Source organism: Mya arenaria, chromosome 3 (assembly GCF_026914265.1).
Source record: "Mya arenaria isolate MELC-2E11 chromosome 3, ASM2691426v1".
Classification (NCBI taxonomy): domain Eukaryota; kingdom Metazoa; phylum Mollusca; class Bivalvia; order Myida; family Myidae; genus Mya; species Mya arenaria.
In genome coordinates this window covers 66,701,511-66,845,689 of record NC_069124.1, presented here as the reverse complement: position 1 = coordinate 66,845,689, position 144,179 = coordinate 66,701,511, and the positions used below count along the sequence as shown (strand labels likewise).

At 36.6% G+C, this 144,179-nt stretch overlaps 8 protein-coding genes across 9 annotated transcripts in view; 4 read left to right on the top strand and 4 right to left on the bottom strand.

Moving 5' to 3' along the window:
- Positions 1-8,876, bottom strand: part of LOC128228249 (sushi domain-containing protein 2-like) — a 21,657-nt gene extending 12,781 nt beyond the window's left edge. Inside the window, exons 1-8 of the mRNA XM_052939435.1 lie at positions 8,732-8,876; positions 2,778-2,905; positions 2,205-2,573; positions 1,862-1,960; positions 1,114-1,282; positions 786-895; positions 400-541; positions 4-185 (exon numbers count right to left, since the gene is read on the bottom strand). Coding sequence (XP_052795395.1) covers positions 4-185; positions 400-541; positions 786-895; positions 1,114-1,282; positions 1,862-1,960; positions 2,205-2,573; positions 2,778-2,905; positions 8,732-8,801 — 1,269 coding nt within the window. The 5' untranslated portion in view covers positions 8,802-8,876. The remainder of the gene's footprint in view (positions 1-3; positions 186-399; positions 542-785; positions 896-1,113; positions 1,283-1,861; positions 1,961-2,204; positions 2,574-2,777; positions 2,906-8,731) is intronic.
- A 13,712-nt stretch (positions 8,877-22,588) lies between these two features.
- On the top strand, positions 22,589-23,207 carry LOC128226214 (zinc finger protein 808-like; the record flags this gene model as incomplete). Its single annotated transcript, XM_052936106.1, has 2 exons — positions 22,589-22,948; positions 22,998-23,207. Coding segments are annotated over 2 exons (570 nt in total), but the record flags the coding sequence as incomplete, so codon positions are not given.
- A 6,220-nt stretch (positions 23,208-29,427) lies between these two features.
- LOC128226763 (uncharacterized) lies at positions 29,428-43,962 on the top strand. Its single transcript, XM_052936803.1, has 12 exons — positions 29,428-29,612; positions 29,932-30,007; positions 31,596-31,745; positions 34,141-34,250; positions 34,808-34,931; positions 35,687-35,865; positions 36,295-36,342; positions 37,487-37,583; positions 38,111-38,191; positions 40,847-40,966; positions 41,159-41,242; positions 41,734-43,962. Exons 1-12 carry the CDS (start codon positions 29,517-29,519, stop codon positions 42,720-42,722), a joined length of 2,154 nt encoding a protein of 717 aa, XP_052792763.1. The 5' UTR covers positions 29,428-29,516; the 3' UTR covers positions 42,723-43,962.
- A 1,752-nt stretch (positions 43,963-45,714) lies between these two features.
- Positions 45,715-53,166, top strand: LOC128226701 (deoxycytidylate deaminase-like). The gene is made up of 5 exons (XM_052936681.1): positions 45,715-45,814; positions 49,588-49,696; positions 49,869-50,004; positions 50,353-50,566; positions 51,314-53,166. Exons 1-5 carry the CDS (start codon positions 45,783-45,785, stop codon positions 51,450-51,452), a joined length of 630 nt encoding a protein of 209 aa, XP_052792641.1. The 5' UTR covers positions 45,715-45,782; the 3' UTR covers positions 51,453-53,166.
- Positions 53,167-55,178: 2,012 nt separating this feature from the next.
- LOC128226556 (protein inturned-like) lies at positions 55,179-77,300 on the bottom strand. 2 transcript variants are annotated; one of them, XM_052936494.1, is made up of 18 exons: positions 77,202-77,300; positions 69,455-69,922; positions 64,365-65,182; positions 63,408-63,493; positions 62,607-62,813; positions 61,729-61,841; positions 61,089-61,178; positions 60,374-60,611; positions 60,113-60,166; positions 59,791-59,853; positions 59,369-59,593; positions 59,019-59,068; positions 58,644-58,745; positions 58,157-58,397; positions 57,817-57,914; positions 57,387-57,573; positions 56,852-56,991; positions 55,179-56,322 (listed from the first exon to the last, which is right to left on the bottom strand). In XM_052936494.1, the coding sequence occupies exons 2-18, from the start codon at positions 69,532-69,534 to the stop codon at positions 56,208-56,210; spliced, it is 2,907 nt and encodes a 968-aa protein (XP_052792454.1). In that variant the 5' UTR covers positions 69,535-69,922; positions 77,202-77,300; the 3' UTR covers positions 55,179-56,207. The 2 variants fall into 2 exon arrangements, with proteins under 2 accessions (XP_052792454.1, XP_052792453.1); XM_052936493.1 differs by lacking the exon at positions 77,202-77,300 and adding an exon at positions 70,718-70,857.
- A 20,162-nt stretch (positions 77,301-97,462) lies between these two features.
- LOC128229347 (ribosome biogenesis protein WDR12 homolog) lies at positions 97,463-110,250 on the bottom strand. Its single transcript, XM_052941215.1, has 10 exons — positions 110,183-110,250; positions 109,387-109,472; positions 108,070-108,280; positions 106,569-106,684; positions 104,101-104,258; positions 101,869-101,914; positions 100,788-101,017; positions 99,907-100,012; positions 98,263-98,395; positions 97,463-97,645 (listed from the first exon to the last, which is right to left on the bottom strand). The coding sequence occupies exons 1-10, from the start codon at positions 110,230-110,232 to the stop codon at positions 97,498-97,500; spliced, it is 1,284 nt and encodes a 427-aa protein (XP_052797175.1). The 5' UTR covers positions 110,233-110,250; the 3' UTR covers positions 97,463-97,497.
- Positions 110,251-110,703: 453 nt separating this feature from the next.
- LOC128226213 (uncharacterized) lies at positions 110,704-112,701 on the top strand. The gene is made up of 2 exons (XM_052936105.1): positions 110,704-111,115; positions 111,899-112,701. The coding sequence occupies exons 1-2, from the start codon at positions 110,704-110,706 to the stop codon at positions 112,699-112,701; spliced, it is 1,215 nt and encodes a 404-aa protein (XP_052792065.1).
- Positions 112,702-121,613: 8,912 nt separating this feature from the next.
- Positions 121,614-132,684, bottom strand: LOC128229010 (transcription factor AP-4-like). The gene is made up of 5 exons (XM_052940633.1): positions 132,507-132,684; positions 130,857-131,010; positions 126,813-127,002; positions 126,136-126,395; positions 121,614-124,823 (listed from the first exon to the last, which is right to left on the bottom strand). The coding sequence occupies exons 1-5, from the start codon at positions 132,593-132,595 to the stop codon at positions 124,272-124,274; spliced, it is 1,245 nt and encodes a 414-aa protein (XP_052796593.1). The 5' UTR covers positions 132,596-132,684; the 3' UTR covers positions 121,614-124,271.
- Between the last annotated feature and the right edge of the window lie 11,495 nt (positions 132,685-144,179).

Here is a 144,179-nt window from a genome sequence, read left to right as displayed (position 1 = left end):
CACCTTCCCACCTTCCTCCTTATAGCCAATTAAATTCACATCGACCTTGTCGTATGAGTTGTTACTGAGCATCTCCGGGTGCCAGGTGAGGGTGAGGCTGGAGGGGCTGGTGTCTAACCACGCCATGTCTGTCTTGCTGGCAGATGTGGCAATATGTTCATTGCTTGGGATACGGCCAGGAAATACTACAATATGACCCAAACAAGTAAGTTTGATGATAAATTGTAATAAATAATGGAAATGATGTTTTATATGTTGGAATATTCAAAATCTTAATCTTAGTATGTAAAGTGCATTTAAACAAAACATGTTAGTTGCGTCCAGGAACTAATTCCTTAAACATAGTTCAAAGCAAGATTTTAAAACGAAATGCTTAAACCAACGGGTATCATTTCTCACCAATGGTGATGGTTGTATTGTACGATCTAGAAGATGTTTGCAGTGTGAGTGTGATTCTGCCCCTTTGGTACAGTTTAGGAATAGGACATCGAACCCTGGTCTGGCTGACGTGCGTCGCATCACTGTATATGTCATTACCGATCTATAGTAGATCATTATGGTAGACAAATATTAATAGATGAAAGATGAAAATAATATGAGTTCGTTAATTGGTATTTCTAATGTCACATAAGCCTTATACTTTGAAAAGTTGGCAGTATTTGTTCAACTGATCAAACATGCCATATGTCGAGGCAAATGTTTACATTTTCAAGATTTGTACTTAAATATAATATTCCATCAGAATATATTTTATCATATCAAATGTTCTTATGACAAGTGTTTACCTCTCCGAAGTAGCACCTATATCTCTGGTTGGCCTGGAAACACGGGCCGGAGACATCGATCATCTTCCCCCCAAACATGCCACCAAACTGGGGGTAGATGCTCAAACCACCTGCAATACACGCAACAAAATTGGAGCTAAAATGTTTGTCATTGTATAAAAAATCACATATTATACTAAGGCCACCAAATATTTGATATAATACACATTGCAATTAAGGCCACACACTGTTTTCCTATTCAAACTGTCAAAGCAATGACTATCCAAAGCAAAAAAGAGATAAGAGGATTCTGGTATAGTCGTTTAATATTTCCCAAGCGAATACATACTATAGGTGTTCTCAGTTGAACATCCGGCACGCACAATATTCCCGTCAGAGATTCTGAACACATATCTGCCCATTGTGTCACTGCTCTGGTAATGGTTTAAGCGAGTCAAGCCTACACTGCGAGACAAAACATCCATCCAGCCCATGCCTGATCCACCATTAAACCCTGCCTGCAAACAATGGATACACAGATTCACAGATTAATTTGGACAATTTAAAAGAAAATCACTTTAAATTTTATAAACAATTCTGTGATCTATTTTTTCAAACTGTTGCGCAAGGTTACTGCCATTATGATTATTCCAGGTAGGTGATTTTTCTTACAAATGTCTGTCCCTTTCCTTTTTACGAAAAAAGATAACCCTAATTATGGTAAGTATTAATTTGTATTTTCCGTTGCATTGCCCTATTTTTACAATTTATACAAACATAATACAATAGGAGTAAGACTTATAAAGCTTTATTCTTGACCCAAATTCAAAAAACATTCTCAGAAATACATTTTGACTTATTAACTCAAAGATAAGCAATGCTGTGAGTTGATGTAAGAAGCTTTGTTAGATAATGTTGGAATCAGGTCGCTGGATTTTTTTAGAAACATTTAATTACCTTTAAACAACATGAAGCGGGGTAGTAATATTCTGACTTTAACGTATTCTGAGTAGTTTAATTCAAGTTTAAGGTTTAAAAACTGCTAATTGAAATAAAATACATGATCAAGAGTGTTAACAAGTGGGCTAAAAATCGACCTGTGAATATTTCGATGGTTTCATCTCCATTTTATCATAGTTCAGAATCGAATAAGACTCGGTGCCATCAGTGAGCAACACCAGTTGGAAAGTGTTCATCTGAAACATATATACAGGTAAAACTCCACATAAATAAGTTGATTCAAGGAATTATTACACAGACTTTCTAAAAAATACCACATGTATATGAAATCAAGAAATCAGTCAATGAATTTTACAGAGACTTTTTCAAAAATTCAGTACATGTGTATAAAACCAAAGGCCTGAATTTGGGAAAAACCAGTTACTGAGATAAAATGTCAAAAGTTTCACCAACACATCCAATGATGAGACAGGGATTTACCGGGCAAGGTTGTGAAAACGTCCCCTCGCATTTTGGTTTATTGCCATTGATTATGTCTGTGCTTGTGACGTTAACCCAGGTCACTATCATCCCCCAAGTGGGGACAAACTCGCTGGTTCCAACCACCTGGCTAATACAATAACGACCCAGGGCTCGCAGTGTCTGATTTTGAGTGCCATACTGGAACTCCTGGTACCGAATATGCCCCGTGTAGTCCGCAAGTGTCTGCACACTCTGTCCATTATGGTAGTATGGTGCGATGAACGGAATGTCGATATATGGTGAGACATTTGAAACGCTCCAGTCCTGGGTGGCATAGTCCACCTGTCGGACATCTTCCGTGAACGCTACTAAACCATTATTGGTTATCTGCAATGTGACGAAATTTTAGTTTATGAAAAGTAAAGATGGTGGAGAGCTTGAATGCCATCATGTTTTAAAATAAGTGTCATTCCAATCTGGAAACTCTATACATGTGATGGTCCAAGAAAAAGATGACCATAGTTTAATTTAAACAGTGTAGTATAACTTTTGTACTGGCCTAAAAGTTTGTAATGATAAACAACAACTTACTACTACTGAAGAGAATGATCTTCCCTGGTAGATGATGGGTGTAAAAGTTGTGACTATGTGTTTACCCCCCTCTCCTGGGTTTATTTCGTTCACTGTTGCGGAGTTGAAATTGTATAATGGTGATGCTCCTGAAATATATATAATTCAATACATTAGTAAACAAGACTAATGTTGCTGCAAGCCGTTAAACACGCGGTAGAATAGGTTGTAGTCTAATCGTGTCGTTAGAAAACGATTCATTCTAGTATAATCTTGTCATTAGATAAAGAGTGTTGTTTTATATTTTCATTAGATGAAAATTCTAGTTTTATCGTTTCATTAGATGAAGATTCTAGTGTAATCGAGTCATTAGATTCATCTTTTCATTAGATGAAGATTCTCGTTTTACCGTTGCATTAGATGAAGATTCTAGTGTAATCGTGTCATTAGATGAAGATTCTAGTGTAATCGTGTCATTAGATGAAGATTCTAGTGTAATCGTGTCATTAGATGAAGATTCTAGTGTAATCGTGTCATTAGATGAAGGTTCTAGTGTAATCGTGTCATTAGATGAAGATTCTAGTGTAATCGTGTCATTATATGAAAATTCTAGTGTAATCGTGTCATTAGATGAAGATTCTAGTGTAATCGTGTCATTAGATGAAGATTCTAGTCAAACGTGTCATGAGAGGAAGATTCTAGTCAAACGTGTCATGAGAGGAAGATGCTACTTAGAACATAAAATTGACAACAAATCTAACGTATCCTTTTTTTGAACCAACAATCATATATATCTGTACAGAATCTTGTACAGTTCTAGTTTTACTTGGGGGTGGTATTCTTGAGTTTAATTATGTATTTTCAGAAAATGTTGCAGATCAAACATTCAGTGTGATACATTTATGACATTCAATAAATATATAGTCTTAGATTCATAGATAAAAAGTTTAAATCAAACATTAAAAGGCAATCCTGAGAAAGACAATAGCAGTCACACCATGGCAAATGTTCACATCAATTTGGTAAATAAACTCTTCAAATGGTGTAATCTAAATAATTCTGACATGTTCTTTAAATTTTATAACTGAATGGACTGATGTAATCAATAATAAACTCATCGAAACCATTGTTAGAATAAAACTTTTATTACTGAAGCGAGTGATATTAATTTTTGACATCAACATTTTTATATGTTTTTTTTATATATTTTTGATACATTTCTTATTTTCTGTGAAATTTTCTTTTCAAAAGGGACTTAAAAATACATAAAGGTACAGCAATATAACTTATATATTTGCTTAATGGTCAAATTTGAATTTATCATATAGTTTCCTGCTTTTTGAAATCAGCAAAACGTCAACTCCAAAGAACGATTTGAAAAATATGAAATAACGATGTAAGCTTAATATGCAAACATGCTACTTCTTGAAAACATTAACTGCAAAATGGGTGAAACTTTGCAATCGCTACCTGGTATGTTTTTACACATAAATTACTTTTGATTTAAAATCTCTTAAATCTTATGTTAAAATAAAGCAAAAAAAAAATGTATTAATTTAAAAATCAAAATAATAGTATGTTTGCCAAAAAGAAAACAAAGCCACTTGGGGTCGTTGGACTGCGTCATCTGGCCATTGAAGCAAAATAAATCCACCTGTATTAAATATTGCGCATAAAGAGAATAGATTCCGAATATTTCTGTGATATTTTAGTTGGTTGGTAGTTGGATATTCGCGAATACTCAACTGGAAATCTCTGAATATCCAAATGGCGAACGTAGAACAACACTCATATAAAACAGTGAGTCACACAAAGATATTTCTGTGTACATGCAAAATATTTAACTATCAAACAAAATCAGTATCACCAATTCGCAAATAACCAACTGGAAATGTTTGAGTAGCTAAAAATGAACATCAGCATCTAACTATTATGTAGTTGATTATTTGATTCCCCAACTGGCAATAAGAAGGTGGTTGAATATTCGAATGACTTACCACCAACTAGTAGGTAAATGGATATACAAATTGCCAACTACCAACTTTCTCCAAACTTAACCGTCATCATTTTAACAGAGTAGCCTACTAGTATATCATCAAATTCTTAATATTTGCAAAACAGAGCATCTTATCTACCCATTACAATTTTATGTCTGAATTAATGTTTATAGACCCCTTGAATGAAACAACAGTGGCACAACTTCACAGTTTGAGCTGGGAACAGTAAGATGTAAGTTTTTATGTTTATATTTTTATTTTTCTACCCATTACAATTTTATGTCTCAATTAATGTTTATAGATCCCTTGAATGAAACAACAGTGGCACAACTTCACAGTTTGAGCTGGGAACAGTAAGATGTAAGTTTTTATGTTTATATTTTTATTTTTTCTACCCATTACAATTGTATGTCTCAATTAATGTGTATAGATCCCTTGAATGAAACAACAGTGGCATAACTTCACAATTTGAGCTGGGACAGTAAGATGTAAGTTTTAATGTTTATATTTTATATTTTTTTTATTTTAATTAAACATAACTTGTAATTCCAGATCCTGAAGATGACATGCTGCAACCTGGCAAGGACACCACAGCGGACAACATAATTCCTTTGACTAATGATTCTGTTTTAAATTGCAGCACGAGACAGTGACCCTTCTGATTTATTTGACAATTTCAAAGCTCTCAGAAATGAAACGATACACCTCCTGTACTAAACGACCTTAATGTTAACAGCATACGATACACTTTCCATGAAACTCGTTAAATTATTGATGATTTACTTTCAGATCTGCTCATTATAGCTGAAACCAAACTGTATGAGAACTTCTACAACAATCTTTATACCGCAGACGGATACAAGTTAGAAAGACGGTCTTCACACGAGCTGATCCCCCTCATCAAACGCCACAGGACCTGGAAAGTGACCAGCTTCAGTGTCTGTGCTATACACTGTCAGTGCAGAAGCGTAACTGGGTTTTTCTTAGCTTGTATTGCAAACTGTCGATGTCAGATACAGAATACTAATTATCTCTCAGTGTTTTGGGAAATGCTGATAAAATTTGATCATGTCATCTACAAAGGAGATTTGAAATACGACCTGCTGAAAAGAGATAAATAAACCTCTTCATAATATTTCTGATAACTTCCGTGCTATAAACAGTCACTGTAAACGCGTAAATGGGGTTTTCTGTGCTGGTATCGGAAACAGTAGGTGTCTGATACAGAATTTTATCTCATAGTGTTTTGACAAATGGCTGTTAACTTTTGAACATGTCGTCTGCATAGGAAAGTTGAATAACGACCTAGTGAAAGGAGATATATAAACATCTTCATAGTATGTATAATAACTGTAGTCTGGAAAATATTATCTTATTATCTCTGAACCTACGATTATTTTTTTTTTGAAAAATGGAGGCCCGCACTGATTGATGTCAATGCAAAGAACTTTCTGTGTAAAACTGTCATACTCCTAAAATCATTAAGTAATGGTCAAAGGCTTTGGGTATGTACTTAAACATTAAACATTAAGTGGTTTGATGCTATGCGTTAGTACAAACTTACACAAGTAGCTTTTTAGTGGTCTGCATTTTCTTGTGTAAGTTTCCTACTGAATGGGCCAGCCGCTGTTTATGTTTGTCGCTTCACATGCTTTAAATCAATAAAGGTTAACTGCTGATTTACGAAATACTGACTTCTCATTTAACAAGAGAAAATGTTGACCACTAAACCTTGTTTTAATGTATAATGATCTAGTTTGCTGTTGTGATTCTCATATTAAGGGAGAAAAAAATTCAATTTCGTCACGGCGCGATCCAACCGGAACACCTCGGCATTTTCTATTTTTGCATTGCTAAACTCAAATAGACTTCCAGTGAAGTGCATTATTGAATAAATACAAAGATCATTAAAAGTAAAGTCTTACGGCCTTAATTTTATTTTACTGACCGTTCAAAGGCGTACCTAACAATCCTTGACAAACGCCCCAGTTGTATATGTTATATATAGTGTGTGTTGCTTGTGGAGTTTTGTGCTGTTTTTCCATGCCTTCTGGTTTGTGATTGTTTGTTTTTGTGTTTTACGTCTTTGGTGTTGACCCTGTGCCATTGAACGGACTTTATCGGTTGGTTCTCCGGTTAGCGCATTGGTTGGTGCACTCGCTTTTCACCTAGGCGACCCGGATTCGATTTCCGGCATGGGCGCATGTGAGTTTGGTTTGTGGTCGGACAAGTGGGTTTCCTCCGGGTACTCCGATTCCCCCCATAACACAAGACCACAATCTCGCGCAACATCTTGCCAACGAGATTGATTAAGTTGCAAAAGCGTGTTTCATAATCGTTGTAAAAATAAGTTTAACTTACTGGGTTAGTGTTTAAACTTTCGACTACTTTTCTTGTTTCTGTCGTTTTTCCTATAAATATGAACTGCTAATAAACTGCTAAATTGAAATTACTACGCGATCTGCTTGCAGCGGAAATAATTTTGACATAATATCCGAGGATGTTATCGATGGAAAATTGTCGAGGTGCTCCGTTTCGGTGTAATCTAACGGAGGGTAATCAGTTGTTAACACTACTATTATTACGCTATAGAGCATAGATAACACGATAGGACAGCCCAAAGTGGGTAAGCGTGCGCTTCGCGTGCGGAATGTCGCCGCTCCAAATCGTGAACGCGTCATCGAAATGGTGAACTAAGTACTGGCTCAAACCCATCCAAGTATTGCTGCTTCACACCGAACACACGGGTATACTTGTTTTCGCAAAGAGCTTATGTATCGCATAATTATTTTACTCCATTCCTTCATATCCTCTAATATTTGAATTTTACTGGGAATTGCAGTCAGTTCCATCTCATCTTTTAAATACATGAAGATGGACGCGGGCAGACCTTCAAAAACTAAAAAAAACGTGTTTTATTGGTATTTACCTAATTGTTCTGCAAACATGGTAATATACCTTCAAACTACTTAAACATGTCCATATTTGTTAGAGAAACCAACATATTCTGTATAATTGTGCAATACCAATACATTCAGTCTAAAGCTGCACTCTCACAGATTGAACGTTTTGACAACTTCTTTATTTTTTGTCTTGGAACGAGCAAATTTTTGCGAATATGCATGGAAACCAGTTATATAAGACTGCTGACAAAACATTAGATCGCAGTTTTATATTAAAGTTCAAAAATTGATGTTGTATATATTTTTCTTAAACCGTTAGTTTAAGCCATAAACCATTAATTTTCAAACGGAAATATGAAACTCTGCGATCTGATCTTTTGTCAGTAATCTTTTATCATTGGTTTGCAGATATTAACGCAAGAAAATGCTCTTTCCAAGACAAAAAATAAAAAAAAGTTTAAAAAACGGTATATGTGTGAGAGTGCAGCTTTAATATAAGGACGCACATTGTGCAACTAGAGATTGATAAATGCGGTTTCAGCTGACATCCATCACATACCTGATGGTATCTTCGAAATCAAACTAATGGACAGCTATTTATCGCAACGCAAACAAATGAACGTCAATGTATAATGTTGATTAATATTATTTGACATAGTATATATGATCACCATAAAAATTCGTCCATCCTTGCAAATATATCGATAAAAAATATTTTTTTAATTAATTTCAATCAATATATATAAATACATATGAATTTGAAATCACAAAATGGTCAAACGCAGTAAGCTCTTGTTCAGGAAAACCTTAAACAAAATGTTTGGTATATTCACTCAAACATTATAATATCATTAACTTCAGACAAATCACTGTTTTAACTTTTTATTTGAAAATTCATCAAAACATGATTTTATAATTTAAATTTATATATCAAAATGCTAGTATGTAATATCATGTAACAGAGAAGAGACTTCTGCAGTAATCAGTATAAATATGTAATATTAAACTGAAATAGGTAACCAATTCAAATACTTGTCATAAAAATTAAACGTATATAAAAATGAAACGTTCTTACCCTGAATAGTTGTAATTGCGACATTAATTATAAAAAATCCCGCAATAAAATACCCTGTCAAAAGCGCCATTTTGAGTTTAAAACGCTTGATCAGCGATAACGCCTACGAAATATTTGCACAGCCTTTAAACTATGTGGACTTTTGTTAATCTGATGACACACATAACTAACATTTTGAGAAGTCAAAAAAAATTGATAAGTTGTCTAGAGACGATAATTAACCTATGAAATATCGCGGTATAATTATGCATGTTGTCCAATCATAAGTTGTGAAACGTTATCTTTTAAGGTATATACGTACATAATATGAAATAAGGCACTGCCTTGGATGGGCTATAGGTATGTTACCAACTATAGAAACTGCTAATGCTGTACAATTTTTCCTAGGGAAACAAGTGTAAAAGGTAAAAATAATTTTATAGGACATACCACGACCATGATTATGACCAATTAGATAATTTAGGTTGATCACAAGTAAGGTAAAGGCAATGCAAAAGAAATTGAATATTTTAATGGTTGAGAAAACTCATTATACAAACACAATAAATATACTAATTTTCCCAATACTGAATATCATACAAGCATGCAATAGTACAAAATAATGATTCCTACTTTAAAGCTGAACTCTCACAGATTTTGCTTTGAGATAACAAAGCAAGATGAACTGTTGTGTGCATTATCCATATACACTTAATTGTTCAGAAATTACTATGCTAACACTTTTAGTTCCAGCATTATATACAGCGCTTTCACATTATTTTATACGACTCAAAAATAAACATTCAATAACTTGATTTTTTGTGCCAATATACCATTTAACATATGTCTATAAAAAATTGTAATATGATGGAATCAGGATCTTGTTTATCAGCTAAAAAAGCTATGGTAAAAAAACATGATATGTTAAGTATACATAATGACATATAACATTTGTGCCCGATGTTTTAAAACTTGTTTTCAATAATTTTAAATAAATAAGTTTAACTTCCAACTGAAGATTTGTGAAGTAAAGAAAATGAAGATCTTCTTACAAAGACCTTCAATAAAACAACACTAGAGTTTAAATGAAGTTTTTTTCATGAACTTTAACCAATTAATTATTTGACTTATTAATTAAAATTAAAAAGATATTTATTACAGTTTATGATGCTCTTTTGTGAACACTTTGTGGTGCGTTTGCAATTAGTGTCTCCTAGCTTAAAGTTCTTGTTGATTATGGTACTAAAGTCATCAATCTCGGGTCCCTTATGCATCTCTGGTATAGGGTACTGTAGTGATCAATCCCATATGCCACTCTGGTATCCTGGATAAAACGTTACTGGTGAAAACGGTATCGATCCCATATGCCACTCTGGAATCCTGGATAAAACGTTACTGGTGAATAAGGTACTAAAGTGGTCGATCCCATATGCCACTCTGGTATCCTGGATAAAACGTTACTGGTGAATAAGGTACTAAAGTGATCGATCCCATATGCCACTCTGGTATCCTGGATAAAACGTTACTGGTGAATAAGGTTCTAAAGTGGTCGATCTCATATGCCACTCTGGAATCCTGGATAAAACGTTACTGGTGAATAAGGTACTAAAGTGATCGATCCCATATGCCACTCTGGTATCCTGGATAAAACGTTACTGGTGAATAAGGTACTAAAGTGGTCGATCCCATATGCCACTCTGGAATCCTGGATAAAACGTTACTGGTGAATAAGGTACTAAAGTGATCGATCCCATATGCCACTCTGGTATCCTGGATAAAACGTTACTGGTGAATAAGGTACTAAAGTGGTCGATCCCATATGCCACTCTGGAATCCTGGATAAAACGTTACTGGTGAAAACGGTATCGATCACATATGCCACTCTGGAATCCTGGATAAAACGTTACTGGTGAATAAGGTACTAAAGTGGTCGATCCCATATGCCACTCTGGAATCCTGGATAAAACGTTACTGGTGAATAAGGTACTAAAGTGATCGATCCCATATGCCACTCTGGAATCCTGGATAAAACGTTACTGGTGAATAAGGTACTAAAGTGATCGATCCCATATGCCACTCTGGAATCCTGGATAAAACGTTACTGGTGAATAAGGTACTAAAGTGGTCGATCCCATATGCCACTCTGGAATCCTGGATAAAACGTTACTGGTGAATAAGGTACTAAAGTGATCGATCACATATGCCACTCTGGTATCCTGGATAAAACGTTACTGGTGAATAAGGTACTAAAGTGGTCGATCCCATATGCCACTCTGGAATCCTGGATAAAACGTTACTGGTGAATAAGGTACTAAAGTGGTCGATCCCATATGCCACTCTGGAATCCAGGATAAAACGTTACTGGTGAATAAGGTACTAAAGTGATCGATCACATATGCCACTCTGGAATCCTGGATAAAACGTTACTGGTGAATAAGGTACTAAAGTGGTCGATCCCATATGCCACTCTGGAATCCAGGATAAAACGTTACTGGTGAATAAGGTACTAAAGTGATCGATCACATATGCCACTCTGGAATCCTGGATAAAACGTTACTGGTGAATAAGGTACTAAAGTGATCGATCACATATGCCACTCTGGTATCCTGGATAAAACGTTACTGGTGAATAAGGTACTAAAGTGATCGATCACATATGCCACTCTGGAATCCTGGATAAAACGTTACTGATGAATAAGGTACTAAAGTGATCGATCACATATGCCACTCTGGAATCCTGGATAAAACGTTACTGGTGAATAAGGTACTAAAGTGATCGATCACATATGCCACTCTGGTATCCTGGATAAAACGTTACTGGTGAATAAGGTACTAAAGTGATCGATCACCCCACTCTGGTATCCTGGATAAAACGTTACTGGTGAATAAGGTTCTAAAGTGGTCGATCCCATATGCCACTCTGGAATCCTGGATAAAACGTTACTGGTGAATAAGGTACTAAAGTGATCGATCACATATGCCACTCTGGTATCCTGGATAAAACGTTACTGGTGAATAAGGTACTAAAGTGGTCGATCCCATATGCCACTCTGGAATCCTGGATAAAACGTTACTGGTGAATAAGGTACTAAAGTGATCGATCCCATATGCCACTCTGGTATCCTGGATAAAACGTTACTGGTGAATAAGGTACTAAAGTGGTCGATCCCATATGCCACTCTGGAATCCTGGATAAAACGTTACTGGTGAAAACGGTATCGATCACATATGCCACTCTGGAATCCTGGATAAAACGTTACTGGTGAATAAGGTACTAAAGTGGTCGATCCCATATGCCACTCTGGTATCCTGGATAAAACGTTACTGGTGAATAAGGTACTAAAGTGATCGATCCCATATGCCACTCTGGAATCCTGGATAAAACGTTACTGGTGAATAAGGTACTAAAGTGATCGATCCCATATGCCACTCTGGAATCCTGGATAAAACGTTACTGGTGAATAAGGTACTAAAGTGGTCGATCCCATATGCCACTCTGGAATCCTGGATAAAACGTTACTGGTGAATAAGGTACTAAAGTGATCGATCACATATGCCACTCTGGTATCCTGGATAAAACGTTACTGGTGAATAAGGTACTAAAGTGGTCGATCCCATATGCCACTCTGGAATCCTGGATAAAACGTTACTGGTGAATAAGGTACTAAAGTGGTCGATCCCATATGCCACTCTGGAATCCAGGATAAAACGTTACTGGTGAATAAGGTACTAAAGTGATCGATCACATATGCCACTCTGGTATCCTGGATAAAACGTTACTGGTGAATAAGGTACTAAAGTGGTCGATCCCATATGCCACTCTGGAATCCTGGATAAAACGTTACTGGTGAATAAGGTACTAAAGTGATCGATCACATATGCCACTCTGGAATCCTGGATAAAACGTTACTGGTGAATAAGGTACTAAAGTGATCGATCACATATGCCACTCTGGTATCCTGGATAAAACGTTACTGGTGAATAAGGTACTAAAGTGATCGATCACATATGCCACTCTGGAATCCTGGATAAAACGTTACTGATGAATAAGGTACTAAAGTGATCGATCACATATGCCACTCTGGAATCCTGGATAAAACGTTACTGGTGAATAAGGTACTAAAGTGATCGATCACATATGCCCCTCTGGAATCCTGGATAAAACGTTACTGGTGAATAAGGTACTAAAGTGATCGATCCCATATGCCACTCTGGAATCCTGGATAAAACGTTACTGGTGAATAAGGTACTAAAGTGATCGATCACATATGCCACTCTGGTATCCTGGATAAAACGTTACTGGTGAATAAGGTACTAAAGTGATCGATCACATATGCCACTCTGGAATCCTGGATAAAACGTTACTGGTGAATAAGGTACTAAAGTGATCGATCACATATGCCACTCTGGAATCCTGGATAAAACGTTACTGGTGAATAAGGTACTAAAGTGATCGATCCCATATGCCACTCTGGAATCCTGGATAAAACGTTACTGGTGAATAAGGTACTAAAGTGGTCGATCCCATATGCCACTCTGGTATCCTGGATAAAACGTTACTGGTGAATAAGGTACTAAAGTGGTCGATCCCATATGCCACTCTGGAATCCTGGATAAAACGCTACTGGTGAATAAGGTACTAAAGTGATCGATCCCATATGCCACTCTGGAATCCTGGATAAAACCTTACTGGTGAATAAGGTACTAAAGTGATCGATCCCATATGCCACTCTGGAATCCTGGATAAAACGCTACTGGTGAATAAGGTACTAAAGTGATCGATCACATATGCCACTCTGGTATCCTGGATAAAACGCTACTGGTGAATAAGGTACTAAAGTGATCGATCACATATGCCACTCTGGTATCCTGGATAAAACGCTACTGGTGAATAAGGTACTAAAGTGATCGATCACATATGCCACTCTGGAATCCTGGATAAAACGTTACTGGTGAATAAGGTACTAAAGTGGTCGATCCCATATGCCACTCTGGAATCCTGGATAAAACGTTACTGGTGAATAAGGTACTAAAGTGGTCGATCCCATATGCCACTCTGGAATCCTGGATAAAACGTTACTGGTGAATAAGGTACTAAAGTGGTCGATCCCATATGCCACTCTGGAATCCTGGATAAAACGCTACTGGTGAATAAGGTACTAAAGTGATCGATCACATATGCCACTCTGGAATCCTGGATAAAACGCTACTGGTGAATAAGGTACTAAAGTGATCGATCCCATATGCCACTCTGGAATCCTGGATAAAACCTTACTGGTGAATAAGGTACTAAAGTGGTCGATCCCATATGCCACTCTGGAATCCTGGATAAAACGTTACTGGTGAATAAGGTACTAAAGTGATCGATCACATATGCCACTCTGGAATCCTGGATAAAACGTTACTGGTGAATAAGGTACTAAAGTGGTCGATCCCATATGCCACTCTGGAATCCTGGATAAAACGTTACTGGTGAATAAGGTACTAAAGTGGTCGATCCCATATGCCACTCTGGAATCCTGGATAAAACGTTACTGGTGAATAAGGTTCTAAAGTGGTCGATCACATATGCCACTCTGGAATCCTGGATAAAACGCTACTGGTGAATAAGGTACTAAAGTGATCGATCCCATATGCCACTCTGGAATCCTGGATAAAACCTTACTGGTGAATAAGGTACTAAAGTGGTCGATCCCATATGCCACTCTGGAATCCTGGATAAAACGTTACTGGTGAATAAGGTACTAAAGTGATCGATCACATATGCCACTCTGGAATCCTGGATAAAACGTTACTGGTGAATAAGGTACTAAAGTGGTCGATCCCATATGCCACTCTGGAATCCTGGATAAAACGTTACTGGTGAATAAGGTACTAAAGTGGTCGATCCCATATGCCACTCTGGAATCCTGGATAAAACGCTACTGGTGAATAAGGTACTAAAGTGGTCGATCCCATATGCCACTCTGGAATCCTGGATAAAACGTTACTGGTGAATAAGGTACTAAAGTGGTCGATCACATATGCCACTCTGGAATCCTGGATAAAACGCTACTGGTGAATAAGGTACTAAAGTGATCGATCACATATGCCACTCTGGTATCCTGGATAAAACGTTACTGGTGAATAAGGTACTAAAGTGATCGATCCCATATGCCACTCTGGAATCCTGGATAAAACGTTACTGGTGAATAAGGTACTAAAGTGGTCGATCCCATATGCCACTCTGGAATCCTGGATAAAACGTTACTGGTGAATAAGGTACTAAAGTGGTCGATCCCATATGCCACTCTGGAATCCTGGATAAAACGCTACTGGTGAATAAGGTACTAAAGTGGTCGATCCCATATGCCACTCTGGAATCCTGGATAAAACCTTACTGGTGAATACGGTCCGGAAGTGATCCCGATCTGAAAAAAAGAGATTTATACGAAAATGAAGTAAAGCACAAGGGTCGATTAGTTCACATTGATACAGATGAAGAGGCTATCATACTAACAAATGAAGTCACCTTTGTTAAAAATAGGTAAATATGGCCTAAGACCACAGTTAATTTTACTACATGTTTTATATAGACAGTAACCAGGCTTTTCACTTCAAAACAGTCTTTGCATTTAATATTTTTGCAAAAAACAGACTTCAAAACTACTATAGTTCAATTTCAGGCTATGTGAAACACATACTGAAAGTTTGGCAATGATATATTAAACACTTAAAGAATTAGACAAGTATTGGCACTTGTGGGATTTTCATAAAAAGCAGAAATAGCCATTTCCATCAAATGGTAAGCCGCAAACCTTTGAAGAGCCACTCTGTTATGCGCATGCGTTGAACGAAGATGGCCGCGAATTTTTAAAGCTAGTGAAAAATCTCAACAATGGTTAGTTTCTATGGATATTTTAATAGATAAATGGATTAAAACGGTATAAAATGTTTATAGTGATTCATTTGTAAAAGTGGGTAATTTGTGTAATGAGCATCAATGCCAAGAAAACGCAAAACGGAAAACCGAACCCCGCCATCTGAAGACAAAGAAACTAAGCGCAAAATGGCCACCAGACAGGGGACTCAAGGGGCCCAAGGGTCGCAGCAGCAACCAGCAACCCCATTAAGCCAGCCTTTTATTATGGGAACTCCAATAAATCAAATGAACTCGCAATTCTACAATCAGCAAACACCCTATTACATGGCGTCGGGTGGTAATTCACCTGTATTGTCGCAAAACATGTCACAAAATATTACCCCCGATTATGTACATACTCTTTTTCAACGTTTAGACAGTATGGATAACAAATTAAATCAATTAGATCAGATCAAGTCAAGTGTTCAAACCATAACGGACAGGTTGTCATGTATGGAGTCAAAAATCGAGGACATTGAAACAAGTCATTCATTTATCAGTGACCAGTATGATGGATTACTAGCAACGTCTGTACATAACACGAGCGATATAGGATTATTAAAAAATGAACTCAAAAATGTGAAATGTGAAAACAATCAGTTAAAAGGCCTCGCTGAGAATGCAAACGAAAGTGTGATCGATTTAAAATTACGTTCAATGAGGGATAATTACTTGTTCTGGGGTATCCCTGAAGGCCCGGGAGACATGGCATTCGGTGGCAGTACGCCCAGTGTCCATTCCGGTGGACCGACGTATGCTTCCTCCTGTGGCCCGCCTTCCACAACTTCCGGTGGCCCTCCGCCCGCTCCATACGGAGCAAACGGACCGCCATTGTCATTCTCTGCCGTGACGCAACCGGGGCATCAAGATCGGAATGATCCGTTCAGTGAAAATTGTGAGAATAAGGTGCTTGACTTTTGCATAACTGTATTATATATTGAAAACGGTGTTAAAATTAGCAGAGCTCATAGAGTTGGAGAATATGTTCGTGGCAAAACTCGCCCGATTGTTGCAAAGTTTGTTGACACTAAATCTAAAATGGTGGTTAAGGATGCACTCCGTCGAGTTAAGCTTGATTATAGAGTCCCAAATGTGACAGACCAGTACCCACCGGAAGTTAACGAAAGGCGACGCCATCTTGTTCCGATCATGAAGCAGGCAAGACGCGAAGGCAATCGCGCAAATCTTGTAAGAGATAAACTTTATATTAACAACAGACTGTATAAGGCACATTTCCCGTCGCAACAGTTTGAACTTAAGGCTACGGGATTGCCCGCGTCTTTCGGGCGACCGACGCTAGCGCCACCGTCGACAGTCACGCCGGCGTATACAAGGGATAGCGAGTCAACGAGGGCGAGCGTGCCGAGTTCGGCTGCGGTTACCCAATCACCTATGCCGTCACTTTCCATGTAGCCGCAGGCACCTGCGGCTTCTCATGTGGAGCCACCACGATCGTTACTGGCGGCGGCCGGGGATCTACCAGTGACAATTGCAGCGTCTACTGGCGAGGCGACAATTCTTACGGCAACGGCGGCAACAGCGCAGACGGATCCACCTTCGACCACTTCCGGTTCTCAATAGGGGCGCGGAGAAAAGTGTGTGTATGACTTGAACATTGGATCATGAAATATTGACGGTTTAAAATCATGTGTTAATGACTCTGAATTTATTAATGTAATTCAGGCATTTGATATTGTATTCCTATGTGAAACATTGTTAAAAGATAATGACGCTATAAATATTAATGGTTATCATACTATTTCTGTACCAAGGCCAGAAAGTAATAAATCTAGACGGGGACACGGTGGGGTATTACTTTTAATAAAGTCATCACTATTTCAAGGAATAACGGTATGCGAAACAGATGACAGTGGATTTATATGGATTAAAACCGATAAAATATATTTTAACATGGATAACGATGTATACATTTGTTGCGTGTATATACCCCCTAGCAATTCAGTGTATTTTCAGAGGCATGAAATTGGGTTTTTTGAACTGTTAGAATCAGGTGTAAGAAAATATGGTGATCTTGGATTAGTTGCAGTTTTAGTTGACCTTAACTCCCGCACGGGCGAACGGTCTGATGTTTTGTCAAATGTAAATGATTTTGAACGGTTTATACCAACTGTAGATAGAAATGATGGTGACGATTTATTTCCAATTAGGCACTCTATTGATAAATGTATCAATACATTGGGTATTAAATTGTTGGATCTATGTTTATCTAGTAATATGAAAATTGTTAACGGCAGATGTGGTAATGATGCACTTGTCGGCAATTATACTTACTTTTCGAATAACGGTAATAGTGTTATTGACTATTTGGTAGTGTCAGGGGATTTATTCCCCTTAGTTAATATTTTACTGTTAATGATTTATACAGGTTCTCACCACATGTTCCAATTTCATTTATGTTAAAAGTTGACATGCGCAATTTTGAGAATAGTGACAATAATGCTGAGTTTGTGAAATTTACATGTAGCAATGAAAACACAAATTTGTTTAAGATTATATAACATCTTGTAGTAATGATTTTCATGGTATTGTTGATAGCATCATAAGTGGAGAATGTAACTTTGATGACAGTGTTGATTCATTTTCTACTGTCTTTTATATGATAAAGCGTTTGCTGCATGTGGTAAAAGTGTAAAAATTAGTGGTTCTAGATGTAACCGAAAATATAAAAATGCTTGGTTCAATAATGAATGTGAAATTGCAAGGCGTGAATTAAGATTTGCAAATCGAATGTACAGAAAACTGATGAATTTCGCGCATTGTTGCATATGAAACGTAATAATTATCGTGGTATTACTCGTAAAGCTAAGAGGCAGTTTAATTTTCAACAAAGAAGTGAATTACATAATATGTCTAAAACGCAGCCTCAGAAATTTTGGAAAGAAATAAAGAAAATCCGAAATATTAAGCCCAAAGAACATAATTTTAGCAAAGATGATTTTATGAATCATTTTAAAAATCTTTTTGATGGTGAAACATTCTCAAATGATGTCATTGATAACGGTCACAATGATGAAAACGTTAATATAGATCAGTTAGATGATGATTCTACGTTAGAAGAAGTTGTAAAAGCAATAAGTTCATTAAAAAGAGGTAAAAGCGGTGGTGTGGATGATTTAACGCCTGAAATGTTTATTGAATGCAGTGATGTTTTCGCACCAATTTTGTGTAAACTTTTTAATTATATGTATGTAAACTGTGTTTACCCCCAAAGCTGGATAAAAGGTATAATTGTACCATTGCCTAAAAAGGGAAATCTTAATGAAGTTAACAATTATAGAGGTATAACCCTTACAAGTATATTTTCTAAATTATTTTCTATATTGCTGGATAACCGATTGCGGAAATGGGCAGATGATGTTAGCCTTCTCACAGATTGTCAATATGGATTTAGAGGCAAAAGAAGTACTGTAGACGCTATTTTTGTATTGTCATCTATTATTAATAAGGTTATACACTATGATAAGCGAAAGTTGTACTGTGCCTTTATTGATTTTCGTAAGGCATTCGATGTTGTATATCGAAATGGTATATGGTACAAATTATTAAAATATGGTGCATCTACAAAACTTGTATCAATGCTTAAAAAGATTTATGAAGAAGTAAGGTCATGTGTACGTGTTAAATCGCTATATACTGATTATTTTAACAGTAATATGGGTGTCAAACAAGATGAATCCCTTTCACCACTTGTATTTCTGTTTTTTTATAAATGATATGGAAGAGTATCTAAAAATAGATTATATTGACTTTATCACTATCGAAGAAATCCAACTATTCATGTTGTTGTTTGCAGATGATACTTTTTTATTTTCATATACAGAAAATGGACTTCAACAATTACTTAACAAATTACACGACTATTGTAATATTTGGGGTATATCTGTTAATATAGACAAAAGCTTCGTAATGGTTTGTAAAAAGGGAAATAGAATAGAAAATGTTAACTTATTTTCAATGGTAAATTGCTGTTCTCTTAAATTTATGCCAAATCTAGCCTTCAAAACAGATACTTAAAGTAGAAAAAAATATTAAAATTGGGCATAATAATGCTATATCTGCATTTTCTACATCATGTAGCCACCTCACATATGCAGGGGGTCCAACGTGTTTTGTGTTTGCCGAATTTTAAGTGAGGAAATTGTGTGAAGCCGAATAAAATGGCGGTGCTTGAAGGTATTTCGGTGTTTCAAGGAGGTATTTTCACCTGGTAAGTAAGTTATATTACCCTTCTCGCAATATAAATACGCCTACCCGGAGACCACACGTGTAAGCGTCTCTCGGTTTTAACCTATGTTTCTAGAGGCCTTAACAAAAAAGTTATTGAATGTATAAGCTGAACGATTTATTGTTTACAAAGTGAAAATAGAAAATTACGTGACTTGAAACTGTGTTTTCGGCCCAAGTTTACCATTCTTGTACCTATTTTAGTTTTTTTTCATTGACTTTTTGCATTATTTATTTTTTCGACCGCTACTGCACTTACATGGGCATTATACGGCCGATATTTTCATGTTTAAACACCTTTTTTGTTGGGCGACGAAGTTTTATGCAGTTTTTTTGTGTGAAGCAGAATCAGAGTAAGCGTGCTTAAAGCTGTACTTTAACAGATTAAACTGTTTGACAATTTTTTTATTTTTTTGTACTGGAACGAGCCGTTTTTTGCGAAAATCCATGGAAACCCGCTATATAAGACTGCCGACAATTTTTTTTTTATATGTTTTATGCATTTTTTTAAATCTTTACTAACGGTTTAAGCTATAAAACATTATTTTTTAACGGAAATATGTAAATCTGCGATCTGATCTTTGATCAACAATCTTTTAATATTAGTTTGCTATTACTTACGTAAATAATTGCTCTTACCAAGACAAAAAAAAAATATTAAAAGTTGTAAAAACGGAATATCTGTGCGAGTGCAACTTTAATAGTGTTATTAAGACACGAGCTGTAACACAATTTAATATTAATAATGAAAGAAAATGTGGTACCCGATAAGAACATACCACATGTTTTTAATGCAAAATTACACACCAGATACACCTGTGTACTATTTTAGCAAGATTGTATACTCTAAAATTCACCATTTTACACTGACCAAAGTTTTCGTATGGGATGACCCCACAGCCTCTTTTAATTCATAGACGATGTTGAGGGTATAAACACTTCACTGCGGTCAATAACTTACGTTCACTGAAATACGTGTACCAATGTTTAGGTAGTCTTAAAGGGTCTAGAATAATAAGTTGAGTATAGTTAGATGGAAATATACCCGGATAAATAAATGTCTTCTACCTGTCAAGATGGAATAATTAGTTGCATCCAGCCTAGTGAAAAAATGAGTAGTAGTTCCCCTTAGTTTCAACTTAACCATATCAGGAAAATACATTTCCGAAGAATAGAGCAAGAGGTAAACTATAATTAGTAAATATTGTTCAATTACTTTTGCTATCTTAGTTTTTAGTGAATTTACAGCGGAATCCCCAGAATGAGGTATCTGCAGTGTAGCAGTGTTCATAAGCCAGTATGCATTAATCCCTTACACCAAAATTAACACGACATTATTTCAATGGCAGGAACGTACGTCACGCGCACTTGCTGACATGAGTCCATGCGATTTTACATGTTTGTTCACTGTTTTATTTGATGTCAATTAATATGTGTTTCATTGTTTTGTTATATCACATGGATATTATATGCCTTGATGAATAATTTTTTTAACTTGAACTTGGTTAATGTAAACGTCAACAAACAAGGTATTTTTATTGTTTCCACTATAAACGACAAAGCTCCATAACAGGCAATAGCGCAACGAACAGTTGTTTATTCATTATATTCACGATGATGCTTGATTTCTGAAGGTTACTCTTTGTAAAAGTTCAAGCCTAAAATGGAATAAGTATTTTTCCAGATCGGGTTTTCTGCGGACGAAATTATATTTCTTTAGTCTACTCAAACGTTTGTTTTTGTGCTAAAGGCGGTACGTTATTGCCTTTAGTTGGCATTAACTAAAAAAAATGTAATTCCATCCGCAGGAAATACGATCTAGAAAAAATACATATTCCATTTTTTGGCTTATACGAAAAGACCCATCACCGTGAACATTGAGTTGTTCGTTGAGCTATTGCTTTGTATAGCATTGTTTTCGGGAAACAGGGTAAAACCTGAAAAATACATGGATTGTTGATGTTTTCACTAACCGTGTCATCATCAATCATTTCAGCAAGTGAGTGTGACGTACATTCCTACTATTGTTATTGTAAACTGTGTAGTAAATTCGAGTAAAAAATAACTACATGTACAACTATTTAAGGAGTGTAACGGTTAAACAGCCAGCTGGAGTGGGATGCGTAATGCACCAGTCAATTGTACCCCCCCCCCCCTCCAGGTCCGGGGGTATACCCGGGATATTGTCCGTGTTATTACCTTCCTGTTGGCTCCGCAGTGCCGGGTGAATGCGATGGTTTTGCACCAAAAACGACAGGGAAGGGGCCTAACCAAGGGTCCCTTGGGTGCGTTGGCATTTGGCTGGGATTTTACCAGTAAATCGTGCCCGCAGGGCTGGGGTTTTACCCGGGCTTGGCTGGACCGAAAATCAAAGTCTCCGCCCGCTATTCCCCGGACCTACTTGCCGTGGTTACAATTGACTGGTGCATAACATCATCACAACTATTTTTCCAAGATTAAATAGTGGTTTGTAGTAGTATTAAAACTTTTTCCATTTACAATTCAAAATGTCAACGTTATGCTGTGAATATAACAAAGATCATACCAAACTAAAAATAGGGAGAATAGCTTATTCCGTTATAGGGGACTTATAAAATTTGGGCGAAGGTATAAAAGTCTTACACTAAATGTGCTTTCAAATAATGTTTTTCAGAATCAGTTATCTACGTATTCCTCGTCGGAAGAAGATATTGAACTAGAGCAAGCTACTACTTAACTGGGCAGTGACTGTGTTGTTTGAAGTCATTCAAAACAAAGTCTGGACTGCAACGTCATGTATCTGTGCATGGGGCATTTGAATTCAAATGTGAGGTTTGCGACACAGAATTTCACAACAAGCATAATTTGAAGCAACACATAGAGAGGAAGCACACAGCTTATCAAAATTTATGTTCACAATGCGCAAAAACATTCTCAACACAATACGCCTTAAAGAAACACGAGCGAACAGTGCATGAAAAATCCCCAATGTTTAAGTGTTCTTTATGCGATAAAGTATTTCCAAGAAAAGAAGTACTTAACGCGCACTGTACTAAAGATATGACTGGAAAGAAACCATACAAGTGTTTGAAGTGTGACCGTGGTCGTGGGTTTCAAAAACACACTTATACGACACATGAAGACTTGCATCTCAATGCCAAAGAAACCAAAACCTGCATATGTGTGTGAAATTTGTCAGAAACAATTCAAGTTAGCTAGGTTACTGAAGCAACATAAGCGTGTCCACGAACCACCAAGATTTTCCTGTCAAGTTTGTGGTAGGACATTTGTCTGGAAGTATTGTTTGCGTTTGCATCTTAAGGCATACCTTGTTGAAGACAACAACAACAACCCTCATTCTGATCTAGCATGATATTGTGTAGTGCATTTGAAAGTGATGAACAGTTCAATTGATCTTCAAAATGGCAAAATGCCTGATAAATCTTATTTGTGTTTAACAAAGTATTTGTGTATTTCATTATTTTTTACACATTTTGTAAATATGGTAATCTAATTACCGTTCATGAGTGGTTATTTGACAATTATGCATAACACTTTTGTATGATTTACCAATATTACTTATCTTTAGCCTTTTGCGTGACAAATGTATGCATGAAAACCGGTTTTAAGACCTTATGAACGAGCAAGTATGTTATCAAGTGTTAGTCACAATTTTTGATTTCATTATCTTACTGATCTTGATTATGATATATTTTTCAACATGTGAACATACCTTCATTTTCATTAACCGTTATGGCATCATACACTATGTTTAACATTTGATTTATATAAATAATACCTTTTATTCTTTGACCGTATTTAGAGTTTATCACTTCAGTGTTGAAATGACTTCATAATGAACACGAGTACAGTAACTAGCTTCATTTTATCCTCACCACTGTGTGCATCTGTGTTTTGTTTTAGTTAAGTTGTTTTAGTGTGAACATTGCATAAACATGGTCTTATATTCTTACTCGACAAGTTTTTTGCACCACCGTTAATGTTTTGCTTCAAATACCTGTGTTTTTATTAATCGTTAAAAAAATCTATCCTAAAATCAAGCATTAGTGATTACTAACCAAAGTTATGTGTTATATGAAAGGTATTAACATGTTTGAACCATAACTGGTTTGATCATATCATTTAAGGACATTGTCCATATTATTTGGGGAAAAGAACGTTTGCTACCTTTCATATTTATTGCAATCATAGAAATGGTCAGGTATTGTTTCAATACAAATTCCGCAGATCTGTATAATATTTGTTCCATTGAAATTTGAAAAACCATGGAAAAGGTCAATTTAGCAAGGAAACGAATTAGCGATTTTCAAGTATTTTTCAAATACCAGCATATGATTATCCAAATATACAAGTCAACAAAGAAGTGTTTACTGAAGTCTAATGGACATTCTGAAAAAAATGCGATTTTATCAGACAAACTATAATGCATTAAAATAAAGATAACAATTAACACGTATTGTTCAACATATTTTTTTTCTAGATCTTTATCAGGGCCAATTCTGTTTTGTCTTTAAATATACAGTTGCATTATGAATAAATGGATATGTGCTAAGATAAGCACATTAAAATATGTTTATATGATTACAATATAACAGTATTGTACCCCGTAACTGTGATTTTGTTTCTGGCAAATTAAAATTGTTATTCATGTTCATGTTTACAATAAAAGTTTGACAAACTAATGTGTTGATGTATCAATTCGTACAGAATCACTGCCGCAAAACTAGTCACTTTGTTTTCATGTAATTATAGCGAATCTTCCAACGCGTCCAGAGGAATTCCATATCTTAGCGATGGCAATATCTTTGTTTCATCTACTTTGTAGTGGTAACGAACTGGCTGTACATTTTGGTCTGGTCGTTCCATTTGCTTAAGCGGCCATGCTTCGCTCGTTTTGCGCCTTTCCTTTCATCGAAAACATGATCCCTGAGATAAAAAGAACACTATTATTGTCTTTAAAATTATCTTCTTTGGTATTTTCAAACAAAAATATTTATTTTATTTTATAAATAATAGGTCATTGTCTAACGATGTGCTTCATGTAAGAATAACTATAGCAGTAGTTAAGCCAATTACTCTTAGTTATATATGTAAGATTTTGATTTATGCTATTAAATGTAATTGACAATAAATAAAATAGCTGTAAAAATGGTAAATCTGTGAGAGGGCAGCTTAGAATACCATATAATCTTAACAAATTATTTTAGACCAGGTTATACAACATAAATATCTGTACATTTCAGTGAAAGTAAGTCATTGTGCTTTATTATTATATCATAACATTTATTTCATACATATATTTTGTTATTTAGCGTTGTACCCAAAGATCCATTGCCAGACAACTGCCGGGGTTGGTGGGGTGGGGTATGGTTAGACTTCAACTGCTTTAAAACGTTTTTTCGTTGGTAAGATAATATCAGACTGATAATATTGCATTCATTGTATTTGCCGTATTGCCGGACGTATTTGTTACATCAAGAGTTCTTACATTTATTTACCGAGTAATAATTTGATTTCTGAGTACATATAGATGAATTTCTGGAATATTATACAAGTAATTTTGCATAACAATAACACGGTACGTTCAAATTTCCTTTTGTTATAAATATTAACATGTAGAGATGGAAGTTCGCAACACACTATCATCGGTCACTTATAGGTCAAAGGAATAAAAGTAGAACCAGTTCCGCCGTTTTCAACAGGAGTTTAATTGTGGATGTACTTGCAATAAACTCTAAGACTGTATCACAGTATTTCTTTAAAATACGAGGGAGAATATTCATTCATTTTTTTTTACATGATTTTCACTATTCTGGTCTAACAGTGTTTCGGCCATAATAAAGTCATTTTCGATTTGACAAGTGTAATAAGATATTACTTACAAAGTTGACCAAACTCAATTTAATCTTGACGCTATACTCTTTAAATTAGGCAACGCTTTCTTAACTTTGTGCCCATGATAGCCACTGAGTCCAGGTCGTGACATTTTCTTAGACCTGACTCGACGATGGATTTCAGAATTTGTTTTTAAAACGATACATTTCTGGGTCCAATTGGCCACTGATCGACTTCATGATTGGACTCAAATGGCCACAGCGCAAAGATAATAGTTTTGGACCCACTTGACCCGATTTGAAATTTGAATAAAAGATGTTCCGATAATGTTGACCCGATTAAAGGCTAACTGATCACCTGCCAAACGTTGGAGTCTTCCGTGGCGACCTACCCCAAAGCCTTGGGGTAAAATATAAGCAAGCAATTATTGCACTGCAAATCAATCAAATATAAGCAAGCAATTATTGCACTGCAATCACTTATTGCAGCAATTAAATACAATTAAGTGCAGCTCAGCAAGTATGCAAAATAGTATCCAATAATTATTAATATTAAGTTTTCATTCTTTAGTAAATGTGAGTTCCGTCACGGTCAAGCAATGTTCGGAACGCCCTTTAAAATGGTTAATGATAAATTCTTGATAAAAAAGGAGATGCTGAAAACTAACAAGTAAAAGTATGGTGTATTTTGTACAACGGCGATTGTCGTGGAGGTCAACGTACAAACCCCTTGGACAAGATCAAGCTATCATAAAAATTGCACAATATGCTTATGAGACACAAACGCTTATTTTATTAATATAGTGTATGTGAGTCTCGTCGGACTTGGATTCGTCGGAGCATTCGTCTGGAAACTTCTAATGGCTGTTGCACACATTGCACTTTCTGCACTGGGTCCCCGTCTTTCCCTGTTTTGCGCCATTCAGTAGCACGATGGAAATGGCACAACTGAAATATTCGTGCAACACAACAAGAGAGAGCAACTGTTTACAACGAACAATGATAATACACCTTGTGTCGACGATTCGAAAAAAAAGACCCATTTAACTCAAGGGTCAGATTTTCTAAAGTCATTTATTTGACCGATAAAAATGAGAAGAGCAATAAACAACTTATGCGAGTTGACCCTAAGTTAAACTTCAGATTATTAACAACACTGGATAACCTCGGTTACCTAGACTGCCAACAGACAGCTTCCATGTCAAATTTGATTGAATTTGGTCCATAAATAAATAAGTTGAATGGCTTTGAATCTTTTCAAAAGCTGAAATATCATTCCTAGAAAATGAGTTTTTTGTCATATTGTCAAATCGACATCTCATTTTGCTGTTTAACGCCCATTTCACTTTAGTCCACCCCCACTTTCAATGTTAACACATGAAATACAACTTAAGTATCCAATAGTTGAGTTGAATAGTACTAAGTGTATCGTAACTTTTATCAGCACATACTGTATAAGATCCACCGTACTTCAACTTGACTGACCGTTACGCTATCCTGGAACTATCAGTATCTGATTTGTGACAGTGTGTGTATACCACGTGATAAATTGCGTCATAAATGCTACGTCAGAAGGCAATGTTTTGATGTGAAAAAAAAACAACACTTTAAACAAAGATAACTTCACTATTTCTTCACCATTTTAAATGAAATATAGCGCAGTCTACGCCGCTCACAGAGCCTCGCCTTCGGTCTTTTACCAGAGTTAGATTGAGAGTTTAGTTTCACTAACACTTCGACAAACCTTTTCAGAATACGGTCGTCTGACGGAGCACTGTCAAAACATGATTTCGGAAACAGATTTGTCGAAGTGTTTGATGGAACTAATGACTTTATCAAATTTCGGTAATAATACAAATGCGGGGCTCTTTAAGAGGCATAGACTGCCCTTTGTTTCATTTAAAATGGTGTTGTACAAGAAAAGTTATCTTTGATTGAAGACTTCATTTTAAGCAAAATGTTGCCTTCTGACTTAGCATATAAAATTATGATGTAATTTATCACGTGGTATACACACACTGTGTGACAGGCCATTACAAGGCCATTTACTGCTGGAGAACGTCCATTACCAATCAGAGCAATGGAAATAGTAAAAAAAAGAGGACAGGACCTAAGAAATTTATTTTCATCTATCTGAGCGGTGAAAGAAGCCATCTAACCATAAATATTAATTACCCGCTGGTTGTAATGACATACACTGGTGATATATGTAAACCGTTTTCTGTGACAATTAGACAGCATACTTTTATAAGGGTCTCTGTTGTTGTTGTTTTTTTATCATAATTAAATTCCTGGAAATAAGAGGTACATAGAGTTACCAGCGGATGATTGAAAATTTGCAAAACAATGAAAATTTAACAATTTTGGGTGGGTTTACCTGTCGTAAGTGTGGATAAGAAGCACGTCAAGCAGTTACCGCAATAACAGGCGGACATGAATATCGTGCTTACGTGTATGGATTTTTTTTTAATAGCTCCTCGATTGTCTCACAAGATATGTAATGCGAACTATGACTTTCGTATGGTGGGGGATACATGTTTTATGTAATATTTTACATGCTTCAGACAACATGGCGCTCTCATGCATGTCATCCCTGCTTATTTCCATCACTTGAAATACAACCTATATTTTTCATCATCACCTGATTTTAATATATTCATTGTTTTCATAAAATGTATATCATGTGCCATATCATGTGCTCGGTTATGTATTATTCATTTGTAGTTTTGAAGATGACGTTCTGTGAACAAGTCTAAATAAATGATATGTTCTGTTCTGCTTTTATCCGAAGAATTTCAACTTCTGTTAGTGTTTAAAGCTCCTCCTACTGCCACTCATCGGATACACACTCCCTCTATCAGATTTTGCGTTGACAATGTGTATTCTTTTTCAGTTTGATGATCTGAAGTTATTTAAATGTCATTACTTCTTGTCATCTATAACTATTATTCATTAGAATTTAAACTTACGTAACCATTTAATTCGAATTATGATAAATACTATATATTCACACCTGAACCAATTCAGTCGCGTCCCCGATGTCTTGTATAAAAAAATCATGGTGTCAATTGTTCGGTTAAATACACTGTCCAATACACCTGGTGTCAAGTTCGCTGATTTTCCTGTCTCATGCTGCTGCGGACTGGCGCGTGACAACGACAGTGGCGGCTACGGTCGCGACGCCCTTAGAGTACCCTGCCCCAACGCCGCGGAACCAACTAAGTAGCAAATCAGACTTAATTAAAATTATTTTTTAAGATTTCACCGTTTTCAGAAGATTTTCCTAGCTTTGATATTTAATTAAAACATCTCTATGAGGACCTTACGTGTGGAAAGCGTCAAATAAAAATACGTAACTTGTTTTACCTTTCGTAAACAAGGTACTATGAACATGCTAGTTGTGCTAGTTATATACCAGTAACAATGTATTTGTATTTGCTTATTGTATAAAGCTCGAACGTTGTGTCAACTGAAAGATATTATCTAATAGTAGTAAAATACAGCCCCCTTTAATGTTCTTCACATATAACAATGACAAAAGGGTTAAATTTCAAATTCAAACAGAAGGCAATGGAAAGATTAAAACAGAACCTTTCAAAGATGTCAACATTTTAATTACAAGCGCGAGCCTTTTATCACATCCTCGTGTGTATAACGGAACCACGCACTAATGATGAAACAGGATACACCCTTTTTCTCTTCGTTTAAACGCAAAGAGCCTATTGGGAGCGGGTAAACACCAATCAGCTCTTGATCCATGCAGATAACAAGTACAAACCAACATAAGAGCAGCGTTCAACAGGAGTTTGTTATGTTTTCTTGGTAATATGCCGAGTGTGTTAATGGATAGTTCGAGGACACTGGTATTGTTTCTAATGGTTTCACTATGCCGAGGAGACCTGTGCACCGACAGCAAAACCAAGGTAGAGTGAAACATGTTTGCAATGTAAAACATCCACATGTGAAAATTAACTGTCATTGTTTAAGTTAAGATATCTGAAAGATACCGGTTAACAAATAGAAACGTATTTGTTCTCTAATCATTTTAACAATATAACATGACTTTAATATGGAATGAAGTTAAATATTTCATGAATATAGTTGTATGTTAAGTTGATAATGAGTTACCACGTACGATATAAGATGGGTATATTCTGTTATCATAATTATGATATCGTGGTACCTGAGAGTCATGTAGACATGATTACAGGTCAAGTTATCTAGGAATTTTCTTGTTTCTAGTTCCAGTCCACTTTTCCTGCAATGAAAGAGTTTAGCGAAGATGGAATAGGCGTGGAATGTTTCTCTGACTTAAAACGTAAGTTAAATATTATGAATACTTTTTTTACATGCAGCCGAAATCGAGGACATTTTAAAACTATTTGGATCGCTTCTGGTAAGTTTGAGACAAACATACACCTCTTGTGGTAAATACACTATGAAAATCCATCACAGCATCAATGAATGAAAGTCTGAGGGATCTAGGCGAAATACTTGAACACTATAAATGTTTTTGTCTCCGGTCATATCCGCAAAGGAGGGAAATGAACTGTGCAAATATGTCAATCCTCTTTAACCAAGTGGTCGTTTTCCGAAAACCCTTCAGATTTTGCTGGTTATTGATCATCGGAACATGGACTCTTATTTAGCATTAAAGGGTTGTTTAATATTGTTTTAGTTCATGAACCAAAATCAGTGACGAGTCACTCAAAATTGTTATCGCAAGTTTCATTCATTCTTTACAAGATTATGAGATAAAAAATAACTGACGGTTACACTTATCGCGAATAAAGAAAACATGGATCATTTGTCTCAATGCCTATTTTTTACGTGTTTTAAAACAAAGCATGTCGAATTGCTTTCATTTATATTTACATGCTTGTCATTGAAACTAAGACTATGTATTTATATTAAATAGTGCAATAATTATACATGCATTGTATACTAAACACATATATAATGACACAATAGTTATTATTTAATTCACGTGTACCATGTTACAATTACTATTGTTTAATCCACGTGTATCATGCCACAATAACAAGTCTTTAATCTACGTGTACCATGTTACAATATCTAGATTTTAACCCACGCGTTTTATGTCACTCTAGTTATTATTTAATTCACGTGTCCCATGTTACAATAACTATTGCCTAATCCACGTGTACCATGTTACAATAACTAGTGTTTAATTCACGTATATTATGTTACAATAACTAGTGTTTAATCCACGTGCACCATGTTACAATAACTATTGCTTTATCCACGTGTACCATGTTACAGTAAATATTGCTTAATACACGTGTACTTTGTAACAATTACTATTCTATAATTAACGTTTACCATGTTACAAAAACTAGTGTTTAATCCAATACACCATTTCCAACAAGTGTTTAATCCACACGGACCATTAATAACAAGTGTTGAATCCACACGGACCAATAATAACAAGTGTTTAATCCACACGGACCATTAATAACAAGTGTTTAATCCACACGAACCATTAATAACAAGTGTTGAATCCCAAGGACCATTTACAAAAAGTGTTAAATTCGCACGCAACATTTATAGCAAGTGGTCAATCCACACAGACCATTTACAACGAGTGTTTAATCCACAAGCACCATTTATAGCAAGTGTTTAATCCGTACGCACCATTTATAAAAGTGTTTAATCCGTACGCACCATTTATAGAAGTATTTAATCCGCACGCACCATTTATAGCAAGTTTTTAATCCGCACAGGTCATTTACAACGAGTGTTTAATCCACATGCACCATTTATATCAAGTGTTGAATCCGAACGCACCACTTTTACCAATTTTTTTATTCTCCCTATACCATGTGACAATAACTTAATTTGTATTATGTCTATTTAAAAACACCAACAGTTACCTTTTTATATAGAATGTACGGAGAAAAGTCTGGAGGCAAGGTATGGGACCACTATGAAGGTTAATGACCTGGACGCACCGAAACCACATAATTTTGCCATCACGCCCTTTTGTAATGGCGATAAACCAGGCATCAACGTAACATGGAGATTGCCAAATAATGGTAAGTTAGCTAAGGTTTCACTTAAAGTATATGATTTAAATATCATTAACATACCACCATTACCATTGATTTTATCATATTAAGACAGTCAGTCCTTGCGTTATACATTAATACAGCTTAAGCATTTATAACATGTATGTAAAATAATGTACAAAAAGATAACAGCAAGCATGAAGAAGAACGTTTATTCAAGGAAATATAACACACTATGATGTGTAATTAGGAAATGTAACACACAGTATGTGTATTTGAAATAGGCCAACATGTTCCGTGATCAAATTCATAGAATAAAATGGCTTACGTATACAAATAACGAACATGTAAACTATGAACATTCCATAAAAGAGATCCCAAAAAATACCTAAATAACAGTATTCTAATACAACGTCTATTTCTGAGTCACCATAATGGAATTGCAAATATTGTGGTAGTCTTCCGCCTTTCCTAAAACAACAACTGTCGTATTTTGCCTTTTTTACATATGGCTTCCATCTGTTACAGTAATGACTAGTCTTGTTAACTCTTTAAATCATGTTGCATTTCCTCATTTGTCTTGAAAAAGGTTACACTATCATCTGAATCAATCAATAGAAATAATTAAATTGTTTCAACATATATTTCTTTGGCCCCATTCAAATATAAAAACAATTTACTAAGTCATTTAGATGCAAAGAAAAATAAACGGGTTTAAACATTCCCCTTGACGAACACCAAGAAAACTTTCCAAAAAAAATAATACCAGTTTCTCCAAGAAACTTAACTGTTGTTTTGACACTTCTTTATATACCTTTATACCATTAAACAGTATCCCTCGAATACCTAACTTACATCATTTATACCAAATGTTAGGTTGAACAATATAATCAAATGCTTTAAAATAGTCAACAAATAAACAAAACATTTTTTTCATTCAAATTTTGGACATGATTTATCAAACTATGTAAAACAAACATATTGTCAGTAGTTCCCATTAATGAACGAAGCCCAGATTGTGATTCAACGTGTTATTTTTTTAAGCTCATGATGCCAAACGTTCATTGATACATCTAGTAAAGAATGTTCAATGCATATGGTTACAATTCAATTGAGAAATGCTTCCAGTTGATACAAATTGGCAAACCTTTAAAACCTTGCGATCTCATGATAATGCATTATTCATTTGTGTGTATGTGTGTAAATAAATCAATTAATAGATGTCTTAATTGCAGTTACACATCTCACAGAAATTGCCAGAATATGTTCTATTAGTGTGCTTTTTCAATCAAGTACGTTTATTGTGCTTGATTTAACTGTATTTTGAAATAGGTGAGCAATGACGTTGTTTTATTTTTTTTTAAAAAAACATTAAAACATGTATTCAGTTTCGAAACTGATATAGTTTTATTCTTTATTTTTCAATATAATATTTTTATTACAGGCATATTAGGTTTCTTAACAATAAAAAATGCAAAGTTACATAAAAAATGTAGTGCCACTTTGTAAAAAAATATGTATAGCAAAGAACGTTGAGATAACGTCGTTATTTAATGTTTTTCAAGTTGCACTTGGAGTGTAGTATGTTGTCGATGTTAAAAGGACAGAACATCATACGATAACTTTAGACTGCAATATTCAAGAATATATAACTGGTATCGTTCTTTTAGAGCATTTTTAAACAGAGCACTTTACGGGAATGAGAATTGACGAAAAGTTATAAACAATGCTGTGCCGTACACATTCCGACGGCATCAATTTTTATCACCCACTTAAGTAATACACCTTGATTCCAGCAGATTGGGTTCATATTAGTTTATTAATTTGCTATTTTGAATATCTTACAAATAATTCATTAGAGCTTTCAGCCACAAAGTTTGATAGCAGTCCATGCATGTATATATGTTTAATCTTTAAAGCATTAACACACCACCCCATTTTATACGGTATGCTTTGTCATAGCCTTTCATTGCTAGAACAATAAACAAAATTCGGAAAATGTCAAAGAATTAGGATTATTTTTCTGGCAGTATCTTTCACAGAATGGCTTAATTTAGATAATATACAAATGTTTTGTACGACGGCAATAACTTAATAACGTATTTAGAAAGTCTTCGTATTTTTAATGGCCCTTGTGTATATATTATTTTTCCAACCATTTTATTGTGGAAATTATTCCGTTGTTATCATACATGTCATCATGGTTTCGCTTGCCGTTTAAACGGGTACCACAATATTGAGTATGTTCAGTGTTACCATTGTGTTGTGTTCATGTTTTGTTTTCACTGTTTGTTATTAAGTTTTTGGATTTTGATTTTTGTTTCATTAACCAATGTTTAAGTAACTTTTGACTACCGTGCTTGTCCCTATAGCATCTTGTGTACTGTGAAATCATGTTTGGTAACCGTAAACCATATTTCAGCTGGCGCCAAGTCCATGAAAGCATTCATCGTTCGAATAGAGGTGCCCCGTCATGAGTATAGATGTGTGGTCGTTTCATTGAAAGGAGAAGTGAACCTAAGTAACGCCAATGTACGATATTTTGAGTTTCTTTTTCAAATGGAGGTTTACGAAAAAAGTTCATGGAAGGAATTGTTGTCACTCTTGTCACACTTGCAATATCCTTAATTGAATACGAAAATCTCCAAAAAATAATACCAACAAATATTGATTAGTAAAATGCACCGGGCCTGATGAGGTCTTGAGACTAGTTTAAACATTATATATTTAACATAGATTGTTAAGTAAGTTGTGATAACTTATACTGAGTCACTCTCGCTGGCAAGTTGTTGTACGAGTTGTCTTGTGTTGTGGGGGAAACCGGAGTACCCGGAGAAAACATACTTGCCCGGCTTGGTGACCACTAAATAAACCCACATGCGCCCAGGCCGGGAATAGAACCCGGATCGCCTTGGTGAGAAGCGAGTGCGCTAAACACTATGCTAACCGGACAACCTGAAAACAATGAGACTTGATGAACGTTCCTTCGCGTATGTTGTATCATCAACAAATACTTTATGTCTGAACTACTTAAATAATCTGCTTCCAATCCATCACATACCACAGTTCGTGTTTGTTATATATTTCAGTCTGAGTTTCTTGGCAGTTTCATGGATTTAAACTACAATCAGAACTTCCATGTGTCAATAAGGAGTCTACCCTCGCAAAATGGAACACATTCATTGGCCTTGGTCACACGCACCACAGACTGTGGTATATTACATGTTTGTCATTTCCTTAATCTATTTATAAGATTGTTTTACATGATGACCCTATAATGTCACTTATACACATACCTATTTGTTTACAGCAATCATTTTTTTTTAATTAGTACATTGTGGTATTACTAGTTGTAGTCTAGGATTAGAACAAGTCATGGAATTTTTCCTGTCCATTTTTGGAAAAAGACCCTAGACAAATTGGAATATTTTGCGACGTAAAAATTTACTTGCAAATCATTTTTGTGAGAAATGAACTTGTTTGAATGATATAACATTAAAAGGATTACAAAGGTCAATAATCATTTTTAAAATTAGTGTAATTCTCTAGTTTGACCATTTTAAATGTTTATGATCAAATACAAACATAAATAACAAGTTGAATTATGCATCTTAAAAGTTTTATATTACTTAACAACATGATAGCGAAAAGTGTGATAAAAATGAAACCTTTGACTGAATGTGGACAAATCTCGCAGCAATGTTGAATGAAGAATGTTGAGCTCGCCAGAAAGCGCCCCTAAAACTGAATTTCTAATGAGAACCCGGCAGTCACGTCTAGGCTTGTCAATGAAATTTTTTCTGTTAGAATCCTGCTGCTGATGGGAAACTGCTCTTTCGTTTGTTTAATAAATAGTTGTTAAATAATGCATAAAGAGTCTGAAGGCATATCATGCTTAAGAAGGCATATCGGTTCGTCAAATACCAAGCTAGAAGACGCAAATGTATTCCTTTCCATTAATCCTTCAGGCTTGCCCGATGGCACAGACAGGTGGTGCCCACCGTTGGAGAGCTTCCATACCGAGTACGACTACGCCAACAGGACGCTGTTTTTATCATTCCAGCAGGCAGAGTTCGGGAACCTCGAATTCGTAATTTTTGAAACGAAAGTAACAGACTATGCGGTTTCCAAAACACTGGTGAATACGGTAAGTAGTGCTTAGTCATTCTTTAAATATATGGTCGCGAATTATTCGTCTCTCAGTTCTTTATATTCCGAATTTGATGAAAACAATATGGACAAAATCTAGAATTTTTAGAATCATGATACCACGTACCTGATGATACTTGTAATTTGGGGGGAAAAACATAACCCGAAAGACCTACTGTGTAGTGGTCAAGGGTTGAAGACAAACTGTGTGCTGGTCAAAGGTTGAATATATAATGTGTTCTTGTCAAGGGTTGACGATATACTTTGTACTGGTCAAGGTTATAATTATACTGGTAAAGGGTCGAAGATATACTGTGCACTGATCAAGGTTTGAAGATATACTGTGCACTGGTCAGTGGTTTAAGGTATACTGTGTCCTGATCAAGGGTTTAATTCTTTTAAATAATCATGTGTACTTTTCTTCCAGACAAGTGTCGTCTTTCATGGTTTTGAACCAGGAAATTACAGCTTTACAGTAAGTCTGCTTCCGTTTATATATATTAATATAATTATTATGCAGGATGTTAACTTGTAAAATTGTTACATCGAACTGATGGAATGTAGACGGGATACCATTTTCGTCTTACTGTGCGTGATTGTATTCGCTTCAATGTTTAATGATGAGTCCAATAGAGGGAATATGTTTTATACGTGCATAACACATAAATATCTTAAACAATCTGGAGTTCCATATAACAGGATCCAACACCGCACACTGTTTTGGTGTTGGCATGCAAAAAATTGTAATTTCCCCTTTTAAAGTGTTTTAACGGATATTATTATGGCAATACACATGATATTAAATCTAATTTTGGTCGTCTAAAATCCTGTTCAAAATAAAAGTCTTCATACTGAGAATATTGAGTTGAGTTGAATTGTCTAAAACGTGTACCGCTTCAGATATTTTGTGCAAATTAGGCCAGCCGAAATTATCACGAAAAGTCAATTTCTCAAGCTGAACTAATTTTTCCACATAACACTATGGCATGTTTCAAAATTACATAAGTTTGAGTCTTTTTAAAAGCCCATTATCTTATGCATGACGTTGATAAACCTTATTACTCAATATTCTTAATGAAATTATTTTTAGAGCACAAAATGTTCTTGAGTTTTTTATCAATAAAATCTGTAGGAGAATGTGTTTTGGAAAAATGTATAAAACATTAACAATTTTGAATAACTTATAAAGTGAAGTGGTAAGTTGAGTAAAGATTGAGAATAAGATTTGACATTTGGTCCAGATGTGCAATGATTCACATTCCAATTTCCGTCCATTTAATTAATATATTGATTCTATTTATAACTTGAATAATTTAAAAGCAAAATTATATTATAAATTCTTCACTTGTTTTATAGATTATTATCATATTACAATTTATAAAATGTCATAAATGCTGTAAATTATCTGTGAGGCTTTTGTTATTCGAAACGAAAACATGGTGCGATTGAAGGGTGATAAATTCACTACTATTTATCAAATATGTGTCGTATTACAATTATACACATTTAATTTGGATTATACATTAATAACTTGTCACAACTATTGTAAAGTTCTCTTAAAATTGTATTTTGGTCTAGAGGCCTTGAACTTCAATTTATATAATATTAAGTTATTCCAGATAACTGGTAGGGATCCCCTGGAGGACGATAGTAGCAGATGTCTTTGCAAGAACAAGTACGGTAGATGTTCGGCATGCCAAATGTGCAAGGACTATAGTGAGCAAAATTACTCTATTATTCTACTTTTTGTAAAAAATGGCATTATGTTACCTAGCAATACCAAAACTCCAAAAAAAGTATACTATTTTGATGGACAATAAAAATGATCGAAATGGTCCATTCTGTGTTTTGAGACCATGCCTCATCATGCAACATTGTCAGCAATTGAAATACATAACTTTTGGAATTGAGCTGTTACCATGGTAGGCGTGGCTTATCAGAGCAAGCCTTACAATGTGACAACATGAGTTAAACCAAACTCCCAAGTATCGAAAATATTAACATTGTGATTATTTTGGGCAACATGTAGACCATTTTAGTAGCAAACGTTATATATTGTTTTAACTATCACGTTAACAGTTATGAAGCTCTGAGTCACTTTAAAGACGCACTACATGCTTTTCGAACTTTATTTTTGATAACAAATAATAGTCAGGCCTATTTCGAAGTACAGTTTTGCGTTTTTGATTTTATTTGTGCAGAGTATTGATAATATACTTATATAAATATATATCTTTCATCAGTCGCAATAGCAGCAGCAACCTCCCGCGGAAATGATACAAGTACAGAGGTTTCGACTTCGCAGACAGCGTCTGCCTCTGCAGGTTAGTACTGCATGTACATGAGTAAGAATAATGTATTTGTGTTTGAGCCTCCATTGGAAATAAGCCTTTGTTTTATGCGAGCTAAACCAAGGAGACGTGGACATACCCTTCTTTAACCAAGGTTTGTCTTGGGGATGGATCTTAGGTGGGGGATCTTGGGGATGAATCTTGCGGATGAATCTTGGGGATGAATCTTGGGGGTGTATCTTGGGGATATATCTTGGGGATGAATCTTGGGGGTGGATCTTGCGGGTGAATCTTGGGGATGAATCTTGGGTGTGTATCTTGGGGATGAATCTTGTGGATATATCTTGGGAATGAATCTTGGGGGTGGATCTTGCGGGTGAATCTTGGGGATGAATCTTGGGAGTGAATCTTGGGAGTGAATTTTCCGACTTCATGGGTAATGTTGCTGGCATCATGCTTAGCAACACACGGATGCGATGGAATCGGATCATTATACAGCCAACGGGTGCCTTCAGACGTTAAGCATTGTTATACCACCGCAAGTGTTGTGTATTGGACGCCCATGTGTTTAAATTTTGTTTCTATGCAACTCTGCACTGCACCTTAGACCTCCTATCCCACGTTTAATCATTGCCTGCTAAAAGGTATTTGTTTCGTACAAATAATTGTTATTATCAGAACGTAAACTCTGCATTATCCACCCAACGCAAACATCAATATTCGGACGTTCTCAGGCGCAAAGCCGGTTCTTTACTGTCCTCAAGGAGGTAATGTCAGCATTTTAGCTCTCTTTTGTTACATGTCAGCACTGAGCTCTGTATTGTAACATGTTAGCACTAAGCTCTCCATTGTAACATGTCAACACTAAGACCTCCATTGTAACTTGTCAGCACTATGCTCTCTATTGTAGCATGTCAGCACTAACCTCTTTATTGTAACATGTCAGCACTAATCTCTCTATTGCAACATGACAACACTAAGCTCTCTATTGTAACATACAGTGCTAAGCTCTCTATTGTAGCATATCAGCACTAAGCTATCCATTGTAGCATGTCAGCACTAAGCTATCCATTGTAACATGTCAGCACTAAGCTATCCATTGTAACATGTCAGCACTAAGCTCTCTATTGTAACATGTCAGCACTAAGCTATCCATTGTAACATGTCAGCACTAAGCTATCCATTGTAACATGTCAGCACTAAGCTCTATATTGTAACTTGTCAGCACTATGCTCTCTATTGTAGCATGTCAGCACTAAGCTATCCATTGTAACATGTCAGCACTAAGCTATCCATTGTAACATGTCAGCACAAAGCTCTTTATTGTAACATCTCAGCACTAAGCTATCCATTGTAACATGTCAACTCTAAGCCCTCCATTGTAACATGTAAGCACTAAGCTCTATATTGTAGCATGTCAGCATTAAGCTATCCATTGTAACATGTCAGCACTAAGCTCTCTATTGTAGCATGTCAGCACTGAGCTCTATATTGTAACATGTCAGCACTAAGCTCTATATTGTAACATGTCAGCACTAAGCTATCCATTGTAGCATGTCAGCACTAAGCTATCCATTGTAACATGTCAGCACTAAGCTCTCTATTGCAACATGTCAGCACTAAGCTATTCATTGTAACATGTTAGCACTAAGCTATCCATTGTAACATGTCAGCACTAACCTATCCATTGTAACATGTCAGCACTAAGCTCTATATTGTAACTTGTCAGTACTATGCTCTCTATTGTAGCATGTCAGCACTAAGCTATCCATTGTAACATGTCAGCACTAAGCTATCCATTGTAACATGTCAGCACTAAGCTCTTTATTGCAACATGTCAGCACTAAGCTATCCATTGTAACATGTCAACTCTAAGCCCTCCATTGTAACATGTCAGCACTAAGCTCTATATTGTAGCATGTCAACTCTAATCCCTCCATTGTAACATGTCAGCACTAAGCTCTATATTGTAGCATGTCAGCACTAAGCTATCCATTGTAACATGTCAGCACTAAGCTCTCTATTGTAGCATGTCAGCACTGAGCTCTATATTGTAACATGTCAACACTAAGCTCTCCATTGTAACATGTCAGCACTAAGCTCTCTATTGTAGCATGTCAGCACTGAGCTCTATATTGTAACATGTCAACACTAAGCTCTTTATTGTAACATGTCCGCACTAAGCTCTTTATTGTAACATGTCAGCACTAAGCTATCCATTGCAACATGTCAACTCTAAGCCCTCCATTGTAACATGTCAGCACTAAGCTCTATATTGTAGCATGTCAGCACTAAGCTATCCATTGTAATATGTCAGCACTAAGCTCTCTATTGTAGCATGTCAGCACTGAGCTCTATATTGTAACATGTCAACACTAAGCTCTTTATTGTAACATGTCAGCACTAAGCTCTCTATTGAACCATGTCAGCACTAAGCTCTCTATTGCAACGTGTCAGCACTAAGCTCTATATTGTAACATGTCAGCACTAAGCTCTCTATTGTAACATGTCAGCACTAAGCTCTCTATTGCAACATGTCAGCTTTAAGCTCTATATTGTAACATGTCAGCACTAAGCTCTTTATTGTAACATGTCAGCACTAAGCTCTCTACTGTAGCATGTCAGCACTAAGCTCTCTATTGTAGCATGTCAGCACTAAGCTCTATATTATTTTATTTACTGTTCCAGAAACATCACGGACAGCAGCAAGTTCTGGTGTTGGGAATAAGAAAGACAATATGAGCGCGGTTCTTGCTGTCGTCTGTACGTGTACAGTAGTGGCCCTGGTAGCGATAGTAGCTGTCACATGTACGTTGTTTTTGGTACTGAGGTATTTAAAAAAAAATACATACGAATTGTAAATTCTTGTATTGTTTGGATACAATTATGTTTCATGTATCAATACATTTTTATGTAGAGTATGTACTAATGGAGATATTTTGGGGAGAAATAAGAACAATTATGATTTAATTTAATTGTGGTATTGATTTTCTGTTTTAGGGTTGTGTCATCGGAGGCGTAGAACAGTTTCTTCTCACGTCGAGGGGGGAAAAAATGAATGTGCAGGTTCAACACATGTTTGTGGTACAGTCACAATTTTCATACTGATATTAACATTCAGTTTAATTTTGAAAAAAGTACCTTGACCATATGTCGAATGTCCAAATAGGACATCCTGAAAAACAGTATGTTCGTATGAACCGGCTGGATTTCCAATTGTAAATATGACCCCGAAAAATGGACGAAGTTAGGTTTGTAAACATGTTTAAAATATTTCGACCAAGTTTGATAACACTGGAATGACTGGCACTCTTCATCCATGAAAACCTTGTTTCTACATCATTTGAAACACGCAGTACTTATAAGTCAAGCCATGTTTTATAATCATGTTTTGACAGTATAATTAAGGCAAACTTAGTATAAAATCGGTAAAAAAGGATTATTCATTACTTCATTGTATTAATCGTTCTACAAAATGTACTTCTAAATTAAGTCAACTTCGCGTATCAGTTCGGTATCACAGTACAGGAGATCAATATGAGTTTTGTTATTCTTATTAATATTTTGTCTTTTAGACCGGTACATCATAATGATCATTGAGAAGACAAAATCTCCTCTAACAGAAGCAGTTAAAGAACACATCTTAAAACACTGCAACCCTGACATGAAGGTGATTCATACAATCGGTGTGAACGAGTTGAAGATCACTATAAGAAATCTAAGTTGTAACGTCGATAGAACCGTGTATACTGCAAGGGTAAAGGATACCGTAAACTTGGGTGTTAAGGATGTTGAAGTATTTGGTCTCGTTTTTGCTAAAGAAGACTTATCAATCTTCTATGCGGACGTTCTCAGGCATTTTCAGGACGCAACATTCAAAAACAATTGGTTGAAATATAAAACGGCAGCTGTCTTCAGAGATTCCTGCGATGGTCTACCGAAAGATGCTTGCTATAGATTGGACAAAGACAATAGTTTATTGCTTAAGGATATCTATGATTATTTTAACAAAACGCCAGATTTACAGTCATTTGAGGAAACTCATTTTGTCGATTTAACGTCGGAAACACCTTCCGCTCCTAACGCTAAATGTCACAAAGAAAGTTTGGTATCTAACGCTTCTTCGAACGTCTTTAGTGATAATTCGACTTATGTGCACACACAAAAGTGCCGCCCGCGGTGTACCTCTCAAGATTCAGCCAATGGTAGAAGTGTTTCATGCAGCGAAGTGTCTTTCAGTCCTTATGTCAAAGAGCACATTTTTTACACAGGAGAAGATGAAAAGCATTGCTGTTTAACAGTGCCACTCAAAGACGTTCACTGTTACACAAACAGTGTTTTAGACAAATTGGAATTTATAGAGCCAGATGAAGATGGGTTATCAGATTCAGAAACTGACGACGACCCAGATGGCTGGTCAGAAACAGACAATCTAATTGCACGAGAAGATACCACGGAGACCGGCAATTCAACGAGTAATGGAGACTGGAAACATTTTGTAAAAAAAATAAACTCAATTCAAAACAGAATGGCTGAATTGAATAAAAGAAATTTATTCATTTGAGAGATTTACTGTCAACAATATACTAAAGCTATTTAAGACACTGCAGACATAGGTCATTTCTTACATTTTGATGAGAATGTACCTAGATCCTGTTTCCCTGAAAGAAATCGGTCAACAATCATAAACGCAAAATGAATTCTCGTCCTTGGTATATATATATTGAATATACATGAACATAGTCATGTTACGTTTGCGATACACTGTGTATATTCCATTATAAGCAAGGAATAGCATTGAAATATCGATGTTTTTTGTTCGTTTATTACTCATATTTAAACAAGGGGCTTATATATTGCAAGTGTTTCTGGATTTACATGAACTGTTATTCAAATGTACATATACACTAAATAACTTACTGAAATGCGTCCCACTTCAACATAAAATAACATGCCCATATGCCAAACGTTTTAAAACTTTTTTGAGATAAATAAATTGACAATTATTAGTGCAATAATAATGTTACACAATAATTAATACTTATGTTCTCCTGTCATTAGTTAGTGAATATAATATCCATGACCGTCTTGTTTTTGTGCCAGTCTTGTTTGTGTGCCAGTTTGTTATGACAGCCGGTTTCGTATTTCTATAATTATATACTGGGTAGAGATTTTGTGATTGAAATTTTTTCTCACTTCATTTTAGTGCTTAATACTGTGTCAATTTTATTAATTATCTAGCTGGTACATAGACCAATGGTAACTTAAAACTTCTATCCCATACTCTCTGCATTATAGTGGTAGTTTAGACATATTTCTACGGGCCGGGAATAGTCTATGTGCATGTGTCAATGTAAACGTCAAGACAAGGACAGCCAGGCGCCCACTTCACTTATACAGTTGCATAAAATCACACATTAAAGTTCACTAAATTAGGAGTACATCTACTTTCATCTACTCTCTCTCTCTCTCTCTTTCTCTCTCTCTCTCTCTCTCTCTCTCTCTCTCTCTCCCTCTCTCTCTCTCTCTCTCTCCAGCAATGATACATATCGTGTACCTATTTCTTAAATGTTAAGTAAAAATTCCACACTATTTTGTTTTAGAAACATCATCATCTATATCTTTGAAAGCAGCGTTGTTTTTGCCAGTCGATTCAATAAGTAAAAACCCGTTTGTTCTTGTTATTTTTCAATACTCTGTAGAATGTATACTATTGTTAGCATTGTTCTTACTATATTTGAATTCACTATTATTTGATTTCGTTATTTATAAGGTATACTACTCATGATTGATGTATATACTATCTGAAATAAATACTTGTTAAACCAAACAGTTTTAAAAACAATTACTGATTGACAACTTGAAATTAAATTACAAGTTGCTGCAAGTAGTTTATTATATCATATAGATGATTGTTGATGTTAACGGACTATAGATGGGCGGTGCTCAAAGTGGAAGTATCAGTCACGATATGTTCTAGCCAAGGCCATGCTGCTATAGTCCACATACGTGAGGTTACCCTGTTTAGGTTACACACCATCATTGTTATTCCCTATATAATTCAATGTAAAATTATAATTTTTAGACAAAATTTAAAGGCGAATGCAGGCTATGATAACCACATATATTCTTAAAGTACAAGCTTTAAATTACCCTTTAAGCCAAAAAAGGGGGGGGGGTCAAGTTATTCCTAAGAAAAATCACTCCACTTGAAAAACAAACTCTAAAAATTGCACCGTCCGCCATGACAGTTCTTCCAAAATGACCTTTCAACTATAGGGCAGCGGTTTATGCTTTAATCTCTACTCTAAATGATCATTCGGAACTAGGTTGTTTTCGATAAAATGGCCGAGGAGCTCCGAATGCTAAATGATTAATCAAGCAAGAATAGATACTTAAGGTATAAAAGTTTCAGGAATAATGAAATTTTTGATTTACAGTGTATTGAACATGTGAAAACATGTCTGTCAATCATAAGAACATTTTTTTTTTATTGAGACAGTTGACAATGTATTAAATCGAACTTCATTTTTCTAATCGAATCATGGTAAAGGTACATGTATCCCTATACACGACTGACCTTGACTCGACACCTTCATAATTGTGTCGATGTGAAATGGTGGGGACCCGACCCCCAATTCCCAGGGACCTTTAAATTCCGTGAATATCGTAAAAAATATAAATACGATACCCGAATGCACCACTTAGAACCTAAGTTGGCCAAAATGTCTGCAGGTGAGCGGCCCCCACTTACCTGTATGTATGTATTTCTTTAGACCTTGCGGTCAAGGATAACCCGTGAAAGTGCAAGCACTTATTTCCAACGGGGTCCTTTGTTTTTGCTGAAGGGACAGCACACTGAAGAGACAGTGGTGGGATACAAGGAAGTCCGGGTGCGACACTCTAGCTCTTTTTCGAAGAGATCCCTTGTTTTTTTACGTGCTCGGTGTTAAACCAGTACTGAGTACACCACTTTTCCAAGCACTACCCTTTAAATGCGGAGCGCCAGGCAAGGGAACTACTTGTACCAATTTGTAACGTCTTTTGGTATGACGCGGCCAGGGATCAAACCCACGACCTCCCGCTCCGTAGGCGGACGCTTAACCACTAGGCCACGGAGACGGTTACCTGAGCACTAATGGAGCGTTTTTTCTTGTTCCTGAGGAATAAGGGTACTTCCTATTGAACATTTTTATAGATAAGTGCGGTGCGGGGTGATACAGGAACCCAAACCCACTATAAACGTGAGAACCACTCAGAACACATTCTTTTTGATTAATAAATAAAAATTATTTTATAAATTTTGGATTATGCTTCATAAAGGTTAATATTTCAAATTTTATTGAAAATGGTCATAAAATGAAGAAGTGAGAGCAATACTTCAAATTTTATTGAAAATGGTCATAAAATGAAGAAGTGAGAGCAATTTTTCCAAAACTGATCGGAAATCGAAATGAAATCTAGTTTTCAAGAAGTGAAATCCACTTATAATTGAATCACTTTGTAACAAACGTTTTTTTTTAATTGACCATTTTTGTTAGAACGTTTTGACTAAATTTTGAAATGATTCGACGTCATTTCCCGCAAAATTTAGTATTCCACAGTTTCTGAATTTAGCGAAGAAATGGACGATGGCAGTGCCTCAAAATCCCAAGCGTAAGTTTTGCTACTTGACGTTGCTTTACTTTGGTTGTTTTTATAGCTGAGCTTTATTGTCACTAAGAGTGAAAGAAATGAAATGTTCAAAGATGTATCCATCCGAAAAAATTATCCGAAATGTGTGCGATGAACGATCAGGGATACTTCTTTATTTATTTATTTATTATTTTGACATTTCTTATGTATCCTTGTAACGCTACAACTCTCTTTTATTTAACACCGGGCGAAAGAATATATAGTTATATTATGCATCGATGATGAATAATATATTATATACCTGTCATAGTAAAAAATAATGGACGTGTTATACGGGATTCTTCTAATCCCTAACATCTAAACGGGAATGTGCAAAAAACGGGGGTGTTTTAAAAATATTGAAATTGTTTTAAGTGAAGTATTTTATGGTTGAAATTGATCATAAAAGAGTTGTATTCATATTTTACCATGTAAATGAAATGTTATTTTGCACTTAACAAGCATTTAATGCATTAAAACAAGTTGTTTACCTTTCCAATAAAACGAAAGTTGACTGACACAGACAACAATTATGCAAAGGGGAACAACTCGATACAATGGTAATAACTCGGCCTCCTCCGACTAAGCTTCGAGATAGACCTCGTTATACAATCGTAACAACTCGGCCATGCCTGAAATGATCCGAGCAATTTAAACTGTGCCCTGAAGCTTTGCAGGTGCCCTTCATGTATGTATCATTATGTTTTGACAGAATGAAATGAAGGAAAGCCGTCAAACTCATAATTATAAGTTGGATATTTATTTTTTGTGTACAGAACTAATATAAAATAACATTATCTGGTAATATTTCTTGTTTTTATGATATTTTATAGACGCTATATGCTTAAACCCGGAATCCTGATCGGAACAACTACCCACTTTTGATACTAAACTATTTGTACGTGATGGATTTGCCATATCAAAAAAACCGTCAACGTACAATTATTTAGACTAATACCTGTCAGTGATCTAAACTATCTAGATTGAAATTGTCATTAGAGTCGTTATTTTCACCTAAATATATTCTGGGTCAAGAATTACGTTTTATACATGTACACAACCTGTCAGATTTGTCCCAGATTTACAGATATCGGGATGCTTGATAAACAATCGACACATGCAAGTCATCGGAATATGTGTTTTGGTATAATGATATAAATAAAATTATGTGTTTAATAGTAGGCAATAATATTTTTATAGTTTTACTTTTTGTAGAAAAACGGAAAGTTGCCAATGAGTTTAATTATTTTTTTCTTGCAGGTTTTAATTACAGTCTGTTTGTATTGTGTAGGAAGTCAAACAATGAAGTCACCATTTCTTGCTTGGCTCCAGTAGAAATGTCATGCACATCCCCTGTCAGTACTCCTGTTGTGACAACTGAGCACAAACTTTTATTTCTTTTGCATTTCATCATTTGTCTGACTGATCTTCCATCAATTTTTTTATCAAATTCTTGGTCTAGCTTTGCAGAATCCCTTTGATTGCTGGTCTGCAAGGTCGTTACCCCTGATGTGTTTTTTGTCCCTGTATCCAGTGCACTTTCAAAATGTTCTTGTTTTCATCAATATTGAACAGATGTGATTTTATGTCAAGTACAGTTTCAATGTTTATTGTAGCTCAGTAGAAATGAAACCTATGGCAGTCTGTAAATATTTGTTTCGTCCTGATATTTAGCCCGAGCGAGACTAAGAACTGCAGCGCTATTTCTATGCCGACAAGTTCTCCTGTGTAGTTGTTTCTGTGACTTGAGACACTCTTGTTTAGAAATATCTGGTTACTGTTACCCTTATAGCAGCCCCTGCTCCTGTAGGCCCTGGATTTCCTTGCGGTGTGGAGCTATCTGTGAAAGCCAGAATATCTGTCTCTTTGCTGTTTGCTAAAATTGCTTCAATGTTTACCATTTGGTTTTCTTTGCTTTCCATAAATGCTTGTGTATTTACTTTTGCTTAAGTGTTTGATACACCTGTGAACTTTGTTGTACTGAAATTCATTTTCAATATTTTCTTGCTGAAGTTCATGTTGACTTTCATTTCATTGAAGCGGCTCATCAATAAACCAAACATGGTTGGTTTTCCTTTTATCAAAAAGAAATGAATCAAAAATACAAATTGTGCCTTTTGTTTTTATTTCATAAAACAATGCATTTTAAACACGATGCGAACACGCAACAATAGCAGGAACCAGTTCGATCCGGGATAAGGCCCGGGAAATACACCGTTTCTGATCATCATGACCTAGACGCATGTAATTTGTCTAATGACACTGATTAATTTGATTACGATTTTCGATGTTTTGACTTCAACTTTCCGGCAAACAATAACAAATAATAAGTGATAGCATTACCTGATAGCAAAATGTAACATTCAACTTAAAAGTTTAATCATAAATATGTCACATAATAGCAAATACTATGTTAAAAGACTCAACAAAAGTGTTTTTTGTTACTTATGTATGATTTCAGTGTAACTTTGTTTTAATATTGTGTTTTTTAAGATCTTGCATTTAATTAACATATCACAATACCAGAAAGCAGTAATTGCAAATTCTTTTTTTTGAGAAAGTGATAATGCTTTATAGGGATCATTTGGCACAAAAATCATTTTAATGTTCATTGTATTTTCCCAATTTTGGGAATTAACGGGCTTATTTTCCCAATTGTAAAGCCACCGGTGGTTTTGAAAATTTAAATAAAAATCACTGGGCCTGGCATATGTATAGTGGATGTGTGTTCCCAATGAAAGTGTCCAGTCCTTTTGATGCTCTAAACCCACTACTGGTTTTCTCCTCAATTGAATTTTCAAATGACAATTTGTCATCCAGTGTGATACCTAGCATTTTCTTTGTTTTAACTATCTGAACTTCTTTTTTATTGAAAGTTATTTTCCTGTCACATGATGTGGCATCTGATCCAAACAGAAGAGTGTGGATTTTCTCTGGTGCTATCGCACCATATCCTAATTTCTTCAAAATCTTTGTTGGTGGCGGCTGGCCTGTATTGCATCTCCAGGTGTTTTGTCACAATTCCATACACTTATGTCATCAGCAAATTCTACATGGTTTCCCATCCATGCTGTCACTTGTATATGTTTTTCATTGACTTTTCTGTCACATGGCTGTTGCTAGGTTTGGTCCTGTGGCCATACCAAAGACGAATTATGCTGAAAAAAGAGGATTTTTCGCATTTACACCTAATATAAAAAAAAATATAAAGTTAAAATCAAGTATGCAATGTCAAGTTCTTTAATTATAGTTTCTGAAAGCATATTGCAGCAGAAAAATGCCTATATTATTGGCATTTTTGGCAGTTTATGGAGCACTTTTGAACAAGATGTATGCTCTTGCATCGATATGTTGAAGAGCGCCATGGACATGTAGCAAGTCACTTAAATGTCCCTGGTAACTGAGAAATTTATATGTTTTATCATTTCCATGGATCTTTCCTTAACATTTTTATAGTTCTTTTGGTGGAAATAAAAAATGAGTTACTTCAAATGTATTTAGCCTTTTGTTCAATTGTTTCATTTTTTGTGCATCATAAAATGTACACTGAGAATTCTCTATATTTAGTTGTATCCCTGGTGATTTCCAGGTTATATGGTAGTGAAATAATGGGACAAGGATACATTTAATTATATTGTGAAAAAAACAACACAATTTGTTTTTAACTGGAACATTGTTGTAAAAATCACCTATTTTAAGGCACCAAACAACATACAGTAACAGTGGATCAATTATTTTAGAATTATTCTTGACAGATCCAGTGGCAGATTTACCAAAAAGAGGGAAGGCTACCTTGAGTGGCCTGATTACTTCATGGCCATCGCATTCCTGTCTGCCCAGCGTAGCAAAGATCCAAGGACACAGGTACATTCATACTTCCATATGCGATCTAGTTGTAAATTAAAGTCAGACATCTGCATGAAGAATCTTTGACTTTCAGGCATCTTTGTTCACTTAATATATAATGTAAGTAAAGCAACTGTATTTATAAATTTTATGTATTCAAACTGAAAGATGACCTTGATTTTTATCCAAGGTCGGGGCCTGTATAGTAAATGAGGAGAAGAAGATCGTTGGTATAGGATACAATGGGATGCCAAATGGGTGTTCCGATGACCTCATGCCCTGGGCCAGGGAGGCTGACTCAATACTAGACACAAAACAGCTCTATGGTGAGTGGTAGTGTATTGTACTTTAAATGAAAAACAAGCTAGCAAAGTGCAACCAACAAGGCTTAAACAGTGGTCATTGTATTACAATTGTACAAAAATTTATTATTAGTGGTAATTCATTATTTAAAAATAGGTCTAGTGTAGGTTGTTGCGAAATAGAATGTTTTCTGCAGTGTTGAAATAAGCACAAACCCACAAAAAGTGAACTGTTGAAATGTTTACTGTGCTTGTCCAAATTCAGAATAATAATTTCATTGTATTCTAATTTTGATGATAGATTCTGTAAGACAAGGATATGCTAATAAACAAAAAATGCTTAAACATTAATGTTTTTTCTGTCATGTATAGTGTGTCATGCTGAGCTGAATGCAGTTCTGAACAAGAACTCGGCTGATGTAAAGAACTGCACAATCTATGTTGCACTGTTTCCGTGTAACGAGTGTGCAAAGGTTGTCATCCAGTCCAGCATTAAGGAGGTGGTCTACTACTCTGACAAGTACAAGGACCGACCGGCATTCATGGCCGCTAAACGCATGTTCGATCAAGCTGGGGTCACTTACAGGTACTTTGCTGATCTGCCTCAAATGCCAATGTTCTCATGAGTCGGCAGGGATCTTCCTAAACCAATCAACTACCAAGTTTCTCCCTTTTTAAACTATAAGAGAGCCCACAGAGGCTGTAAACCAAGTTTTCACAAAGTGTAACCTGGTAAATAGAACAATGTATATCATTGTTTTATCAAGCAGAAGGTTAGCATCTAACTTTCCTCTCTTTTGCTTAATTAAATCCCCCGACAAATAAAGTTTGAGATGGGTATATTTGATGCACCCTGTGGTCGGTCGATCTATCTGTTGCAATTTTTCTTGTCTGGAGCATTTCTTAAAAACTACTGGATGGAATTTATTTAACTTCATGAGATGGGAAAGCACAATGAGAGAAAGTGCACTGTAAAATACCAGAACACAATTTCAGCTAATTACAAAGTTATTGCCCTTTGTTTATTTTTCTTTTCCTAAGCATAACTTAAAAACTACTAAACATAATTTAATTAAGCTTCATAGGATGATTAAGCACATTGAGAGGAAGTGCATTGTACAAGAGCCATAATTTTATTTCAGCTAATGACAGAAATTTAAAGTTTTACTTGATCCCTGCTTTTAATACTGGTTCCAAAGTCATGTATCATATGTCACATTGTAGCATTTTAATTGCATACATACATTAGAATACATGACACCTTAAGTATTTGATTTACCTGACAAGTTTATTCTCATGTCCACGATTGAAAATATATCCTTCCATATTTCAGGCAGTATCAGCCGTCCAAGAAGAAGATTGTTATAGACTTCTCTTTGATCGAGGCGATGTCAGATTGTGTTATAGCCGACATGGACAGTCTTAAGATTAATGCTCCCACAGTGGACAGTCAGCCAGACTCCACTAGTTAGTGTGGCAAGTGTTGTAGGAAATCAGTGCTAAATGATGGAATAGGCTTATTAAAGCCCGTAGCTAATTTTAATCATGATCAGTGAATTGAAAGTCATAATTAATCGTGAAATCAGGATTGAGAGCTTTTGACTTCAGACTATTGAACAGTTATGATTGTGAAGATTGTTTTCTCATGGGAAATTTGCATAGAACAGTTTAAAGTGCCTTGAAATAAATATAAATAACTGGAAAGAATATTAAAAGAGGTAAAAGCCCTGTAACCCTATTGTGGGCATGAACCCTTCATACTTCAACCAACCTCTGGCTGTATTTTCAGGATTGACAATGATCAGCAGTAAGAACCCCTCCTTGATACTTTATTTTATTATGACAAGAAAAGGATTTATTGTTTTGTTAGAATATTTGAACAATCTCATCATATGTGTACATGTCACATTTACATGTATGAAATATTTGTCCTTTGGTATATTGAATGTAACCTTCAACACAAAAAGCTGCAGTTATTTCTTCTGGCTGTCTCCATACTATAGGTGCTAAATGATGCTTTGTTTTGCAGAAAATGATTTGTCATTGCATGACTTGTCATATTTTCTGAAATGTTAAATTTTATTGTATTTTTAACTAAACTATTTGAAGAATAAGGAAGGCTATACTACTCACTCCTGTGCCTGCGTCAGTGTGGCGTTGTTCACTTAAAGTTTTGGGGCCAGATTTAGGGCATTTTCACTGATAAACTCCTGTACCATTGCAAGTTTTTCTTCTGGCTGTGTCCATACTTCGATTGAGTGTTAAAACATGCTTTGTTTTAGGACAAGATGGCATTTTCACTGTTGAATTCCAATACCGTTCATTCAGTAGACTTCATACTTCACACAGTAGTTCAAGGTTATCTCACATTTTTCAATATTATCCTATTAAAATACAAATATTTTCCTATTGAAATACAAATTATGGCCCTTACTGGACATAAAACTATTGGTTAAAGTTTTAGGGCAAGTTTGGATTTTCACTTATAACTCTGATACCCTTCATTCAACTCACTTCTTACTTCAAACAGTTGTTGACAGTCATCATACAATTAGGTTACATAACTCCATATTATCTGAATTTTTTACAAATTATGGCCCTTGATCGACCTAAAAATTTTGGTAAAAGGTTTAGGGCAACTTGGCATTTTCACTTATAACTCCAATACCTCTATTTGAATGGATTTCATACTTCACACAGTTGTTCAAGGCTATCAAACAATTAGGTTACATTACTTCATTTTATCCTATATACAAATAATGGCCCTTGATCGACTTTTAATAGAAAGTTTGCTTAAAGTTTTAGGGCAACTTGAGGGTTTAACTCGGATAATAACAATAATGTTCATTCAATGAACTTCATACTTGTTACAGTCATTGTTGTTCAGGCCATCATACATTTAGGTTACATAACACCATATTAACCTTTATACAAATTATGGCTCTTGATTGACTCCTTTTTTCTTGCTTGTTTTTGACATGCACACAAAACATCATTAATGCATTCATTTCTAAGACAAAGTGGCATGTAGAAGAGCATACTGTCCTATGACAGCTCTTTTTTGTTCAAGCCATATATGACTATATGATTTTTACTTAACATATATGTTTTTGTGATACATAAATATTATTTTATATGACCTGAAGAAAATATAATGTATACAACTGAGCTAATAAATTGTCTAACAGTTAATTGTTATTTTTTAACTGCATTTGTATGTACTTATGTCGGCTCTATTTAATTAACCATTTTTTGACAAATCTTGTCCAAATAATTACCAAATTAAATCACTATGTAATGCTTTTGGGTTTGTTCCATCAAAGGTTAAGGTCACTGCTGCTTAATATAGAAGTTTTGTTCTGACGAATAACTACAATTTCTTTCATTATATAGACACCAAACTTGGTGTATAGTAAGAACAAGTGGAGAGTTCGCTTGTGATTGCTTTTGGGTCTATAACGTCAAAGGTGAAGGTCACCATTACTCAATATAGGAATTTTGTTTTGCAGGGAATAAATACAATTTCTTTCATCATATGGACACCAAACATGGTGTATATTAAAAAGCTGGCTTGTTTAAGACATGTCCACAACATCTTTAACTAAGCAAAAAATGGACATTTCAAACCCACTGTGCTGGTGCCACAACAGTTGCCAGACATCATTGCATCAGGAGATGACCATTTAGACAAAATTATAAAAGCATTTTGTGTAACTTAAATAAAAAAAATGTGTTTGTACATACTTAGTGATTTGAATGAGGATGCTGAGCTTTAAAAAAACAGAAAAAAGAGAAGTGATGTCACTCACACATATTGACCAGCTATCCATAATCAAAGATGAACTGTGCAAAGGTGAACTCACACTGTGCTGTTAATAACATACATCAAACCATTTGGTAGCAGCTATTGGGTTCTTTACAGGCGGGTTTGGTGTCAAAATTGCCTTGCATTGGTATTGAATAATTATACTTAGGTTTGACATACAGTGACCAAACTTGGAATTGCATTTGGTGCCCTTATGGTCAAGGTTATTGAAACAAAAAATTAGAAGAACAGTTGGTACTCGATAACTTGCTAGGGTTGACATATTGCGACCAAACATGGTACATGTATGTGGGACGAGTTTATGGAGGACCTTAGTGGGATTGCATTTGAGGGCCCTGCGGTCAAGGTCACTGCTACACAAAATAGAAAAACAGTTGAAACTAGATCTCACAATGAAGGCTAAAGTTCTTCTTAATAGAAAACCTGGTTTCATTGCATTGCAGTTTTTCTTTTTCCTAAATGTATTGCTAAACATGATTGAAAAATGCCATCTGACCTAATACCATTATGGTGTGATATGTTAAAATATTAAATATATATTTGTTAGAAATACCTGAACAAGATAATAATTCTGAAGGCACCCATGGGTTGCATCAGGGCTTGACGGGCTGTTTCATAATGAATACGTGTATTTAAATGAATTGGGATTACCTAAGGACATTTTTTGAAACTACTATAGTCCTGTGGTGATTTTCAACTCAAAAAATGTCATACGATAAACTTTTCATAAAATGACTGGATTAAATCATATTTTTCTATTTAATTTTAGATCCTGCATTTGAAAACAACAACAGTAAAACACAATAGATCTGCACTCCTAATGCTTAAATGTTTTGGTCTTGTTTTATTGACATAAGTGTTTTACGAGAACCCCCCTCCACACACACACACACACTAGGATTCTTGATTGTTCAAATCATTCTGCACTTGCTGTATCACAGCATCCACTTGATTGAAAAGTTCAAACCTTTATGGCAGATTAAATAGGCATTGGTGTGCAATTGAGCCCAGAGGATCGTTCCAATAAAGGATTTTCGTTGAGCCATTTGACCACAAATTATGTGAGGCAAGTATCATCGAGTATACATGCATCACAACTTCATTTGACAGAGTAACTGAAAAACATAAGAGAGTCAGCACCATGCCATTGGAGTTTGTTTGTTAATGTAGTAGACAAATAAATTATATACAAGGTGCTAACCTCATGGTAACAAGTAGTACTGGATTGCATTGCCCTAGTTTGTGCTACTTCAACTGTCATTTTAAAATTCAATCAGCAGACGGAAAACAACTGTCATATCCATACTTTGAGCATTCCTCTGAATTATGGACAACGTTATGTTTTGACCAAAGCATAAAACTAATTTACAAATTCAGTAAATGCTTTATTCAATTATGTTTAACAAGCAAAACAATAATCTCATATATTCGTTGTCATTAAATAAATATATTCACCAATAAATTTATTGCATTTTGATATTATACTTTGAAAATAAAAAATTAGTGTTAAAAAAGTGTTCATACATGACTACTACAACTGATCGAAACTTAAAATCTTTAAATGCATTCAATAAAAATACAAAGGTAAACATTTAAGAGAAAAGAAAATGGCAATTGATTATTTTTTGATAAATAACTGCACACGGTAAGACCAAGTGTTTGACCAAAGATGACCCATATTCACACTGGTAAGACAAAGTGTTTGACCTGAGATGACCCATATTTTCACTGGTCATGAATATCGTAATGAAAATTGTTTTGGATACACTTTAATAAGAAACTTGAACACAACATTTTGTCTTGAAATTTAACCTAGTGACAAAGATTTTGACCCAAGATTATCCATATTCATTCATGTTGACAAATATTCTAACCAAGTTTTCATGATGATTGGTTTAAACAGAGTTATTGTCAAGGTCCTTTGAAATTCAACGAAAAACGAACAGTCCAAGTCCTCTCACATTTAAAGTCAACAGTCAATGTGCTTTGACATTTAAAGTCAACAGTCAATGTGCTTTGACATTTAAAGTCAACAGTCAATGTGCTTTGACATTTAAAGCAAACAATGAATCACATGTTTAAATGCTATGTTTTTTGGCTTTTGTAATAAAATATTCTTATAAAATAACAATCTGAATGATAATTGTGATGTGAACAACAGGAATATTGCATTGAATATTGTTTCAAAAAATATCATTTCACTATTGCAGTGGTGTACATATTTAACAAGTGTACAGATTTAAACAATCTGTTTTAATATTTAAAGTTCAAAAGTATTCAAAAAAACTTTTAACATCATTTAGCTGCTATTACAAGTTCCAAGTGGAGATGATTTAAGTAAGGAACAGGTTTTATCTATTGATACATGTATACATCATCTTCATAATTCCAGCACTCCAGATTAGAATGGCAGGTATCCCATTGCCGTCTTAAATGCCAGCTCTATCACTGTCTGAGGTGTTGATTCGTGGAAACACACGAACACCTCTCTCTTCATTGATCGAGAGAGTAGCCGTCTAAAGAAGAAAATGACAGATAAACCAATTAAACTTGTGTCAGTAAAATGTCAGTAAAAAATGAAACAAGAAGCACAACAGAATCAGAATAAGCACAATGTGGTGACATTAAAGAAGCAATTTAATAAAACTTTTATGTAATACTAAATTAGACACTGATTCAGTACATGCATAGAATCTCATTATTTGAAAGATGGTATTTTTTAGAAGTTTTATTTTATTTTCATTGTGAAACAGGTTTTTACAACATTATATTAATCCCTCTCATTGGTACAACAGTGTGGTCTTATGTTGTGGGGGGAACCCGAGTACCCGGAGGAAACCCACTTGTCAGGCTTGGTGACCACAAACTAAACTCATTTGCGCCCTGGCCTGGAATCAAACCCAGGACGCCTTGGTGATAAGCAGTGTGCTTACAGGACAACCGTTTTTTATTCTTGCATATCAATTGATGTAATATGAATTGAAGTATCTTGTGAATGGGAATTATGCACAATATGTTTGAGAATGGGTGGATTTTCACACCTACCCTGTAACCCAATAGCACAGTGGTGGGGCCTTTTTGTCCTCGGACGATGGTGAACATGTGAACATGACACCTTCCTCCCGCACATGAACAAAGTCCTGGTTCAATCCACACACGTGAGCCTTCTCATTCTTACTTTGTTCCTGAATGGGGAATAAAGAGTATGTCAATAATTGAGTCAAGAGTAGAGGATTGAGATGCCTTTCATTCCGCTAATTGTTATTCAGGACTGTCATAGTGCATCAAATCACATACAAGTTATTCTTTTAATTGGAATCCATGCAGTTCAAATAAACATAACATTACTGTTAAGGTTACAAGGAGAAACTAACTACTAGTATTGCAAATCAATGAGAGATCTAGTTCTCATACAAATGTTTGCCCTATTATTGTTAGACATTAATGCACTAAATAATAGCAGACCACTAGCAAATTCAAACTGAACATTTAATATTATGTTTTTAAAAGGCATTGAGTTTAGCAAACTACAAAATGGAGATGTCGATATCTAAAACCTTTTTTATAAACATGAACACACCTTGACTTTCCTGGCATTGTCAAACACATGTTTGATTTTCTGAGTGGCAAGCTGGAAAGAGTGGTGGATTTCCGCCTCCAAGGGGCTGCACGCCCCACCCTGTTCCCATAGTGATGAGATGACCACACCCTCCAGGTGATCTATGTAGGTCAGATGAAATAGACAGTTGTCTGCACCCACTGTCAGTCTGGGAAAGCAGCAAAGAGTGATATTTGAATATCATAACAGTTCTTGTAAATAAATAACAATCATATAACATCAAGTGCTGTTAATTTTGTAACAAAAAAACTAATAAAGCCCAAAACATCTTAAACGTCATTAAAAATCTGATTTGTATGATGCAAATTAAGGTATGGCTGTTCATGAAGAGCTTGAAAGTTCATTTGAAAATAAGCACATGATTTTAGCTAGAAAAGATATGTCCACTTACTTTCTGTGAGAGTTGAGAGGTGGATGGTCTTCACGTGCTTCAGATATGTTCTGTAGCAGATCGGCTGTTTCCGGGAACAGACGACCTTTCCTTGAAAACTGTAACACAAATAACAGATTGTGTATTTGAAACTGATATTGATACTGGTACTGACTGAAGTATACGACAAGTTTATAAAAAAACTACATATTTCATAATATTAAGTTTTGAAAGACATCCTCAACACTACATGGAAGATTTCCACAAAAGCAAGATGCATGTACAGTATTATGCATACAAAAGACAGTCTCCAAATTGGTGAGAAAAAAAATCAATAAAACAAAGTATTTCAATCCTTTACCTTAAAGAAAGATTCTCCGCTGCTTTCACTAGAATTATCAGACTCATATGAGTCCTTTCTCTTGCTCAGTGGTCGCCTTAGCAGTCCAACCTGGTCTCCCCCGGCAACCAGGTTTCCAAGCACTGGGATGTCCTTGTGAGGTAGTTTCTTCAATGACCTTGAGATAAGGTCATGTCGTCTTTGGTCCGGGTGCAATAAACTTTCTGGCTTTGTGACTAGTGAGTTGGATGGGTAATTGAGGCTGGAAAACCGATGGATAAACATTAATTTAAAAATCCCCGCATTGCAGTAACATGAATGTTACTAATAACTGTCAGTACTATTTAATAAACATAGTGTCATTTATCTCGGACAACAAAGTGCATATTATGAATCAATACCTTTAATTACAATACAATTATTATGCAAGATATACATTGCTGCCACAACTTTTGAAAAAATGCAATCTACATGTACTGTGTCATGACACAAGAGAAGCATAGCTGACCTGTTTTGGCAGAGTGTAGCCATATTTTGAGCATACAGCTGTATGAGGACAGCGCGGGCCTGGTCAATCAGAAAAGGGTCAGGAGGGGACACACCATCTACACTGTAAACAGATAAGTTCAGTCTAACAACAGATATACAACCAATGAAAACAAAATGGCCGAAAATTTCATTTTCACTTTTATCCTATGTAAAAGTAAAATACCAGTAATAAATATGGATCCAAAATGTTTCAGAAACTTAAGTGACATCATTATTTTTTAACCATATGTACAGCTGTATGAACATTGTTAAATGAAGGCTAGAAAAAATATGTTGAAATCAAAATACATATATTTACATATATGTTTTGTATACTATGTATTAAAGTACTCACACTTTTGTGCATCCACCAATTTCCAAAGAAATGCACATAATGAGATTTTTCTGAAAGAGATGCAAATTGGTAATATATATATATACACATTCTTTCATTTTAACCATTTAAAACCTAGCGTGAGGAGAAATAGCAATTCTATTCACATACACTGTAAGCAGTTACTTCATCCACAAATCATTAGCTTTTGGATAATTTCAATAACTTAGATTATGAGTACAGTAACATTTGCTTAAACTTAAAGTAAGATAAACTTACAGTATATAGTAATCAGTTAGAATAACACAAGGCCTCGAATCAATCTCATGAGAGTGTTTATTTTACAAGAGCATGAACCCCAAATTACTCACATATCCAACAACAAGCCAGAACCACCTGGCAATGAGGGGCTCTGTGTAGCCAAACTGTTGTTCGTCAGGTACGGAGTGGCAGTGACCGGTTGGGTAAACTTCACGCCACACAACCAGCTGCCCAAGCCCCTGGTCGGCGGTGAGGGTGAGGAGGGAGTGGTATGTCAGGTACGTTGTAAAGTCCTCTAGGTCCTCCCGACACAGGTGGTTACTTATGAGGTAGTTCTGGAATGTGGCAATGTACATGGATCACTTTTAAAAAATCTGTCTATTAACTCTGAACATCTTTAATTTCTTAAGACTGTTTAAGTTTAATAAAAAGTTGGGACTAGAACCATGTCATGACAAATATTCTAGGATATGACTTACATTTTTTTGTTTTATTTTGGGGATAAAAACAACAACAGACAAATATAAAATACCTTATAGAACAGACAGGAGCCCAGAATATTGTAACTTCTTCTGCAACCATAGTAACTGTCAGACTGAAATTGGAAGTATACCATGGTGATATCGTTGAGCATAAAACAGATCTAGAAATTGCTACTTGGTCATTCTTATGCTTAAAAACAGTAATAGGAAAAACACACACACAAAACCCACATGGATTGGGAATTATTCTTACACCAAAAACAAGAGTGCAAATTTTGGCACTCTATTACCCGGTACTGTTCTTATAGCTTGAAGGAGCATAACACTGGTCAGACATAAAAAATGTTATTTTTTTGTTGCTATTTTTTTTACCATGTCACCAAAGTCTGCAGATTCAAATTCTGTCAGCATCCGATCAGTAAATGTCTGTAAACAAATAAAAGCATCATGTACAAATAACAATATGTTTATATCTAATTTGACAAATGCAATACAAATCTTTGTAAAAGATTGAAGTGGACATTTTTGTAATGGTGATTTTTTTGCTGTACTGCTGTTGAACTTGCATCAAATAACATGATTCATTTCAAGTTTGCAAATCTCATTAAGGAATATGTACTGTATTCAACTTACTTTAATCTCATTTGGCAAGGTAAGGACTGTAGCTGATTGGCTAAGATTGCACAACTTTTCCTTGACTGGCACACCATTGTTTGGCTGAGAGACACAGTTCTGGTGCAGAAGTGTGAAAAAGCAGTCTAGTTGACTATGATTGGTTGATGATGTGAAGGCCTGGTGAATGGAACCGTGGGTAACTTGGAGGAGACGCACGAGGTCTTTGATGAGTGTGGTGAGAGAAGGGAGTGAAAATCTGCAATAAAAAATTGTAAGATTCTACACGTTCATCATTTTAAGTTCAATATAACAATCTGAATCTATTTTTACAGTTTTTTTAAAACTAGGCATTTATGTACATGAAACAAGACCACTGCAGGCAGAATGCCAAAGCAGGCCATGCTATGTTTTTTTTGTTAAAGGGGCAGAACTCAACAGTTTCTGAAGCCAAGGTTATGAGCCTTGCAACACACGTATTGTAACCTTTGGAAACTTTTAAACATGTGTACTTAGTTTCATGGAAATTGCAATTGTTTTTTTTTGCTTATAAACAAAGGCTAATGTTTTCAACAAGACCAAAACAAATGCAATGACAATACATACAACAATCAATGTATATTGTCTTCTAAATCAAGCCAACCATTAAGCAGGTAGACTGATAGTCATCTCAAACTTGCAGGTCAAATAAAGACAGACATTTTATAAACAAAATCGAATGCAGAAACAGCCTTACCTATTTTCAGGTGCAGATATGACAAAAAGGTTTTGTCCCTCACAGTGATATACAATATTTACAAGACTGTTGTCAACCATCAAGGTCGTGCTGAAAACAAAGTTAAAGTGGTTAAAGAGGTTGAGATGAAAAATAGCTTCCAAAAACAATTAAAGATGATAGAAAAGGCTTCTTCAAACATATTTTTCAACTTAATTTAACATTAAACCTTTACAATAAGTTAATTTTAGCACTAATATGGCAACACATTCAATCAATATCTGTTTGTGAATTTAAACGTCTTTAGTTTCAAAACAGTTATATAACCCTCAAAATAAGTAACTTTAAAGCCTGTCACCTATTGTGAAACATAAAAGTCAATTTACTGAAGTTCAATTTCCTGCCATTACAATTTTTTTTATTCCATTCAGTATGAATTCAATTGATAATGTTACTTTCAATAATATACTGCAGCAAAGCAAATACTAAATAATTGATCAAGTACAATAGCGAAAAGACTCTATCTTTCTTGCATTATATTTTTTCAAAAGTGGAATACCATAATTCTATAGCATTCCCACTTCAGTCAGTGATCTTTGTCATTATGGACATTCTGTGAGTGAATTATACCAACATAAATTTGAAAGGGTGAAAGCCCTACCTTTGAACAGTAGATTGTGTGGCGTCATTAACACTTCCAGCTAAAGTAATGAGCATCCCTCGAGAAGCTATCACTTTGTTGTCAACCCGTGGGAACTGATACACAATATCTTCCTGCAACAGATATACTCATTTATGACCTTTATAAATGACATTTATGAAACTGTTATGGGTTCAAATAAAAGTTTTGGTAAAACACTTTCCATAACAAATATTTTTAAACGAAAGTTTCACAGAATGTCAGACTTTTGCATGATCAACATCATTTACCATTGGAACAGTGCCAGGTGGTCTTGATTTTAGAAAATAATAATCTAAAGTAAGTCATTACTATTTTCATCTCTAATTGTAACAATAAACATGTACATTGCAGCTTCTTTACTCTTCATGTTTCACTGCATATAAAAAAAAATATATTGTGTATAGTCATCCTCGCATAATGTCTAGTAAAATTAAGTACAACAACCATTGTAGTCCACATAAGAGGGTCAACAATCACATAATAAGTATACCTATCCTGCATTTTGATCACCATGTTGGTGATTGTGTACATTTGCAAAAGTTAGAAAGTGGACACTGACAATTCCTTTAATTTTGTCAATTCAAGGGCCATAGTAAGGTGGACACTGACAATTCCTTTAATTTTTTCAATTCAAGGGCCATAGTAGAGCGGACACTGACAATTCCTTTAATTTTGTCAATTCAAGGGCCATAGTAAGGCGGACACTGACAATAATTTTATTCCTTTAATTTTGACAATTTAAGGGCCATTACTACAGGGTACTGGGACATTCTGGCTTGTTATATGTGACCACATTTAGTGGTGTTCAGTGTACAGTTACATTTTTCAGCTGTAACATACATGTAATCCAAGCTCACCTTAGCTTGCATATTATCTGAATTGACTCCATCCAGTGAGAGGTACATGGCGCCATAGAAGGGTTCCCAATTTTCCGAAGCAATGTCAGCCAGACTCACAGCACTGCTATTAGAGCCAGTAACCAGCTGAACCAGTCTATTGGTTGGCTGGGACTTTGTCGGAACAGCTGACCTTTGTTTGCCTGACTGCCGTATCAGCAACTTGGCCTGCAATGGAGGGAAATTATTTTGATAATGAACAAATATATAAACAAAAATGTTGTTGTTGTTCTTCTTTGGGGGAGGGAGATTTAAAACTCTACATTATGCTATGAAAAACAAATCATATTGCATCAAATTGTTTCAATAACCTCATCTTAAGATTTTATATTATCAGATTAACATCAACAGTAAAAACATGGACAGCAAACAAGATCACTGTAAGAGAATGCTCAATGAATATGTCTTAGTTGTTTTCCTCAGTTGGCCAAGGGGCATCGGGTAACAAATGTCAAAGCTAGAGTGATAGACCATGCTGAACATAAGTGCATCACCCTTGGTAACATACTCATGTTGAAATTCATGTACATGTAAATATATCTTGAAGGGTTCAGTGTAATGACCAAAAGTTTTCAATAACTCTGCCAACATCTAGAACAACATCCGTAGTACGAGAATGACAGTTCCTCAAGCTTTTGCTTCTGGAAAGTGACAAACTAAACTTGTAAAAGGATCCTTTTAAATACACAAACTATGTTTCTAGTTAACAACTGGTAAAGCATCTGAGCATCATTTAAATTATGTGTTACAACAGTAGCTGACCTGTCTCTGGTACTGAAGGACAGTGAGCACGCTGTCCAGGTTGTCCCAGGTCACAGTCTGGTCGTTGATTGACAACAGGCAGTCTCCTGCAAATCAAAAACATCAAAGGTGTTTATATAAATGTACAGCAAACAAAATACATAATTAAAATTCTATAATTTTTCATAAAAGTAAACAAATTTATTTTTTATCTGATAAGTCTCCTTATCCAAGTATAAAATTTCAGTAAATAAAAACAATAGTTACAAAACCTGTCTCAGAGACAGTGTGCATGGCTATTCCCCCACTTTTAGGTTATAGGATTACAAAGTTTCAGAGAAATGTGATTGGTTCACAGTAAAACAAGATTACATGCAAAACTAAAACAGAAAAACATTAAGGGGCAACATTTGCATTACTGTATATATATGCAAGATAGAGTTAACATACTTGATTTTATAAAGTTTCAATACAATATATATATTAAGTACATGTAGTTGCAGAGTTATTGGCCTATATGTGCTTACATGTAATTCATAAGTCTACTAAGAAATGAGCAAAATTTATATTACATGCAAAATAGAGTTATCTTAATTGATTGATTAAAAATTGAATTGTTGGGAGCCCTTGTATAAAGTGTCAATGCAATATATGATGTATTTGCTGAGATATTGTCTTAAATGTGGTTACATGTCAATTTGCATAATATTAAAAAACCAGTTATCTTACATGCTTATTCAAGTAGGTTGGATAGTTGAGTACTGTTGTATAAAGTCTCAATGCAATACATCAAGTCTTTGCTGAGGTATTCACCTATATGTGCTTGCATGCAAAATCTTAACCATAATAATGATTAAAGGCATTAAATGCAAAATAGAGTTTAAATAGAGCAAAATAATTGTTTTAACTTTAATAACTTTAAGTGGCAACTAACAGTATTCAAAGTCAGATTATCACCACGCTCATGTAGCAACTTACCAACTCTTATTTCTGCATATTTGGAAGCAAGTCCTGTGGGTATAAGTCCCCTGATTTTAACACGTCTGTCTTTTTTTCTGCCATTGCTGTTAGGTGTCTGACTAGATCCATAATGTCCAGGAACTATTCCAAGTATAAACTCACATAACTCAACTGTTGAAAGCTTATCCTCTGGTAATATTTTAGGTTTTAACTTGACAGTTATTTCTACATTATGCTTTGATGTAGAATTTCTTTTTTCACATTCACATTTCTTGGAATCTGACATATTCTGAGACAGTGAAGACAATTCTAGAAATGTATTGTGTTTTTCTTTTGTTTGTTCAGATTTGTTCTTCACAGAAACGTCTGTGTACATTTTGTCAAAGCTGTCAGTTTTAAAGAAGTTATCTATGTTGAGTGTAAAATCTTCTGAAAGGTCTGGTACTGTAATATCTTCACTGTGACTGACAGATGGATAATCAATTTGTGACTGGAAAAGGCTGTCAATGTCTCCTTCAACTCTCTGAAAGTCCTGTGAGGTTTTGTCATCAAAGCAACTAGCAAAACTACTGTTTAAAATATCATCTACATCATTAAAATCATTCAAAGGGTCTTTTGTTCTGAAGTCATTTTTCCGTAAACTTGAATACAAATCTGTATCTGTACCATAACCAGTGTCATCTGTGGCACAGTCACTACATGAACACAAACAGTCTTTTTGCACACTGGCCAAGCCTATCAGTGTTGAAGAATTTGCCTCCTGTTCCAGCTGCAGTTCAAATATTTCACCGTTTTGGTTTACCTTTGACAACCACAAGGAAGGCTCTTTTAAGCAACTGAAATGAAAAAATTAAATGCATAAAATAATATGTTTTTATTTTTCTATTCAACATCTAATGACATGTATGTGATTAATTATTGTATACTGAAATACGTATACATGCTTGTTCGGCATTTTTAGCATTTTTAAAGACAAAAAGTAAAAAAGAAAGGTAAACAGTATGATATCACATTATTGCCCAACTAACAAGTGCATTTTTCAGGTCGACACCATTTCTGTAAAGGCTTCTAGGAGATATTCAGGTCAATACCATAGCACAAAGACTTCCCCACTGAAAAGCAACCATATGGGAGACAACTATCATAGGTTAGTAGATATATTTAGAACGGAGTGCTCCCAAATTTCCAGTTCTTTTCTGACATTGACTTTCGCATCTTGTTTAATGACTTATGTATCTTGTTAAAACAACATATCGTAATAATTCGTAATCATTTTTGCTTTTCATGTGACATTTTGAGAAAGGGCCGTAACTGATGTTGGTAAAACTCGTGGCCCAATCCCTTTGCATGTCCTTTTTATATGTACGTAAGCTTTGTTACATTGCACTGTTTCTGTTCCTTTGTTGTTATCATCATCCTATAATGTGTAAATGTATCGTTATGCAATAAAATATGTTTAAACTAACAACATATTGGCCCACCACAATCTCAAAATAATGATTACATTCGAACGCGACATTGTAAACATGGTTAAGGCAAGATATGATTGTATTACAAATATACTTTTAATAAGGCCTTGAATATAATGATATTTTAACAATCCCGACAACAACACATGATAATTGTTTAAGTTACTTAGTCGTTTTAACGAGAAAAGTACTTCGTTTAAACATGATACTAAGTCGTTTTAACGAGAAAAGTAAGTTGTTAAACAATATACTAAGTCGATTTAACGAGAAACATAAGTCGTTCTAACGAAATACATAGTCGTTCCAATGAGTTACGTTAGTTGCTATAACAAAATAAAAAATAAAACACATATGCCAACATACATTTCAGCGAAAAACTGCCGGTAAAATGAAAAATAGACGAAATTTACTTCCTTGTTTATTATCCGGGCATTTCGTAGTTCGGTGTCGAAATAATAATAGTACATGAATATTGCAAATAAGAAGTTTATTTTGCGGTAAATTCAAACATAAACAATTAAATATCAGATATTCTTGACGACATTAAGATAGAGTACCTCAAGTTCAGAAAATTTATTTCCTTGAACAAATATACTCACTTAATTTATTACGTATTAATCTTAAAATATCAAAAACGAATTAATAATCACAGACATTTGGTTCGTTGTATGTGCCTTAAATGTGAGCTGTTTATTATTTTGGTGACATTTATACAGGGAGAATTACAACACGAACCTGCAGGACATGTAATGCCTTTAATACAGATTGTGTACGTTATATCTATATGGTTTCCAAAACTATAAATTTCGCTCACAACTAGATTAGATGCATGTGTTCCCCACAACAACTTTGTCAAAAAGAAGCTGAATTATTTAGTTTGTTCGTTTAAATTGACTGTTATATTTAAATTATTTATAATAAATACATAGAAATGTAACGACTCTTATGACATATATATATATATATATATATATATATATATATATATATATATATATATATATATATATATATATATATATATATATAAGCTAAGTTTATATGTGAAACAGTACTTAAAAAGTCAATGACTCATGTTTTACAATAACATATTTTTCATTGCAAAATTTCCCAAATCGGATTATCAAATTGAGTATGTATACCCTCTACAACGAACACCTTATACACCTACCAAGATGCATGCTTTCAGAGTTCGTTTTTATCAATGTCGATGAATCATAGTTATGCAGTATTAACATTTTTATACATGTTCACTCAGATTTTAGACACATGTGTGTGTGTGTGGGGGGGGGGGGGGGGGGGATGGGGACAAAAAACATCAACCGGCAATTTCGTACCCAAAGGCATAATAGCTTTTATGATAAATTCAAAAAAGCGGATTAAAATTTCCTTCAGGTTGAACGAATATTACACGTTGTTTAAGAAGCCGAAATCCGCCCTATTTATTTTATTTAAGCCTTGGTAAAACCCCTGCGAATAACGATTAAAGAAATTAATGCGAAAAGATGGAATTAAATCTATAACTCCATTTCACATGTTTATATTATATTAGTCAAATACGGGCCACATCAATGTAAAATGTATGATTTTAATGAAGTAGGGCGAGTAATGATCTTGACGACTATTTAAAGCAGCTTAGTCCACTCCTTATATTGACACATTTGCCAAAATATTTAAGTTTGGATTAGTGAAACCAAACAAATAAACCGAAGGTTATTCATAGAACCATTCAATTAAAATTGACGAAAAAACCTTCTTTGACCTAAAGCAAAAACTAAAATTATGCCGTTGCAAAATGTATGATATTTAATGACCTTATTGCTTACTTTTTATTCAGTTTACTTCCACACATAGTTTGAAGCTATGTTGCATCATTTATGATCATTCTATCAGTTTATCGAACATAGCAGTGTTTGTTTCCTGTCTTAAGGCAAGCAATCATTTAGTATTAGTAGTATGTATTATATGTACAACTGATAAAATTTAGATGAAGCGGTCTATACGCAATAGGTTCATTAGCAAGCCTTAAAACGAAGTCGGCGTTTGCATTCCATCAGTATTATTCACAATAGAAAACGAATCAACTGAAGAAATTTGTTTTGAATGACATTTTACGGGTTTCACAAAAAAGCCTTGCGCAAACGTAAATGAAAATTGAACAGAAAATATTACCATAATAAAACACGAGCTGGTGTATTGTAGGGATGACATTTATCATTTAGCCTTCGATCCCGCGCAAATAAATCTATTTACTTGATAAAAGAAGTACTTGAAATACGGTGTGAGGTAAACATTTAGTTTTACAGGTGCCCAAATGAAGAATCTCAAAAAGAGACATTAACCTAATTTATAATATTACAGATACACGGGTCTATAATAAACAGAACACCCTGTCGAGACATTTAAAACAATGCATTTTTTGTTCTTATTCTTTGCTTGACATTTATGCTATTCCTAAGCATTTAATAAAGCTGTTTGCTTTGTACTTCAATGGCACCAAATAAATACATATTCTGATAAAACAGTCGCAATGTGATATATACTGTATACACTAATATAGTCTTTTAGAAATATGCATACATTGAAGTCACAATAATTCATCATATTAATAAAAATGAACTCAAAAATATTTTTTGAAATGGGATGAACGTATTCTTTCGTCTGTAAAAAACTTAAGGAGTTTTCAATACGAACGTTGTTCGAACCTGCCTTAGGTGCATTACTTGTTCGTGGTAATTGCAATTACTGATCGATTAATGCCTTGGACAATAAAGTGTCAAATGTCATGCATGGGCACGAATTCCTTTCTATCAAATATAGTTTGTCTAAGCTAAACAGTATTGTGTTGGACATATGTCGAGCTTGCCTGGCATGCCTGGTGTATTCTTTGATTATAAGAGGCAATGATTGTCCTGTAATAGGACTGTGAAAACAGCTCTCTAACTCTTACATGTTGAAGTGTCAATATTTGAACAACAATCCGCACCGTAGCAGTAAAGGTTTTCCACCTAATTAACTCTTCGATATAACAACATTGTGCAAATATCACATGAAAGGAACTTCGACATGATAACCCGAATATACATATTTAATAATGTACTATAGCAGGAAAAAAACTACTGTGCATAAAAAGAACTGTGTATACATTACGCATACCAATGTAACCCTGATATAGTATAGAGGAGTACTGTGGCCTTTTACAAAAATGAATAATCAGTCTAAGTTGCTTTTTAAGCATTAATTTTTAAAGGCAGTATAGTTTTGCATAGGCAATTTCTTTATTCCGCTAGTTTATAACGTCGTAAATTAGCGAATACCCATACGTTCGTATTAAAATATAAATCGAATGAATGCTAGTCATTTCGATGTGTTTTAAAACGTTTACAATTTATGTTCATTAATCTTAAATAATAAAAAAAACAGTATCAGGAGTATAAAAACTATATTTAGACGGCATTTCATAACAAGTGCTCTGGAAACGGTACTTTATTGAAGGTACTCAAAGTAGCTTAGAAGAACACACCCCCTCCCCCACCCCTCAGCTACGAGTTAAAGCCTCTTTTGCGAGATTTTCCAACGGTCGAACATCAAACAATAAACTATGGACAAATAAATATGGACACTAGGGACGTTACCAACCTGTGATTTAGAATGGTATGAACCCCGTCGAAATCCGCGGAGCCGAGGCTGTGCACCAGCGGTACTCGTAATCCGAACATGACTGAACTTCCAGAACCCGAATATCACACATTCCACTGAACCACTTGATCCTCGGAACCCGAAATTAAACTTGTCAAATTAATGTTCCGAAATTCATCCTGGCATCATCATTTTTTTAACAATGCGTTAAACCTTGTGTCCCCGTTCACTTGATCGCCGCGATAAGGCGATTTTTAAAAATCTTTTAAAATCCTTAATCTCATTTATTAAATCCAAACCATAGAACAATTTCTAATAAAGTGATCGACCCTATTTATCACAAGTTTTCAAGTTGTTCACTTTCGTTGTATGAAATCTTCGGCAATACAATAGACAATTTATCAAACTTCAAAACACGCTCCTGTCCAGAAACTGTATGTCCTCTGTGTGAAATCTTCGTCTGTTAGTCTGAAAATATAATTAGCAGAACATAATGAAGCAGCAGCGGAATTAAGATAATTAGCTGAAATATTTAACATTTAAACGAATGTTTCAAAATAATGTATATTGCTTTCTATGTATTCCGTCTTGAAATCATTTTATTATTATTATACTAGCGGTGCTGAACCTGCACTCGATGCCCCCGGATCATGAACGCAACATCACTTTCTATGTGTCCTAAAGAACTGTCACGGATTCTGAAAAGCGGTGTCACACCTGGTCTGGCAGAACGTGATGAAATCAATAACTAGATCAATATTAATTAAAAAAAAACTATCACTTACGAGCACCATAAGTCACCGCCGTGAGCGCCCGTACAAAGAACTAATTATTACGTTAATTTAGCATCATTAAATGTACGTCTTATTACCGCAAACACAAACGTGTTGTTCCTATGAATCACCAATAGATGTCACTAATAATCGATCTTTCTATCATTTATCAATCTTTAGACAGCCGGAGCATTTTCCGTTCTTCTTGTATATATGATATTTACCGTGTGTACGAATACTGTTGTTTTACTTCAATAGTTCTGATCACAGATCGACCTTTTTAAACTTTAAATCGAGGTTCTTTTTGAAAGATGAATCGTTTGAAAATATTAATGACCATTAAGTCCAATTAATTTCTATAAAATAAAACACCACACACCTTTCAACTAACCATACTAAAAAGACTGGCAAATAGAAAATAAATCAACTATCATTTCAAAGAACTCAAATAAAATAAATTATCAGAATAACCTTAAATGTCTATATTTACCAATTTCCAATTAGCAGTAGTGTTATTTTCCCTTTTAAACCGTATGTTCGCGTCTGTTTGATACTAACACTTTTACTTTCTTATTCTCTTTGATCCACAAACATTACAGAATACACTCCAATCCGCGCAGTGTTAGTCTTTCCAGCCAATTCCTTTCGCAATTTGATGCCACTATTGGCGATCGAACGACAATGTATTTACTATTGGTTGCGAAAGTAGTTGAAATTTGTACAAGTCGATTTGTTGTACCGTATTTGTCCACCATAAACACCCCTGTGGTATTTGAAGGCCAGCACTTTAACGACTACGGAGTAGAAATAATATTTCCTTAGAAATACCAGTATTTGAATAAAAACACACACACACATATGATAAACAAAATACTTTGTCAGAATATTTTAATAAGCACGTTTTAGTGGTGTCATCCTCCTTTTTAGCTAAGTACCGTTTTACCAACGGTAAATTCAAACTGATTCCAAATGCTTAGTACATACGAATAAACGTTATGGCTGTATTTCTTGGTTTTAAAAGACATACCTATTTGTTTCATGATCTGATTGGAGAAATTAAACGTTTGAGAAATATACTTTTACTAGATTTGCAAAATATACATGGGTTCTAATCCCTGTGCTTTATGTCACCAGTCATGGAAACTGTACGGATATTACTGACATTTTCCCCTGTCAGGAGCAGATGCTTTACATCACAAAAATTGCGTGGGATTGAAAAAAAATATCGCAATAACATGCCATAAAAAGTGCCGTTACTTATGGCAAACATACCTCTGAGGCTTCACATTTAGATGTAGAAACCATATGAAAGAGCTATATAATGTTTATTTCAGTGTTCTTCAAGTGACATAGAAATGGGAACCCCTATAAATACGGTAATGGGCGGTTTGGTCAAGTCGCTGTTAAAGAGACAGTTTGTCATACAATATAAAGTAAACTAAACAATGTAAATAAAACATAATCACAAAAATTCTTTGAAGTCTTATAAGTAATCTGAAAGGATTAAGGATTACTATTCCGGCTGATTAAACTAGACCCCCCTTCCCAATTGTGGTACGCATTATAAGCGTATGTATTGATATAAGCTTCTTAATAAACCCAAGTTCATCAAATGTTTGAAATCGATTAGCGTACATCTGAACGAACAATGGAATTGAATACCAACGTGTCGGCTGAATAAATGATTACAGGGTCCGTATAATGAGCATACATGGTGACATCACAACTCTGCGAGAAAGTAAACATGCCACAAAGTCGAGATCACGCCCTAGAACGACCGAACCGTAACCCTATACAAGTGCTGCTAAGACGTTTGTTAACTCAGAACTGCTGTTTACTTCAATGGAAACAATGCTGCCAATGAGGGGTTTTTTTTGTGCATTGGCAAACTGTACTTTTCACACAAAAATGAAAAGGAACGCCGACTTCTCAATTTGTTAATCCATTCTGTGTCCCATTGCAAGCTCCCATATCAACTTACCTTATCAAATGAATTGTATTTATTTATGTGTTGTAATGAATATCTCCCGTTGAACTTTAAGCTATTGTTGTATTGATGTTTTACAAAATCCAGAGGGTCACATTGCACCTTTATAAGGCAGCACAACAATCGGTTACCGTGTGGAGTAATATTGCATCCGAGTACGTTCGTACACTTAAGACTTTTCGACAATATTTATGATAATTTATCGGTAGGTGGTCATATAATGCACTTAAAAACCTGATTCTTTCATAAAGGAAACGTCCAGGTAAATGCCATAATAAATAAAGTGGCATGGGCAGCGTTGTTGTTAGTTGTTAGCAATTGCCTAAACAAAAATGGAAAATACAAGCAAATTGGAAACCGTTTAGTATAAATATAATAATACTGCTACTAATAATAATAAATATAATAATAATAATAATAATAATAATAATAATAATAATAATAATAATAATAATAAGAAGAAGAAGAAGAAGAAGAAGAAGAAGAAGAAGAAGAATAACAGAACACTTGAAAGCAGGTTGTGTTGCAATTCCCATGACCCAGTTTCAATTTATTGAGGAATGCCCCATTTAAAGAACTAAGGACAACGGATGACCGATGGCGTCCACCTTGCGATGCTCTGTTAGTGCGGAGAAGGGCTACCTCCAAGTTTAAGGACTCTTTTAAGAACCCTAAACAAGACGTGAATATATAGGATTTACCAGGTGTCATTTAAGGGTCACTCAATAGTTCCGCCAGTGAACCGCAAATACCAACTTAATATGCTTAATAACAAAATTGTATTTGGAACAATTTATCAAGTGTTTGAATGTTTACTTTAGTGAACGTGTTATAAAGTCCTTAAGAGTAAGAATTCTGATAATGTATTTAAAGCAAAGCAAAACATCCCGCACTCTCAAAGATTTAAAGAAAAGCCATCAATTAGCGACAAGGCCGGGCGACACACGGATACCCCTAATCAGCGAGTCAATATTTGCTAAAATAGACTTCTAAAGGGTCTATCTGCGGGCTTCCCTGCTGGGGTTCAGACTTGATATCAATGACATAAAATCAAAATAAGCACATTGCTGAATAGGTGAAAATTGTTAGGAGAGCGCATAACTGCACGCAAGTCTAAACGCACTATGAATGTATGTCTGCATTCTGCACCCAAAATGCTGGTTCGTGAGATTGAAACATGACATTAAATTGATTTAAATACAGAGAGCGCAGAATGAAGGTTAGTGTATCCTAAATTCTCGACAGTGTAACACATTTATATGTGATCTCGAAACTACAAATTTCAGCATTACATAAAAAGATACCCGCACAGATGAAAGAGTGCATTTAAAGGGATTCGCTCATGGTTTGTTAAATGCATTCTGTTCTATTATACGAGATAAAGTGCGGCTAATCATTAGGAGTGTTAAAACTAAGAAACTGACAGCTGGAAGCCATCAGCAAATGTTGACATTCAAGTATTTATAGCTAAAATATCGTCTCTGAATTCCACAATTTTCAATCGCGTTATTAACGGCATTATGCGATTTCATTGTTATTGCGTGATTGGTTGATTGACATTATCACGTGATGTTATGAATGTATTGTTAAAAAGTCAAAATATCCACCACAGTTGTTTTAGTCCGTATGGCCTTGTGCTGAAAGCGACGGTTATCTGATTTTTTCTTGAATTTACCGGCGTTGGTTCGCACACCACTAAACCACTTTTTTTGTAAGAAAAATCCCTGCAATTTTGATATCTAATAATAATAAAATAAGTTAACCAGGAAAACTAATTTTTGGTACAAAAACATGAGTGAGTCCCTTTAAATGATAAAGAATATCTTACAGATGATCTACAATTATACAGGGATATGAAAGAGTACATAAGTCCTTGTGCCCATTCCTTGGCCAACAAAATTATGTTTTCACCACTGAATATGACTTAAGTATTCAGGGATATTCATGTAATGGATAAGATATCGAGCAAATTCGAAAAGCGCTATGAAAGACACGCGATCAGTGGATTTGTGATGATTTGCTTTGATTTTCTATTTTTCGTACTTTACATTTTTAAAAATTACGCGGCCTCCCTTTGCTCCCGATCAACTTTCTGTAAAGAACCGAAATTGACGACTGTCATGTACAAAGTGCCACGTACAGTACATAATTGTACAGTGATATCAAACAATTATCACGGTGCCGTCTGGATTTTTTTCTTGAAAAACTTGACAATTCTTAAACCTAATGATGACATGATAAGTACAATATGCAATATATCATGTGTGCATTATGACGTCTTTCATCTACGATCTGATGTGATCGTATGTGGAATTGAGGGTACTCGGCAACACAGACAAACAGTCGTATAAAAGCTGTTGCCATTTTGATCTGATATGAAAGACGACACGAGTTACCCTTGGTGTAAGTAAACTCCTAACGCAGTACAAAATTAAGTGAGCCATTGTCGGTCTTTGATAGAAATTGGAGAAGACAAATACAACTTATTTAAAATACATATGGCACACAACCTCTATTTTTCCGTTAATTTCATTTCTTAATCGTTTTGGGGCGGAATCCGTTTAACTTAAATGTAAATGTTCTTATTCTTAGGATATTTAACCACATACACATACCTGTGAAAATTCGGATTTGTATTGAAATCATCCAAACACACCTTCAATGCAAACTCTACCGTACTGTCAATGCCACGATATCGTGAATCTATTACAGGCACACTTCCTTGATTTGTATTTTTAAATACTTATGAAATGTATATATATATATATATATATATATATATATATATATATATATATATATATTAACGGGGTCTTACTTTACATGCATTTAACATTGTTTGTTCATAAAATTCACAAATCACAATTTTTTACAATTGATCACGATATTCACAAACGTGGATTTTGTACTCGATAGGGCCATTTCCAAACGTATCGAAGCCACATTTTCACAACAGGTGTTTGTACCTTTCCGTCAGCAATTTTGACAGTCTTTCACACATATTCTACATAGACTTTTGATTCTTAATCAATATGTATGTTTATATAAATGAAATCAGGAAACAAAGGCCACAAAAGTCATTTGACCTAAGTATGAACTTGATCTTATGAATGTCGCCTTACTATAGGTCTGGAGTGCGACACACCACGTGCACTAGCGAATCTAGGCGGTGGCACCCGGGGAGCATCACAATTTCACACAATTTCCAAACGAATGAAATCCAGAAGTCAAAAAGACAACGATTGTGAAAATGTGCCTGTTGACCGTTCATATGTGTCACAAACCCATTTGTCAAATTTGCGATCATCTATTTAATAATGTGAAAAATGTGATTTGTGAATTGTATAGGTTACTTTTAAATTCAATAAAAAATGCTTTTGTACCAAGGGTGTTGGGGGTTGTTTTAAAACTTTCCTTTGTTTTTATAGGCAGAGCTTATTGTCGTTCAGTAACTAGCATGCGAATAGACTGCAACGCTATTAACGTATACTGCACTCTAGTTATTGAACGTTGTCCTTGACGACATTGTTAAAAACATTCCATTTCCCTCGTAATTGAAATTAAAGATTTCACTTCCGATTCTGATTAATAATTTAGAAAGCTTCTTATAAAATCCACCGCCAAAGTTCCATTTATTTGATAATTGGTTTTATTAAGTGCGCTAAACAGCGGTTCGTGCATGCGCATTGGCTAGTATAGCAACATTCGCGCCAACACTAAGATGAAAATAAAAATAATAATTATTATCATACTTTCTCTGTACTAAACAGTTCAATTGGCTGTGCCCGTCTCATGTTAATTTAATGGTTAAGTAAAGCAAAGTTAAGAATAATTGTTACGTCTACTACTAGTATTTTAGAATTGTTTTATGCCAATATTTAAAAAACAAACTACAATACTAAAATGTACTTTCCGTTGCGGCTGATGCTTTTTATCCTTACTTAATAATGATTTAAGATAATTTGTTTCTTTCTATCAAAACGATTACGTGCGTCAAAAACCTCTTTCAATTTTGACAGCAAAGATTAAAAATATTTCAACTTCAAATTTGAAAACGATAGTTTCAAAAATAGATTTGAAATTAAAAGGCAGTGTCAGTATTAATTTACTCGCAAGATAATTGAAATGGGAATTATCGCCTTCGATGATCATATAAAGATAATATCATTTCAGGGCTTCACTCAAAACAGACAAGTATTTACACAAATTTCGATTTCATTTTCAAGGCTGACGTTTATAAAACGAGATATTACAATGATATAATGATTCGAATATTTTCTGCATCATTTGAAATGAATTGCTCAGTTACATAGAAATGAATACACATTTCCATGCATATGGAAAAGAAACCGCAACCATTAAGATAAACTGTGGGCCACTATAGCTCTGACTTCTCGAGGACCAGTGACATGTTTCAATGTATAGATTGTAAACGTGTATTTATTCATTTGTTAATACTGATTGGTTGCTTGAAATTATATAATTAATTAAACCTAATTTTGAATACAATTCATTCATTCATTCACTCACTCACTCACTCACTCACTCACTCACTCACTCACTCACTCACTCACTAACTCACTCACTCACTCATTTCATCCGGGGTTTTACGGTCGTTCGGTCGTTTGTTTGTTTGTTTTTCTGGTCTTTCGTTCGTCCATTCGTTCGTTCGTTCCTGCATGTTTTTATCATTATGTTATTGATTGATTGATGCCAATTCATTGTTGTACAATAAACTTTTCCTTATGCCAGATAAGATGTATTCTATATTCCTTGACACATTTCTTCACTAAAACTATACACTGAAGGTTATTTGACTTCTCTTTTATTATCTTACCTTAGTTATATTACATATACGACAACATGTTGATCTTAAATGAACATTAAATTAACTTGTTGAGAGAAATATTGATATACGATACATGAATGATTTATACAGATGAACATGCATGAAACAGACCTAATCATTTAACGTAATTCAAAATACCTTTTAATATATCCATTGACAGTCAGAGGTTTTTTAAATACACTCCACATAAAAAAGCAGCTTATCGCCTTTGATATTTGTGATTCGATTTCCGAACGATAACTTTCACCTAAAGCGTCTGAACCAATGTTCACTGAATTAGGGTAGGCGCATTAATAGGCCAATAAGTGTCGTCTAATGGTAACTTCTTTAAATGGGTTTACACGGGACCATTCTGTTGAATGGAAGCAAATCCAAGGCTATGTATCAAATATTCAGAAGAGGGACTGTCACAGATCAATGTAAATATGCAGTGAAAGATCTTCCAGCGATGTGTTGCAGGTTAACTATCCAAAAACTCGTATACCAGACATTCACTAATCTGTGTATGAAAGTGAACATTACAGAACACCATATCGAGAACCAGCCCAAAACGTGCATGGGCACGCTGTCAAAACTGCTTAAATCAAGGACTAAGTACTCATTTACGAAACAGTACAAAAAAGTCATATAATACGGGTGAAAACGATATTGTGAACGAGGTAGCGGTTTCATTTATAGGTGAGAAGTTGGTTTATTATTCCGTTTTCTTTCATTTGCACGACGTATTACTGAACAGGGCCGTCGCATTGCCATTCAGGAGAGTTAAACATCACAAACGACCACGAGAAGGTAATTGGACACACCATTCTCAAGCAATACACAGTGCAAAGTGTCCGGAATAAGTTACTTGTTCGGAAAACGTGACATCAGTTACGTCCAATCCTGACCCAAACCTCGGTGTATTCATCATCTGTATGTGTCGAAAGTCCTACATTTATTTCAATAGAGTTCCTTTTGACCTTTAATGACAATTCTTGCCTTGAAACCCTGGTGAAAATGGAATTGTTTTGACTTCCAATCCCCCGTAGCTTGTTAAACACCTTGCGGACCGCTTTAATATGTCGAAATAGGGTTATTAATTACTGAACACATTGATTAACGGTATGGGCTTATTTAATACCACGCAGATATGTCATTCATACTCTCCCAGATGTCTTAAGTCAGTGTGCGTAGTCAGGAAAGGCAGGGAAATCAATGTTCACATGGCCTTTGCGGGCAACCTTCTGTATTATAAGCTTTACCAATCAAATACATTTATTTAGCGTTTCAATTGATCAAGTTCATAGTCTTGGACAATGGTCAGTTCAGAAAGCTTAGCACTTAAGTTAAAAGGAATATTATATAATATATAACACTTATGATAAAAATCGGGTCAAACGAACAGAGGAACCACGTCCTGCATGTAAACCCGACAGTAGCTATGTCATTACCGCAGCTATCATCTGCTCAAAGTGAACAAATATGATCCAAACGGTATTGCTTTTATTTCTAATAATTCGATATACTTCATTAATTATGAATATATCAACCAGACTTATAATTGTTGCATTGTAATAAGTAGTTTTTTCATTAACGTTTAGAATATTTCAATCATGTTTTATCCTTATGTTTAGATATTTATACTTTATTTGGCATGCTAGTAAGTCATGTATTTAAAAAAAATTGTTCCAACATGTATAATATGTATACGAAAGTCAAATGATATTGTACTAACTTTGATGAATTACAATAGAACTATTTTCAGTGCACCCTTTATATGTCAATAATAGAAGTCGCTCACTCTATAGTATAGTAGTAATGGCGATACAGTTATATGTAAATATAACACAAAAAACTTCAAAGTAAAATGTTCTGTTCTGTTCTAATGGAACTCTTCTTTCATTACTAGTCTAATAGTCAATCAGTTGTCATACATATGTAGACCATTCGTGTTGTTGTTTTTCTTTACATAGTGCCAGCACGAATTTGTTGAAAGACCACCCGGCAAGAAGTCCAAACATGCTGTTGTATGGTGGTCATTAAAACAAACACAAACATCTTTTTACATCAGAAAAAAAAGAATCCCCTTACCTTCAAAAAGCTTGACAAAAATCCAAGATATCTATTTTGAACTTATTATTGAATATTATGTTTATGTAACCCTGACTAATTGAATTGATATACGGCGTTCTAGGTCGTTAAAAAGAGCGATATTTTTGGAAACCTTTAACGAAAGTTATTTTTCAAGTATCATTTTTCTTTAATAAGTGTAAAGAAAGATTACAAAAGGCAATTATACGTATTATGAAGTTTCTCAAATATAGACCCATCTCTATAATTGAATTGGGCAAGGTATTTTGAGGCGCTCTATTCTCTTGTCAGGTTAACTTAACGACAATTAAAACGAATAACAATACCCCTGCATTCGAATACTTGTAAGCACAAATTAGACATAGGAATTATTGTTGTCAATTACGGGCTTATTAGTTATTGAGATATTTGTTATTAGGAGCCAACAAAAGCCTACATACCACACTCACGCGCCAGTATCCAAAGAAATAATTCCACATCATTTACTTTCCCATCAGACTTCATAAAACAAAAGTCTTGCACATACACTGCAACATAAATAACAGCCAGGTATTTGTGAAATCCTCAAACATGATATGTCGTGATTAAACCAATTTAAATCAATGAACAAACCGCCGGTAAGGGTGATTTCTAACACTTTCAAATTAATATTATTCCTAAATCGTGCTCATAAATTAAACCAAGACATGCGAACAGATTTGGGTTTATTGAAAACTGATAAAAATAGTTTTGTCACAAAACATATTTTAATAACAGTGAAATTAAACGATATGGTAAAGACGACAGAATGTCAATTCAAAAATGACATTTTCACTTAATTAGTTTTCTTATTAGTAAAATATTTGAAATATCCTTGAACTTTCAGGAAAGCTTCCACTGATTGCTACGTGTAATCGTCTTATAAAATAAATTGTACTTTCAATCGAAGCCATATTTTTCGTCATAAAGCATGATTTATGAACGTATAAAAGGCCGCATAGACTGAATAGTTACACTTACAAAACCACACAAAACAACACTAAACATATTTGTTATTCAAACAAACTAAAACTATAAGATTAAAAAATGACGAAATACCTTAATAATCTACCCCGTATGCGGTTAAATAAATCATCAATCCAAAATATATACAAATGTTTTCGTTGTTGGTGAAGCCCGAGTTTCTCTACATAACACTATTTATATATAATTCGATATGTAAACACGCTGTTTTTTATGACATAGCAACACAAATAATGGGAATATCGCAGTTACGGTCTCCAAACATTTCTTCAAAACCAAAATATTTTTTTCAGTTAATTATTACATCAAATTTCAACAAGTTGACTAACACTATTCTATATCCTTATAAAACATATTATTTTACATGTTTCACTGTCATAATATACCTTTTGTTAAGCTGATGCACCACTGATATTGAAATAAAGCTCTCAAATATCGACCGTTTAAAACAAATGTTAACATGACACCTCGTCTGAATAATGCGATGTCAATACCCACTCACGTTTTTTAAATCGCTTTTCAGCATCCTCCAGGTTGATATCAATTTACAATCTAAAGTGTAACCCCAAGCAACCTATACAAGTTACGCGCGACGCGGAGCCTTCATTTAATTGCAATATAGTTCGTACCATTTGACTCTGAAGGCAATGGATACATCATGGTAATACACAAATATTATAATGTACAGCTAAATAAAATCAAACGTTATTATCTCATAAAGTATGATTTAAGAAGTCAAGAGATTTCTCGTATCAGTATCGGTGTACCATACGGCTGTTGTACTACGTGCGCGGGGGGGGGGGGGGCGTCTTCTTATGATGGTTGGTCACTTATGCCGAATCATTTAGGATTTTAACCACGATGGCAGTTAATGGCCGGCCAAGAACCACTTCCACCAGTAAGGCCTATATAGCAAAACTGATGAATGTTCTACGACATGGGTGTGCTACACGAAACGCCGTAATGTTATTGTGGCCCCTAATTCGAAATTATTTCCCATAATGAATGTTAAGTCACACGACTATTATCATTTGTAAGGCTTATATAGTAAAACTGGCGATGTTTTGAAGTACATAGCGACCTTGACCATAAAGGTAAAAGACCCGGCTTTATTGCGCGAGACGTAATCTTATGATGTTAACTTATTCGAAATTATTTCGCAGTCCCACCATGAATAGCAAAGTTATTGACCGAACAAAAATCACAATCATTGTGGTGCAAGGGTATATTTACGAAACAATAGAGCCCAAGAGCGAACACCAAAGGCCTAAAAATGGGTTCAAAGGCCGGGACCTCGTGCTGGGTGCCACAGGACGGGTGCCCGTGTTGGATGCAACAGGACGGGTCCTCGTGATGAGACCCACAGGACGGGTCCCCGTGTTGGGTGCCACAGGACGGGTCCCCGTGATGGTCCCACAGGACGGGTCCCCGTGATGAGACCCAGAGGACGGGTCTCCGTATTGGGTGCCACAGGACGGGTCCCCGTGATGGTCCCACAGGACGGGTCCCCGTGTTGGGTGCCACAGGACTGGTCCCCGTGCTGGGTGCCACAGGACGGGTCCCCGTGTTGGGTGCCACAGGACGGATCCCCGTGTTGGGCGCCACAGTATGCGATGTCAGACCAAAACTACTCCCCCCTTTTTCGCTACACCAATGAAAAGTTACGGCTCTGTGAACATTCGACTTCCACGGTTAGTACATTTAATGAAGGCTATTGGACCATGGCTCGTTGATGTGATTCTGCTATGCATATTATAAAAAAATAATTACATCTTAATATGCACGTTATTTGCGTTGCCTACTCCAGAATATGTCTGTCTTTTTACATTGTTTCCATACAGAAGGTTTTGATAACTATATCTAGGATTTATTTACACAAAGACAGGGACAACAGAAGGTTGTGCGTCAGCAAACAGGGAAATATTTTAAGTGACAATGAGAAGGCGATAATCACATACCTTTTATTTTTGCAATAGTATTCATTACAGATGGGCTGTCTTTCATAGTTTTTATGCATTCACTTAAACACCTATCAACATTCTTGTGCAACGCTTTACAGACAAGTTTCCAATGCAGTTCCATAAAACAGCCATTTTAAGAGTATTCGCAGCCCACCTTGAGAGGACCTATGACCATCGAACGTCCGTATCCAGGATTGCAGTCGTGCAGTTTCTAGGCATTTCTCGTCAATTACGGAAATTTCGTCTGACAACATAAGCCTGGGTATTACTGTGCATTGTGCTATTAACAAAACAAAGATAAAGAAAGTAAACAGGGTCAAATATGTTCTCTAATTTTGTAGTGGCAAATGTTTAATTACGCTTCATAAAATTTATCATACCCGTGATAGTGTTTTACCGGGTAAATGTTTGTGACCTCTCTGTGTGTTCAAGACAAAATCCGCAAACAGTGAGTCCAATATCTTATAAATCCATCATGTGACAATGCAGTATTGCCATGTGATGCATACATATCTCAAGCGAATTTAGACGGGGGCACACGGCGCCCGCCCCTCTAAAACTGTTCAAAGTTTATTTTTTAAGTCAATATCCGAGAAACAATATCAAAAGATTGCACTTGGATGCATTTTTTTTCGGCGAAAATGGCTCATTTTTTCTTGCCGATGATCTTACTCAATTAACTCATTAAACCCGGTATTTTTCGTCATTTTTGAAAGGGGGTGTACTGCCTTAGTTGCGCTCCCAAACGCAAATTCCTAAATTCGGCCCTGCATATATTTGCCATGCATGTCAACGATTATTTAAGAAGGGCAAATATGGAAGTAAAAGGTGGATGGGAATGAAATATTTTAATACATTTCATCAGAAGCACAATTATCAGCAAATAGAACAATGTTCATATTCATAACCGATTATTTGAAAAAGACTAGATTACTTTTTAAAAAGTTGATTTACCCTTCGATCATGATTGTTTATGTTAATTATTATCATTTTGAATGCGGACATGTTTACATCTCTGACCCCAGTGTGTCCAAGGCAAAAACAGCATTTATAAAGGTTTCATCATATTCTAATGTACAAGCAATTAATGTCGAAGTCAATATTATGTTAATCGAAGGAAAATGTGACATTGGTCATAAACATAAATGAGAGTCCATCAGCTGCTCAACCTGCATCGTAATTAGCAGCAAATAGAACAATAAGCATATTCATAACTACATCACAGCACCAAAGACCATCGCAATTATTTGAAGGAATGTAGACTAGATTAATATTTACATAATGATCATTGGGACTCCTAATAATGACTCCTTGTCGATGAAAGTCAATAATAACGATCACTTTTATACAAATTGTTTACAACCTTTCAAGAAGATTTTGAATGACATAATTATACATTTTCAAGTATTCAGTTTACTTGAATGTCTATAATAATTTTGTGTGGCATGCCTTTGAGAAATCTTACAAAAGGAAAGAAAGAAATATTACTAATATACCTTAATTATGTAAGCATAAAAAATGTTTGGTGGAGGCATATAGCCCTTTAAAACACAAACTATATAATTTTGAGTGAACATTGGTACGAGTTTTTAACGTGAATGGTAAATGATTGTCTGCTTATTAAAACTGCACTGTCCTGGACGGCTATGTTTTATGGAGCGGAGATTCAATGCGCTGTGGGACGGCATTTACTAGTTAAAATGAACGCAACTTGAATGGTAATACCTAAACCTGAATGCAATACAGACAAATTACAATTTAATTGCATTCAATTTGTGAAGCCAATCTTAAGAAGGGCAAAACCTGTTATGAAGCACAGACTTGCCATTTCCGCACAAAGGCGTTACATTCTGGCGAAGAGAAGATACCCTTTGTATTCCTTGTTCCTCAATTATCAATGAATATTATTTGAAATGATAAAAAAAGAAGAAAAAAACATCATAAACTAGACATGGCAATAATTTACTGCTGACGAAAACCGTAAATAAGCCGCCATCGATTGTGAATGAATTAGAAATTCGTAGTTCATTTATTAAAACACATTTTTAGCATTAACATAATCTATGAAGATGATTGGATGAATTATTTCGCAGGGGTGATCTTTCACGATTGCTCAAAACCCTTATGAAATATTACCATTTAACGCTTATGTTTAGCGTCATGTTCCTCAAAATATACAATACATTAATGAACTAATAAATCAGGATCTACATTTCACATTTTATTAATTTGACAGGTGTTATATCATTGGACTATTTATCTATAAAATGTACTAATTTAGGAATGCATTATCACATGCTTCTCGATAAAAACTAATATCTCGAATTACTGAAATATAGAATACATTAAAAATGCATTAGCGGTGCATTTGTTTATTAGACCGCAATACGGTATTTGTCGAAAAAAAGTTGCAAAAAGTGCAAAAATAAAATGAAAGATTGCAATGAAGAGCAATGGTTGCAATTTTCGGTATAAATGCTGATACTCCAGTGAAGGAACAGTGAGATAAGCAAAAACTTAAAGATGTACTCTTACTCCCAAATAAAATTTACCACAATTAATAATATTGTTTTAATATTTCAAAAAAGGATGAATATATTTCGAAAACAATTGTTCATATGAAGGATGCCAATTTAATTTGAAAGAAATGTGCATAAAACATGGTATTTCTACCTTAGGAGACTATAGTAGATCACAGTAAATCGTTTAGCACTCACCAATCATTTTATGATTTTTTCGCTTCCTGATATTAAATACACGATTAGGATCTTGTTATCAGTAATTAATAGTTTCCATAAATACTTTATTTAGTAAGTAGTCAAAGGTTTATCAGTCAAAATCGATGTTTGATATACATGTGTATGCATTGAATTTGAATAAGAGTGTCACTTTAACAAACACGAACATTTCAGTTATTCAAGTGCTTCAATATTGTGATGGCTGTGTTTCACATGATGTCGTTGAACCTGAAATCTTGAACTGAAATATCACTGTCACTTCATGAAACGTTCTAAGTGCTGGCCATTTAGCCATGTTTCTTTGTCTAAATTAGCTCTTTACTGAACCACAATTCGTCCGTACTGTCCACACAGTCTACTTGAAATCAATTTACCCTGCCAAACATTCACAGAAACAATGAATTCATAAGCGGAATTGAAATGCGATATTATATCAATTTATATCAATATAGTTTCATTGATTACAGTTTAACGAGTCCTCGAAACAACGCTTTGTTGATGTTTTCTGTCATTTTTTATCGATTATATTATTTACAATTTCCATTGACCCATAAATCATGTTTTATACTAAATAAGTTGAATATTTGAGAATCATAAAAACACACTTTCGAATAAGGCAACACAATATAAACGGACCAGTCAAAAGTTGTTTTATTGCACTGTTTCTGTTTCTTTCTAAACAAACCATTCAAACTGTTCAAATAAGGCAACAGCATAATTTATACACAAACCAAGATGTACGAATTAGGCAACAACATATACACAAACTAGTCAAAATGTTCAAATAAGGCAACAAAATATAAACAGACCAGTCGAAATATTGGAACAATGCATCAAAATGTTCGTAAAAGGCAACTACATAGTAACAGACCAGTCAAAATTGTCGAATAAGGCAACATCATAGTAACGGACCGGTCAAAATGTTCGAATGAGTCAAAAGCATAGTAACGGTCCAGTCAAAATGATCGGTCAAAATGTTCGAATAAGGCAACAGCATAGTAACAGACCTGTCAAAATGATCGGTCAAAATGTTCGAATAAGGCAACAGCATAGTAACGGACCAGTCAAAATGATCGGTCAAAATGTTCGAATAAGGCAACAGCATAGTAACGGGCCAGTCAAAATGTTCGAATAAGGCAACAGCATAGTAACGGTCCAGTCAAAATGATCGGTCAAAATGTTCGAATAAGGCAACAGCATAGTAACGGACCAGTCAATATAACCGGTCAAAATGTTCGAATGAGGCAACAACATAGTAACGGACCAGTCAATAAAACCGGTCAAAATGTTCGAATGAGGCAACAGCATAGTAACGGTCCAGTCAAAATGATCGGTCAAAATGTTCGAATAAGGCAACAGCATAGTAACAGACCTGTCAAATGTTCGAATAAGGCAACAGCATAGTAACGGACCAGTCAAAATGATCGGTCAAAATGTTCGAATGAGGCAAAAACAGTAACAGACCTGTCAAAATGTTCGAAAAAAGCAAAAACATAGTAACAAACCGGTTAAAATGTTCGCATAAGGCAACCGCATAGTAACGGACCGGTCAAAATGTTAGAATAAGGCAACAGCATAGTAACAGACGGTCAAAATGTTCGAATCAGGCAACAGCATAGTAACGGACCAGTCAATATGACCAGTCAAAATGTTCGAATAAGGCAACAACATAGTAACGGACCAGTCAAAATGACCTGTCAAAATGTTCGAATCAGGCAACAGCATAGTAACGGACCAGTCAATATAACCGGTCAAAATGTTCGAATAAGGCAACAACATAGTAACGGACCAGTCAAAATGACCTGTCAAAATGTTCGAATAAAAACAACATAGTAACATACCTGGCAAATATTCGAATGAGGCAGAAACATAGTAACAAACCGGTCAAAATGTTCGCATAAGGCAACAGCATAGTAACGGACCGGTCAAAATGTTCGAATCAGGCAACAGCATAGTAACAGACCGGTCAAAATGTTCGAATCAGGCAACAGCATAGTAACGGACCAGTCAATATAACAGGTCAAAATGTTCGAATAAGGCAACAACATAGTAACGGACCAGTCAATATAACCGGTCAAAATGTTTGAATAAGGCAACAACATAGTAACGGACCAGTCAAAATGACCTGTCAAAATGTTCGAATAAGGCAACAGCATAGTAACGGACCAGTCAATATAACCGGTCAAAATGTTCGAATCAGGCAACAGCATAGTAAAGGACCAGTCAATATGACCGGTCAAAATGTTCGAATAAGGCAACAACATAGTAACGGACCAGTCAAAATGTTCGAAAAAGGCAACAACATAGTAACGGACCAGTCAATATGACCAGTCAAAATGTTCGAATCAGGCAACAGCATAGTAACGGACCAGTCAATATGACCAGTCAAAATGTTCGAATAAGGCAACAACATAGTAAAGGACCAGTCAATATGACCGGTCAAAATATTCGAATAAGGCAACAACATAGTAAAGGACCAGTCAATATGACCTGTCAAAATGTTCGAATACGGAAACAACATAGTAACAGACCTGTCAAAATGTTCGAATTAGGCAAAAACATAGTACATGTAACAGACTAGTCAATATGTTCGAATAAGGAAAATACATAGTAACAGACCAAGCAAAATGTTTGCATTAGGCAACAAACACCATATTAACAAACAAACGATATTAATTTTGTTCCGTGTCTTAGCTTCCTGACCTCAGATTGCCTTGAAACTTTTACCAAATATTAAAAAAAATATTCGAACAAATGTGACGCTTGTTCTATTAAAAAGAAAACATATTTTATATCATTTATGAATAATCCATTATAAACATAGTATACCTAGCATTCTTGAAACGATCTTGATTCATTTATTTCAGCACAAATGGAGCAAAAGTCAAAACATATTAAATTAAATGAAACACACATCATTTACAAGTATGTCCTTTGATCTTCATAAATTGTTTTTCACGGACGAGAAGCAATGTTCTTATTCGCGTATTTATTCCTCGTTACTGTCATCGGAATAAGAATGAATTTCAATTTATTGTATATCATTTTGAAATGCTTCATTATAGGGTCATTATTTGTACATTTGTACAAACTATTCCCAAGATTTAACTGTCGATAGAATAAATGTTTTACATCACAAAATTGAAACAGCTTACATTTACAAACCAACTATAGGCTGTTATAGTTTGAAAAAGAATGAAATGAGCTAAAATTATATGTACAAAACACAATAAGAAATCATTGAAATCACACGAAACCATGCATGGTAAACGATAAACAAGTTTTATGCATTATTTATCCTATATGTTCCTGTTGAAAAATACTGTGCAAGTCTTAATTTGTAAATCACTGGACCATATGCTGCCTTTACACAGAGTTTCTAGTAAACTAACATTCAAGAAGACATAAAGAAATCAATTTATATCGAAAGATATTATATACAATAAATGAAGTTCCTATATACAATTAACTAACAATATGTGAACATCAAACAATTTAATATTGTACAAAAGTAGGTTTCAAAAAATCAAGGATCTTAATAGGATATTCCACGCAAATAAATATAGTTTTTCTCAAACATAATCACATATATTTATAGTTCTTCCAATGTGTATAAAAACAATTTGCCGTCAACTCATTTGTATTTTTCACTCTCTTTCTTAAATGTTCTTTCATACAATATTTTCATGTTTTTTGAAGTGTCGCGTATAAGCAGCTACGCGCCTGGTCCCTATTACCTTTAACCAGTCTTTCAGTTTTAATTCACTTTAAAATATGATGACAGTGTTTGATGTTCTTATAAAATTTATTCCCGTAAACCGCTTTATTTCGAGGATGGCAATTTAGGAAAAGTATGCCAAAGAGTAATTGTTCTTGTAATGTGCACTAGTCAAGCATGTATTACAATGCATCGATACTTTTTTTCTCAATATATTTTGACAAGGCTTTTATTTTCTATTACAGGGGGTAAAGTTGATATTAATGGGCAATAAAGTTATTGTTCTTGTAATACACATTGTCATACTGGTATCTATGTTTAAAGTTTCATTAAGTTCTTTATTTATTAATTTTCTGATTTTAAGTAAGTTTTCAAAGGGCCATACATGACACTTTCGAAAATACATAACTTGTCACGAAAGAGCGTACTTTTTTTTGAAAGCAAATATATAAAGTTGATATTTAATGGATGTAAATTTATTAAGAAAAGCGCGCACGGTCGGACGGATATAGACAGCGAGTTAAATACAGGGCACCCACATTATTTGCGAGGCCCTAAAGAATAGTTTGCATTTCCTATTATATTTCCCTTTAAATACCTGTCCAACTGTTGAACCTAGCAAATGTCTTTTGATAAAAACAGCAACAAAATACAAACATAACCCATCTGTCATGCTTTAATAATAACGGTAGTTCTCACACAATGAAAAAGACGTATTTATCTAAGGGGAAATAAAATAAAACGACAAAATGGTTCCGATGCTCCATATCGCTCACCCGAACACTTTCCGCGGTTTTAAGATAACCAAAACAAATCAAACTCGAGCATACCCACTACTCTAGTGATCGAGCATACCCACTACTCTAGAGATCGACGTCTCGAGCATACCCACTACTCTAGTGATCGACGTCTCGAGCATACCCACTACTCTAGAGATCGACGTCTCGAGCATACCCACTACTCTAGAGATCGACGTCTCGAGCATACCCACTACTCTAGAGATCGACGTCTCGAGCATACCCACTACTCTAGTGATCGACGTCTCGAGCATACCCACTACTCTAGAGATCGACGTCTCGAGCATACCCACTACTCTAGTGATCGACGTCTCGAGCATACCCACTACTCTAGTGATCGACGTCTCGAGCATACCCACTACTCTAGTGATCGTCCAGTTTTGTTCGGTGAACAGAGTATTACGGGGTGTTCGCCGAATGGGCCTTACCAGATTGCGGGGTAAAATAATCAACACGCATACCAACTAATCTGGTGACCGACCCATCCCGGCGTTCGATGTATTGAGTATGGTGTTCGCCGAATGGTCCTTACCCAAAGGCGAGGGTAAACAAGTTCAACACTTTGATCTCATACCCACTATTCTGTGAAGCGACCAATTATGTTTGATGTAAATATTCCAGGATGCTAGACACGGGGATTTATTTTAGTCGAAGGTAGTTAAATTAAAAGAGTTCAAGCATATTGGAATAGTTCAACCGAATACTTTCTTCTACTATTTATGTTTCTTCCGGTAGAAGTGATTTTCTCGCTGCTTTTCCCGTTTCTTAGACCATTCAGTAAAACATGGCTGCACATCTTGAAAACTGTGTCTGAAGTGGTTTATATGGCAATTTAAACAGTAAGTTCAAGCCCTCTGTCCAAAATTAGAGTGTTAACTGGTAGTTATAACCATGTAAAATCTTCCTGCATGTTTTATATCTCATTGAAATACTAATTTACAACCCAAAATAAGTTATTTCAAAATCATTTTTATGCGTCACGCATACGGCGGAGGGTCGCAAGGTACGCTTGCGCCAGGGAGGATTTATATGAAACTAGCGTTTCCAAGCATTTGTATGCCTGCCGTGTTTAGTATGGTTTAGCACGCCCTTTCATTATTAAGCCTCAAAAAGTTATTCATTAATAATTATGAAGTTTACATGAATTACACTGCCTAATGAATTGGCGCATTGATCCTCTCGCGGCAGTACACGGTAGTCCACCTAAATGGCCGTCAACGAGTCTTTTGCCGATTTTTTGTTTTTACTATGGCAGACTCGTGACAGGGATACATAAGAAATGTCAAAATAAAAAAAGTATCCCTGATCGCTCATTATTTTAGCTACAGGACACGGTAGATATGCGACAAGGCAAAGGTATTATTAAACACAACAAATATTTCATAGTTTTCTTGCTAGACTCTTTACAATTTTTTTCTTGAAATCTAGCCATCGCGGAGACATTCTGTCAATATTCATTTTTTTCGATGATTTTTTAACATCGGTGACGACACGAGTTCGACATCCCGCCATTGATCACCTGCCCTTTACAACAAGAGCGACTTCGACATTCTTTTCATAAAATATTCAGTTGAAAGTATGTTTATTTAGTAGCTGACAAAGTGTGGTGAAACTTAGTTACTTTAAACAGACCGTACAATGGTAGTGTTTACTTTCCATTATTGACATGTCATAGAGTTGGTTAAACTGTTCAAATACTCATGTAAGAGGGTGTCAGGATCATTGTCTACGCATTCAAAGCAAGTTCACAAAGTATCGAAAACAAACAATATTTACTTTTTTGTATTATGAATATGTATTTAGGCATTATTATTTATAAATATCCGAAGTATTTCAAATTCGTGTTTGATATAGTATTTACCAACGCCAACTCTTTGTCAGGAAAATGCATTCAAGTAGATACAAACTCAAGCAATGTACTTTATGGCACAAATTGAAAATGTTTGAAATAAACGCGCTACATCGGCAAGTTAAATGCAGTTTATGGACGGGTTTTAACCAGTACATTAGTATACTATGTTTGATGACAGAAGTTGTTTAACTGCAGTTTTGAATGGTTTACGAATGTTAAAAAATTAAGCCCCATCGCATTAGGGGCAAAGAAACATTTTCCGAGAAAATACTCCCTGAGATCAGTGACTGAAATATGTAGAAATATGTCAAAAGGACACCGACACTTTTGGTGTGACACTGAATTTAGGCCCATTTGAGCCCTAAAATACAACCTACATTTTCAGCTAATGAATTGCAGATAAGAAATCATGAAAAACTAGGCTTACTTATCAAGAATTTCACTTTTCGCGGGTGTTTAAAGGTCCACCTATTGACACTTATTCATACACATTCCATATGTCAGGTTTTGAGTTTCAATAAGGTTGTATTGTAAGTCAGTAAGATGACCTGAATTAAAATCTTAATCCTTAAGAAGGGAGCGTTCGCGAAGCTCACTAACACCATTCGTAATCATTAAGATTTTACTTCATTGTCATCTAATGCATAGCCATTGTTAGACCGATTGAAAGAGCATATAAAACATCGTTCCATGTTGACCAATATTCCTATAGTGTCTAGTTATAAACAAGAGATGTTTGTCAAACATTATGCCCCCTGAGCGCCAAGTTGCCAGAAATATTTGGACAATTGAATGAAATATGCATGGACTGAAATGACAGCTGATTTGTCATTGGATGCATATGAGGCAGGTCATCTACTGGTCATACCTAATCTTCATGTCAAGTTTGATGACCATAGGTCCGGGAATTGTTGAGTTATCACTCGGACAAGCTTTGGTCTTCCAACAGACCGACCGACATGTGCAAAGCAATTATATAACCCCTCTGCTTCGAAGGGGGGCATAATTAAACTAGATGTTCACTGAAAACTGATACTTCAACTCATGCATTTAGTGACATATAAATTTCTACTGTCTACTATATAAGAAAATAAAATATGGACAATCAGAAAACCTTTTTTCAGCTTACAGTCACACTGACCTTGACCTTTGACCCACTGACCTCAAAATCAATAGGGTTCATCTGCTGGTCATGACCAATAAGCCTACCTAGTATGAGGTCCCTGGGTCAAAGCGTTCTCAAGTTATTGATCGGAAACCGTTTTTCATGTTAAGGTCACACTGACCTTGACCTTTGACCTCAAAATCAATAGGGTTCATCTGCTGGTCATGACCAATACACCTACCAAGTATGAGGTTCCTGGGTCAAAGCGTTCTCAAGTTATTGATCGGAAACCGTTTTTCATGTAAAGGTCACACTGACCTTGACCTTTGACCCACTGACCTCAAAATCAATAGGGTTCATCTGCTGGTCATGACCAATAAGCCTACCTAGTATGAGGTCCCTGGGTCAAAGCGTTCTCAAGTTATTGATCGGAAACCGTTTTTCATGTTAAGGTCACACTGACCTTGACCTTTGACCCACTGACCTCAAAATCAATAGGGTTCATCTGCTGGTCATGACCAATACACCTACCAAGTATGAGGTTCCTGGGTCAAAGCGTTCTCAAGTTATTGATCGGAAACCGTTTTTCATGTAAAGGTCACACTGACCTTGACCTTTGACCCACTGACCTCAAAATCAATAGGGTTCATCTGCTGGTGATGACCAATACACATACCAAGTATGAGGTCCCTCGGTCAAAGCGTTCTCAAGTTATTGATCGGAAACCATTTGGTATTCCGACCGACCGACCGACAGACAGACAGACCGACCGACCGACCGACATGTGCAAAACAATATACCCCACTTTTTTCAAAAGGGGGCATAACTACCGTATTTGTAGATCCGTTTACTAAGTCAAGGTGCATTACTATTGCTAGATCGGAGTGAATTATGCACAGGTTGCGATTCTTTGTCCAGTTAAAAGTCCTGTTTCGAGTATTCGCACTTGTTATATATGCCTCATTTATACATTATAGCGCTTGTTGAATAATGTATAGTTATTACTTTTGCCTGTTGCATTCGCATTAGCATATAGTTAACTATATGCCGAATGTCATTTTGTGTAATGGTATCCAGCTGATGGATTACGAAATGAGTTGACCGTCAACTAATATGTCAGCTGAAAATCCAATGGTTACCCATATATTCGGTATGCAATCTCGGTAGCCGAAAGAACTTCGAAGAACCTGGAAAAATATGTTATTCAAGCTGCGCCTCAATTGGTTATTGCTCAGAATGTCATTATATTAAATGGGAGACTTCAACTGTGATCACTACATTAAGTATATTTACCACAAATGGGTCCATCTCTTCCATATACATGCAACAAACAACAGTTCGAGTCTGAACCATTTCGCTTTGACTTAGAAGTGAATACAATAACAATGTAATACTACCAAGTTTGGTCTATTTATGTCAAACCTACCTAAAATTATTCAATACATATGGTGACTTTGATGCTGCCCTCCCACCACCTGAAAAATGACTCGAAGTAATTCAAATAACTTTATTTCCCATTATGAAAATGTGGTAAAGAATAAACAAATATGCCTTTGAAAAGAAATTAAAATAAAATAAAAAAAATAATAATAAAAAATTCAAGGGCCTTATAGTATAGCCCTTCTTGTTTTCCCTTAGTAAAAAACTGGTTAAGAATGTAAAAATGTGCCTGTCAAAAGAAAAAAAAATATTCAAGGGACATAATTTGTATTTAGGGTTAAAATGGAGTTATGTTTCTTGTTGTAAGATGGTCGTAAATAATTTTGAATTTTATGTAGTGCATTGAATGAAAGGTATAGAAGTTTTTTTTATTAAAATCCCAACTTAACCTAACTTTTTCTTGTCTAAAACTTTAACCGAAGTCAATCAGGGGCCATAACTTGTATTAAGGATATGGAGTTATGTAACCTCATTGGGTGATGGTCCTGAACAATTGTGTCAAGTATTAAGTCAATTGAATGAAGGGTATAGAAGTTATTAATAAATATCCCAACCTGCACTAATACTTTAACCCGAGTTCCATAGTCAATCGGGGGCCATAATTTGTATAAAAGATAATATGGAGTTATCTAACATCATTATGTGATGGCTCTGAACAACTGTGTGAAGTATTAAGTCAATTGATTGAATGGTATTGGAGTTTTAAGTGAAAATCCAAACTTGCCCTAAAACTTTAACCTGCCCTAAAACGTTAACCTAAGTCAATCAGGGGCCATAACTTGTATTAAGGATAATATGGAGTTATGTAACCTCATTGTGTGATGGTCCTGAACAACTGTTTGAAGTATTAAGTCAATTGAATAAAGGGTATAGAAGTTATATATAAATATCCCAACCTGCCCAAAACTTTAACCCAAGTTTCAGTCAATCAGGGGCCATAATCTGTGTAAAGAATAATATGGAGTTATCTAACCTCATCATGTGATGGCCCTGAACAACTGTGTGAAGTATTAACTCAATTGAATGAAAGGTATTAACTTATAAGTGAAAATCCCAACATGCCTAAAACTTTAACCGGATGCCGACGCTGGGGCGAGTAGTATAGCCCACCTGTTCTTCGAATAGTCGAGCTAAAAACGTCAGAAAAAGGCAGTCAAAAAGCTTGGTACAACAAATGCAAATGTCCCCGAACTGTCCAAGTGTGCGAAAAATAGACCCAAACTAGAAACTAAATATTTCCATACTTTATTGGTATACATGTTGTATTTCTTGATGACAGCCTGGTTGCAGGGTCTGCATTTCACTGCAATTTGCCAAAATCCAACTGAAAAAGAGGCCCTGCAAAACATGCTGAGGCATCAGATTTCACACAATAATAATAGGAAATGGTAGATGTTTCTTTAGAGACGTGACAACAAATAAAAGTATGTCCTCCCTGCTTTAAATGTTTGGACCCACATCTAACAAAAACATTAAAGGTGCTACTAAAGAAGGATACTTTGTTAAACTGTTGAGAGATCAGGTAATTAACATGTTAATGACACTTAACTTTAGCGATAGTATCTAGTGATGGGATATCGGTTGGAGAACTGCAACTGATTATCGGTTGGAATCGGTTAGCAAACCGATGCGATATATCGGAAAAATAATCGGTTAAATGTTATTTATTTTCATAATTTTCTATTCAGATATTTATGTCTTAAAAGTGACTGTTTTACTTAAATTCTGATGATCTTTTGAAAAAGTAAAGAACTTAAATTACAATCTGGTGTATACATAGCTGGCATTTGTGAGAACTGACTGGTATTATAGTGGTATATACCTCTGTAACAATGTACATATCTAGCATACAGCAAGGAAGTACAAATATTTAGTTTCTCTGGATGATAAAACTGTGATTGTCTGGAAGAAAATAGTCATTTTTTGGTAATATTATTGTAATGGTTACGTTAGTGATAAGTTGCACCATGTTCCTACTGCTTGTTGCTAGGCAGACATTATAATATTACTACCAAAAAATTACTATTTGATTTTAAGAGAAGCTAGAATGAATCAACTGACATCTTTTAGAAATGACACATTTCTTTTAATTTATTAGGAATTCAGTAACATAACATCTACAGCTTAAACTACTAAAACTAGAACTTTGAAACAGACTAAAAGTAAATATCTCTGTACAAATGCAACAAACTGAATTGTTTGGCAAAATACAAAACATTTCAAGCTTGGCAAACTACTTCAAAGTAATTAACACATTTTCACTTAACTTGCAAAACTTAGAAACATTACAATACTTAAGTGGTACAAAGTAACACTTTGTTTATTGTTTATGTTTACATTCTTTATTGTTTATGCCGTAACTTTATAAGACCTTTACGTACTTGATTCTGCTTTATATACATGCTCTTTTTACACCCTTACATCTCAAGTTTGATACTTTTTATTTATGAAAAAACATCCCGTTTAAAACAAACAACAAATTTAAACACAAAGACAGTTTACAACTTATTTATAATAATTTTTTTCTAGATATTTAGTACAAACAACAGCATTATTCACATAAAAAACTGTTTTACACTTTAACATGTACATTGAATGTCACTGAAAAAATCAAGTTGCATAAAAAACTAAGTTCTTTCCACCGATATTACATAATAATGGATATAGAAATGTCACAGCATTTTTGTCTCTTTGTCAACAGATAGATTCAATCGGACATACCGTTATAAAATACGAAAATCTATCAAAGTTTTGCTAATTCTTTCAAACTTATTTTTTGACGCAATGGGAGCCGCCATATTGACAGTTGTGCCTAACTGTACGATGTTAAATCAATTTTCATTGGATAACTGCAACGAAATACTAAAATCAATTTTCATTGGATAACTGCAACGAAATACTAACGCTTCATTGGCTGACCATTTGCCGGCATACTTCGGTTTTAACCGTTAAGCATTAATCATGTCTGATATTTCGGATACTTTAAACTTTCGGACAGGCACACGTTCTTTCTATTAAAGTGGGGACAATATATTAGCAAAACATTAATGATGATTACACAAACACAGCTCTTGAGTTCCAAAATATAATGCTGAAGCCTGACATTAAAATACTGGACGGGAAATTTCAAAAGATTCAACTAACCGGTGTTTTTGTAAGTCTTTTTACAAAGACGACAAATGGCGATGTTCATATTCAAATTGTCCTTCGTCGGTGACAAATTCAGGGCGATCTTTTGAAATCCAAAGACCTTCCATACATAAGACTTAGTTTTGGATCCTGGATGATTAAATATCTCCGACTCTCTATTGCCGTCTGTTAGAGCGGCCATTTTGCATGCTTTCAGAGTTATTTCCCATTCGGAAATCTTCGTTCGTACCTGCGAGTATTCGTACTCGCTATCAACTCGGAGAAAACACAATCGATTATCGGAATCGGTTGGGCTTTTCTAGCCGTTAATCGATTATACCCCCTAATCGGCCCATCACTAAGCGATACTGATTACTTATCGCATCAGCCAAATCTGGAACATTGCAGCCTACTAAAAGAATGGAACATCATTCATTTGCCCAATGCATCTCAAATTCAGGGCTTAAGTATTCCTATTTGAAGATAGAAGATAAGATACCTCTTTTCATATAACGCAAAACTAACATAGATGTTTGACACATTGCAGGTATTTGTTATTCTAAAAATGTGAACAGAACTTAACAAGATCAAGTTGAAAATTTATTATAACACAAGTCATTCCTCAAGATTTCTTGCCAGCCACATCCTCATACTGGAATATCTTCAGCTGATTGTCAGCCCCTCCTGACAGCAACATGCTTGGTATCGACCAATCAACAGCCAAGATCTTGTCAGTGTGGCCAACCAGATTATAGAGGGGGGCCTTAGGGCTGAAAACATAAAAGTCTTTACAAATGCACAGGAGAAGCACACCACATTTATTATGACATATAACACTGTCGATTGTTTTATTATCGCAATTTTTTCCCACCATTTCATGATTTTGGTCAATTTCAAGAGGTTTTTAATTGTTCCACCATAATTTTATCAAAAGCAAACATTGTAAAACTGTTTTTCTCTTTGTACTAAATTCACATCATGTTTGAGCTTCAAGTATTCTACAGTAATTTTACAATATCACTACATTATGAAAGCAACATGTCTTTGTAACTAGTAAACTTGGAGAGAGAAATGGTATTCAAACGCAATTACCCTGTCAGAGTATTATTTTCCAAACAGCCCTTGATTAAATCCTTGGCTTTATTCATACCTAGCAGGCATATTTAAAACCAGTACTGTTTTCTTCCCTAAAGGAGGCTGTTCTAAGGTCTACATCATTTTATGGCTGTCCACTAAGGAAGGCTTAAGTCAGTTACCAATATTCGCGCTCCTGTTGCAATACCTTCAAACTCAAAATCATTACACTGCCAAACGTTTCCTTCCAGTGATGGAGCTACATAAAGGAACATTCAATCTTTAACAAATTAATCAAGCTGCAAACTGTTACCTTCTTTGGTCCCAGAGTTTCATGAGGTTGTCGTATGAGCCAGAGATGAACTGGTGTCGGTTGGTGGGCGACCAAGCCACACTGGACACCCAGCCCTGGTGGGACGTGTAGGTGCTCTTCACTATCGACCCATCTGTAACAAGTAGGAAGTATGATACATGTAAGCAATGGGTTATTAACTTAAAACTTTACTTATAAATGTCTTTAAGATGACTACAAGAGTTCCAATTTATTTATTTTTTCAGCAATAATTTCACTCAACACAAACATTTTTCTTTACTAAGCAGAACGTTCAATCTGATAATAAACACTCTCATATAATGCATTCATTGCTACAGTTATCCACATTATCCAGATATCTGGGCCCATATTCATGAACACCTTCATTCAGAGTTTGAGGCTCACAATTCAAATGTGCAATTTTAAATTTATACATGTATGTAAATTCATCTTTGCTACCTATACACCAAGTTTTATCACAATCCCTCAATGTTTACTGAAATTATTGGGCGGAAACAAATGTTTGAGGAATGCCTGTCCGCCTTACGACATCCTCATTCTTATAACCCAGTTTTCGATGAAAAAAGAGTCTGTAAAACCCTACTTTTTCGTGAATGTGACCAGAGGCCTTTGGATTGTAAAAATAGAGATGTTATGCCATAGAATTGTGAATTTACTACAGTATTTTTTCCATTATATAAACTGCTATACATGTCCCATTAAAAGAATGTAAACAGTATCCATGACACTTGTGATCTCAGTCATACAGGTATGAGTAGGCTCATGCGAGGTAAGCTGTAATGACAGTATCAGTGTTTAAGTCAGGTCAAATCAGCCTACAAAAACACTTGGAAAGAAAACAAGAGCTGTCAGAGAGATGGCGCGCTTGACTATTCCGCCGCTTTTAAGGGTTGAAAAGTTTTGGCAAAACATGCATGGATCACTGTAAAATTAGATCATATTTCATTGCAATATATGATGTAATTGCTGAGATATTAACATAAATAAGGTTACATTCAAAATTCCAATAATAAATGGCCATTATTTGCAAAATACAGTTATCAAACTTGGTTATTCAAGTAAGTTGGGTGGTCGAGAACCTTTTTATAAAGTCTCAATGCAATACATCAAGTAGTTGCTGAGATATTAACCTATGTGTGCTAATATGCATACCTCAACAAGAATTTCTAAGTCAAATAATAAAGGGCAATTATTTGCATAAAATGCAAACTAGAGTTATCTCACTTGGCTAATTAAATAGGTTGGATTGTTGAGTACCATTGTATTAGGTCTCAATGCAATACATCAAGAAGTTGATGAGATATTAACCTACGTGTGCTAACATACAAAACCTTAACCAGAATTTCTTAAGTCAAATAATAAAGGCCCATTATTTGTATTATATCCATATAAGTGTTACCTAACTTCATTCCTTTAGTATGTTAGATACATGTAGTTGGGAACACAAATCCAAAGTTTCAATGCAATAAATGATGTATTTACTGAGATAATGACTTAAAGGTGCTTTAATATATGCAAAACCTTAACCAAGGTCTGACGCCGATACTAGGGTGAGTAGTATAGCTCTCCATACTCTTCATACTATAATCAAGCTAAAAGTGGCAAACAACATAATTTTAATACCTGAACATCTTGGGTCCCATAAGCGCACATGTCGGTCTGCCGAACCTGTGACCAGAAGCCCATTGGCAGGAGAGTAGGAAACAGACAGGAATACCTTGTTCCCTTGCTGAAACAAACAGCCAGTTAGTGAGAAACATTGCTGACACAAGCAGCCAGTTAGTGAGAAACATTACTGAAACAGGCATCCAGTTAGTGAGAAACATTGCTGAAACAAGCAGCCAGTTAGTGAGAAACATTGCTGAAACAAGCAGCCAGCTAGTGAGAAACATTGCTGAAACCAGCAGCCAGTTAGTGAGAAACATTGCTGAAACAAGCAGCCAGTTAGTGAGAAACATTGCTGAAACAAGCAGCCAGTTAGTGAGAAACATTGCTGAAACAAGCAGCCAGTTATTGAGAAACATTGCTGACACAGCAAGATAGTGAGAAACATTGCTGAAACAAACAGCCAGTTAGTGAGAAACATTGCTGAAACAAACAGCAATTTAGTGAGAAACAGAGGTTTAAAATTGTCACACCATTATTTAATCAAAAACAAACATCGTTAAATTTGTTTTTGCTACATACTAAATTCACATCCTATTTGAGGTTAAAGCATTCTAAAGTTATTTAACAGTATCACTCCAAACGTTATGAAAGCAGAAATATGAATGCCCCTGAATGTCTTTGGAACTAGTAAACATGGATAGAGTAATGGTCTTCTGGTTAATAGAGAGTAAGTAAAGATAAATAACACTGCAAGCAGATGAAAACACATATCTGTTATTCTCAGTTGACAAACACATGACGATGCCAACACCAAGGCTAAAACAATAGAGAATACTTTTATGAAAAACACAAATATGAGAACAAATCACAAACCAACTTTAAAATCAAACACAGACCATTGTAGATTTCTGTTCTGCCTTCTCCAGGTCCCATAGTCGCAGGGTGTGGTCCCATGAGGCTGTGCACACTTCCTGGTCCCCGAGCCAGGTGACTCCTGATACCGCCTCTGTGTGCCCTGACAGGGTTAGAATAGGCACCCGGGTCTGAACTTTGGGGCCACTCGTCTTCTTTTTCTTAGCTGGTTTGTCTTCATCGTCACTAGGAGATTCCTCGGTTCTGTCTATCACTGAAATGTGTTTAACTAAGGATGTATTCAAGATCATGGTATTAGCATTGCAATGTCCTACTCACTTTTGATTTTACTAAAGCTATCCGCTGACAATGTGGTACCTCTTTTCTCCTCTCACTAAACATGCTCAGGATAGTAAGATAATGGCTGAGTTTAAGTGTAATTCTCTGTTTGCATTCTGCTGCAATAACAATTATCCGTAATTTATACCAGATGCGGATCATTTTTCAAGATAAACAATGGAAAGTAATTATGACAAAAAAATAGTTAGATATTGAACTTTAAATGTATGAGTACCCTAATTTTACTCATCAATATTTGAAATGTATAGACCAAATCTATTGTACTGGATTTGAGAAATCAGAATAACTAATATTCTGTAAGCCTACAATAATGGTAATCATAATGTGCTCATTATAGTAATTTGAAACAAGAGACCAGACTTTCCTCCTTATTTATAACAATGGGCATTTACAAGTTCAAGTTTCATATTTACCAAGCTGCAACTTTTAGAAAAATCTCACCTGTAGGTTGCTCAACTCAACTCAACTCTTGCTTATGATAGGATCAAGCTAAGCTACCTATTTCTGTTTTTATTTATATGTGTATTTTGTCTTCTTTTTAATTGTTTTGAGACGTTTATTGAAATTGTTTTAATAATGATAAGCTATGTTTTGGTTGATAAAATCAAGTTTAATTCAGTAATTTGGCTTCATAAAATGCAATACTTCAACCTGTTACACATATTAATAAGATATTACGAGACATTCGGCAAAAATCTAACATATTATTTGCCAACAATTACATGTTATCCATAAGGTAAAATTAACACTAAGAACAAACCATACCTGCGGACCACATCTTCAACATTTTGTCCCAAGAACCAGAGCAAAACTGCAAAAAGACAGGGTACATTTATTATGGTAAGACTTACATAAGTGCAATTTTTTCCTATTTATTTTTTGTCAATATCCATTACATATCAACTAGGAATACTTCCTTTAGTTTTAAGGTACATTTTAGATGCAACATGTTTTCCCTTACTATCTGTATAGTTTCAACACTCAAACAAGAGCTGTCGCAGTATGTGACGAATGCCCCCAAATGTGACATTGACCTATGAACAAGGTCAGTACATGAAAAGTTGATCTTGCCTTTACCTGTCAAATACATATGGCAAGTTATTTCAAAATGCCTCTGAACATAAACAAGAGCTGTCACAGTATGTGACGAATGCCCCCGAATGTGACATTGACCTATGAACAAGGTCAGTACATGAAAATTTGATCTCGCCTTTACGTGTCAAATACATATGGCAAGTTATTTTAAATTGCCTGTGAAGATAAAAAAATATCATCCATACTTGACAACCTTTACAGCCCGGACACTACAACTTATACTCTATGTCCTTATATATGCTGCATTCCATTGTGAATATACACCTAAGTGTGACCTTGACCTTAGAGGTAAGGACATGGGTCTTGCACGCGACCCATCGTCTTGGTATGTGGAACAAATGTAGCCAGTTATTTTAAAATCTATCCATACAAGGGAAAGTTACAGCCCAGACACGACAACCTATACTCTATGTCCTTATATGCAGCACTACATAGTGAATAAACACTAAGTGTGACCTTGACCTTAGAGATAAGGACAAGGGTCTTGCACATGACACGTCGTCTTGGTATGTGAACACATGTGGCAAGTTATTTTAAAATTTTGTCCATAAAAGGAAAGTTACAGCCCGGACACGACATCCTATACTCTTTGTCCTTATATGCAGCACTCCATTGTGAATAAACACTAAGTGTGACCTTGACCTAAGAGGTAGGGACACAGGTCTTGCACCCAACACGTTGTCTTGGTATGTTGAACACATGTGGCAAGTTATTTTAAAATCTGTCCATACAAAGGAAAGTTACAGCCCAGACACGACAACCTATACTCTATGTCCTTATATGCAGCACTCCATTGTGAATAAACACCTAAGTGTGACCTTGACCTTAGAGGTAGGGACACGGTTCTTGCACGCGACACGTCGTCTTGGTATGTCAAACACATGTGGCAAGTTATTTTAAAATCTGTCCATTCAAGGGGAAGTTACAGCCCGGACACGACAACCTATACTCTATGTCCTTATATGCAGCACTACATAGTGAATAAACACTAAGTGTGACCTTGACCTTAGAGATAAGGACAAGGGTCTAGCACATGACACGTCGTCTTGGTATGTGGAACACATGTGGCAAGTTATTTTAAAATTTGTCCATACAAGGAAAGTTACTGCCCGGACACGACAACCTATACTCTTTGTCCTTATATGCAGCACTCCATTGTGAATAAACACTAAGTGTGACCTTGACCTAAGAGGTAGGGACACGGGTCTTGCACCCGACACGTTGTCTTGACATGTTGAACACATGTGGCAAGTTATTTTAAAATCTGTCCATACAAAGGAAAGTTACAGCCCAGACACGACAACCTATACTCTATGTCCTTATATGCAGCACTCCATTGTGAATAAACACCTAAGTGTGACCTTGACCTTAGAGGTAGGGACACGGTTCTTGCACGCGACACGTCGTCTTGGTATGTCAAACACATGTGGCAAGTTATTTTAAAATCTGTCCATTCAAGGGGAAGTTACAGCCCGGACACGACAACCTATACTCTGTCCTTATATGCAGCATTCCATTGTGAATAAACACTAAGTGTGACCTTGACCTAAGAGGTAGGGACACGGTTCTTGCACGCGACATGTTGTCTTAGTATGCCGAACACATGTGGCAAGTTATTTCAAAATCTGCCCATACAAGGGAAAGTTACAGTCCGGACACGACAACCTATACTCTATGTCCTAATATGCAGCATTCCATTGTGAATAAACACCTAAGTGTGACCTTGACCTTAGAGGTAGGGACACGGTTCTTACACGCGTTATGTCGTCTTGGTATGCCGAACACATGTGGCAAGTTATTTTAGCCATACACACTGACGGACGGAAGGACGGACAGACGGATGGTGCGATTTTAATATGCCCACTTTCGGGGGCATAAAAATTCATTTCTGACAGTCCTAACCTTGTCCCCTGACTGGTTTACAGCAATACAGTCAACACTGGCAGCATGACCTCGACAACAGTGGACACAGTCTACCTCTCGCTTCCCCTCATCCCATTGCCATAGCAACACAGTCTGGTCATGTGATCCCGACAGAAAACTGCTCGACTTTCCTGGATCTGCATATGGTTTACTAAATGCATTTTGTATCTACATATCTGCACTTAAGTTCATAAGTGTACAACACACCTGTAAGCTGATACTAGTCCACAGCCCATGCTGGGCTCCAGCTGCTTAAAACTAAGTTTAATATAATGGCAAAAAAGTTTTCTTTTGAAAAGGAATCAGATGCATTTCTATCCTGCTGTTACTCTATCTTATGAACAGATAAAGGCCTGTCCGATAAAATTGTTCAATATCTTGGCAGTAGCACCCATGGGTCAAATGAATATGAGTTACATTGTTAATTGTGCTATGACTATGTATGAAAATTTATAGATGTTTGCCTTTTCAAATTTGATTGACTTCCCAGATTATCTAGTTGTTTTTTTTCTTTTTTATAAAAGCCATTTAAAAATTATTTATCAATCAGGTCAAGTCTTTTTACAGCACCTGTGTAACAATGCAACAAATGAAGCGTCATTTCATGATGCAGAAAACAGATTATATAACTAGGCTATCTTTAGAAACCATGTATATGTCCAGACATGGTACTAGTTTGGAAAAAAAGGACAAATTGGAAAAAAACATGGTTATACAAAAAACAAGAGCTGTCACAGAGACAGCGTGCTCAACTATTCCGCCGCTTTTCAATGTAAGGATTGAAACGTTTAGGCGAAACATGCATGGATCACTGTTAGATTAGATTTCAATGCAATACATGGCGTGCGGAGATATTAACATAAATGTGGTTCCATGCAAAATTTTAACGAGAATTTCTAAGTCTAATAATAAAGCGCCATTATTTGCAAAAAACAGTTATCTAACTTGGTTATTCAATTAAGTTGGGTGGTTGAATACCATTGTATAAAGTCTCAATGCAATACATCAAATAGTTGCTGAGATATTATCCTATGTGTGCTGACATGCAAGACCTTAACCAGAATTTCTAAGTCCCATAAAAAAGGGGCAAAAATTATATATTATGAAAGATAGAGTTATCTTACTTGATTTAATAAGAAGGTTAAATAGTTCGGAGCCTGTGTGTAAAGTTTCAATGCAATACATGATGTATTTGCTGAGGTATTGACTTAAGTTGTTACATGCAAAACCTTAACCAGAATTTCTATGTAGAATAAAAAGGGGCCATTATTTTAATTTAATGCAAACTGGAGTTATCTTACTTGGTTATTTAAGTAGATTGAATGGTTGAGTACCATTGTATAAAGTCTCAATGCAATCCATCCAGTAATTACTGAGATAATAACCTACTTGTGCTTACATGCAAAACCTTAACCAGAATGTCTAAGTCAAATAATAAAGGCCCATAATTAGCATTATATTCAAAAAAGTGTTATCTGGGAATACATATCTAATGTTTCAATGCAATACATGATATATTTGCTGAGATATTGACTTAAATGTGGTTACATGCAAAACCTTAACCAGAATTTCTAATTCAAATAATAAAGGGCAATTATTTTGCATTAAATGCAAATTAGAGTTACCTAACTTGGTTAATTAAGTAGGCTGGATGGTTGACTACCATTGTATAAAATCTCAATGCAATACCTCAAGAAGTTGCTGAGATATTAACCTATGTGTGCTTACACGCAAAACCTTAACCAAAATTTCTAAGTCAAATAATAGAGGGCAATTATTTGCATTAAATGCAAACTAGAGTTATCTAACTTGGTTATTTTAGTAGGTTGGATGATTGAGTACCATTGTATCAAGTATCAATGCAATACCTCAAGTAGTTGCTGAGATATTAACCTATGTCTGCTTACACGCAAAACCTTTACCAGAATTTCTAAGTCAAATAATAAAGGCCTATTATTTGCATTATATTTAAATAATTATTATCTAACTTCAATAATTTAGTATGTAAGATAGTTGGGAATACATATCCAAAGTTTCAATGCAATAACTGATGTATTGACTGAGATAATGACTTAAAGGTGCTTACATGCAAAACCTTAACCAAGGTGTGACGCCAACGCCGACGCCAGGGTGAGTAGTATAGCTCTCCTTATTCTTCGAATAGTCGAGCTAAAAATGGTAAAGGAGTTTGTTGTGGACAGAAACACAATCATCAACACTTAAGTTCAATGTTGAGAGGATTTGTGTAAAGTGATTTTAAAATCATTAATATCATTGGCGGTTTAAACAGCAGACACATAAATCTGAAAGAGAAGGGCTTAATCACGCATATGGTTAAAGTTGAAGGGGAGGTAATTCAGCAATGACTGAAGGTAGAATTTTGGGATTTTGCAAAGCAACAATAGGAGATCCCCCAATGAGAGTTTGAAATGAGAACTCTGATTTACCATGTTGTATCCATTTAACACACTTGACAGGTTGTGTATGACCAGGAATGGTAAGTAAGGCGTCACCCTTGGCTGACCACAGGTGCAGGGTGTTGTCATAGCTTCCACTTAAAATGCTGGAAAATAACAGAAATTGTCTCTTCAAGAATTATTATTTTTTAATAGGGATGGCAACGAGTAGTAAAATTAATACTCGAGTACTCGGACAATCGTTTGATCGAGTACTCGGGTACTCGATTAGTCGGAAAAATTGATTATGTGTTCGCAAAGACAAGATTGTGTATATATGTATCGTTAATGACGTATATTGTGCGTTGGTCGTATTATTGGTCATTTTCACCTTTAAAGTAAACTTTCATTACGTATTTTAACAAAAAATTATATAAAAAGAAAACAAATGTTGTTTCAGGCTTTTAATTTGTCTTATTTGTTTCATTTTATACAAGTTTGCACTGCAGAAATGAACAACAATCAGAATTACAATGAACGAAAATTAACAGCATATATAAAAATAGTGCACGAAATTCAATACGAAGTTCAGTTGTTCAGTTGTTTACTCTACAAATTATTATTTTTTAAATGATAGTTTTTCGTACTGTGTAATTCTTGTTAACCTCATCAATATTCATAATTCTTGATTTAAAATATCAACCAATCAATTGTGATAATCATTGCAAAAATAGTTAAAATACGCCCATTAAGAAATCAATTCTCGATACTCTTTCGCTCGTTAGCGTCCATTGTTTGGTGAAAGGTCTCTAATTGGTATGCAATAGGATTGTATAGGTGAAAGTACCGCTATCAAAACTTAGCTAATTGACATCAGTGCTAATTTGAAATAGGGGTCCTTTGTTGACAGTTTGCAACTATCACAACAACTGTCAACTAATTGATTGAGGTCAATTGTGTACACAGTGGGGATTAGAGGGACCGTAAATTGTCCTCTTGGCAACTAACCAGATCTGATATTTTGTCTGTAAATCGTGTATTTGGTGATTTTTATAGATTTTTTTTCTTTTTTTTTCAGAGTACTCGAGTAGCGATTTGGTACTCGAGTACTCGGACGTTCGATCGAGTACTCGTTGCCATCTTTATATTTTAACATTCATCACATTCATTAAATGATACATGTTTACATATATTTGTGTAAACATCTGTTGAACACAGTGGTACAGCCTAAATTTGTCATAAATACATCTATGGACAATAAAGGACATCTCAGAAAAGCAAAATTTTAACGGTGTTGTAAAAATGTTATTATACAAGCCTTTTATTTATAAGAATTATGGGAAAAAAGGAGCTACAGAAAATATTGATGCAACTGTCACAAATAGTATGTTCTTCAATCATGCACACTAATTTTTCAAAATTAGTTACATGTTAAACCCTTCAAAAGGGTTCTATGGTAATGTTAAACATTAAAAGTGTTTTTTGACAAATCTCATATGTATAATTGATAGTGATTAAATTGTTACTGAGAACTACGTTAATCTACATGTACCAGTTGTTTGCTGCATGTACACAGCTGACCCAGTCATCATGGTCAAGTGAATCTTCAGGACGAGGGGCTGGGTGCCTCTCAACATATTCTAACTCAGCAACTGTTTCCGTGGAAACTTCTTTCTGCTCTAAGTGTTTCTCAAGGCTCACTCTCAGGAACTCGCCGTCAATCAAGAAGTCAAAGTCTATGTCTACATCTTTGTCTACGTTTTCTAGAAGAAAGTTATTTTAAATAAAATAAAAAAAATCATAAAACAACAAATAAATGACAATTGAACTCCACATAGTGAATGAAGTTTCTTTACATATCATGATTTTTTTTTATGTCTGACCAAGGCATACATGCCCTATCCCCAGACGGGTTGAAAAATCCCCTGGAATTTCTATACATCCCCCCCACCCCCCGCAGGGAGATCAAAATCCTCCGGAGTAAAAATAAATTAAAAATTTTTGAGAGAGATTTTACTTCGGGCAATAATGACAAAGTGAAAACACAGTATGTGAGTGAAACTGAATGTAAAGAAACAACTCCACAAGGGTGAAATGACTGTTTAAAAAAGGTTTGATAAATGCCAAACGGAAACTTTTACAACAAGTGATCAGTTAATTTGTATTAATGATCAAAGGCAAAGAAATATTACTATTTTGGAAAAGGAAGAAATTAATATTTCTTCTTTTTATTCCATTCTCTTATTGCGTGAACGTCATCATAGCTGATAGTATTAAGCTGAATTTTTCAAAAGACTTTGGAGGAAGGTAAATTAAATTGAATTGCCCCGAAAACATATTTTTCCATTGACATATTTTGTTCTGCAAATGCATTACACTATGACATGACAGTGTATCATAAAACTATGATAAATCATGACATAAAATAATTCTGTATAATGAAAAAGCTACAGCTAAAGCTGTAGAGGTTTCCATAGCAAAATATATGTGAATACATTTTTTTTTGTACTTGCATCGTAAAATACTTTGAAATTTCGCCAACTTAGACCTTTTAAAAAAATACCACTGAATACTACCAAATTCCCCCTGAATTTCAGCCTTTCTGAACAAATCCACCTGAATTTTTTGCCATTTTATCATAACCTGTTTCCTCCTCAACCATTCTTGTTCAAAACCAGACTTGTATGCTAAATATACTGCCTTTTTCCACTTAAGTCTGTGAAGATTAATTAAAAAGCTAAATAAAAAAAGTGGACAAATCAAATCTAGATTGAACACCTCTTTGAAATATTCCCTTCCTTGGGTTTCATTTTATCTTTCTTTTCTGTTGTTGAAACTTTTAATGAAACAGTAAGCTTTCCATACTAACCCTTGATAAGTCCATTGATAAGGGAGCTCAGATCACCAGTATTAACTGTCACAGGAACAGAAAACGGTGTGTCTGGCACTGAGTATCTGGAAAAAATAAGAATCAAATTATGAACTGCCATGATGAAATTGAAATGGGAAACCTGTTTACAGCATGCTCATTTAGATTCAAAAAAAGGTATGACATTGTCTGCATATTGGCACCAGTTTGTGCCATCGCCATTAGTGTCCATTTAATTGAAGTTCTTGCCTTTCAAGGAAGCGCATACATATTATCATATACATACAAGAGCGGAAACAGTGTGGCCTATGTGTCAGTGTCAGTGATGAACATGCTTATTTACACTAAACTTCAATGAAACTTTGTTAAAACACTTAAAGCGGTGTAGCTTTACACATATAACTACGATTTAAACTATTTTTTCTCCTTCAGAAATGTATATTCTACATGTAACAAGTCAGTTTTGCCCAATTTGGATGTTGTCAATAACATAGTTACAAATTAAATACTACAATTCAGCTTCATTTGATTAAAAACAAACTCGAAATTAAGATGAATGCAGAATTATTGAAATATACTGAAGTCTTGAATTACGTCCAAATGCTTATTCATAGACTGCAGAGAAGGAAATGTAATGGAAGATTTCCACATATATATGTTGTAGGGGTCGCGAAAATGTATTACTACATTTATTATATTCTCTTCCGATGTATGACAAATTACAATGGACAAACAACAGTAATTTAAAAATACTTATATATTTTTTGTGATATTCTGTAACATATAAGATCCTAACTTTGATTGTTTGGTGAAAAATTTCACTTGGGCATGCGGTGTGTCTTCCATATTTTCGGTTACACTGCACTAAACAAATGGAGCAGACAACACTTTTCCGTACATCACTGAAGTTACCGCCCGAATTAAAATTTCAGCACGACATATATATTATTAAGTACCAGAAGAATTAAACCGTAGCCGAGGAATTAACAAACCTCAATGATATCAATACACATCAAAGAGAGCAGCATATTTAAAAAAAACAACAAAAAACTATTTTACCAAACCAAAGCATCATATTCACAAGTTTCAATTAATACAAAACCGATTAAAGTACAGTGTCATTGCGCATGGCCGTGTCATTCATTGCGGAAGAAAACACTAAAATACGTCTGTTTTAACATATTCAAAGTTCAATTTATGTGAAGGCTAGCTTCTCGTGTGGAATCATAATAAAATGTTTGTAAGTCTTTCGTCAAGCAAACCGGCCCAACCAAAACCATTGATGTCACAGCAACCTGACACAACCTACAACGCGGGATGTCAAAGCAACCCGGCACAACCTACACCGCGGTATGTCAAGCAACCCGGCACAACCTACACCGTCGGGATGTCAAGCAACCCGGCACAACCTACACCGTCGGGTGTCACATCAACCCGGAACAACCTACACCATCGGGAGTCACAGCAACCCGGCACAACCTACACCGTGGGGTGTCAAAGCAACCCGGCACAACCTATACCGTCGGGTGTCACATCAGCCCGGAACAACCTACAACGCGGGATGTCAAGCAACCCGGCACAACCTACACCGTCGGGTGTCACATCAACCATGACCAACCTACACCGTCGGGCGTAACAGCAACCGACACAACATACACTACCAGGTGTCCTAGCAACCCGGCATTACCTACACCGAGGGGTGTCACAGCAGCCCGGCACAACATTAACCGTAGGTTGTCACAGCAACCCGACACAATCTACAACGTCGAATGTCATAGTAACCCGGTATAACATTCACTGCGGGGTGCTACAAGAACCAGGCACAACCTACATCGCGGGGTGTCATACCAACCCGGCACAATTTACACCGCAGGTACGTGTAGTAGCAACCCGGTACAACATCTCCGGTTGTTATAGCAACCCGGCACAACCTACACAGCTGGGTGCCACAACAACCCGGCACAACCTATACCGTCGGTTGTCACAGAAACTCGACACAACCTACAACGTCGAGTGTTATAGTAACCCGGTATAACCTTCACCGCAGGGTGACACAATAAACCGGCGCAACCTGCATCGCCGGTTGTCATAGCAACCCGACACAACCTACACAGCTGGGTGCCGCAACAACCCGACACAACATACACCGTCGGTTGTCACAGCAACCCGGCACAACCTACACCTCGGGGTGTTGTAGCAACCCGGCACAACCTACAGTGCAGGGTGTCACAGCAGCCCGGCACAACCTACACCGTCGGTTGTCACAGCAAACCGACACGACCTACACCTCGGGGTGTTGTAGCAACCCGGCATAACCTACACCGTCGGGTGTCACAGCAACCCGGCAAAACCTACAACGCGATGAGTCAGAACAACCAGGCACAACCTACAGCGCAGTGTGTCACAGCAACCCGGCACAACCTACACCGCGGGGTGTCACAACAACCTGGCACTACTTTCACCGCGGGGTGTCAAAGCAAGCCGTGAAAATCTACATCGCGCGGTAACACAGCAACCTGGCACTACCTACACCGCGGGGGTCACAGCAACCCTGCACAACCTACACCGTCGGGTGCCAAAGTAACCCTGCACAACCTACACCGTCGGGTTACACAGCAGTCTTGCACAACCTACACCGTCGGGTTTTACAGCAGTCTTGCACAACCTACACCGTCGGGTTTTACAGCAGTCTTGCACAACCTACACCGTCGAGTTTTACAGCAGTCTTGCACAACCTACACCGTCGGGTTTTACAGCAGTCTTGCACAACATACATCGTCGGGTGCCACAACGACTCGGCACAACCTTCACCGTGGGATGTCAGAACAACCCGGCACAACCTACACCGGCGGGTATCACAGCAACCTGGCACTACCTACACCGCGGGGTGTCAAAGCAAGCCGTGAAAACCTACATCGCGCGGTAACACAGCAACCTGGCACTACCTACACCACGGGGATCACAGCAACCCGGCACAACCTACACCGGCGGGTATCACAGCAGCCTGGTATAATCTACACCGCGATGTGTCACAGCAACCCGACACAACATACACCGCGAAGTGTCACACAGCAACCCGACACAACCTACACCGAGGGGTGTCACAGCAAACCGGCACAGCCTACACAGCGATGTGTCACAGCAACCCGACACAACCTACACAGCGATGTGTCACAGCAACCCGACACAACCTACACAGCGATGTGTCACAGCAACCCGACACAACCTTCACCGCGAGTTGCCACAGCAACCCGGCACAACCTACACCGGGGGTGTCGCAGCAACCCTGCACAGCCTGAATATAATAAAACATGATTTATAAATTATATAAATGGCGACCAAGATACGAAAGGAGTTATATCAGTCATAGACCACGTAAACTCACGCTTATTTATTTATTTTTAGACATGTTTACTCTGTCTATCTGAACAAGCTTAATTATATTGTTCAAAATTAAAGTTATATTATTATCTATTCCATAACGTCAGATTTCTGTTGTATATTTCATATACGTAAATGATTTGACGTTGGGTGTCGAAGGATCTAGGAGATCTTGGAACCATGCCCGCTTACCCTAGGTTAAATCTGCTACAGGGTTTCGTTACTCTTCCCGAAAAAAATATGTTTGTATTGTTGCCATATTGAAATGAACCTCGTTATAATACTGTCATTGATGTTTGTTTCTTTTTGTATAGAATCTGAAGCCAATTTGCTATATGTATGGAACCCGGTGTACCGATAATACCGCCTAAAATGTCAACGGATCTCCTTCAGAAAATGGCAGCTGATTTCATTTAATTCCATGCCTATTTTAACATTTATTATGCGCTTTGGTTAACAATTTCCCTCATTTTGTATCTCGATCTGTCCAAAAGTGGCTGGTAATTTGCGTCATACATATCATTTATGATGAAAGAAAGTGTGATCTAGGTCAGTAGTTACAAACGAGATACCTGGCAATAAATTAGTTTCAACATCAACCTTAAACACAAACTAAGGCTGACCTTTTTTTACCGCATGTTGTAGAATAAATAACGACTGATTTCATACTTTTGATAACATGATAAAACTGTCAATTATAATAGATAAGCAATTTCGCAATATATCTTATGATTCCATGTATTTTCATACTTTTAAAACTCAGTCATCATATAGACCCACAACTTTGCAAATATACGAATATACATATTTTGCAGACGACATTATTCAGACGATCAATAAAGAAAGTAGTACCATGGCTTGGCAAAACGTCTTCCTGAATGACATCCATAAAAGTTCTCGCTGACACGGAGGTCGGTCATAGTGACTGATAGGAGCCGCTCTAAATAAAATGTTAGCAATCTTCGTCCATTATCACTTGTTGTTTACAAACAAATTTGACCCTTCGTTCCCTTTTATCTCACACGATGATAATATAGTCACACCATACATTGTGTAATGTACATGTAAATACTTCAGTAGTGTCACATTCGTTCCATTTTCAACATATGTTATCATGAACATGTTCTCCTTATATGGCATTGCGACATTCGTGTCCTCAGGTAGTCAGATTTTGAAATCACGAACACGTATTGCTGATAATAATATAGGTCTTCAAAGTCCACACTTATGACCAGAAGTATCGTTTAAAAAGGTATTCGTGGTAATCCAGCGGGGTGACAAGTGTCCGGAATGGTTTGAATGTTTTACATGTAATAGAGTCTGTTTTGGGTTTAATTGTTGTTGGGTAGTTCCTGAGTCGTTGCAGATTTTGAAAGGAATATCATAACCATCGGCATCGCAGAAACACAGAGTATTGCAATGTTTGACTATTAAACACGTGTTATTTTTCAACACAGAAATGTTTTCTTCCTTAAATTCCTTAAACTCCAAATTAAAAAGGTAACGAAACGCCATGTTATGTATTATTAGATTTATTGTAGGGAGTCAATCTATTTGACCAACAGGTACAGAGTTCTTGAGAACAGTCGTTTAGACTATAATAATCGATGTAGTTAGCCAGTTTTCTTGTGACTCGCAATCATGAAATCGCTCCTATTAAATATAAAATATCAACTTTAATAATATCATACTAATACAACTTCATACTACTTTCATTTCACTAGTAAGAATTGCCTTCATTACCTAAACGGATAGCATATATACTTATATGTATTAAATGCAGTCGCGGTATGATTCCAAAATTATACAACTTTTAAATAATATGTGATTAGGCCAAAAAAAAAATGTTTGTTTAGGGTAACCTTCCCAAAATTTCTAGGTAGGGTAGGTAGGGATTTTTTTTTATTTGTTGTTTTCAAATCTGTCGTAAGTTCAGAGTGTTTTCTTGCACATGGCAGTCTTTCCTACATTACTGTCATTGCCTGACTTTGTTTTATCATATAAACAATAATTCTGATTAAAATCTGCATTTATCCGCACTTCGTAACTCTCTATTCGCTAACGAATATTTTTTTGCTCAGAAACGGAAAAAAATAGTTAAGGTCAGCGCATTTTTATAGGTAGGTCGGGTTACCCGAAACGGACTTATTTTTTTAGGCCTTACCAGGCATGCCGCGTCATTTAAACTATGAACAGTGTGTCACAACTTTTAATGCTGCTAAATATTTTTGTCATTGTGCTGTCGGTCAACTAGGCTAGACGTACCATGAATTGGGAACGCTGAGGTCATTTGCAGTTTAAACTACTAGTATATAGTACCCGATGAATTCCTCAACACCAAAACGCATTATGAACCGACGATTATAGAATGAAAACTTGAAACATTGACCAGGATTACGACTGTTATGCAATTTTGCGGTGGCTTAAGTAATAAAGTTTTTCATGATATCATGAAGTGTGATTTCGATAATGTTTCAAGAGTTTACAGAAAAGGAAATATTACTAAAAGGCACTCGACATGAAAGTTCTTGAGAAAGCCGATCGACCGTCACATTTGTGAACGTACTTTCGTAGGAATCGTTAGCCCACATGAATGAAGCAGGAAAGGAGTCAATCTGTTGCACAAGCTAAAATTATAACATGATATCGATCAGCCTGATCTGCTCAACAACCTCTATTCCTACGCATTTTTTGCTCTTTCCCAGTCTCCAGTGGCGCTCCTCTTATTTGAACTGGAGTTACTTTCTATATTTGGTTTGTTAATTGGATTGTCTCCCTATTTGGCATTTTAATATGCCTGTTTTAGTTGGAGACTAGTTCTAAAAGGAATGTGATTGTATCAGAACCGCTTGCATGTTCGTTCGTCCCCTGCCCGTGCGTATCATAGGGGGTTTATAACATACCCTGCAAGGATAACAAGTTTATTTCTTTATTTGATATTATAACAATTAGCTGGTCTTACGAAAGAAAAGAGTTTTAACTTAAGGAAATACAAGGTCACATGCTACATGTATTTGAATGTGACTGCTCGTGGAACCAGTAACTTAATTCGCACTCCGACAACTCTGAATAATGGCATTCGCCAAAAAAGAATATCCTGTATATCAAGAATGACCATTAACTATAAACACAATAATTATATGAGTTCTGACTCCATCTATATGCTAGTATTTACTACTGACTCCACATACTCCGTAACTAAGTCATACTAGTGACTCCACATAATCGGTAACTAAGACATACTAGAGACTCCACATACTCGGTAACTAAGACATACTAGTGACTCCATATACCCGGGAACTAAGACACACTAGACACTCCACATACTCGGTAACTAAGACATACTAGAGATTCCACATACTCGGTTACTAAGACATACTATTGACTCCACATACTCCGTAACTAAGACATACTATTGACTCCACATACTCCGTAACTAAGTCATACTAGTGACTCCACATACTCCGTAACTAAGTCATACTAGTGACTCCACATACTCGGTTACTAAGACATACTAGAGACTCCACATACTCGGTTACTAAGACATACTAGTGACTCCACATACTCCGTAACTAAGTCATACTAGTGACTCCACATACTCGGTTACTAAGACATACTAGAGACTCCACATACTCGGTTACTAAGACATACTAGTGACTCCACATACACCGTAACTAGGTCATACTAGTGACTCCACATACTCGGTCACTAAGACATACTAGAGACACCACATACTCGGTAACTAAGACATACTAGTGACTCCACATACTCCGTAGCTAAGTCATACTAGTGTCTACACATACTCGGTCACTAAGACATACTAGAGACACCACATACTCGGTCACTAAGACATACTAGTGATTCCACATACTCGGTCACTAAGACATACTAGAGACTCCACATACTCGGTCACTAAGACATACTAGAGACACCACATACTCGGTCACTAAGACATACTAGTGTCTACACATACTCGGTCACTAAGACATACTAGTGTCTACACATACTCCGTAGCTAAGTCATACTAGTGTCTACACATACTCGGTCACTAAGACATACTAGAGACTCCACATACTCGGTCACTAAGACATACTAGAGACACCACATACTCGGTCACTAAGACATACTAATGATTCCACATACTCGGTCACTAAGACATACTAGAGTCCCACATACTCGGTCAATAAGACATATTAGAGACTCCACATACTCGGTCAGTAAGACATACTAGAGACACCACATACTCGGTAACCAAGTCATACTAGTGACTCCACATACTCGGTCACTAAGACATACTAGAGACTCCACATACTCGGTCACTAAGACACACTAGTGACTCCACATACTCGGTAACTAAGACATACTAGTGACTCCACATACTCGGTCACTAAGACATACTAGGGACTCCACATACTCGGCACTAAGTCATACTAGTGACTCCACATACTCCGTAACTAAGTCATACTAGTGACTCCACATACTCCGTAACTAAGTCATACTAGTGACTCCACATACTCGATAACTAAGACATACTAGTGACTCCACATACTCCGTAACTAATTCATACTAGTGACTCCACATACTCTGTAACCAAGTCATACTAGAGACTCCAAATACTCGGTAACTAAGACATGCTAGTGGCTCCACATACCCGGGAACCAAGTCATACTAGAGACTCCAAATACTCGGTAACTAAGACATACTAGTGACTCCACATATCCGGGAACAAATACAAACTAGAGACTCCACTTACTCGGTAACTAAGACATACTAGTGACTCCACATACTCCGTAACTAATTCATACTAGAGTCTCCACTTACTCGGTAGCTAAGACATATTAGTGACCCCACATACTCCGTAACTAAGTCATACTAGTGACTCCACTTACTCCGTAACTAAGTCATACTAGGTACTCCACATACTCGGTAACTAAGACATACTATTGACTCCACATACTCCGTAGCGTAACTTAGTCATACGAGTGACTCCACATACTCTGTAACTAAGTCATACTAGTGACTCAACTTACTCCGTAACTAATTAATACTAGTGACTCCACATACTCGGTAACTAAGACATACAAGTGACTCCACATACTCTATAACTAAGTCATACTAGTGACTCCACATAGTCGGTAACTAAGACATACTAGAGACTCCACATACTCGGTCACTAAGACATACTATTGACTCCACATACTCCGTAACATAACTAAGTCATACTAGTGACTCAACATACTCCGTAACGTAACTAAGTCATACTAGTGACTCCACATACTCGGTAACTAAGTCATATTAGTGACTCCACATACTCGGTAACTAAGACATACAAGTGACTCCACATACTCTGTAACTAAGTCATACTAGTGACTCCACATACTCCGAAACTAAGTCATGCTAGTGCCTCCACACCCTCGGTAACTAAGACATACTAGTGACTCCATATACCCGGGAACTAAGACATACTAGTGACTCCATATACTCGTGAACTAATACATCATAGATACTTCACATACTCCAGGAACTAAGACATACTAGAGACTCCACATACTCGGGAACTAAGACATACTAGTGACTCCACATACTCGGGAACTAAGACATACTAGTGACTCCACATACTCCGGAACTAAGACATACTAGTGACTTCACATACTCGGGAACTAAGACAAACTAGAGACGCCATATACTCGGGAACTAAGTCATACTAGTGACTCTACATACTCGGGAACTAAGACACTAGTGACTCCATATACTCGGGATTTAAGACATACTAGTGACTCAAAATTCTCTTGAACTAAGACATACTAGTGACCCCACATACTCGGGTACTAAGACATACTAGTGTTTACTAGTGACTCCATATACTCAGGAACTAAGACATACTAGTGTTTACTACTGACTCCATATACATGGTAACTAAGTCATACAAGACGCACTAGTGTTTACAAGTGACTCCATATACTCGGAAACTTAGACATGCTAGTGTTTACTACTGACTCCATATACATGGTAACTAAGTCATACAAGACGCACTAGTGTTTACAAGTGACTCCATATACTCGGGAACTAAGACATACTAGTGTTTGCTACTGACTCCATATACATGGTAATTAAGCCATACTTGACGCACTAGTGTTTACTAATGACTCCATCTACTCGGGAACTAAGACATGCTAGTGTTTACTACTGACTCCATATACATGGTAACTAAGTCATACAAGACGCACTAGTGTTTACTAGTGACTCCATATACTCAGGAACTAAGACATGCTAGTGTTTACTACTGACTCCATATACATGGTAATTAAGCCATACTTGACGCACTAGTGTTTACTAATGACCCCATCTACTCGGGAACTAAGACATACTTGTGTTTACTACTGATTCCATATACATGGTAACTAAGTCATACAAGACGCACTAGTGTTTACAAGTGACTCCATATACTCGGGAACTAAGACATACTTGTGTTTACTACTGATTCCATATACTCGGGAACTAAGACATAGTTTACTACTGTATCCATATACTCGGGAACTAAGACATAATTTACTACTGTATCAATCTACTCGGGAACTAAGACATACTAGTGTTTACTACTGACTCCATATACATAGTAACTAAGTCGTACTAGACGCACTATTGTTAACTAGTGATTCCATATACTCGGGAACTAAGACATAGTTTACTTCTGTATCAATATACTCGAGAACTAAGACATAGTTTACTACTGTATCCATATACTCGGGCACTAAGACATACTAGTGACTCTACATACTCGGGAACTAAGACACTACTGACTCCATATACATAGTAACTAAGTCGTACTAGACGCACTAGTGTTTACTAGTGACTCCATATACTCGGGAACAAAGACATAGTTTACTACTGTATCTATATACTCTGGAACTAAGAAATACTAGTGTTTACTGCTGATTCCATATACTCGGGAACTAAGACATAGTTTACTACTGATTCCATATACTCGGGAACAAAGACATAGTTTACTACTGTATCTATATACTCTGGAACTAAGAAATACTAGTGTTTACTACTGATTCCATATACTCGGGAACTAAGACATAGTTTACTACTGATTCCATATACTCGGGAACTAAGACATAGTTTACTATTGTATTAATATACTCGGGAACTAAGACATACTAGTGTTTACTACTGACTCCAAATACATATTAACTAATTCGTACTAGACGCACTAGTGTTTACTAGTGACTCCATCTACTCGGGAACTAAGACATACTAGTGTTTACTACTGATTCCATATACTCGGGAACTAAGTCATACTTGTGTTTACTACTGATTCCATATACTCGGGAACTAAGACATACTAGTGTTTACTACGGAGTCCATATACTCGGGAACTAAGACATACTAGTGTTTACTACTGATTCCATATACTCGGGAACTAAGACATCTTTTTGATAAATTCAGTCATACAGTGAAACAGTTTTAACACTGATATTTTGCACCGGAACTGCGGCTGTGTTCGCTATAACATCTTCATTGCATCTAGACGTCTGTACAATATACTTTTATAACGAAATAAAAGTTCAGACTCATTTTGTGACTATGACACATTGATAGGAACATTATAAGCAGTCAGACGTCGGGCTAGACGCCCACGCGCGAGGATGTTCTGCGTGGCAGGAACCGGGCGCCCCAGTTTCCACGATTCCAATCGATCGACGCGAGACAAATTGGAAAGAGATAAATGCATTATCACACATCTCAATTTCTGATGTTTCTATACAATGACTCGAAGCAACAGGAAACAGATCAGCAGACGACAAAATGTTAATTTCACACAATATATTTTCTTCGACGAGGCGCAATACATGAGCAGTTTATGCGACGTAGGAATGCGCAGATTGTAGTTTGCCACACACGTCCTTGGCAAGTAGCCAAGGCGGGAATCAATGCAGACGAAACAAATACATTTTCTCCAGACAATATTTATCCCCATCAGGTCACGGGAAGGCCTGGTTGTAAGAGAATGCGTAAAATTGTAACTTATTAAACACCGGTGCCCAAATCCGCTCATGGAACGAACTCATTATTTTCATAGTATGTTGTATGTGTTCAAATAGATAAAGAAGTCATTACGCACATTGAAAAGTAAATACTTGAGACAGATTTTGATAAATGGCATACATGCTTATTGCGTTTCCACGAGTGCGTGTGTGGTACTTCTTGATTTCGAAATGTGTTCATATAAATAACGTTGGACATGTTCAAATAAGTATATTGGTATTCTATTCCGTTGGTACATATTCAGTATATAATTGTCAAGTACTTCTCTTGCTCCATTGCGCAGGATGGTCTTAATTAAACAAGTCGGCGACGAGCAGTTTGGTGGGCAACGTATATATCTCAGACGAAATTGCTGATATAAGGTCTATAATTTCTATAACGAATGTAAATAATGCATCAGGAAAATGCTTATACCATTTCAACCAAAATAGACCCATGGTTTTGAATGATCTTTCATTCATGTGAAGAAACCCGACAAATGCATTTTCGTCATTGACATACGATATGGTCGTTTGCCTTGATAATAAGATCTATAATTCACTTGAAACCTTGACATATGCTGCTCCTTTTAAGTTTATTCAAACACGACCATATCTTAGAGGCAATCCCATATACATAAACCATGTTCATTAATAAAAGTCGCTCAATAGTGAATACCATTTACGTAGGTTTTAAGTAACTACTCTATCAGCGCACCATTCATAAAAATCTCACACATGTTCAACACAGTTTACGGGAGGTTTAAAATACAACTTTATAGGTGAACGATTTAAAGTAACACAAAACACTTCTATAAATGTCATATTCACAACGTTTATTCTTTAGTATACATAGCAACCCATACAGTTACTGAAGCATCTCATATTATGTTTGATCATGATAAAAGCATCCCTTACAAATTATAACAATCACCGAGTTCAATTAACAACTTTTTCTTTTAAAATTATTCTAAACATTCTCATATGAAGCAAAATGTTAATAAAATAATTCAGTAAATGAAATTGAAAAGAAATCAGTGCTGCTAGCATCTAGAAGTCATGCTTTTTTCATCTCAAATAGCACTATGTCTGACAAACAGCTGTACAACCCATCCTCTGACATTCAACGTGTTCGGATGTGCAACGACCTTTAAATACTGACCTTCACATACGGGAGAAGTACCAAAATAGCCTTTTTGATGGAACACATTTTGTCAAAGAAAGGCATTTAATAGTTAACGGTACAACTACTGTAGGAAACATTTGCTCAACACACATTTAAATATATATATACTTGTTAACCCAAGACTCGCACATGTTTTGGCAGTCTGTGGATTTTATTAATTCCTGTGAAAGCAGCCTATAAATATACAAAGTGTTTCACAGAGCTTAGAAAGTAAAGATGTCTTTCCAATGGCTGTCCGATTGGGGCATTAATTTTGCTTTGACAATTGAATTCTAATAAACAACAATGTACCTTACAATTGTAACAACCGATGAATAAATCATGGTTCAATTCAGTTCATGCTATAATAGTATTCTATTGTCATTATTAGGAGTTCTAGCACAAAGATCTTTACAATTCTAAGCAATGTAATTCTACTGTTAAAGAAAGAAAAAAGGTTCTACGCAAGAGTTTAAGGGCGTACAGACAATACACTACATTATACACAGGAATAAAATATAACAATAATTCTTTATAAATAGAGTATGATGAATGTTTATATTTACACATGAATGATAATAAAATCATTTTGGGTGACTGGTCGGATGATTATAGCACATATATCACATGAATGTAACGATTACTCAAGTACAGAAAGCTCCTGACCATGATGATATATGATAGTGAACAGGTCATGTGAAATTAAATGTCAATAGATTGTGTTATTGGTACAAGAATGGTCTGCTGCCTGTAAGTACGCAGTGGTAGAAGAAGTTCATATAAAATGCCCTATGGAAGTTGACAAATGCTGCTCAGACTGAATGCCTACAGAAATATTTTTATGCCCAGTTACCCATGGGCAGAGTCTTTGCTAATGCCCAACCATGGTCAGGTACTTTGCGTATTATATATTGCCTATGGGCAGTAAAAACAATAATATGACAGGTATGAAATGAATTATGATAAAAAAGAAGTGCACAATCACCCACATTTAATTGACACTTATTCATTGCATCCATGTCTATTCTCGTTTTCAAATATGACTGATATAAAACCATATTAGGAGCTGGTCATTTTTACAACATTTACTAATTATAGACCTGCATTTGATCACAAACCAAAGCTAAAGTTAAAACATATACTGTACACTTTGCATTGCTTCGCATTGTCTCGAATTCAAAACCCGTAATAAAACAATGACAAGTAATAAAGAAAACTTCCATCACTTACACACAAAAATAATATTAAGTACAGCTGTAATGTTTCTATTGTTATCTTACAGTAGTTTATAATTCTTTAATTACAGTAAGATATTAATTTGATTTTCAAATATGAAACATGATAAACGTTGGCCACAAAGGCAGAAATATTTTCATAACGTAATTATCGAGTTTTCATTTTGATTTCTAATATGCCACTGCATTGAAAAAAGAAGTACACATTGAACAGTCTTCATTATGATAACGCAAATATTACACACATGACTTACAGCATTTCACAGCCGTATCAGTTTAGTTTACTGTTTCTCAGTTTATTATCTAAAACAAAACTGTGAAAAGGCTTACTGGAGTTAGTGCTAATGTACCAGCGCCGGTATTCATAAAACTTCTTAATTCTTTCTTCAAAAGAATCCTTACCTCTGATGTTACTTGTAAAAACAGAGTTTTTTTTATCATAAATGGCTCATTATCATATGAATCTTGACTTTGCATATTTTTTTCTCTATTTGTCATTGAATATCAAGGTTCGTTTTTTTAAGAATGTGTCTGTAAGTGGTGTGTACACATACACCAATGTGAGAACTCCTCTATAGTCAATGTTTATGTACAAAAGGTAACATATATTGAGCATCAATTAAATGAAATGAATAAAAATGACATTTATACATCTTTGTAACAAATCACACAATGTAAGCTTTAACAATCATTTCAAACTTATAAATGTAACTATATACAAAACTATTCCAGAAAGTATTTCTCTTCAAATTAACTTTGTTTAAATTTTTTATCAAATCTACAGAAACATGTCAGGGAGTCAAGATCCTAATTCTAAGAAACAATACTTCCAACAGATTATTCATCTTTACAAACAAACAGAAGGACGAAACAAATTGGAATCAAGTAATTATGATGCATGAAAATAGCACTGTGATCATACGGAAATTGGCAGTGAAATATATATGCAATGTTTGAAGTAATGAAGTCTTTATACAAGTACAAACGAATAATTGTGAATAACTGTTACAGTAATAAATAGATGTGATATGGAACATGATAAATGATCAGGAGTGATTCTGGCGCTAGTTGACACTACGATTTCTGCACAATAACTCCTGGTCTGTAATACATTTGAACTTGCGGTGAATTCCCTTGTAGAACATTTGCAACTGCTGGGTACTTTTCAGAATAGTTTGAATTGGAAAGAAGAAGTTTTGGTGAAGTCAATTGTGGCGCTGACACTGGTTGCACTCTCAGACAGTGTGCACTCTGAAGTCTTACATAGCTATGAGCTGAGGGCGAGTCTCTACCAGAGCATTCTGAGTGCAAGTCTTCTTGGTCACTGGTGATATATGTGTTATCTTCACTGTCTGTACCATGTGGAGCATAAAACTGTAGCTGTGCATGGTCTGTGGTAACAGCAGCAAGGGCCTTGGAGCATGGGGGCTTGGCGGGCTCATCCGTTTTGCTTTCCACGAGACGGGCAGCCTCAGAGAGAGTCTCCAGGTAGCTACGGAAATGGGTGTTTAAGCCTTGGGCATCTGGCTTGTGTTTGGGGGAACCTGGCACACGATGGTCGGGCTCTTGTTCCACCTGGACGGGTGGGTACACGGACATAGGCTCTGGGTTGCAATCTTCAACAGGCTGAAATATAGAGAATAGGTGAATGGATGTGCTACAGTTTAATACTTATAAGCATATACATTACAGTGCTTTAATTCACTGCTTGTTACATCTATTCATTCCAATTCAACACACATTTCTCCCTTATTGAAAAAAGTGCATTACAGATGTTGTCAATCTGACAAGTAATTGGAATCGCCAATTTTGTGTCAGATTTTCAGGATGAGTGATTATTTAACTTTTAAAACAAACATCAATGCTGCCAACTGTTATCAAATTACCTCTAGAATGATTGACAAGTTAGTTCATTTAATACCAGTGACAAAGTTTACTAATTATTTTCTGCCTATTTAACAACTGGGTTATATTTATACCAATTAGTTCACACCATATTTAACAATTTCAGACCCAATGATCTGTAATAGACAACACACTATCAAATAATTGAATACTGTATGGACTTCATGAAAGCCTTGATTTAATCTTCTCATACCAAGTCTGCCAAAAATACATAATACCAGCTATGGAGCTATTGGATATTTGCCATTCCAAAATGCAAAAAGGATCCTTCATAGTACTTGATCTCCAATTTTATTAAGAATGTGATCATTCCAGTGACCTTAGGCTATGTTTTGTATGATATAGTTAACCTGCATTTTCAATACATTGCCTATGCCAAATACTATGGTCTAAAATGTGAGAAAATTTACACTACGCAGTAGAGTTCAATTTAGGTTACGGGAATACTTGATATTTATAATGTACCATTAACTTGTCTTTTATCAAACAACGAATTAAGTGGAAAACAAACATGGCCAAATGGACAAGAAATAAGAGGAAACCAACACGCAAACATTCCCACGTTTCATTATACGCCATCACGTAAAAGTAAATATTAGTCTTTCATTTGGTTTGGAGACAGTTAATGCTTCACTTGAAAAAAATGACACCAGACTGATAAAGCTGGGATTATCGCTGTTTGAAAATTCATATGTATTTCAAAGTCATAATAAATCATTTGACCCAAACCAACTACTTCCTTGTTATGGTATCACATTTAAAATATTTAACATACCAATGGTGGGAGATATGCAAAAATAATCCCTTTGGCAAAAACTGAATAGTTTATAAAGTAAGGTGTTTGCGTGCAAAGCAACGAAAGCTGATATTCTCTGTTCTTCAAGTAATAATGACCCGGACAAGTTTTGCACTACTGCAGGTTTTCATTACAATCCTTATGAAATATTGTTATATTTATACATAGTACAAAATAAATTCAATCATGTTTTTATTTAGTGTACAATAATTGCTAAAGCTTCAACTATCAACTTACCTTTTCTATAACCGGCTGGAGCGGTGGTAGGGGAGTGGGCACTGGTGGCTCCACAGGTGTGGTCAGTGGCGGCGGCTCCACTGGCGTTGTCAGTGGTTGTACACTCTCAGGTGTGGTGTAGTGCCTATTGGCGTGTAGCTCCAGGTACATGCGACGCTGCCTCTCTTTGTCTAGCTGCTGGCGGAGCAGACCCACTTCACGCCGAATGTCCTCATGCTTGAAATCCTCATAGTCAGCAGTAATACCTTCATCTGATGACTCTGTAAATCAATTGAATAAAACATGGTTTAATGACATTTTTCTTAACTTTAAGTTTCTGATCAGGTAATAATAATTAGTAATTTAGAAAAAATTATAGAACTTCTGGCTATATTAATTTTCAATAAATAAGAGAATGCATTTTATAAGCAGAAAATTCATATGACTCTGAATTTCTTCTGATGTAATGTAGTAAAAAGAATTGAGAATGAGATTTGTCTTCAGTACTTTAGTGATATTGGGGCCAGGTGTAAAAAAGAAAAGCTCAGCAATTTCAACAGAAACTTTAACCAGAGAAATAGCTTTGCTACTCAATTTAGAATTGGTAATCTGAGAAACAATATATATTATTAAACATTTTCTTGTGTCATATCTATTCACATGTAATTTTCAATATTTATATTGAAATCAACCCGCACCTGTGTCTCGTTTTTTACGTTTTAGCGGAGGCGAGCCCCCATACAGAGATATATCAAGCTCCAAGTCGATGTTGCATTTTCGACTCACTTCTCCAAGGAGACGTTTGTATGCGTTATTCTGTGCGGACAACTTTGCATTATCCTGTTCAAGGTTGTGAATAAACTCGGTGGTCTGCTGTAATATTGCAGCCTGAAATACAAAAGAAAACAGTTGATTTATATAGATTTCATGTTCTACTAATTGGTAGGATTATAGGAATTTATCTACAGGAGATTTTTATGAATATGATGACCTTTTTTTATCTACAATCCCAGCTGAAAGCAAGACAGAACTGCTTTCTTCTAAATATGATCTTAAAAGATAAGGTACATAACCATGGTCTTTTCTTAAAGCTGCTCTCTCACAGATTGAACGTTTTGACAACTTTTTAAAAAAAATTCTTGGAATGAGCCATTTTATTCGAAAATGCATGAAAACAAGTGATATAAGTTTGCTGACAAAAATTCAGAGCGCAGATTTTCATATCTAAGTTACAAAAATGATGTTTTATGCATTTTCCTTAAACCGTTAGTAACGGTTTAAGACATAAAACATTAATTTTCGAACAGAAATATGAAAATCTTAAATCTGACCTTTTGTCAGCAGTCATATATCACTAATTTGCAGATATTTACCCAAAAATTGGCTCATTCCAAGACAAGATTTTTTTTTTTTTTTGTCAAAACGGTAAATCTGTGAGAGTGCAGCTTTAACAAGACATCAAATGTCAAACTAAGCAGCAATAACAAGAGTCAATAGCTGCCTCACCCTCAATCACCATCCGAACTAATGGCCATAAATAATTCATTTGCCAGCAGCATGCAGGCCCAGTTTTCAATAATACTGGAAGGATATGAATCATTTTACTAACGGAAAGTATACATCACTTGTTTTCATTCTATGAAAAGAACAATGTTTACAAACATTAATGTACACAGATGAAGCCTGAGTAGGGCAAAGGTTTATGACCCTAACTCACATCAGTTGACCTTATTTATCTCATGTTTTCATCTATATGTATCTAACAATCTGAGCAGAGACTGGAGATACCTAAGACATTTTCACATGAATTTTATTAACTCTGGGGTTTCAGCAAGTTTTTTTTTTTTTTAAAAGGACTGGGTACTGCAGAAGAGGGACAGGGTGCCAGTAGGAAAGAGCACATTTGATAGGGCTGAATTGTAGTAATAAACCAATCACTGGTTATAGAAATATTATCATTCTCATAATTATAGAAGGTCCATTGCGTAATTGAATGAGGATGTACACATTTTGTGTGAGTGATTTTTGGTCTCCATGAAAATTAGAAATATAATTCTTCAGGACAAATTTCAGGATCCAGTGGCTAAAAACTGTTCAACCCAACATCTCCATCAATGGCAAAAATGGAGATCAACTAATAACTATTATACAGCCATCATGTTGCACTTAATCACAACTATCATTAATTGGTTGAGGACAGAATGATATGATTACTTTTATATTTTAATAATAATATTCTTCAAAATTGTAGTTTTCAACAAGTTCATGAGGGTGACATGAATTTCATTATTTTTCATGCTTAAAGTTATAAATAAAATGGAAGTACTCCATACTTCACTGTATGTATGTATATCTGACTTTCAGATGTACTAGTAAAATGTCCGTGCATTAGCTCTTTGCAAAAAAATTAAATCAAAATCTTTATTGAAAGTTTTTATTAACTGGTGTGAATAAAAAAACACAAAGATATCTTAATCACCATTTCTCTTGTTTAGGGTTCCAAATGACTTTCATTATACTATAGGTAACATACTATGACATTAAATGACAAACTTCAATCAGTTATGTGAAAAAACACAACATGTTAGTCGAATAGAAGTCCTACAATTCATTAAATAATACACAATTTTGTTTGTGGTCAAACTTGTGAGACATGACCTTGTGTATTATACAGTGGTCAGTAGTTCACTACCTATCAACAGACATTTGACCAGTGGTCATCCAGCAGTCATTGTATAAATAAAGATTGTAGAGACAGTTTCTTCAAATAGACTACATCTCAATTACTTTATCAACGAACTATCAGTATTTCAAACAATTAAAAATAACTGTTTTAATAAATTAATGACATTATCATATTTATATGTATAATTAATAATAACATTGTGATGTTTATTTGCAACTAACTATAATATTATGCCAAGCGTGCATATTCAAGTCCATTAATGATTATTTATAATGCTATTATTTTTGTAGGTTATACCAGTGCATGAACTTTTATATGGTTTTATTGTAAAGCATCAGAAAGAGCAAATGTTTTCTTAACATTTATGTTTTGCGTGAATCACATTTTTGAATTCCAAATCAAGTAATAAATATTATCAAGAAGAATATATGTGTATATTTTCAAGCTCAGTTGACAGACCTTACTATCTGTATCAAAATTCCTAATATTGGATTCAAAATAGTTTTATGTCAGCTACATAAATCTCTCTCTGCTCAGTGACCACAAAAATTTCATTGACATGAGGTTTTTTAATGGATTTCCTTTCTGACAAGGTAGAACAGGCTTACTGAATTTACTCCGACGGTTCAACATTATGTTAATCAGTGATATTATTATGAGGTAAAAAAAAGTGTGGTTTAGTCTTGACATCCAAGCATATATGATAAGACATTAAGTAATAAATTCTGTGAACAAATTAGATCTATTTCAAAATAATTAAACACCATTTGTAGATTTTCTTTGTTAATTACTAGTACTCCCAGTTTTGGGAAAGTCACATTTTATTTTGAAGAGGTTCCAACAGCTGACAAGTGTCAGTTATAAAAAAAAGCTGGGGGTCTGTTTGATTATGAGGGATTCATGTTCAAAGCAGGGTAAAGGGGCTTAGACCACTTTTGAATTTATTTCAAAGTCATTTATAATATTTATTTCAAAGAACTTCCTACTGATCTTGATGCATGTGTCCTAGCAAAAAAATTATCTTCATAACTGTACAATTGTACGAAGTAAAAAGTTCTCAATCCTGATTTCAAAATTAATCCTGAGCTTGAAAAATACTAATTTTCCCACTCTCTCATTATATGAATACTATATTCAGTCTTTGAGGAAACAGGACTATCAATCTCAAATAAATTGAGAATGGAATAGAATTCTCTTTTTCTGCACACATTGGAGCACTTGAATTCCTAAATCACTTTCCATGATAACTCAAGGCGTATTAACTCTCTCACGGCAATGGAATGTAGGAGTGCCGATGCTCTAGTTACCCAGTCAACTGTTTACCTAAGGCTTACACGGGTAAGGATAAAATAACCCATCAAACATCTTTTATCAAAGAAATACTACCATATACTGTTACAATGTTGGTAGAGTAAATTGTAATTAGCTACATTTGTCAATGAAACAACTGTTACGAGTTGTATTTTTGTTCAGTGATCAATGAAAGAGACACAGTAGGCCTCATTAGCTTCAAATGAAGTCGTCAAAGCATATGAACACTTAAGGTTCACCAGTAGCAAAACTAAAGAGTGTTATGCTTCTGTTTATGAATGGATACCTGTTAAAAGAGGATTTTTATAACAGCAAATTAATACAATTGGTTTTGATGCTTTAATTGCATCTAGAACACCATTTTCACTGTGTGGTCTAGACACACTATTTACAAATGAATAAGCGATGTCAATCATACAACTTTATTATATGCAGGGTGATGAATTTGGCATAATGCCATCAGTTCAAACTGGTGCAGACTCTGAATTCCAGAAGAACAATAGGTCTGCCACTCAAGGTGGAATTATACAATATAGCAACAAAACAACCATCTTTAACCAAAGGAAAAGGTCTTTCATGGACAGAAAATAATATTACTGTTAGGTAATCCTTCAGAAATTGACAGGAAAAAGAAAATTGAACAAACAGAAAAACACAACAACACAATGTTAAAATATGTGTATGTATTAGCTACAAAAATGTACCATACATACAAAATACACCTACATAAGAGATTCACAAGTACCTTGCTAAGTTTTTCACCCTCACTGTGTGGTAGAAGGGTCCTCAGTAACTGGAAACCATGATTTATGCTCTGCATTCTACGCCTTTCATTGCTGTTGGCAATGGCCCTACGTAGACGTTTCTCACCTTCAACACCATTTTTGTGACTAATTTGCCTGAAATAAGAGAAATTTATCAGTGTTGAATGAAAATTTACTAACACTGAAAATTTACTAACGGTGAGACAGTGAAAAATTTAAATAATACTTTTCAGTATTGTCATTACAATATATACAGTGTTCTCAATAAGAACTGGCTGCCGGCCAAAATGGACGGTTCAAATGGCAATAGGGCCGGTTCAAATTTGGAAAACTAAATGAATTTTCAGTAGAATAAGTAGAAGCTGGTCGGTTACTTTACCATTTGAGACGGTTAAACCTAAACTTATTGAGAACCCTGTATATACCAGATACATGAAATATTATACAATAGTTGTAATAGTTTCTACTTCTGTGTACATTCAAAATTAGCTCAATTATGTGTCACTGATACCTTAAATAATCAGCAGCAGCTATGAAACTTATAAGAGTCTTGGAATGCTAACAGTTCAATACAAGTATATTGATCTAGGAGCCAGCAGACAGATGAGGCGGGACTTGGCTCCTTGCCAATATACCAGCATTGCAATGACATTTATTTCGTAACAGCTCTTCCACAAATTTAAATTATTGCTCTCACTGAAGAAAAAAACTCACACATGCCTTGGCATTTTTAATGAAATATGTTAATTGCTAATGGTCATTCCCTTATGTCTTATGATGAGAATGAGTAAGCATAAACTTAATAATGACATGAGTAACCATTATTTTTTTCTGAATTTATTCATGTTTCAGATTACTCCTATTTATTGAGAATGCTGACATTTTACAGCTGCCTTCAAACAGTCTATAAAATATCACCTATGAAATATAGGTCACGGTGAGGACATGACACACACTGTATGAACTGATATAAGTATAAAACCCGAACAATATTGTCAACATATCAAATGACCTACAAGTAAATAAACCTTCCCTAAAATAATGTTTATAAATAAAATGTTGTTTATTTATTGTTATGTTCTTTATCATTTTGACCTAGTCGGTAATCAAGTTGATCAATATGGTAAGTTATGTAACAACTTTTGGCAGTTATGCTCAGCTGATACGGATTTGGCACCCAGCCAACTTTTTTTCCCCTACGTTTCATTCAATTTTAGGCAAAATCATGCCACTCTAACAACATTATGCGCTAAACAATAAATATCAACTATGAATATTTTCAATGTCACATAAAACACCCTTCAAAACAACATTTGTTTGACATATTCTAGAGTCAGCTGACAGCATGGCGTGGCCGAGCAAGATTATCTGCCCTTTGTTTTCATTCCACGCCATGTGACTTCCTTCTCTGACCAAGCCGGATTTTTATGAACCGATTTTGGAGAAAAAACACCAGCATGACCGTATTCTCCCAAACAATATGATACATACAGATGTTAAGAGTTGATATACACCAAACATTTGAAAAAAGTTCAATTGACCTTTGCGTAAACGATGTTACAAATTTGTGTGTACATGCGTACTACAATGTTTATGTCGAAAGCAGCGTGTGTACAACTACTACGACTCACCTTGACAATGCCGCTGAAATTTCTTCTTCACGTTCACGATATTCTTGCAGAATTCGACTTTTTGCAGTAGAACGATGATAAACTGACATGTTAGAATTATTTTTAAACACGAAATTAATCCAAATAATTAATAAACTGCACAATATTATGATGACTATTCAAGCGTACTACGAAGTTGTCGTGGCCTACACCAGAATGAGTATTAATTGGCGGGAAACAGATTGTATTCAATTCAAGAGAATAGCAGGTGCGCGTTGACGCTTTTGTGTTTCTGTATTTAAAGACAAGGCACAAGAAATAAAGAAAACGTCAATTAATTTACTCTTACTTTGAAAAAATCACTCTTATATTATACGAATAACTTAACTATTGCTTGGAAATTGCCAATACGCATTTCGCACTATTTTTTTGATCGGATGAAATCGTTTTCCCAGGGGCAGTTAGTAGGTCGGTTGGCAAGACGCGGGAAAGAGCGGCCAAACATATCAACAGCTGTTGGCGTTGTGCCAAATTTGAGGTTAGGAGAATATGAAAATAAAATAAAATGCTTTATAATCTTTTAACTATTTATACTCTTTAATTCCCTATGTACCTAAAATTGTTTTAACATATTATATTTATTTATTCATTCCTGAAAAGAATTCGTTTTAAAAGTTCATATTTTTGCAATAAACTGAATAATTTCAGTCCGTCTTTGTTATTCCTCGTAGTGCATTAGAATGTCTGGAATGTAGACTTATCTACGACAATACCTTATACGATGTTACTATTTTAAGTTTGTCAATCGTTACTAAAATGTCACGCTTGAGTGTGGACAATATAATATTATATTAAGATAAAACCCTAACAGATTTGATCGATGTATCGGCTGTATGGATGTTTGAAGACTGATGATGGAATAAATTCTAATACATATATTTATTATAATCTAATAGTAATTAGCTTCATAGCTTGAATGCTTTATTAATTATTTATTAATCTTTATTTTAATTAAAAGAGGATAATTGTTTGTTTCGGTGTAAGATAGCATTATACCGAGTGGGCACTGTCCACGAGGTGAAATAATTTGCGATCGTAAACTTAAACGAACAAATTTTCATTTATCATTTGCAAAAAAGGAATAAACTGTACTATATATATGGCATTTCATTTTGGTTAATCAGAAAATTAAGTGGCAAAATTGTATGCGGAAGGAACGTCATATCGGAGATGTCTGATCTAGTCCACAGGGGCAGGGTGCGTTGTTTTGACACACCCTTTTGACCACGCCTAGGATTTTTTTATTATTTTTTTAAAATGGGGAGGGGGGGGGGGGGGGGGGCTCAAATAGCTGCGTCAAAACAACGCACCCTGCCCCTGTGATCTGGACGAGAGCAAGGGCTAAAATTTCAAAACAGTGATCATATCAAATTGACATTTTTACTGTTTGAACAGTGAAATATCATTATTATTTCACTGATCAATCTCTTTAAGCCAACGGAAAGCATATCATTTATTAATTCATTCGTTCGTTCGTTCGTTCGTTCGTTCGTTCGTTCGTTCGTGCGTGCGTGCGTGCGTGCGTGCGTGCGTTCGTTCGTTCGTTCGTTCGTTCGTTCGTTCGTTCGTTCGTTCGTTCGTTCGTTCATTCTTATTTATTTATTTATTTATTTATTTATTTATTTATTTATTTATTTATTTATTTATTTATGTCTGTGTGTCTGTCCGTCCGTCCGTCCGTTCGTTCGTTCGTTCGTTTGTTCGTTCGTTTGTTCGTTCGTTCGTTCGTTCGTTCGTTCATTCATTCGATAATTTTATGTTTTATTCATAATTATAATGTTGGTACTTTCAAAGTTGGTATATTATCCGTTGTGTATTTTGCTTATCCTTCCCTTCTGAAGTTTTTGACCTCTGAACTACCCCGACCACTGTCTGGTTCCTGCCTCACTGTATAACAAAGTGGAAGTGGCAGATCAGTTTACGTTAATTAACACGGTAGCCGGACAAAACATTCCATGGAAAAAATATCTGATGTCATTATTGACTTGGTGGACAAAACTCCCTCATCAATTTGACAATGTGGACAAAACATCCCGGAACATTATGACATGGTGGAGAAAACATCCCATCCTGGACATTAAATCCCATAAATGTTTGTCAGTATGGACACACATATTATATCACCGAATCGAAGGTGCTTTTTCACAAATTATTAAATTATTTCTAAATGTAACTGATTGTTACGTAACTGTTAATGGGCATTGAGTATCACTGAAATGAGCTGGGCATGATGTTTTGTCCACCTTGTCAAAAATGATGTGGCTGTTTTGTCCTTAATTCCGTTAAGTGCTGCAGTGGTCATTGTATATATTTTGTAAAATATTAGATGTACAACGCTGTGACTTGTCAAAGTAAACATTGCTGTTCATGGCTCGACCTCCATCGCATTAAGATGTGCGGTAACTCTCGCCAAATTCCATCGTCAGTGTCCACGGCTCTGAGATTTGTTTTGGGTCCAATGTTAAGGCTCATGGCAATTCCTTTGCGTCAATCGTCTTTCATGGATCTTTTGCGGCGTTTTCAGTGAGAATGTGGCAACTATCACGACCCCTAAGCGTGTCCCTCACCGTTAACAGTGCGACTATGGTCACTGTAAGTACCCCTCGTGCTAAGCGGGTGAAATGCGACTGTGGCCATTGCAAGTGCCCTTCATGCTAAGCGGGTGAAATGCGACTGTGGCCATTGTTAGTGCCCTTCATGCTACGCCGGTGTAGTGCGACTGTGGCCATTGTAATTGCCCCTCATGCTAAGCGGGTGTAGTGCTACTATGGCCACTGTAATTGCCCCTCATGCTAAGCGGATGTAGTGCGACTATGGCCATTGTAATTGCCCCTCATGCTAAGCGGATGTAGTGCGACTATGGCCATTATAATTGCCCCTCATGCTAAGCGGGTGTAGTGCTACTATGGCCATTGTAATTGCCCCTCATGCTAAGCGGATGTAGTGCGACTATGGCCATTGTAAGTGACCTTCATGGTAAGCAGATGTAGTGCGACTTTGGCAATTGTAAGTGCCCCTCATGCTAAACGGGTGTAGTGCAACTGTGTAGAGTTTTAGTGCCCCTAATGCTAAACGGATGTAGTGCGACTGTGGCGATTGCAAGTGCCCTTCGTGGAAAGCGGGTGTAGTGCACCTGTGGCCAGTGTTAGTGCCCTTTCGTATAAAGCGGTTGTTGTGCACCTGTGGCCAGTGTAAGTGCCCTTCGTGGAAAGCGGGTGTAGTGGACCTGTGGCCAGTGTAAGTGCCCTTTCGTGTAAAGCTGTTGTTGTGCACCTGTGGCCAGTGTAAGTGCCCTTCGTGTAAAACGGGTGTAGTGCACCTGTGACCAGTGTTAGTGCCCTTTCGTGTATAGCGGATGTAATGCACCTGTGGCCAGTGTTAGTGCCCTTCGTGTAAAGCGGGTGTAGTGCATCTGTGGCCAGTGTTAGTGCCCTTTCGTGTAAAGCGGGTGTAGTGCACCTGTGACCAGTGTTAGTGCTCTTTCGTGTAAAGCAGGTGTAGTGCACCTGTGGCCAGTGTAAGTGCCCTTCGTGTAAAACGGGTGTAGTGCACCTGTGACCAGTGTTAGTGCCCTTTCGTGTATAGCGGATGTAATGCACCTGTGGCCAGTGTTAGTGCCCTTCGTGTAAAGCGGGTGTAGTGCATCTGTGGCCAGTGTTAGTGCCATTTCGTGTAAAGCGGGTGTAGTGCACCTGTGACCAGTGTTAGTGCTCTTTCGTGTAAAGCAGGTGTAGTGCACCTGTGGCCAGTGTAAGTGCCCTTCGTGGAAAGCGGGTGTAGTGGACCTGTGGCCAGTGTAAGTGCCCTTTCGTGTAAAGCTGTTGTTGTGCACCTGTGGCCAGTGTAAGTGCCCTTCGTGTAAAACGGGTGTAGTGCACCTGTGACCAGTGTTAGTGCCCTTTCGTGTATAGCGGATGTAATGCACCTGTGGCCAGTGTTAGTGCCCTTCGTGTAAAGCGGGTGTAGTGCATCTGTGGCCAGTGTTAGTGCCCTTTCGTGTAAAGCGGGTGTAGTGCACCTGTGACCAGTGTTAGTGCTCTTTCGTGTAAAGCAGGTGTAGTGCACTTGTGGCAAGTGTGAGTGCCCTTCGTGTAAAGCGGGTGTAGTGCACCTGTGGCCAGTGTTAGTGCCCTTCGTGTAAATCGGGTGTAGTGCACCTGTGGCAAGTGTTAGTGCCCTTCGTGTAAAGCGGGTGTAATACACCTGTGGCCAGTGTTAGTGCCCTTCGTGTTAAGCGGGTGGCCAGTGTTAGAGCCCTTCGTGTAAAGCGGGTGTAATGCACCTGTGGCAAGTGTTAGTGCCCTTTCTTGTAGAGCGGGTGTAATGCACCTGTGGCCAGTGATAGTGCCCTTAGTGTAAAGCGGGTGTAATGCACCTGTGGCCAGTGTAAGTGCCCGTTGTGTAAAGCTGGTGTTATGCATCTGTGGCCAGTGCTAGTGCCCTTTCGTGGAAAGCGGGTGTAGTGTATCTGTGGCCAGTGTTAGTGCCCTTCATGTAAAGCGGATGTAATGCACCTGTGGCCAGTGTTAGTGCCCTTCGTGTAAAGCGGGTGTAGTGCACCTGTGGCAAGTGTAAGTGTCCTTTCGTGTAAAGCGGATGTAGTGCACCTGTGTCCAGTGTTAGTGCCCTTTCGTGTAAAGCGGATGTAGTGCACCTGTGTCCAGTGTTAGTGCCCTTTCGTGTATAGCGGGTGTGGTATGACTGTGGCTAGTGTGAGAGCCCATAATACTGAGCGGGTGTAGTGCGACTGTGGCCATTTCAAGTGCCTCTCATGCTGGGCGGGTGAAGTGCGACTGTGTCCAGATTTAGTGTCCCTCATGCTGTGCGGGTGTAGTGCGACTGTGGCTATTGCAAGTGCCCCTCGTGCTAAATGGGTGAAGTGCGACGGTGGCCATTGCAAGTGTCCTCATGCTAAGCGGGAGTAGTGCGACTGTGGTCATTGTAAGTGCCCGTCATGCTAATCGGTTGTAGTGCAACTGTGGCCATTGCAAGTGCCCATTATGCTAATCGGGTGTAGTGCGACTGTGCCACTGTAAGTGTCCTCATGCTTAGCAGGTGTAGTGCGACTGTGGCCAGTTTAAATGCCCTTCGTGTAAAGCAGGTATAGTGCGACGGTGGCCATTGCAAGTGCCCCTCATGTTAATTGGGTGTAGTGCGACTGTGGCCATTGTAAGTGCACCTCATGCTAAGCGGGTGAAGTGCGACTGTGGCCATTGCAAGTGCCCCTCATGCTAATCGGGTGTAGAGCGACTGTGGCCATTGTAAGTGCCTCTCATGCTTATTGCCTGTAGTGCGACTGTGGCCATTGTAAGTGCCCTCATCCTTAGCGGGTGTAGAGCGACTGTGGCCATTGTAAGTGCCTCTCATGCTAATTGACTGTAGTGTGACTGTGGCCATTGCAAGTGCCCCTCATGCTAATCGGGTGTAGAGCGACTGTGGCCATTGTAAGTGCCTCTCATGCTTATTGCCTGTAGTGCGACTGTGGCCATTGTAAGTGCCCTCATCCTTAGCGGGTGTAGAGCGACTGTGGCCATTGTAAGTGCCTCTCATGCTAATTGCCTGTAGTGTGACTGTGGCCGTTGTAAGTGCCTCTCATGCTAATTGCCTGTAGTGTGACTGTGGCCATTGTAAGTGCCCTCATCCTTAACGGGTGTAGAGCGATTGTGGCCATTGTTAGTGCCTCTCATGCTAATTGCATGCAGTGCAACTGTGACCATTGTAAGTGCCCTCATGCAAATCGGATGAAGTGCGACTGTGGTCATTGTTAGCGCCCGTATACTAAGCGGCTGTAGTGCGACTATGGCCACTGCAAGTGCCTCTCATGTTAAGCGGATGTAGTGCGACTATGGTCATTGCAAGTGCCCCTCATGCTCAACGCTTGCAGTGCGACTGTCGTCATTGTAAGTGCCCCTCATGCTTAGCGGGTGCAGTGCGACTATGGCCATTGCAAGTGCTCCTCATGCTAAACGGGTGCAGTGCGACTGTGGTCATTGCAATTGCCCCTCATGCTAAACGGGTGCAGTGCAACTATGGCCATTGCAAGTGCCCCTCATGCTAAACGGGTGAAGTGCGACTGTGGTCATTGTAAGTGTCTTTCATACTAATTGCCTGTAGTGCAACTGTGACCATTGTTAGCGCCCTCATGCTAATCGGTTGAAGTATGACTATGGCCATTGTTAGCGCCCTCATACTAAGCGGATGTAGTGCGAATATGGACTTTTTGAGTGCTTTCATGCTAATCTGATGAAGTGCGACTGTGGCCATTGCAAGTGCCCCTCATGCTAAGCGGGTGAAGTGCATCTGTGGCCATTGCAAGTGCCCTAATGCTAAGCGGGTGTAGTGCGACTGTGGCCATTGCAAGTGACCCTCATGCTAAACGGATGCAGTGCGACTGTGGTCATTGTAAGTGCCCCTCATGCTTATTGGATGTTGTGCGACTGAGGCCATTGTAAGTTCGAATGTTGCCATTGTAAGTGCCCCTCATGCTTAGCGGGTGTAGTGCGAATGTGGCCATGGCAAGTGCCCCTCATGCTGAGCGGATGTAGTGCGACTGTGGCCATTGTAAGCGGGTGTAGTGCGACTGTGACCATTGTGAGTGTCCTTCATGCGAAGCAGATGTAGTGCGACTGTGGCCATTGAAAGCGCCCTTTATGCGAAGCGGATGTTGGGCGACTGTGGCCATTGAAAGCGCCCTTTATGCGAAGCGGGTGTAGTGCGACTGTGGCCATTGAAAGCGCCCTTTATGCTAAGCAGGTGTAGTGCGACTGTGGCCTTTTTGAGTGTCCCTCATGCTAAGCGAGTGTAGTGCGACTTTGGCTATTGCAAGTGCCCCTCATGCTAAGCGGGTGTAGTGCAAATGTGGCCTTTTTGAGTGTCCCTTATGCTAAGCGAGTGTAGTGCGACTTTGGCTTTTGCAAGTGCCCTTCATGCTAAGCGTGTTAAGTGCGACTGTAGCCATTGTAAGTGATCTCATGTTAAGCGGGAGTAGTGTGACTGTGGCCATTGTAAGTGCTCTCATGTTAAGCGGGTAAAGTGCGACTGTGGCCATTGTAAGTGCCCTTTATGCTAAGCGGGTGTAATGCGAATCTGGCCTTTGCAAGTGCCCCTCATGCTAAGCGGGTGAAGTGCGTCTGTGGCCATTGCAAGTGCCCCTCATGCTAATCTGATGAAGTGCGACTGTGGCCGATGCAAATACCCCTCATGCTAATTGGGTCAAGTGCATCTGTGGCCATTACAAGTGCCCTAATGCTAAGTGGGTGTAGTGTGACTGTGCCCATTGGAAGTGCCCTTCATTTTAAGCGGGTGTAGTGTGACTGTGGCAAGTTTTAGTGCCTTTCATTTTAAGCGGGTGTAGTGTGACTGTGGCTATTGCAAGTGCCCCTCATGTTGAGGAGGTGTAGTGTGACTGTGGCCATTGTACGTGTCTTCGTGTAAAGCGGGTGTTGTTCGACTGTAGCCAGTGTAATTGTCCCTCATGTTAAGCGGGTGTAGTGCGACTGTGGCTATTGCAAGTGTCCCTCATGTTGAGCAGGTGTAGTGTGACTGTGGTCATTGTATGTTTCTTCTGGTAAAGCGGGTGTTGTTCGACTGTGGCCAGTGTAATTGTCCCTCATGTTAAGCGGGTGTAGTGCGACTGTGGCCAGTGTAATTGTCCCTCATGTTAAGCGGGTGTAGTGCGACTGTTGCCAGTGTTAGTGTCCCTCATGTTAAGCTGATGTAGTGCGACTGTTGCCAGTGTAAGTGTCCCTCATGTTAAACGAGTGTAGTGCAACTGTGGCCAGTTAAAGTGTCCTTCATATTAAGCGGGTGCCTAGCGACTGTTGCCAGTGTAAGTATCCCTCATGTTAAGTGGGTGTAGTGCGACTGTCGCCAGTGTAAGTGCCTTCGTGAAAGGCGAGTGTAGTGCGACTGCGGCCAGTATAAGCGTCCCTTATGCTAAGCGAGTGTAGTGCGACTTTTGCTTTTGCAAGTGCCCCTCATGCTAAGCAGGTGTAGTGCGACTGTGGCCATTGTAAGTGCTCTGATGTTAAGCGGATGTAGTGAGCCTGGCCATTGTAAGTGCTCTCATGTTAAGCGGTTGTAGTGCGACTGTGGCCATTGTAAGTGCCCCTTATGTTAATCGGGTGAAATGCGAATGTGGCCTTTGCAAGTGCCCCTCATGCTAAGCGGGTGAAGTGCGACTGTGGCCAATGCAAGTGCCCCTCATGCTAATCTGATGAAGTGCGACTGTGGCCATTGCAAGTGGCCCTCATGCTAAGCGGGTGAAGTGCGTCTGTGGCCATTGCAAGTGCCCTCATGCTAAGCGGGTGTAGTGCGACTTTGGCCATTGAGAGTGTCCCACATGCTAAAAAGGTGTAGTGCGACTGTGGCCATTACAAGTGCCCTTCATTTTAAGCGGGTTTAGTGTTACTGTGGCAAGTTTTAGTGTCCCTCATGCTAAGCAAGTCTAGTGTGACTGTGGCCATTGTACGTGTCTTCGTGTAAAGCGGGTGTTGTTCGACTGTGGCCAGTGTTAGTGTCCCTCATGTTAAGCGGGTGTAGTGCGACTTTGGCTATTGCAAGTGCCCCTCATGCTAGGCAGGTGTAGTGCGACTGTGGCTATTGCAAGTGCCCCTCATATTGAGCAGGTGTAGTATGACTGTGGCCATTGTACGTGTCTTCGTGTAAAGCGGGTGTTGTTCGACTGTGGCCGGTGTAAGTGTCCCTCATGTTAAGCGGGTATAGTGCGACTGTTGCCAGTGTAAGTGTCCCTCATGTTAAGCGGGTGTAGTGCGACTGCGGCCAGTGTAAGTGTCCCTCATGTTAAGCGGGTGTAGTACAACTGTTGCCAGTTAAAGTGTCCTTCATATTAAGCGGGTGCCGAGCGACTGTGGCCAGTGTAAGTATCCCTTATGTTAAGCGGATGTAGTGCGACTGTCGCCAGTGTAAGTGCCTTCGTGAAAGTCGGGTGTAGTGCGACTGTGGCCAGTATAAGCGACCCTAATGCTAAGCGAGTGTAGAGCGACCTGGCTATTGCAAGTGCCCCTCATGTTAAACGGGTGCAGTGCGACTGTGGCCATTGTAAGTGCCCCTCATGCTAATTGGGTATTGTGCGACTGAGGCCATTGTAAGATCGAATGTTGCCATTGTAAGTGCCCCTCATGCTTAGCGGGTGTAGTGCGACTGTGGCCATGACAAGTGCCCCTCATGCTGAGCGGATGTAGTGCGACTGTGGCCATTGTAAGCGCCCTTTGTGCAAAGCGGCTGTAGTGCGACCGTGACCATTGTGAGTGTCCTTCATGCGAAGCGGATGTAGTGCGGCTGTGGCCATTGAAAGTGCCCTTTATGCTTAGCATGTGTAGTGTGACTGTGGCTTTTTTGAGTGTCCCTCATGCTAAACGAGTGAAGTGCGACTTTGGCTATTGCAAGTGCCCCTCATGCTAAGCGGGTATTGTGCGACTGTGGCATTTTTGAGGGTCCCTTATGCTAAGCGGGTGTAGTGCGACTGTGGCCATTGTAAGTGCTCTCATGTTAAGCGGGAGTAGTGTGACTGTGGCCATTGTAAGTGCTCTCATGTTAAGCGGGTAAAGTGCGACTGTGGCATTTGTAAGTGCCCCTTATGCTAAGCGGATGTAATTCGAATGTGGCCTTTGCAAGTGCCCCTCATGCTAAGCGGGTGAAGTGCGACTGTGGCCATTGCAAGTGCCCCTCATGCTAATCTGATGAAGTGCGACTGTGGCTATTGCAAGTGCCCCTCATGCTAAGCGGGTTAAGTGCGTCTGTGGCCATTGCAAGTGCCCCTCATGCTAATCTGATAAAGTGCGACTGTGTCCATTGCAAGTGCCCCTCATGCTAAGCGGGTGAAGTGCGTCTGTGGCCATTGCAAGTGCCCTAATGCTAATCTGATGAAGTGCAACTTTGGCCATTGACAGTGCCCAACATGCTAAGAAGGTGTAGTGCGACTGTGGCCATTGCAAGTGCCCTTCATTTTAAGCGGGTGTATTGTGACTGTGGCAAGTTTTAGTGTCCCTCATGCTAAGCAGGTTTAGTGCGACTGTGGCTATTGCAAGTGCCCTTCATGTTGAGCAGGTGTAGTGTGACTGTGGCCATTGTACGTGTCTTCGTGTAAAGCGGGTGTTGTTCGACTGTGCCCAGTGTAAGTGTCCCTCATGTTAAGCGGGTGTAGTTCGACGGTTGCCAGTGTAAGTGGCCTCATATTAAGCGGGTGTAGTGCGACTGTTGCCAGTGTAAGTGTCCCTCATGTTAAGCGAGTTTAGTGCGACTGTTGCCAGTGTAAGTGTCCCCGATGTTAAGCGGGTGTAGTGCAACTGTGGCCAGTTAAAGTGTCCTTCATATTAAGCGGGTGCCTAACGACTGTGGCCAGTGTAAGTATCCCTTATGTTAAGCGGGTGTAGTGCGACTGTCGCCAGTGTAAGTGCCTTCGTGAAAGGCGGGTGTTGTGCGACTGTGGCCAGTATAAGCGTCCCTTATGCTAAGCGAGTGTAGTGCGAATTTGGCTATTGCAAGTGCCCCTCATGCTAAGCAGGTGTAGTGCAAATGTGGCCATTGTAAGTGCTCTGATGTTAAGCGGGTGTAGTGTGATTGGCCTTGTAAGTGCTCTCATGTTAAGCGGGTGTAGTGCGACTGTGGCCATTGTAAGTGCCCCTTATGCTCTGCGGGTGTAATGCGAATGCGGCCTTTGCAAGTGCCCCTCATGCTAAGCGGGTGAAATGCGACTGTGACCTTTGCAAGTGCCCCTCATGCTAAGCGGGTGAAGTGCGACTGTGACCATTGCAAGTGCCCCTCATGCTAATCTGATGAAGTGCGACTGTGGCCATTGCAAGTGGCCCTCATGCTAAGCGGGTGTTGTGCGACTTTGGCCATTGCAAGTGCCCTCATGCTAAGCGGGTGTTGTGCGACTTTAGCCATTGCAAGTGCCCCTCATGCTAAGCGGGTGAAGTGCGACTGTGACCATTGCAAGTGCCCCTCATGCTAATCTGATGAAGTGCGACTGTGGCCATTGCAAGTGCCCTCATGCTAAGCGGATGTTGTGCGACTTTGGCCATTGCAAGTGCCCTCATGCTAAGCGGGTGTTGTGCGACTGTGACCATTGCAAGTGCCCCTCATGCTAATCTGATGAAGTGCGACTGTGACCATTGCAAGTGCCCCTCATACTAAGCGGGTGAAGTACGACTGTGGCCATTGCAAGTGCCCTCATGCTAAGCGGGTGTTGTGCGACTTTGGCCATTGAGAGTGCCCCACATGCTAAGAACTTCTTAGCATGTGGGGCACTCTCAATGGCCAAAGTAAGAAGGTGTAGTGCAACTGTGGCCATTGGAAGTGCCCTTGATTTTAAGCGGGTTTAGTTCGACTGTGGCAAGTTTAAGTATCCCTCATGCTAAGCAGGTGTAGTGCGACTGTGGCTATTGCAAGTGCCCCTCATGTTGAGCAGGTGTAGTGTGACTGTGGCCATTGTACGTGCCCTTCGTGTAAAGCGGGTGTTGTTCGACTGTGGCCAGTGTAAGTGCCCCTTATGTTTAGCGGGTGTAGTGCGACTGTGGCCAGTGTAAGAGTCCCTCATTTTTAGCGGGTGTAGTGCGACTATGGCCAGTGTAAGTGTCCCTCATGTTAAGCGAGTGTAGTGTGACTGTGGCC

Excerpts from the sequence above, each read along its gene's own strand:
- LOC128226213 (XM_052936105.1), top strand. The coding sequence starts at position 110,704 with ATGTCAAAGCAACCCGGCACAACCTACACCGCGGTATGTCAAGCAACC. Across the intron at positions 111,116-111,898 it reads AGCCCGGCACAACATTAACC|CAACCTGGCACTACCTACAC; the intron begins GTAGGTTGTCAC and ends GCGGTAACACAG.
- LOC128226763 (XM_052936803.1), top strand. The coding sequence starts at position 29,517 with ATGCCGAGTGTGTTAATGGATAGTTCGAGGACACTGGTATTGTTTCTA. Across the intron at positions 37,584-38,110 it reads CCAAATGTGCAAGGACTATA|TCGCAATAGCAGCAGCAACC; the intron begins GTGAGCAAAATT and ends ATCTTTCATCAG. Across the intron at positions 40,967-41,158 it reads AGCGATAGTAGCTGTCACAT|GGTTGTGTCATCGGAGGCGT; the intron begins GTACGTTGTTTT and ends TTTCTGTTTTAG.
- LOC128226701 (XM_052936681.1), top strand. The coding sequence starts at position 45,783 with ATGGACGATGGCAGTGCCTCAAAATCCCAAGC. Across the intron at positions 50,005-50,352 it reads AGACACAAAACAGCTCTATG|TGTGTCATGCTGAGCTGAAT; the intron begins GTGAGTGGTAGT and ends TGTCATGTATAG. Across the intron at positions 50,567-51,313 it reads CAAGCTGGGGTCACTTACAG|GCAGTATCAGCCGTCCAAGA; the intron begins GTACTTTGCTGA and ends TCCATATTTCAG.
- LOC128229010 (XM_052940633.1), bottom strand. The coding sequence starts at position 132,595 with ATGTCAGTTTATCATCGTTCTACTGCAAAAAGTCGAATTCTGCAAGAA. Across the intron at positions 127,003-130,856 it reads AGGGTGAAAAACTTAGCAAG|GCTGCAATATTACAGCAGAC; the intron begins GTACTTGTGAAT and ends TTTGTATTTCAG. Across the intron at positions 124,824-126,135 it reads TCCAGCCGGTTATAGAAAAG|CCTGTTGAAGATTGCAACCC; the intron begins GTAAGTTGATAG and ends TCTATATTTCAG.
- LOC128229347 (XM_052941215.1), bottom strand. The coding sequence starts at position 110,232 with ATGGAAGACACACCGCATGCCCAAGTGAAATTTTTCACCAAACAATCA. Across the intron at positions 109,473-110,182 it reads TTTTTCACCAAACAATCAAA|ATACTCAGTGCCAGACACAC; the intron begins GTTAGGATCTTA and ends TATTTTTTCCAG. Across the intron at positions 100,013-100,787 it reads CAGAACAGAAATCTACAATG|CAAGGGAACAAGGTATTCCT; the intron begins GTCTGTGTTTGA and ends TGTTTGTTTCAG.
- LOC128226556 (XM_052936494.1), bottom strand. The coding sequence starts at position 69,534 with ATGTTCGGATTACGAGTACCGCTGGTGCACAGCCTCGGCTCCGCGGAT. Across the intron at positions 60,612-61,088 it reads ATATCTGCACCTGAAAATAG|ATTTTCACTCCCTTCTCTCA; the intron begins GTAAGGCTGTTT and ends TTTTTATTGCAG. Across the intron at positions 58,398-58,643 it reads GCTACACTCTGCCAAAACAG|CCTCAATTACCCATCCAACT; the intron begins GTCAGCTATGCT and ends TCGGTTTTCCAG.